The 118,324-nt window shown below is 41.0% G+C and overlaps 1 protein-coding gene across 5 annotated transcripts; it reads right to left on the bottom strand.

Annotated features, from left to right (window-relative positions):
* Positions 1 to 23,495: 23,495 nt before the first annotated feature.
* Positions 23,496 to 111,890, bottom strand: KLF7 (KLF transcription factor 7). Of its 5 annotated transcripts, none has more exons than XM_017893935.1 (5): positions 111,837 to 111,890; positions 110,181 to 110,420; positions 68,136 to 68,766; positions 32,953 to 33,076; positions 23,496 to 25,698 (listed from the first exon to the last, which is right to left on the bottom strand). In XM_017893935.1, exons 2-5 carry the CDS (start codon positions 110,280 to 110,282, stop codon positions 25,647 to 25,649), a joined length of 909 nt encoding a protein of 302 aa, XP_017749424.1. In that variant the 5' UTR covers positions 110,283 to 110,420; positions 111,837 to 111,890; the 3' UTR covers positions 23,496 to 25,646. The 5 variants fall into 5 exon arrangements, with proteins under 5 accessions (XP_017749424.1, XP_017749423.1, XP_017749422.1 ...); XM_017893934.1 differs by lacking the exon at positions 111,837 to 111,890 and adding an exon at positions 111,479 to 111,579; XM_017893933.1 differs by lacking the exon at positions 111,837 to 111,890 and adding an exon at positions 110,630 to 110,739.
* Positions 111,891 to 118,324: the final 6,434 nt, after the last annotated feature.

Genomic DNA, 118,324 nt, shown 5'->3' with positions numbered 1-118,324 from the left:
TTTTGAGACAGAGTCTCGCTCTGTCGCCCAGGCTGGAGTGCAGTGGCCGGATCTCAGCTCACTGCAAGCTCCGCCTCCCAGATTTATGCCATTCTCCTGCCTCAGCCTCTCAACTTTTATTTTAAGTTCAGAGATACATGTGCCAGTTTGTCATATAGGTGAACTCATGTCATGGGGCTGTCCTTTGCAGGAACATGGATGGAGCTGGAGGCTGTTATCCTTAGCAATCTGTTCCTAACAAAGGAACAGAAAAGCAAATACCGCAGATTCTCACTTATAAGTGGGAGCTAAATGATGAGAACACATGGACACAGAGAGGGGAACAACACACACTGGGACCTACTAGAGGGTGGAGGGTGGGAAGAGGGAGAGGATCGGGAAAAATAACTCGTGGGTACTAGGCTTAATTCCCGGGTGACAAAATAATCTGTACAATTCTTTTCACTAATTAGTTAATTTTAAATTGACAAAATTTGTATATATCTATCTTGTACAACATGCTGTTTTGAAATGTGTATACGTTGTAGAATTGCTACATTGAGCGAATTAACGTGCAATCCATCAATTCTGCTTCTCGGAATTCAGACTGAGGAAGTTAACCTAACAAGTGTGCAAAGATATTCATTAAGGAAATTCATGAAAATATTGGAAACAACACAAATGTGCAATACTGGGGGATTGTTAAGTAATTTATGATATGGCCATACAATGCAATGTTATGCAGCTGTCAAAAAGGTGAAGGTAGGTTTTAATACTGTATTTCATCATTTATAAGATGCTTGTTTATTCTTTTAGCATCTCTGAAATAAGGACATGTCTTTTAGTGAAAGGAGTCTGCCACTTATAATCAGCAGCAACTTTTTCCTTCTTAATGGGCACATAATCTTACAATTACAGGTATTTTTGATTCAATGAAGTATGGCATATTGATGTGGAAATATGACCACTACACATGAAGTTAAAAAAGAATCTATATAACAGTCCATAGATAATATCACATTTATGTCAGTATATATGTCAATTTCTGGAAACAGATGCATCAAATTCTTGATTGTGATTGTCTCTGGGTAGGATTATAAAAGCTCTAACTTTCTCTGTATTTTTTTCTAAACAATTTATAACACTCATGTATTATCAGGAAAATAAAGGTATTTTTTAAAAGTGAGTTGCTTTGTCTTTTCTTTCCACCCACTGCGAGGCTGTTACTCAGAGTAAGAAAAATTCCAGGATTCACTCCCCATAGAAGAGTCAGGAAAGCAAAGTGTTGCCTTTCTCACCTCTGACCATCGTCAGCAAAGTGGTCACAGCCGCAAGTCTATGGTTCTTGACTTCCAATCCCCAAACTCAGACATCTTTTTGTGAAGTACACTTGCATAGCTGAGCTCCTGGATGACCTATTTTCAGTTTAGCCCAGCAGGATTTATGCCACCCTGTCTTAGGATGAGGGCAAGGAGACACATTAGGGAACCCTGCTTGGTGAGGGAACACAGAGGAAAGAGACAAAGTAATTGAGGAGAGAAGCTACCTATTCTGATAATGGAAGAATAAAGGATGGAGAATAATGATAAGGCATTCCGAAGCTAAGTTTGCCATTTATCTTCTAACTCAACAACCTCATATGTTTGGAAAGGTGTGACTGTCAGGATAATACTACCTCCACCAGGACCGCAGTGTTGAACATTAAATGCTCAAAAGGAGAATTCAGAATATGAGAGGGATCATTTAAAAGTACTAGAGCTTTTTTTTTTTTTNAAAGCATTTAATTATATTACATTATTTAAACAACCATAATTAGATGATAACCAGTCATTTAAATTTATTTAATGTGTGATTTTTAAATTCCTAAGCATTGTGCTAAGTATAATGTTATTATCAATTAAATTAGCATTCTTGCCGGGCGCGGTGGCTCAAGCCTGCAATCCCAGCACTTTGGGAGGCCGAGACGGGCGGATCACGAGGTCAGCAGATCGAGACCATCCTGGCTAACATGGTGAAACCCCGTCTCTACTAAAAAATACAAAACTAGCCGGGCAAGGTGGCGGGCGCCTGTAGTCCCAGCTACTCGGGAGGCTGAGGCAGGAGAATGGCATAAACCCGGGAGGCAGAGCTTGCAGTGAGCTGAGATCCGGCCACTGCACTCCAGCCTGGGCGACAGAGCGAGACTCCGTCTCAAAAAAATAAATAAATAAATAAATTAGCATTCTTACTACTTTTGCTCTCAATAACTTTTCAGCCTTCCACTGCTATTATCTGAAATTTTATAGTAGCACCTTATCTGTAAAGGATCAGTGTGGCTATCCCATCTGTTCCATTAATAATTTTTTAATTAAATGAGATGACAGCTGTCCCTTCTTGTCCTCACTACCTTGTCACTATCGTTCTTTCCAAAGCAATTTTTTTTCTGGTCTTTCTCATTTTGCTCCTTTTTTTCCCCATAGATAAGCTTAGCTCCTGTGTCTTTCACAAATGAATCTGGAATTTCTTCTCTGATCCTCACGCCGCCTACCCCAATCTGTTCTCTCTCCGTCTTCTTGATTTCAGTACTGTATTCATTTCTCCCTTTCAGAAGATTTTCTTACTTCTCTCCATCTCTCGTCTTTAGTCCTTTCAATTGTCTTGGGGTTCCATTCTTCTGAGTTCCCACTTTTTACCCAAACAATTCAATCATGTTGCCTTCCATTTCTTTCTATTTTTGAAAATTAGATTGCACCTTAGATTCTAAATATTCAGTTTAGGAACACAGTTCTTATATAAAGAGACAAAATTAGTGCCAGCTTCATCATGGAAGCCCTGTGACCTCACAACTGACAGCATCATATAAACAACCCCCACGGCAGCCATTCGTTTATTTATTCAATTCCAAATATTTTTTCTCTAGTGATCTTTCTTGATGAAAAATGAACGATGTTCACTTTGGAACAAACAATCTACTTGACACCCAAATATAACTCCCAGGAGAATGTTTCTTAAGTAGTTCATCTTCCAGGATTACCTTTTACTTAAGACTGTTGCCATTGTTTTAAAGTCTTCCCTCTTGTTGATAAATAGATAAGCTATCAAATTTTTTTAAAAAGTCTAGTGTTATATTACACTTGAGAGTTTAAAAAAGCAAGCGACTCAGGATTCAACCCTTATTCTATCCAAATTGGCTTATCTATTTCAAAACTGTGCATATAGAAGCATAGATAGAACTAGAAAAGATTTTACTGGGTTCTTGTTTTACGGATAAGGACCCAAGAAAGTAGAGCATTTGGACTTGTACTCTTCAATACAATAGCCATTAGCCATACCTGGGAATTGAAGTTTAAATTAATTAAAATTTAAAAATGAAAAGTAGTATTTATTAGTCACACTAGCCATATTTCAAGTTCTCAATATCCACAATGGCTAGTGGCAGCCCTATTGGACAGTGCAGACATACAATGTTTCCATTTTAGAAGAATGGTCTTTTGGACAGTGCTGGTTTGGGCCATATAAGACTGAGATTTAAGAATCTGGGACTCCCTAGCTGGGCATGGCGGTGGGCACCTGTAGTCCCAGCTACTCGGGAGGCTGAAGCAAGATAATCTCTTGAACGCAGGAGGTGGAGATTGCAGTAAGCCAAGATTGCACCACTGCACTCCAGGCTGGGTGACATAGACCCCATCTCAAAAAAAAAAAAAAAAAAAAAAGAATCTCAGACTCCTGTAAACTAAAGACCCCAGTGCCCTATAATAAAATGTATTTTATAATGTTTCCGTACAGTATAGGAACCTGAGAGGTCACATACACAGGGAAAGTGAATTACATATAATTTCATACAGTTGACTGCTCATGAAAAGCTGCTTTTCAGCTTACAAAGCATTTTAACATCTATCATCCTATTTGAAGCCCACGAGAGCCCTGTATAATAGGAAGAACAAGTGTTCAGCATCTTCATTTCACAGACGAGGAAATAGTGGCTCAGGGAAATTAGGACTTGTCCAAAGCCATGTTTCTTTTAAACTAAGACATGAACCCAAATCTTCTGCTCTAAATCCCTTGATCTTTTTATCATGTCAAAATGCACCGGGAGAATGGATGTTACTAAAAAACAACAACAACAAAAACAAACAAACAAACAAAACCATGTGTATTAAGAACATTCTAGAAACCAGGTGCTTTGACAGATATTTTATATGTGTTATCTTATGTAACCCAGCCTGAGCTTTAGTCTTAAATCTCCAACTGCCTACTTCACCTCAGCCCTTGAAAATCTAATAAGTTTTCAAACTTACAGAGTCTAAGGTAGCATCACAGATAGCCTAGACAAGAGATGGTAGCTCAGATGGAAGTGATTTTAGTAGAGGTGGAGAAAAATTAAGATGCTTAGGGTATATTTTAGAGAGCAGGTTCGCCGAGTTTGCTGATGGCGGGGAGAGGGAACTGAGGAACCAAGAGGGGCTCAAGTTTTTCACATAATCACTTTGATGGATGCTGATTCTCTTTACTGAGACAGAGTGTTTGCTTAAAAATGTAAATCAGATAAGGCTGCTCCTCTGTTTAAATCCCTCAGTGGCTCCTTATTGCTCTTAGAGCAATCCCTCACCTTGCCGTACAAGGCACTCCATGATTTGGCCACTCTCCAGCCTCCCTTCCACCAAGTACCCATTTGTTCTGTGTGCTCAGTCCCCAGCAGCCTCCTCTCTGTCCTCCAGCTCTGCACTCCTGTCTCCTCCCTGGGCTTTGCTTTTGCTCCCTCTGCCCAGAAAACTCTACCGTTGGTGCTCCTTTTCCTCTCCTCAGATCTCAGTTCAGATGTCACCTCCTTAGGGAAGCCTTTTCAGATCGTTCTATCTCAAGTGCTCCCACGTTCACTGTCAAGTTTGCATTACCCTGTTTATTTCCTTTGCAGCACTGCATCACAATTTTAATTAACTTGTTCACAGATTTTTTTCCCTTATTTGTTGTCTAGGAACCCTGTTACCTCTGCTTTCTGAAATACATGCCCCTTAACTTTGAACAGTGCATATTAGCTTCATAGATGCTCAATAACTATTTACGTGATGAATATTTATTCAACAAATAAGCAATGCTGAAATTAAGTACCATTATTATTTCCATATTACAGCTAAGGAGACAATTGCTTCACATTTAGTAGGTGGTACAGCCAAAAATTGATCCCAAGCATATCTGACTCTTGCTTTTAATCAAATATCTATATTGTCACCTTATTTTTTAGAAAGAAATTCCTTGTGTTTGTTCATTAAACATTTATTGAGCACTTACGATGTACCAGGCACAGCAGACCACACTGGACAAATTCTAGCTCTTCAAAAATGTGATACATTCCCTGTCTTCATGTGGCTTCAAGCAGGCAATCCTTTTGTACAGTGAAAAAATGATCACCCACTCATTTTACACATTATGTGACTCACTTAAACCTGCACGTACTTGTTATAACGAAAGAATCATAGGAATAAGCTAGTTCTTGAAAGGGCATTTTTGTCCCCCTTCCCTCTCATTCCAGATGACAAGAATCCCTTCTTTTAGAAAATTTTCTCTAATGGATGTTTTAGAAGATTTTTTAAATAGCTGACCAAAATAAAATATATACAACTTATTTGGGACCATCCAAGTGGTTTTTCATAACAGACTGAATTATTAGTGACACAGATGTGCTCCCTTAAATTGGCATTAAAGGAAAACGTGGAGGAGGGAGTTGAAATAAGTGAGTTATATATTAAAAACCTGCGTTCAGCCAGGCACAGTGGCTCACACCTGTAATCCCAGCACTTTGGGAGGCTGAGGTGGACGCATCACGAGGTCAGGAGTTCAAGACCAGCCTGGCCAATATGGTGAAACTCCATCTCTACTAAAAATACAAAAATTATCTGGGCATGGTGGCATGTGTCTGTAGTCCCAGCTACTCAGGAGGCTGAGGCAGAAGAATCGCTTGAGCCTGGCAGACAGAGGTTGCAGTGAGCCGAGATCATGCCACCACATTCCAGCCTAGGCAACAGAGCAAGACTCCATCTCAAAAAAAAAAAAAAAAAAAAGAATCTGGGTTCTAGTTCCAGCTCTAACCCTAAAACTAATGACAGCCAATCACAACCTTTTAAAAAATTTCTTTTCTCATCATAAATGAAAAAAAAAAAAAAAAAAAAAAAAAAGAGGTGTGCACTACCTACACCATGACAAAATTGTGTGAAACTAATGAATTCACAAAAATGCTCTGAAAAGCCAATGGTTCCATGAAACATGTTTCTGTTATTTTAGGGCCTCATTTGCTCCTTAAAGGATGGGGAAAGCGGATGGGTCACAGGCACAAAGGGAAAGACAGTTCTGTTTTCTTTCCCAGCCTTATTCTTTCACTCATTCATGATGGGATTCTATACCTCTGGGCTTCCAGACACACGGTTCCTTCTGCCTGCAATGCCCTTTCCTCACTGATGATTTTCTTGTTCTATTTCAAGACTCAGGTTGAACCTTACTTTCCCTATACAGCCTCCCTGACTCCTCTCTCTAAGCAGAGTAATTGTTCCTTTTTCGGTGTTTTTTGAGCAATGTGACCCACTTCTCGAATCCAGCTTATGTAGACATTATAGTGTCATCTGTTTATAGATCACTAGATTGGGAGCTTCAGGAGGGGAGGGACTGTCCAGTGTTAATGGGATTGTCTTCCCCACATCCACCGTCCAGTAACAGCTCCTGTTCACCTACACCCATGTGGTTATCATAGGATCCACCATCCTAGTCCAGTGTGACCCCACACCTTGCCCCTGCTGATGGGTTGGAGGTGGGCACCTGACAGAAGCAGAGAATCCCACCCCACAGGGTAGGGTCATTTGGTGTAGGGTGAGCTCCTGGCCCAGAGTTAATCAGTGGCTTTCCTTGGGAATTCTGGAATTGGAACTGAGAAAAAGAATTTAGTCTCTGGTTTTGAAGCACAAAGTTTCAGAGCAATTGGTAGCCCTGTTTTCTGACAATAAGGGCAAAATCAATGGAAGTCTTTAGAAAGAGAAGAATGAAATAAATGAACTGAGGGGAACAGAGCTGAGATGGAGGGTCCTGAGCTCTTGAACCCCCTGTTCTAGAAGTCATGTTTCACTGCTAGGGTTTGCACAAAGACACCCTAGTATCCCTATAATAAATTATACCCTGGAGTCCTTATAATGAACTCCCCATTGTGCATAGACCACTTCGAGTTTTTGTCACCACCAAAAATAAATAAGTAAACATAAATGTTCAGTTCTAACTAATATAAATTGCCTTGCGCATCTCTGGAATCTCCAATGTTTGACACAATCTTTAGTTCATTGTCTACTCACTAGTTAAATTAGTGAATTAATTAATCCTAATCCCAATTCCTGTGTCATACAGTTTTTACAATACTAAACAGAAATGCCTAGCCTTATAAATGACCAAATACAAAATGTAGTTGTGTTTTAGCTTTAAAATGGACTTAAACAATATATTTCAACTTACCCTCTGAACAAACCTTCAGAATATTTATAACTCAATTATAAATATAAGCATCTATTAAGTGAACCGAATATTTGGATATCCCATTACAGTAGGGTAAAATTTGCTTAATGAAATGCTGGTAGCATACAGTGGGTGAGAAAGAGAATGGACAGAAGAGTGATGTTTTGACCTTAGCTCTATAGCTTAGGACTGCCGGGACTGAACCTCCCTGGGCTTCAGTTTCCTCATTCAAAAAACAAAGAACAGATAAGATAGGGAGTTGGGTTTAGAGAAAATCTACCCTCCTGACCTCACAGATTTATTATGACTCTTAAATGAGATAAGATGTTAAAGATCTTGAAGAGCTGTAACATAACAACCAAAATGGGTACAGCTTTCACTATAATAGTTCACCATTATTGTCCTAGCTTTGCTAGTAATTACTTTGATAAATTGTTTTCTGTTTATTTTGTGTCTGTTAGAGCTGTTATTAAAAAATCTAAATAACCAAGCCGAATTAACCAAATCAGCTTTACTATTACAGTACTAGAAGTACTACCACCCGTGACTGGTTTGTGATAACCAATATAAAGTTCCCTTTAGAGAGAGATGGGGAACGGGTGGAAGAATGGCTCAGAATGTTCTTCTGAAACACTCTTCGGTAACTTTCCCTTTTCTCTCAGCTTCTCTCTCTTTTCTTCACCTCGCACTGAGTGCTACGTCCCAAGACAGAAGCTTTTTATTATAATAACGGTATGTTAGACTTTCCTGACATTTTATTTTGAAGGAAATCCAAGTCATTGAACAAGCAAGTGTTGTCTCCTTTTAAGGGCTGAAGAAACTGGCCCATGGAGTCGATGCCCCCGGAAAGTCACACAGCTGGTGAGAAACAGAACCAAGGGGAAAGAGTTGAATTTTCTGCTCAGACCATGTCATTGTTCTTTCTATACCAAAATAACTGAGGCAGGGACGCCTAAATGCTCTTTGTTGCCGTTGGGAAGGAAAGGGGACAGAAATGAGTGGGCGCTGAATCACTGTGCCCCTGCCCCAATTTCCTCACCCTTCTTCCTCCCAGTGCTCTCCAAGAATTGCAGGAAATCAGACCTCTAATATGGAAACAACAACAACAACAACAACAACAACAACAACAAAAACACTTAGCAAAGAAAATGGCAAACATTCCCACCGGGGTTCTGTTTTCTGAGAATGCATTGATTAACTTTTCAAGGATGAAGTCCCCGGATAAAGAGCAGGATGGAACCTGGGAAACACCTGCTCCAGGCTCGCTGAGGGTCCCCCTGTTAAGGGGCGCCTTGGCTCCCTGTGGAGTGGGGGACGCGACACGCGGGGGGCTGCAGAAGAGGAGGGGAAAGAGAGGGGCCATGTGCCACAAATGGAGATCCCCACCATTGTTTTTCCTGTCCTGAACCCCAAAGCCAAGGCCACATTCCAAGCTTCGGGCTGAGCGTGAGCAGTGTGCGCATTTCTCCAACGACCATGATTACCTTCAGATCCAGAAAACCCGCCCCCAGAATGATGAGAATTTCTATTAGTAACGATAATGACAGCCCGCACTTATCAAGCATGTTACATGTGCCAGACCTGCCTCCCCTCATTCTCCAGGCATTAAATCGTGTAATTCTTAACATCATCTCCAGGAACTAATAGAGCTTGGACGGAAAACATGGCGGATAATTCATAATTAGTATCTGGCTGTGCTTCCCCATGTTTTTACATTTATCTTGCAATATAGAGCTTTTGATGTTTTTGGAAGTTATTCTAAACCAGAAGAGGAAGTCCTGTTGGAAAGATCTGACACAGAAGGATATGGAAAAGAGGCCCAGTGTCTCTCTCCAGCCATGTCCGTGTTTCTGTGCAGCAGTTAGGGTGTCGGGGTTTCCAAGGGCTTCCCCAGGAGAATGAAGCCTGTAGTCACTTAGGGCAAGAAAAAAGAAGCCACATGTCATCAGTTTGGTAGGCGAAAACAGCACTTAATGTAAAAGGAAGGCTTACCTCAGAGATACTACAATGTAGATGATAAAGATTTTCCCCCATGAGCTCAATTGTGCATTCAGTGGAAGATTGTATCTGTTGTCATTTGTGTACTCAGAGCCTAGCACAGAGATTGCCAGCATGTAAAACAGTCCTAATAAATATTTGTTGAATGAATGAAAAGAACGACGGAAAAGATAAACAGTTCTCTAGGACCATTCAAATTATTTTGCTGTTCTATAATGTTTACATCAAATATTTCTTGAAATTATATTATCACAGAATTTATGAAGAGAAGAGAACTTTAAAATTCATTTAATCCATTCTTCTTATTTTTTAGAAAAGAAAGAATGGGGCCCAGAAAGGCTAAGCAATCTGCCTCAGGTCCCAAACTCACCAGAGGCACAGTTAGAGTTAGGATAAGGCTTCCTGACTCCTCATCCACCATCATTTCTGCCTGTACACCATGTTGCCTCAAACCTGGCAATAAGAAAACTCATCTTTGTCCTTACTGTAATGGGATGTATGTGTTTTTTTCCTTCATTATGCAGCTTTCCTCTTGATTCTCCTCTTGATTCTCTCTTGATTCACTGTCTTGAAAAGTGCTCTGATTTTTACCCCTTAAGACTTTTGCAAGAAGATGCAGCAGAAGTGTGGATGATGAACAACTGGTAGTTCTGGAAAAGTGAGTGGGTCAATGCAAGAGTTGGCATACACTGTAAATTATGAATACACAAATAGAACTATTTTCAAGGCTGTGTTGAATATTCTGAGAGAGTTGACCCCAAAATAAAGAGGAAGGCTCTTGCACTGTGCTGAGGAAGCACACCTGAGCTGTCCGTCTTTTTCTTCTTGCCTATGGTTCAGCCTTGGTTCTGGAAGGATAAACCCATGTGCCTTGGCCTTGTCCCAGGGCAACAGCTGATTCAGCCACTGAGGAGCCTAGCCAATTAAATTCTTTCTCATGGGAAATTGGAATTGGGACCCAGAGACTGTGTCAGTGAGGAGCTAGGTAACAGGTTCTGTAGAGCCTGGAACTCAGGAAGTTTAGAGGTAGCTATGATAGAAGTGACATTGGGCCATATGCAATGGGTGAGGAGGCAAGGAAGTTTGTTTGTGGAAGGAAGGACAGAGAAAATATACAAAGAAAAGGAGAAATGAAATGAAATGAGAGAGAGGGAGAGGCCCTGATAACTCTCAAATTTCCACAGGGATGATTTTTCCAACAGGATTTCATATAATCCCTCTACATCTTTTTTATTAATCTTTTTACCTTGATACAATTGCAGTACATTTTTGTTCTTTGCAAGGAGATGTTGACGTCTGAGTTGGAGCAGCCAATAGAGCAGAGGATATATTTTGCTTTTAAAGGGGTAAGTGAACTGCTGCTGGAAAAGGAATGCCATTTTGAGAATGAAGATGGAAGAGAATAGAGCCGGCAGAAACAGGAAAGAGGACCCAAGAAGACCGAGGCATGGAGAATGCCACAGCAGCGAGCCTGGGGAGGCTGAGGGGCGTGGGTGAACTGGCTGTCTTCCAGACACCCTGTTGACTTGGTGCCCAACCATTCACATTTTCTGTCCCCAAGAGCCAATCAGCTGCTCATCAGCGCAGCACAGGGAGAGCATCAAAGGGATTTAATAATGGTTGGCAAATGTCAAATTACATTGAATCTAAACCAAATTCCAGACATTTAGGGCTGTGTAGTCATTAACAATCAATTAGTGCACTTGCTTTTCAGTCAAAGCATTTTTAATACCCTCTCCTTTCCATGACAAGGAAACACATGCTTTGCCTCCTTCTCCCCTCAGCAGCTGAGCCATGCATCCTTCCTCTAGCTTAGTCAGTGAAGGAACAATTTAGTCGCTGTTCTCATTGTGGTTTCCTCTCCTTGTTTACACTTTCAGGAGTGGAAGGAAATGTTAAGTGGCATTTATACAACCCATCCTGCAGATGCGGGCTAAGGAAGGAGAAATTGGTCGTTTTTCTCTTTCTTAGGAATCATGAAGTAATAAAAGGTAAAGATGTAGAGAATCATCCCAAACCTTTTCTCTAGTTGGAATCATGAGACCGTGGGCTCCAGTACTCAGAGGAATGATGCATACCAATTACACAGGAAGGACGTTATGTGAACTCATTTCACCTCTAATGGCCCATGTTCTGATGCAGCAGGATTACATTCCAGCAACAGAGCCAGTAAACATTTACCACAAAACAAGACGTCGTTCTATTGATTGCTGCATATCTGCTCCATCCTTCCCTTTCCAAATTAGCTCAGATTTATGGCAATTCCCTTCCTGTTCCATGAGCCAACCACATCATCTCTGGGGTGCTGCAGGTCAGAGGAAGGAGATAAGCAGGGATCTGTCTCTGAGCATTTTCAGGAAGAGATTTCACAGGCGTTTTGAGAATTCCTCTTTTGCTCATATTTTTCCCTGCTAGGTCTTCCACAGGCCTATTCTTAGAATAACTTTCTCAGAATATACAAAAGCCCATTTTCGCCAACTACGACATATATTCCTTCCTCCAATTTTGTTGATTAAAAATATCTGGACATACAACTGGACTTAGCTCAAAATGCTTTGACAGACAATAGACTCATACGGGGTCCTCAAGCTCTCTCTCTCTCTCGGGTTCCTCAAGCTCTTAGTCCCGGGAAGCTTCTGCTTAAAATCTGAGCTTCAGTGGCATAAAAATGACAGTGAGGAAGAAGGCAAAGTTTTAAAAAACAAAGAGGACTTGCAATGTAGAGGGTGCCAATGGCTCCTGAGAGGCCAAGGGTAAGACACAGACTGTATGTAGTCTTACATCGTAAAGCACGCAAGTTCTTCAGTCTTGGTAACAGGTATTTCTTTCTTTCTTTTCTTTCTTTCTTTTTTTTTTTAAGACAGGGACTTGCTCTGTCTCCCAGGCTAGAGTACAACGGTGCGATCTTGGCTCACTGCTACTTCTGCCTCCCAGGTTCAAGTGATTTTTCTGCCTCAGTCTCCTGAGTAGCTGGGATTACAGGTGTGTGCCACCACACCCAGTTAATTTGCATATTTTTCATAGAGATGGGGTTTTGCCATGTTGGCCAGGCTGGTCTGGAACTCCTGGTCTCAAGTGATCTACCCGCCTTGGCCTCCCAAACTACTGGGATTACAGACATGAGCCACTGCGCCTGGCCAGTAACAGGTATTTCTATGCTCGGTTTGGGGCCTCGGCCAGAGATTATCTTAGCAAAGGGCATGAGATGCCAAGTCCATATAAAAGGACTGAATCAAACTCAACCAAATAAAAACTACTATCCCCAAAGAGTTACCACCATAGATGTCTTTTCTGGGAAAAGTCCCAGGGACAGTCTATTTCAGTACACTTTCAAGAGTGGGTTCCTGGAACTTTACCTGAACAGCTGTCTTCTTGGAAGTCACCCCATAGTGACTGGTGGTAGGGCAGTTTTCTTTGTGACAGACCCCAAACATATGCAGTCCAATGAACAGACACACCATACTTTAAACAAATCATCAGTACAGATGTTTAAAAATCCATATTTTTTAGAAAACTAGAGAAGGCTTATTTTCTTTATTAAAATGTTGCTTTGCTTTGCTTCACAGAATGATCCCTCTCCAGTAGTGTTTCTGAGACTGAAGTGGTCTGGAATGACCGTGAAAGACCCTGTTAAACTGCAGATGTCCAAGCCCCACCCTGCAGAGGGTATGATTCAGGTTTGGGGTGAAACTCAGAAAATTGAATTAAAAAAAAAACAAAAACCCTTGATGATTCTGATGCAGGTGGTCTTGGCCCACACCTTAAGAAACATTGCACACGGTAGGTTTCTGCATGCATTTAAACAGAAGTCCATTTCTGTTTGGAAAATAATTATGTTGTGTAAATCAAAGCCCACCTATATTGTAATGGAATGGACTGGAACTAAGAGAGAAGGTTTATATTTGGTATTTTACAATCCTAACTCTCTAAGATTCATAAGATAGCTATTTTATTATTATAATTTTTTATTGCTCATGTGTCTTGTTAAGAAATATTCAAATCTGTAAGTATGTGATTGACACATCTTATACAACATGCATTCCAGTGCTGACCTACTGTCTGGCGTATCACAATGTTTAACAAATAGACATGTGTTGGAATCCTCCAGGTTAGCCTGCAGTTTCCTGTTTCTAATTCTCCCTAGGGGGATCAGCAAAACAACCCAAATCACTCTCTTGGTAGCACCATTCTAAATTAGACTGAAAAATGAACACCCTCTAACTGGGAGATAATGACTTTATAAAGGTACAGAGGAAGAGGGGAGGAGGAAGAAGGATGACCTAGGTGAGATGGGGCCATGTCATTTGGGTGACACTAGAGAAGGAAGCCCAATGTGGGTTTACGAGGTGGTTCTTCACTGTGATTTTTTTTTTTTTTTTTTTTTCAGATATCAGAAGGTAGAGAGGAGAGGGAAAGGCAAAACAGGAAAAGAGAATAAATGGGAAGAAAAATGAAAACAAGGAAACCAAGATTGGGAACAGAAAGGTGTTACCAGTTCTCAGCATCAAAGACAAGATTTACATTTTGGCCATTAATTAATATTATCATCATGTACTATATGTACTATATGTGCATTGGAGCATAGTTAGATATTTCTAAGGAAAGAGAGAAAATAATTTTTTACAAGTTTGAGACAGCATCAATTCACTTAAGGTTTCCAGTGGTAAATCTTTTGGTCTTTGTTTCCATGAGTTCACCAAAGCATGTAAATAAGATCAGAGTTTTAAAATTTCTAATAGTCTGCGTGCTTTGACTAGCAATCCTATAATCCTAGTTCATGTACTTCTCAGAACAGTCTGCAAACTTAACCCCAAGAACAGAATGTTGTCGTCAAGCTGCAAAAAATGTGTCATCATTGCTTTGGTTCTGATGTTAGAGTTCACAAATGATGATCCTTTAAATATACCCCCAGTGACTGAAACACATCCTCATTTTTATAAAAGACTGTTGATTTCCTGCTCACAGCAAAATAAGGATGCTGAAAGTTGTTGATTTAAAGAACAGAAGCAAGGCCAGCAAGTAGGGATGTGTAATTGCCATTATTATCTAACAAGAAGCTGCCCGCTTGCTGGTAGCTCTTTGTTATGGTAAGCTCTGCAGACCCAGGTTCCTGTAGACTCTCATTTTGGTCATGTGGGAGACTTGGCCTGCTGGAAAATATTGTTTCAGTTCTTTTATGAAATGGCATGACTATCCTAGAGTTCTGCAGTGATGGGCAAAAAACTGCCTGCCTGATTACTTACATTTCCCACCTCCTGAATCCCCAAATTGGGCACTCGCTTCTATTTTTTTGCTATCCATTATCTCCCTACCTCTCATCCTCCTTGCACTTAAAAACTTTTCATGTGAATGGATGGAATAAACGCATTAACTTTAAGGTCCATATGATAGATAAGGCATAAAGAATGATGTGTTCCTGATTAGTTGTAATTTTAAAAATAAGAAAACCCTTAGGTGAAAACAATACATATTTAATAAGAGAATATCAAGTGTTTGGGACCTGATTGGAAAAATATTTTGGGGGCTGAGTTGTGTGTTCGTGTGCATGTACAGGCAGTGGCCTGGGCGTCTCAGAACTGTCCCATGAAGGTGAGCACATTTTGAAGCTGTGCCTCACAGCATGCATTACTTTCTGGGCATTGACTGTTGATTGGGAAATCTGGGGAAAGGCTGACTTCCTTGGAGCAGTCAAGATCTAATGCTCAGGGCTCCATCCCCAGAACAATGGCAGGACGTGGCCACGAGCCCACCCACCGAAAGTGCCTGTACCTGAGGGAATGGGTGTTCCAAGCAGGGGAAAATGAGGCAGAGAATGTGCATTCGCTGCACTCACAGGCCACATTATCTTTTTCTTCCTAGGGGATCTCTGCATCCTTAAGTAATTTCCCAGTCATCAAATCAGTCTTTATTAAATTTTCACATGCACTTAGTTTTCGATTCAATTTGAAATGTGCTCTGAGGAGCATCATATGGACTAAATAAGTAGCTAAAGAGAAATGGTAAAGCATATATTTTAGAGAATGGCACAGAACAGTGCCTCTTAAATGCTACCAGTAGTAACTGAGGGCTTTTATATAACACAAAGATGTGTACTTTTATTTTGAGTTATTTATTTATTTTCATTTGTATTTAAAGGAAAAATAGCTTACCAGACCAGTAGTTTTGGGGATATTTTGCTGAGAACAAAGCTAAAACAGGTATTTGGGTTTTAAAAGTTGTGTCAATTTAAAAAAACTATTAAAGAAGTAATAAATAGTGCAAGGATAATAAAAGAATCTTGAAGGTTGTGCTCAAGTAACTGAAGTTTAAGAAACACTGCCAAGTCCAGGAGAGCATCACTGCATATCAATAGCCTTGGATTGACTCCTGTTCTGCAAAGGATGTGCTATATGACCCTGAACAAGGTGGAACCTCTCTGAGCCTCAGTTGACTCAAGTAGAATGGTGACATTGAAGGAGATTGCCAAGATCGCCTCCAATGGTAGCATGTGGTGATGTATTGATATTACAAGCTACCTTCTGTGTCTAGTGAGGTGGAAACGAGGAAATGATGTCAATTGTGATACCATGTCTGGAGACATCATGTACATAAGCATCGAGTTGACTCTTCCTCACCTTGAAGCAGTGAGGTATAGAGAAAAGTCTGCCACTTACTGTGTTCCCTGGGCCTTGATCAAGTCACCTACCCTCTTTGAACCCCAGTTTCTCTACTTGTTTTTTGAATTATGTTTTTAATTGACAAATAAAAATCATACATATTTATTGTAAACAACCTGTTTTAAAATGTGTATACATTGTGGAATGGCTCAGTCAAGCCATAATTAACATATGCATTACCTCATATACTTACCATTTTTTGTGGTGAGAACATTTAAAATTTATTCTCTTAGTGATTTTTGCACAAATACATTTCTAGTAATTATAGTTACCATGCTGTACAATAGGTCCTTGTCTTCCTCTTGTAAAAGTGAAATTTTACATCCTTTGACCAACATCTCCCCAACCCCTCCTCACTTCAAAGCCCCTGGTAACCATGATTCTACTCTCTGCTTCTATGAGTTCAACTTTTTTAGATTCTGCATATAAGTGAGATAATGCAACATTTGTCTTTCTGTGCCCCCAGTTTTACCATTTGTGAGAGAAAATGGTCATGGTGATGAATAATATCTATTCATTGTATGCAGTCTTATTGGACAACTCACATGCAGTGTGTATATAAAATGAAATATTTCTTAAACATAAGTAAATGTTTATAAAACAAACATAAATTTTGTTCTTCCATGCTCCTGTAACTTTCTTTGTCATCACTTCATCATTTTTAAATATAGTGTTGTTGTATGTATAGCCATATCATGATCAGGCAAAAAAGTTATTGGGTTAAGTTCAAGCCAGTCACTATTGATAGTTTTTAAAATCTCACATAAAATGTTTAATGTTGGAGAAGGAATTAGGAATTGGCTCATGGATAAAACAGAAAACCATCACCTGCCAGTGACCTCAAAATCTTATTTTAGTTAAAAGTTTTAACCATCTCCTCTTCCAAACCTGTCTGGAGCCGTGAGGCCCAGAAATTGCCGCGGCCTCTGTTGCTTAAGCTCCGCATTGCGGAGACAAGATGGCGCGCTTCCTGGTTCTTCATCATCAACTTTTCCCACGCGTGCGAACTTTTCCCGCGCGCGTAGATAACTTCCCGCACCTGGGAAAGACTAAGTCTACCGAGCATGCGCCTGGTGACTTCTCTCATTATTCTCCTCCCCGCCTGCTCTGCCGCACTTCCTCTTTCTTACCATCCTATATAAGCTGTACCAACGCCCTCAATAAACGAGACTTGATCAGGATACTGTCTTGTCTCCATTTCTTGTGTCTCTTGTCTCTCTAAATTCCCACCCCGCTCCTCCAAGGTCTGTGTTAACGATCCCGCTGGACGGGACATAAACCTTTAAGTGGAAGACGAGCTAGAAATAATAAATTATTTATCAATTCCACTGAACTCTGCTTTTGATGTGACTTCTTTCCATTACCCCAGCATTCCCAACTCCATACACAACCTCAGATTATAGCTGGTACGTACCTTCTTCCCCCTAGGACATCCAGGTTACACTTTCAGACTTCCGCCTGTTGGATTCAAATTATAGTTGTTTTCGCACTTAAGAATTCTTGTTACCAAGCTTGCCTATTTGATCGTCTAGTTGACTAGGAGATAAATATTTCTAGAAGATGACACACAAAGAACTTGCAACTTCTAAATAGGGAGAACACAGAAGAGAAAGTAGAATCACTCAATATAAAGTATAAAGTCATTTTGTGCCAGGGCAAGCAACCCCACAGTCTGGAGTCATCCCTGAATTTATATTATATTGTAAAAATGGATGCTCAAAAAGGTTGTAAAGTGGGCAATATATATATTTAGTCCAATCTTAAGCAAAAATTTCATTTCTAAATATGTAAGCTTAAGTCTTTTAGCATATTCACTTATGTAAACCATCTCATTTCCTTATGGCAGATAGATTAGACTTACCACCCTCTCGTCTGAACATTTCAGTACAGTGCAATTTGTCCTTCACCTAAAATGTTCAATTTGACATCTTTTTGTAAGTCAGGAAAGTGGAATAATAAGCCTTCCTCTAGGTAATATTGCCAAGCTATCTTATCCTTCCTCACTCAGAGAAATTTCCAGGTAAATGATTTTGGTTATCAGAATTAAATTACTCATCTAGTCCCAGAGCTACTGAAGACACAGGGAGTAGGAGGCAGGTCTTCAGACTCCAGGGGCTGTGCTTTCCCCACTACATCATGTGGTTTCTTGTCAGTCAGCTTTGGGCTGTCATGTTGCCCACCTCACTTGCCTGTTCGGGAGATGTGGCAGCTGATGCTTAACACTTCAAAACCATTTTCCCGGCCCCTGCAGCACCTACTGTTCTCACCTTGAGTTTTATGAAAGCAAGAACATGATCACTCAGCTTCCCTTCCAAACCCGCTGTCACACTCCTGACACCTGTTTCCTGTTTAGGGACGTGAGAAATGTGTGTATCCATGCAGCAAGTTCAGTCACACTAGCCATGGTTTCTAAAGTAAACATTTATTGAAAAGTTTCTTGTCAGATTCATTTGATTAGGGATAGAGGTTATTCACCATTGTATCCACTTCTGTAAGTCCAAAGACTGCAAAGAAAGCTTGATTAGTGCTGTGTCCCATGTGACAAATGTGTTTTACTGTTGTTTCCTGTGAATGACACCACTTCTCTTGGGGAATCGCTGAGCTCGGGATGCTGAGGCGACACCACCAGCTGGGTTCTCTACCTTCCTCCTCACTGGTGATGCTCTTTCCTGGAAGTCAAGTATGTGGCAGAGATTTTAGTAATTTTCTTTTCAGTTCTGAGAATTTCCCCTGGGGCTTTCATCTCCCTCTCTTCTCTGGGTCTGAAGCTGCTTGTATTTCCATCTACTTTTTTGTACTCTCCACAGCCAGCGGGATTTCCTGGCTTCCGGTTACCCATTTCCTCCCCACTCTAACCATCTCCTGCCATTTTACTGCTCCCTACCCCTCACCTAAATTATTCCCTCTGATCTTTCCCCTTCCTCCTTCCTTCACAAACTGCTTCAAAGATCCTTTCCCAATAGGTTCCTATTAAACACCATCACAGAACAAACTGCCTCCTTTGCTCACCAAATAAACTGCTTTCAATAAGCCTCTCCCAACCCCCTAAACAAATAACATCTTGTAATCTATCTCATTCTAAAATATTGCTTTTCATAACCTCCAACAACTGGCTCCCTTTTTCCTCTTGAAGAAATAAACTCAATGACCCTTCTTATTTAGGCATTGAGCTACCTCAGTGAAACTATAAAATACACACATACATGCACACACACACACACACACAACTTCCTAAACGAAGATAACCTAATACAACCTTTTGCTTTCCCTTTCTCCAAGAAAGAAAACTTTCACAAAGTATGTAAGTACCCACTTGCGTCTTTTGAAGATTTTTTTCCCCAGTGAAACAAGCTAAGGAGAAATACAGTAAAGCATTCCAAGGCCAAACACATTCTACTGTTTATTACACATATTACATTCTTAAATAAAAATGCGTCACATAACATTTTTTGCATAGATATCTTACAATATACCAATTTAAAAAAGAATTATGAAACAGACCAGTAACAAAAATAAATTTTTTCTTCATTAATAATTTTGTAACATTAACATACCACCATCATATAATACAAATAATAGTTTTAAATCTTAAGACTTTTGTACAGCAAAAAAACTTGACAAAGTAATATATTTATATATATATATAAAAAGCTTAAAAAAAATAAAATGTCAAAAAAAGGCATAACCGAGGGCTATAAGACTGGGTACTTCTGTGATATATTATAAATACCAGAGAAGGCCTGAGAGAATGTGACGGGGGGAGGCGGGGAAGGAGAGGGGGCTGGGAGTAGGTCTCTCCAAACACACTTGTTAGACACATCTGGCAAAAAGAAAATGTATAGTGCAAAAATAAACTTATTCAAGCAACTGTTAAGAGGATAATAGAGATTTGAAAAAAAAGTTGTGGTGACTGGGAAGTTGTGTGGGAGGAGGAAGTGGGAGAAGGAGCTTGATGCGGGGGCGGGCGAGGGCTTGTGGAAAGGAAGGGGAGGCTTCAAAACATTAGACATTTATTTTGCCTCTGTGTTAGCAAGGAGATCTTGGCCATTAACAGGTGTATTTTTCCTCCCTGGAATGAAGCAGAAGTGAAAGATAAGGAAATTAAACTAAGTCTGGGTTTAGATAGGAAATGCATGCTGGGAAGAAAAAACAAAAAGGTTGAGAACCAGCCAATAAGCCCCAAAGCCTTCAGGACCTAGGTTTGAAGAAATCATTCTGCCTCCAGTCCAAAGGCCTAGGTTTAAAATGTCCCCTCTGCCCACCCCCAACCCCTCCCCGCTATGTGGAACTCCCAGTGTGGTTTCGATATACTGGCAATTATAAGCATCCATCCCCCCCAAAAGATATTAGGCACTGGTGGCTACTCCTCCGAAACGTCAGTAGCCTGTTTTCCTTCCGTGAAGGTACGACAGGTACATATGCACATGTCTAGGTGCGAGCATATATACCACCCTCATTATGCTGACGTGGGGTCCATCTTATGGCAGTAGACAGAAGCTGGACTCACAGCAAGTTACGATTCCAAAGCTCACAGTTGAAAAAAAATTGTATAAACAGTCCCCAACAAAGAACGTATTAACCTTCCCTCATGACCACTGAGAGGGAGCCCTGTTTGAAAAGAATATCTCGTTTGGGATATTTGTGAAGTGATGGCCCAGGATTTCTCTCTGTTTTTGACACTGTTTCCCGAGGACTTTAATGTTAAATGCAAAACACCTGAAGAATACAGTACTATATTGGAAGGATGCACATAAGAAAGTTAATTGCAGCTTTATTTTTCCCTTTTCTGGGATCTATTAGGAACCAACAGAGGAGATTTAAGAGTGTTAAAAGCAAGAAAAAACCCTGAAGCCTCAGGCAGTTCGTCATGGGAGGTCACGTTATTTACAAGAAGTTTATGCTTCCTTTCACACGTTTCTGTTGTTTCATCTCAAGTATTCCCAAAGATCCTCATTGAGGAAAGTGGGCCATCAAAGAGACATTGATGTATACTCAGGATAGGCCCTCTAGTTTTCAAACTGAGCTATCACCATGTTCACCGAAATTTAATCCAGACACCCAGAATTTGAGTCCTCCCCTCCTGCCCCTCAACTCTTGCGCTTGGCAGGTGGCCATTTCCCCAAAATGCAAAGGAAAGCTTCCAGGAATAAATTTCAATCAGGTTCTACTTACTGAATGTTCATTTTGGCAATGTTCTGGGTGCAAAATTGCAGCCAGAAATGCTGGCCCTCCTGATTTCAAAAAAATTACAATAAACTAAAAAATGAATCTGATTATTGTAGTTAAATGTGTTGCATCTTTATCTTACTTTGCCTACCTTCTTCCTGCTCCTAAAAGCAACTCATGCAAAAGAGAAGACAAAAGCACTTCCCCACTTTTTATTTAACATTTTATGAAGTGACTTCCATAAAGGAAATCATTTCGAACCATCAAAACTAGTCACTGGGTTTTGTTCTTGCAACTTGAGTTTCTTTCTTTTGGCTTTGCCATAAAATGCAGGAATGAAGGCAAGAGGCAATGTTCCGAATGCACTGGAAGAGCCATCCGAAAGCCCCATTTCTTTCCCCTTTGATGCAAACAGACATGGATAATCTGGAAAGCTTATCCCAAACACAAGTCTTTATAAAATCTTCTCTGAAGCCAGAGAAGATTTTTTAAAACCAGGATTCGGTTCTGCTAATCAGGCATGAGGTTGGCTGTCCTTTTACCCTGTTATCATCAGGCAGTCAAAGATGTACAAAGGGCACAAGAGGTGCAGGTGGAGAGGAGATGGCGTCGAGTGAAGAGGATATTTGAAGGGCTTTGCAAGGGAAAGCACACAGAGAGGAGGAAATGGTCAGCATGAAGTTCATTTTGGGGTCTCCAATATTTTTACAAAAATGCAGCTTTGTCATGGAATCTGAACATCTCTTTTTTCTGGACATAATACTCATTACCACCAGGCACTGAGCTGAGCCATTAACCATGGGTGGGGCAGGAGGCCAGTAGCTAGGAGCAGCATTCTAATTTCAGGTTTCCATGTCTATGACTTACAGCCATGTGGTAGGAGAAAGAAGTATAATTTGAAATTACAAAAAAAAAAAAAATTGTCAGTGGCTTAGAAACTCTTTTTCTACATGTCCAACTCTGAACCCTGGATAAAAGCATGCTTGCTAGGACACCACCAGAAACACCAGAACCGGTTTTTCCTTTCAAACTTGGGATCCCCTGGAGTGTTAGGAGATAACAATTGAGATGAGAAAGGGGTTTAATGTGTTTCAAATGTCCATTAATGCACTGTTTTAAATACCAGTCCTCTTGGGAGCAAAACATCTTCAGGTTATTTCTTGGAAAACCTGGTCACTTTAGAGGCTCTTAGCAATCATCTCTGCCACTGCAGAGGTGATGGACATTTTATTACAAATTCATTTCCAAATGATCAGGACTGGTCATCATTCACCGGTGTCAACTGGGCTAAAGAAGAACAGTTTCAAAGCCATCCACGTAGCACCCACCAAATTCTTAGGCCAATTCTCACAGTCAACAAATGACTCCGAAGCAAGCAAGCACCACCATTGAGTGTCAATGCACCCTGCTCCAAGAAAGGTCAGGAGCAGATTACAAAGGACCTCACTGATACAAAAGAGAGAGAAATTACTGAACATTTCAGACACTGATGAGGACCAAAGGGCCTTTGTTCTGCCACATTCAAATGAGACCACAGATGACAATAGGGAGCAAACAAGCAATGATTACTCTTTTGCATTTTTTAAACTTTCTTTTTAATAGAGCCTTGCATTGGTCAGTTCGAAAATTAAATTAAGTATTATAAACCCTTAATAATAGCATTTCGAGAGGCAAGAGCAGCTCCAGCTTGGGAGAGAACATTTGCAAATCATGGTGGCCATGGCTTAATGCCATCACTGGCGTGTGCGTGCAATCATGCTGGAGGCTGCTACATAAAGGAAAAGAAAGGAACCAACAGAATTCAGGGTGTCTAAAAGTTTCATCTAGTGCACTGACTGGAGGCGCTACAGTTTAATACAGCTGAGGTTCAAGGTCCCTCACACATCCTTCATCCAGGAAGGATGTACCACACATTCAAATATAATCCCATGGTATGCCCTGATGGACTGGCCACAAAATGCACTCAAATGCAGTAGAGAACTACGAGATTGTCAGCAAGCAGTGCTCCAGAAATTGTTTTTAACTCATGTCTAGTTTTAAATCTTTGGAATAAAACTGATTTTTTTTTAATACCCTCCAACTAACATACATTTAATTGCCTCCGGCAAATGGACAGATTTTGTGTGTGTGTGTGTGTGTGTGTGTGTGTTAACGGGTGTTTTTTCTTTTATTTTTTTTTTTGTTTTGTATTATTTTCTGTTTGTTTGTTTTTTTTTTTCTTTTCGTTTTTTTTGTTGTTTTGTTTTTTTTTTTGTTTTTTTTGTTTTGGTCTAAATAGAAAAAAGGAAAAGGAGAAAGTAAATTCTTAGGGCCAGACCTTGAAATGCCCCAAGTGTCCAATTGGCAGCTACAGCGTTTGTGAGGAGGTTCCTTTGCCCTCAGACGAGTAGTTTCAACATTTCAGTGAAAACAAAAGGTTGCAGAAAGCTGAAAACCCAGATCTTGAAGATTGCTGTCATATATGTGTTTGTGTTTCTTATATTATTATTTCCTTTTGACTTCAGTTTTGCATCCCAAATATGTATGGGGTGGCATTTTAACAGTCAATGAGTCAAACAGTCAAAGGAGGACAGGAGGGGAGCCAGCTGGTAGGAGGGAGCAGCAACCGTGTGTGGACCAAGCGCCATTTTGTTTTATAGACGTGTCTTGAAGGGATGGTCCCAGAATATACAAAATATACAATCTGTCCTAATAACCACCCCGCTTGCTTGCATAGGCCATTTGATGGTCCTAAAGGCAGTCTTTGGAGTTGAGGCCTGTGCCAGCTAGCTAGGAATGCGGGTAGAGACCAGTATTGGATGTGTGTGTGTGGTATGACAAGTAAGGACTGTAGACTCCTTTGGAGTCAGCCTGCAGAGTAAATGTGAGGCCTCTGTTAATCCTGGGGGTTCTCGGTCACAAGTCATGGTGGGCCTAGCCAAAAAGAAAGAAAGAAAGAAAGAAACGTGTCTCTCCTTTTAGACAGCCCATGACAGAAACACCTCAACCTTTTCCTTAAATGTCAACCCTTCACTCCCACAATGGCATTTTAAATTGTGTATTGTAACAAGTCGGGGAACAGGAGCTCAGTGGGCATGAGAGAGAAGATAGGATGATCTTTTGTGAAGCCACTAGACTTGGGAGGCATCCTCAGTTTTCCCCACTCCTGGAAAGAGTGATATTTTTGGCTTTTTGTCAGGTCATAAACCAGAGTTAAATTAAATACGCAGCTGCCCTCTGAGACTAGCGACATCTATGCTGTAACTGGTTATAGGGTAGCAATGACACACAGCACAACGGTTGATCACTATGAGCTGAGGTCATCATGCCTCAAGGAGGATGAGAGAACTGTGATGTCCCATCTGATTGGCTGCTTCGAGAGCTGGACATCCAGGTGCCGAGAGAGTCCTGGAGAAGTTTAGTCCATGGAGAAAAGATAAAACATTTAAGCTTCCAAATAAGCTTTTCAAGTTTTCGTTAGCAAAAATGGAGAGATTAAAAAGAAAAAATCTAGCACTGGCAATAAGGTGAGGCTCAAGGGATATACTGTGATTTATCATCAAGGACTTTATTCTCTTGGCCACTTTGCAGTCATGCTAGAAGTTTCCAGAATCCCTAGTGCATATGGTGTGCAAGAGTCAAAAAGTAAGAAAAGAAAACTCCTCCCTTGAGAGTGAAGTCTACAGAAATGCAGGCCAGAAAGGTGTAAGGTGTTATTCCAGAGTCTGCCGCCGCTAAGGCCGTTGGGATCGACGCGAAAGATCTCAATAGTACTAAGAAGAACCAAAACCAGTCAACAGTTCTGTGAGGAAGTCTGACGCACGGAATAGTAGGACTTTTCACACACAAAGGACAAATAAACCAAGAGTTAATTTTGGCTACCAAACTGCAATTTGGTTTTCTAGGTCATTTTCCCCCAACTATTTAAAAAGAAACATTAGTGCTACACATATGCGACTTTAAGATGCTGGATTCTCCTATCAAGTTGCACTGAGAAGCAAGTTAAATAAGCCCCTCGGACTGCCGTCCACCTGCAGAGATGTCACATCCATTTTCTTTGATTTCCATTGGCAACAGCGGGAAATAATTCCAATAGTGCTGAAGTAAGCAGCCAGTCTGCCTTGCTGAGTTCACCTGGTTTCCTTCTTCATCTTCTTCCATCTGGCTAGGGCAAGGCATAAAGAATAGACGTATACATTTTAAATATAGTTGAGTGCATGACAGTGTGTATGTGTGTGGGTCTGTGTGTGTGTATGTGTGTGTGTGTACAGAGGTTTATAAGTGAGAACTTTCTTCTGCGAGGCAATGGGTCCCCGCCTGAAGTCCAGCCCCCTGCCTCATGGCGCGCCCGTTTCCTTTAGACACTAGCGGATGCCACGGCAACTCTGGCCTTTCGGTCTTTTAGATATGTCTCTTCATGTGGAGGGCAAGATGGTCAGACCTGGAAAAACACCTAGGAGATATAAACAACAAGGATATTAGAGAGCTCCCAGCAAACAGCTTGACTTGCATCACTCCTTAGGAAATGATTTCCCTTACTTTAAACAGACAGCGCACATGCATTGAGGAAACAGGGCCATGTGTTGGGAAGGTAAGTTTAAGGGGCAGAATGCTTGGGTTTAAATCCCATCTCTTCCAATAGCTGTGTGACTCTGAGCACATTAACCTCTCTGTACTGTAATTCCTCCTCAGTAGAGTGGGGATAATTACAGCCTTTATCTCATAGGTGGGTTGTGAGGATTAAATGAGATGATCCATGCAAGGTACTTAGAATACCGCCTGGCACATTGTAGGATCTCAGTGCATGTTAACTGTTAGGATCATAACTGTGATTATTAAAGAAGAAAAGAATGGGAAAGTGCTTTTGAAACCCATGTCATGCCTGCATACTGTAAATATAATAAAGAATAATTAGTCTGTATCATCAAAGGGTAGAACTCTGAAATTTCAACACCCAGATTTCAATCCTAAGCTTTACAATGAAAGCCTAGAAATACTGCTTGTGATACTACTTACAGGCTTATCAGACATTCTATATTCAAGTCACAAAGAAAAAAAAAAGAATGAAGAAGGGTGCTCACAGTTACTGAGTATGTTACAGTATGTAGGCACTGAGCTAAGGGTTTTCCCAATATCACACCATCCTCGCCAACCCTCTATCTCCATCGTAGGTATTCTCACCCTTTGTGTGTGTGTGTTGGGGGCGGAAGGGAGGGAGGTGAAGGAAACTGAGGCTAAGGTGTTTCTTGGAACCTAAGGCCCATAATTGAGTGCCTTCTTCATGTCGGAGTGGATCCAGTGTCATCTTCTTTCCTCGTTCCTCTAACACCAGCTATTTGATATTCGCTTGGGTAGAAACCCCTCTGCATTCTCATTTGTGTGAGGCTGAAGTTGTGGCCACAGTACTCTGCTAAGCAACAGTCATGTGACCTGTAAAGGTCAATGAGAACCAGCTCTGGGACAACTGCTGAAATTATTGGAAGAGAGAGGCTCTCTTTCCACTGGCATCCTGGAGTGACTGCGGTCTATACTGCCATTGTGGGAAAGAGTTTGCTTGAGAATGAAGTCAACAGTGAAAAAAGGGATCTGGGGGATAGAAAGAGTCCTGATGATAATATCAGAGAAGCTGGATCCAACAAAGCCTAAGGACAAATCTAATTCTGCTCTTCTCAGTTACCTGAGCTCATAAATACCCTTGGAGGCTAACTGCAGTCTAAGTCAGGTTTCTGTATGTTTTAACGAATAGTATGGGTGTTTCCAAATCCCTGTAGGCTTCAATCTCAGGTTCTGAATGAAATCTCAGTGAAGTCAGCCTACATGACAGCAGTCATTCTGAGCTCTGAGTGTATGCTTTCCCCCTGGATCATTTGCCTGAAACTAGCTGCTTTCTTACCTATGAGAAAGTTCCCAGGCTCCCTGAAGCCTGAGACACCCCTACAGTCCAAAACTCCTGTCAGAATGTTAGCAAGCTACACTGTTCAGGTTAGCAGGGTTTCCTGTTCAGGGCAGGATTTCCCTATGTTTGTTCATTCTTAAAACAAACAAAAAATATCCACCCTTTCCCTTGACCGCAACATTCTCCACACCCCCTGTTTGTGTCCATTCCTTAAATAGGTACATGTGTAGGATAGAACTCCAAGGGAATGAGGTGAAATGGGACAAGGGTAAAACGAAAACCACATAAAAATGGGAAAAGTACAACAGAAAACAATCTAATCCAATAACATGCTGCATAATAACAATTCCAATTATACCCACGTACTTCCAGCCCTGACTTTGTATGAGGAAGGTATTTAGATAATCCCTTAGAGATGCCTCTAAAGGGGGTTTGGTTTGCTATAAAAGAGTGTCACTAAGTTTTTTTTAAAAACTAGTACTCTGTGTCACTGGTACACAGGAAAATCAACATAGTCTGCAGGGAATTTAGCATCTAACTGGCATAATTCTGTCTTGTCCCGAGGGTACAACTCAGTATTGCCCACTGTCTGTTCTCTTTCCCTCCCTCCCTCTCTTCCTCCCTGCCTTCCTTCTTCCTTTTCTCTCTTTCCCTCCTTCTTTTATCCCAACAACCTGGAGAAAGAAGATCCAAGTTGGGACATTCTGTTTGTAGGTATTTCTTTTTTAAATGTAACATCCTTATAAGATCCCTATAAAGAAGGTACCATTCGTATTCCCACTACCAGATAAAATATTCATCAGAAAGAGGATTTGAACACAGGTAGTCTGACGCTAGAGCCCACACTCTCAGTCACATCTGCTTAACCACATTGAGAAGAAGAGAGGACTGGGCTGTCAATTTAAGGAGCTTCTGGCAGGCAGAATGATGCTCCCTCCAAAATGTCTACACTTCATGCCCAGACACTGGGACTATGTGTGGTTACATGATAAAGAATTAAAGCTGTGAATGGAATTAATTTATGAATCAGCTGACATTAAACAGGGGGATTATTCTGGACTGTCTGGGTGGGCTCAATGCTGTCACAAGGGTTCTTAAAAGTGGGAGAAGGAATTGAAAGAGAGAACCAGAGAGATGTCAGCACGAGAAGGACTCAATAGCTTTAATGATGGAGGAATGGCATCATGAGCCAAGGAATGTGGGCAGCTTCTAGAAGTTGGAAAAGGAAAGGAAATGGATACTCCTCTAGAGCCTCCAGAAAAAAATGCAGCTCTGCCAAAATCTTGAGTTTAGCCCAGTGAGACCTTTGTTGGACTTCTAACCTAGAAGTTTCTAACCTACAGAAATGTAAGATCATAAACTTGAAAAGTAAATAAACCTGATACTAAATTTGTGGCAAGTGGTCAAGGCAGCAACTAGAAAATTAATCCTGAGGTTAAGCTGGTCAGGCCTGAGAAGGACGTACCTGTGAGAAGCAACAACACAGACACCCAGAAGCCCTGCCTGTCCAAGAGAAATGCAGGGATTTGAGATGGTAAGGAGTGAAGACAGGGCCTGGCAGTGGGAAACCCCTTTCCTTTCCTTTCTATATCCTGGGAACGCTCGGGAAATTAGTATTCTTAATACAGAGCTTTATTTGAAAGAACCATTCAGTAATGTATATGTGCTCGGCTTTGTTTCTGCCTTTACCAATTACTGGGTATTTCGCAATATATGTATAAACATCTCCCTTTATCCTTCAAATTCAGGGGAAAAAAAGTGGAAAAAAGAAAACCAAATCTTTAACATGGTAGGGAATGTAACTGCACCCCTACTAAATCAAATGAGCATCATTATTTGTTCAAATTCCCAAAAAATGTATGATGCTTAGGATTAGACCAGGTCCCTTACTATTGAGGTTTTTATTTAAATTCAATACCCCAGTAAGGTACTTAGTCATGATTAATTTATACTTATTAATTTATACTTACTGAATTCCACATAGGAATAGTAAAAGGTAAAAGATAAACTTGGCATGTAGAAGTACAGAATCAAATAGTTTTAAGGGTAATATATTCCTAGAGAATATTCATAACTTTACAGCAGCCAAGTAACCTTAAATAAGAAGGTCCTTAATGATTGAAATTCATGCACAATGGAGAACTAGTTAACCCCACAGTCACTTCTCTTGTTTATGAAAAAGGCACACTAGGCTGGGTGTGGTGGCTCGCACCTGTAATCCTAGCACTTTGGGAGGCCGAGATGGGTGGATCACCTGAGGTCAGGAGTTCAAGACCAGCCTGACCAACACGCCAAAACTCTGTCTCTACTAAAAATACAAAATGAGCCAGGCGTGCTGGCGGGTACTTATAATCCCAGCTTCTCGGGAGGCTGAGGCAGGAGAATTGCTTGAACCCTGGAGGCAGAGGCTGCAGTGAGCCGAGATCGCACCACTGCACTCCAGCCTAGGTGACAAAGCGAGACTCTGTCTCAAATGAAAAAAAAAAGGAAAAAGGCAAACTAAAGTCACATAGGGATTAAGTCAACAGCAGTCTCCTAGGTGACCAAGGGGCTAAGATATGGGCTGGTATTTCTTACCACTTATAAGTGGGCTGACATAAAGATCAAAATGCACCCTCTAAACTGCCCAAGATCTGGAATGTACTACGCTAGTAGCGTTCTCCCTGGATTATAACTGCATTGAGTCAGTCGATAGAATGAGGGCCTGCATGTTACCACTGATGGAAACTGAGCCCTGTTTACCACCATCGGCAGCCTCCAACTCTGTGGGCTAAAAAACCACTCATCCCTCTAGCCACTGGTCACTCAGCGGGGCTGCACTGTCCAGTCAGATGGTGAAGAAATGACACTACTGCTGTGCTTTCTTTACTAACCCAAACCTGAAGCCAGAAGTCACAAAACCCAATGTCTGTAAGGCCGGGTAGATAAAGTAAGTGTCGTGGGTCAACTGTAAGAAACACAGCACTCTTGGGCTATCTGCTTCCACTTCTAATAAGGCATGGATACAAAGAAGTAAAGCTCTTCTTGTAAGAAGAAACAACAGAAAGCGCGACAATACTTGGCAACCGATGGCTTGCCTTTGAGTTGTGGAGCCATAGGGAGTGGTTCGAACAGTGGAAAAATAGTCATCACATGGCTATGGCAAATGGGTAATGACTGCTCTTCAGCTCCAGCCAATTACAGCCACATGGGAATGTGAGCCCACTGTGGCCAGATCTGATTTTTCCAGACAAAGCAAGAAATACAAACTTTTTTGTGTGACATTTAACGATTTTAAATGTTGGCCAAAAAAAAAAAAACAACAACAACAACAAAAAAAACACCAAACCAAAAACGTCATGAATTTTTTAAAACTACCTTATAGGCAAAATAAAAGCATACGTTAGATTTGGTACATGCTTAAGGAAAGGAAGTCTAAACCCTATTTAGCTTCTAAATAGGGCAGTGTGATTGTTCAAATTTTAAGAGATAAGAGGCGGTGCACTCATATATACTGCAGTACCAATAGGATGCCATGTCCTGCCAAGGGCTACAGATGCCCTCTGTTTCTGAAGGTAAACATCTTCTAAGGAATGCCAACTCCCGGTCACTCCAGGCTTTCCTTTCATCTGCTTTGGGACCGCTCCAATTCCCCATGTCGTCTCCCAGACCTGGCTATTCTTAGCACAGTCACCGCCATTGAAACTCCAAGGTGCTGCCTGTCATGAGACACTAATGAGAATACAAACTCTCATTTCTGATGTTGTCAAAAATGCACTATTGGCCTGTGTCACAGGACGCTGATCTACTCAATCTCCCACAAATACCATGTCGCAGAATTTGTACCATCTGCTCAGCAAATTTCTAGCTCCAGAAACTGTAGTGATTTTGATGAAGAAAACAAAGCAAAAGACTAACGAAATCACCCAACTCTGACATCTCTTTCAATGAAATAACCAATCGGTTTGGAATATTTCTCCACGTAAATCATACAAAAGACAGGATTAAATCCAAATATATCCGTTGCTGAAAGGTTGTAAATGTCTCAATAAGTCAGTTGATTTGAAGAGTGGAATACGAACTTTGGCAGTTTCCCCATAAGAACTCTTTGTCCACATCCAAGAATTATGGCAACCCATAATGCTCACAATCTCCAAGTAACAGCCTCCACACCCTTCAGAGCTGGGCAACTTGTGTGTACATGCTACCATCACACTCTGACCACTCACACTCTGACCACTCACAAAGCATTCATCTTGGTCCCAGTTGATATAACAGAACACTCTCCTTCAAAAGACTATGGACAGACAGTCACCATCTGCAGGGCTTCTTTATTAGCCAGAGTGAGAGAGGCACAAAGCAGAGAAACTTGAGATGGAAATAGAAGGAAGATGGGGAATAAGGAGAAACTCTGCTGGAGCATACTGTGTAGAAGACAGCTGCTGATTCATCTAAATACAGGAGGACTTCTAGGTAATGGATGGAAATGAAACAATGACTTGTATTCTTGGGTAGCAGAACAGAGTTCCAAGGGAATGGGAGACAATAAACTGCATGAAGTATACTTCCTCAGCCCTGGGGTGGGAGGTTATCTCTGGGCTCCAGGAGGCATGGGGTCTTTATTTAGTACTTAGAGAATGAAGATAAGAGGAAAATAGCTTCCCAGGAAGAAGGAAAAAAAAAAAAAAAGAAGGAAGAAAAACATAACTGCTCCTTTGTAAGCATCCTAAAGGAGCACTAAGCCAGCATGACCAGTCTGGACACCTCTTCCCTATTCACCAAACAAACACTACTACAGAGGAAGGCTTGGTGAGGGGGAGGTGTGGGACACAGGGACTGGGGGGAGGCAGGATGCAAAAGCGATCGCATTTCCTCCCAAGAAAAGCCAGGCCCCTGCTGCCATCCTGCAAGCTGGGGAACCCTGAGGCTTTCAGGGGCTTTTATCGTATTAGAAGCATTTTTCTCATCATAACGGAGACCTTTAGTATTGCATTAAAAAGATGGTTAATTTTCTTAAGCTTCCTTTTAAACACAGAAATAGGATTAGAAGGATAACACGCTCAGATGCAAGCCCATTATTTGATTATGTCTAAACCTAATCCTGCCTTCACCTTGGCCTGCAGAGTCTCCATTTTGGGGTTTATTGGTTGATAATGCCAGGGCTGTCAGATACTATTACTTGGGTAGTATCTGTTGCTACGCGCTCTTTCTTCTACTATCAAATGCAGAAGGCTTAAAATCGAATTACAGGAGAAGTTCTCAAAGCCTTGTCATTTTTTGAACCCTTGTACCTATTTTCAAGGAAGAAAGAATGATCTGGGCCCCAAAGAATGGGAACTCTCTTCAGTACAATTCGTTTCCAATAATGGTTCAAAGAAAAGTCTTACAGTGATAGGAACCCTAACCTTCCTTCCATTAAACAAGCTTTCTACTCTTTCTTATTACTATAGATGAGGGAAAGTGGTATTGAGGTTGATACAAAGATCAGAAGTCTCTACAGGTGACCATTCTCTGTCTCACTACTTTTCATATTATACTGAAGTTATCTGTCACATCTTGTTGATACCCAGTGACTAACACCATTTCCGGCTTAAAGCTAGTGTTCAGTAAATGCTTGTGTAACTGAACCAAGAATTCACACCACCTCTTGATTTCATGCAAGAGGGCACCCCCTCTTCTCACTGGTCCTCCCATGGAGAAGTAAAAGGCATTACCAGGTCCAAATGTCTGTGAGTCAGACCTGTGATAACTCCAAGCACATGGGTGCAGCTCACCCTCCAACCCACTTCCCCACGTCCCCTCCCTAGCCCATCAGCTTCTACTTCTCTTTACCTGTCGCAGTGGTTGCATTTGAAGGGCTTTGCACCTGTGTGTTTCCTGTAGTGCCTCGTGAGCTCATCGCTTCGTGCAAAACGCCACTCGCATCCCTCCCATGAGCACTTGTAAGGCTTCTCACCTGCAAGCAGAGATGGAAAGACCATGGTCAGCAGCAGGAACAAAAGGGATTACACCCAACCAGCCTGTGCTACCTGCTGGTCAGGCCTGGGAAAGGACTGTTTAAATCATTCCTGAAAGACTAGATTTCCTAACACAGTATACCACAGTTTTTTGGTTTTTCTGGTTTTTTCCCAAGTCTCCTGGTGTTTTGTTTTTTGTTTTCTTTTTTGTTAACCTTCAAAAGTGGTTTCACCAGATCCTCAAATCTGGAGCTGTCATTTCAGTTCCCAGAGTCAGAGCATTTCCTTTGACTGGTGAAGGATCAATTTTTATTTATTTTCTATTCCCCGGAGCACTTTCACCCCCACAGTCCAGGCAGAAAGGAAATGTGCTATTTTCATCTGAACCACAAATGCTTCTAATTCTATTTTTCTTCAGAACCTACAGTCATTTGCCATTTCAGGCTTTTTAGTCTTCTCCCTTCCCTTCCCTCCTACCACAAGCTGCAGCCAGGTAGCTGACTGACAAAGCAAACAGCTTAGGTCTCCCAGAGCCACTGTTCCTTCCAGTAAATGTGATGGATGGACAAAGAGGAGAAAAGTCTACAATTTGAGAGTAAAACAAAAATCACTTGACAATCCCTGGCATTTATGGAAAATACTATCACAAAAGTCTGAGTTAGGAAACTCATAGCTTAACAACTGCAGAGTGTTCTTATTAGAGAATAATATATATTATTGTAAAATATTTTAAAAATCAATTTGGAGAGCAAGGTTTTAGCCACGGGGAAGCTGCTTATAAGCATGAAATTCAAACACTTGTGCTCAAGTGACCTTTTCACACAGTAAATACAGATGGAAGGATATGTAAGAGAAAGTACATGACTTTGCCTTAGACCTTTTTTTAACTCATCACATCTGTCACCAAACATGACAAATATTTACCATTCCAACTGTATGGTGGACTGGTTCTAATTAAAAAGAAAAATGATCTTTGGAAACCTGTGAAATCATGAAGCTGAGTTACTGAGCCCTGTCACTGAGAGGCAGGTTAGTACGTGGTTAACAGCTTTGAAGCCAAACTTCCTGGGCTCAGCTTCTAGTTCTATCCTTAATTGTCTGACCTTGGGCAGGTTAATAAACCTCTATGTGTCTCTGTTTTCTTAGAGATAATAATAATAGGTACCTCAAAGGGTTTAGAGAAGATAAATCAACACACATGCATATTATATATTAATTAGAACAACGTCTGGCATATGTAAGAGTCATATAACTAATAAACATGAAAACCTGCCAAACTCAAAATTTCAGGATACCTAGGTGCCAAAGTACTATGGCATCCCATTATTTCCCCAGTTTTAAAAGCTAAATCTTTACTAGGCAGCCCTGAAGGAGACATTACCCAGGTACTATACTTGACCTACTTTCTTCTTTCCACCTTTCCCCTTCCCTTTAAACCTGACTACAAAGCATTCACAATTCTTTATTTGTATCACCTAGAATCAAACCAAACATGCTTGAAAATTTTATTTCATTAAATTGGTGCCCTAGTGAGCCACTGCTCTGTCAGACCCACAGAGAAGAGGAACGAGAAACACAGGCATTTCTTTTAAAGGGAACCAAGAGGACATGAAGGAGGGCTGGAGGCACAGGAGGAAACCCATTCAGTTTCGGAAACAGGAAAAAAAGAGGACGAATCACTAAGCAGTGTTAAAAGTTCACCTTCTGACTCCTTTAAGCCAAAAGTTTAGAAAAGATGTGCTAGCTGAAGAAAAGGTAGCCAAGTGGAGGTGCCACATAAACTTTGGAATCAGCATACTTGGGATCTTGCTGCGTTCGTTCCAGACTCTAGAACTCAGTATATTTGTCTGTTAAACGAGGGTGAGCTTATTCATAAACCCATGTTTATAGCGAGGTTTCAATCAGCTGTGTGTAAGAAACGTTTGTTCAGCCTTGCATGCAGTCGGTACTCAGTTCCTGTCTCAACTCCCTTTCCTCCGCCTGTGTTCACAGAGGTTATTAGGAAGACAAGCCTGAAATTGCTGTCAATAAAGGCCTTCAGAGCTCATGGCTCCAGAAAGCCAAGTCTAGAGACATTCTGGGTACCTGAAATATTAGAAACAGAGAGTCTTTTAAGTATTTTCTCATTATATTGATGGAGAATGAATCCAAAACAGGGAGGGTTTTTTAGGACTGCTCTGAATGAGTAGGACACAGAAGGGGAAGTACGAGATCCCAGTACCCTGCAGGACAGACATGTTAGCATCATGCATTTAACGCTGCTGATCACCCACTAGGCTCTGTTATTTCAAGAGGAAATCTGGCACAAACAACAAAAGTAGAATGAGGCATCTAACACTTCGGAAATTCAAAGTGCCCTCCGCCCATGAAGGCCTTCAAATGTAATTAAAATTGGAGGTTCCTGGAACCTTGGGGACCAAATACACCCCAAATGCAATGAGGCACCTAGGAAATTCCATGAAATTCTACAGCAACAACCAGAGACATCTAGTCCTCAGAATCAATTCCATAATCGAACTGACTTGTCTATCACAGGCAACCACATTCTGAAGGACACAGGAAGGGCAGATAAAATGAAGAAGACTGAAGTGGATGTCTTTGGGCGTTTTTTCCCATTTCAACCGTTTGCTTTTCCCCTTGCTGAATTCCTTTAACTAGCTTATTTTGACAAATAATATCAAAGATGTAGTTATTTTCCAGAAAATGATTAGACTCTTAGTTACTTCCCAGTACAAACCAACTCTCCAACCCAGGAGCTATTTCAGCATCCTGGTGGCTGTGTCCACTATTGAGAAACTGCAGATAGCTTGACTTAGCTCTGAATCTTATCACCTGACATTGTTTCCTGCTTGCGGCAAACACTACTCAGAATAATACTGAGGACAGGCTCCTTTGTGCCCTGACATTTTAGCCATGTTACTATTATAGTGATTTATCAAGCTATTTTCCCACCATCTGGCTAGTTTACTGACAAGTTGCCATTCCTGCAAATACTAATAAAAAATTTTAAAATAATCAAGAACACCCAATGAAGGAGCAGTGCCTGAAGGCAGAACTCAGAAATCAGAGAAGCAGAAAAAATACAAAGAATTGGGAATATGACTTTATATTTAGGGCACAGGAATTGTGGAGTTAGACTGGCCTTGTTTCCAGGTTTTATACCCACCTCTATAAACCAATTCCTACTGGAAAGGCAGGTCAGCAAAATTCTTCTGTTAATATTTTCAGCATGGCCAAGACTGCATCTCCCTGAACACCAACAGCCACAGCTTGATCTTGGGGGGTGGACATATCTCTAGCCATGATACATTTGTTTTCATCCTTAAAAGCCTACCTGAAGATTTCTGCTCATTTCATCAAAGGCTGAATTTCTTTCTTTACAAAAGGAAAAAAGAGAGGCTTTACGAGAGAGAGGAAAACTGCACGTCAGTGGTACTGGAGCGGGTTTCATGCAAGATCAGCTCTTCTATTTTACTCTCCCTTCTTTCACTTGCCTCCACTCCAGATACTTCTTCCTCGACTCCAGATACTTCTCCTGGGTATAAAACAGAAACTGTCATGGCCTTGCACAACACTATGCTGTATCACACTTGGAATGAGGCACACTGTTCAGCTCACTGCACCTCTAGAGTGAACAAAAATGCCCAAGAGTGGTCTATGTGAGACAGACAGATATAAGAGAGACTTAAAAACCCAGGACTCCAGTACAGGAAGGGCATGTGAGTGAAGGCAAAGACACCTCCCACAGCTCACAATGCTGGAGGCAGAGGACACCCTCAGGACCTCCTAAATGTCAGGGTGAATATCAAGAACCACTTTCCCTGTCGGGCAAAAACCCTAGGATGCAACAACTCTAGGATACTTGTTTCCCTGGGGGAGTGCATGCCACCTCAGAGGTGAGAGTAAGTCTCATTAGGTAAAAACAGACTTATAGCCAGATGAGGGCTCGTAAGGGGAGGTAAGGGTGCTTGAGAAACAGGACTGACATTTAGAGAGGTTAAATTATGTCAAGAACTTGCGTTCTCCCACAAAATTCATCTGAAATGAAATGTGGTCTAAACCAGTGTGGCATTTTGTTAGTTTCTTACAGGGTCACTCTCCCTATATCGTGATCATCAGAATTGACTGATCAAAAAACACTGCCATAAATACCTTTTGAGCATGCATCGATGATATATGTAGGCTTAGTCATGAATCATACAGATGTATGTAATAATGTCCTATTAGGATATTATAAAATATATATTCAATAGACCAATTAAAAATGAGAATAAATCAAATATAAATAGAAGTCATACATATTTCTTCTTGCCTTCAAAAAGACTGTGTTGCACAACCCTACTTTTGGCCACTGCCCTGTATGATAAATAAAAATAGCTTTGCTCTCAGCCCCACCATCTCACTGGTCTTAGGGCTTCCATTCATGGCTCCTACAGTCTATTCAATTTATAGTAGTCAAAGCAATCCTTTGAAAATGTAAATCAGAGCATGAGTGACTCTTACAGGGGGCCTTAGTCTATATATTTCCATATAAATGGTCTCTTTGACATCCACTGGATTTTATGCATTTAAAAACATTATTCTGCAAAGGGTTCCACAGGTTTTGCCAGACTGCCAAAGACATTCACCCAAAAAAGGTTAAGATGAAATTAAAGTGTAAATGTTCCAATGGCTTTCTATCATTCTCAGAAAAAAAGTCAAAAGCCAGGCAAGGCTATACAGTATAGCCTACATGATCTGGCTCCTGGCTACCTCTCCAATATCATCCCCTACGCTCCCCTCCCCGATTCACCACATTGCTGCCCTGCCTGTAGGCTCCCACCTTGAGGCCTTTGCACTGGCTCCTTGCTCTGCCTGGAACACTTGCTCCCTCACTTCATTCAGGTCTCTGCCTGAATGTCTCCTCCTCTCAGAGAACTTCCTTCACTATCCTCTGTAAAACAACAGATTCTGTCACTTTCTCCATAGCACTTAATTACGTTGAAACGAAACTGCATACTGTTTGAGTGTATTATAGTCTGTTTCCCCCACCAGAGCATAAGCTGCATGCAGACATCCATTTTGTTCACTGTGATACCAACAGTGCTAAAGCAGTGCTTGGCTCAATCCTATCCAATACATTAAGTGAATTTAACAAAGCATCCTGCTTTGCAACAAAAACCTGAGTACACCTAGAGGGGCAGAACAGCCTGTGTGATTTCCAGTCCCTTACTTTGTAGATATTCAATGGTTTAAGAGTGGAAATGTTTGCTTGGTAGCTTAAATCTGACATCCTTCTTTGACAAGGACTAAAATGTGGTAAGTTTTCCTTTACCATCAAAAATATCACTTCTACTTCTTCCCAATCTTCCACAGCCTAAAAGACGAGGATCCTGAAAACTTCCTATAACCTAATCTCACACATAGGAACCTAGTCTCCTGAGCAATATCCCCTCTGGGAAGCAAAGTGCGTCATTTTATGAAACTCATTTGTAATGTTTATCTCTGAAGATGTATTTGAGACAGCATAAGTGATACGTCAAACGTACTGTGCTATAAATTTGCCTTTAAGATAGAGAGTATAGCATAAAATATGAACACATGGCAGAATCTTGCACTCAAGGTTTAAAATCTGTTGAAAATAAACTCACTAATACAAATTTTCTGCATTCATTTCCTCATCTACAAAATTTCAAATTCTTAATCCAAGTTCTAAAGAGATTAGGATTTTGATTTTACCTGTTTCCTTTTATTTATTTATTTTTTAATGTGGTTCTAGACATTTAGGTATATCAAGGTCCTAGTCTCTTGAGGACTTGGATTAAGAATTTGGAAACTCTGCAGATCAGGAAATGGAAAAGAAAACCGGAAAAGAGGAATACTTTGCAGTGGGTTTATATTGCTGCCTAGTACATCTAGAAGAAATCAGCGAAGACCCATCAATTGCTTTCACATCACACTCAGTCGCACTAGAGAATTTAAGCAAGCTGGAGAATAAAGACATTGTAGAGAAAGTGTCACTAAGCTTTCTTAGCACTGCAAACAGAGTAACCGATAAACTTCACTCCGTAGCTTGTCAATGTCTTCTCAAGGTGTAGCTGCTGCAACTAAAAAATAACCATGCTAAGTCACTGAATCTGCTTTGGAAAATTGTCTCAGAGCCCCTCTTAGATTCCAGCTGGATCTTAAATTTTTTTTTTCAAGGTTTTTTGCGTATCTGATTGATGGAAAATAAAACAAGGGCTTTCTTTTCTAGAATTCTCAAAACATTTATAATAGCTACAACATAAAACAAAATGTACGCTCATTGATGATCCATGTGGCTTTTTCATTCATCCATTACTTCCTTACCCAAAGGTCAGGTCCAAGTACCTGAGTTTACACAGTGCACCAGTCACTTTACAGAGCATGCAAACATTTGCCCTATTTGTTTTTATTCTTTTTTTTTTTTTTTGAGACGGAGTCTCTTTCTGTCGCCCAGGCTGGAGTGCAGTGGTGCGATCTCAGCTCACTGCAAGCTCCGCCTCCCGGGTTCACGTCATTCTCCTGCCTCAGCCTCCCGAGTAGCTGGGACTAGAGGTGCCCGCCACCATGCCTGGCTAATTTTTTTGTATTTTTAGTAGAGACGGGGTTTCACCGTGTTAACCAGGATGGTCTCGATCTCCTGACCTCGTGATCACCCACCTCGGCATCCCAAAGTGCTGGGATTACAGGCGTGAGCCACTATGCCCGGCCTGTTTTTATTCTTAGAACAACTAAAAACCAGTAACTGGGCCTCGGTTAGGTTTACTCCTCACTATCTTAAAATGTTTATTCAAAAATCTGTAATCCAAAATTTAAACCACATCCTCAACGAGGTACAGCTGCTACTTCAGAAGACGGAGAGAGGTTAGAAAAGATTTTGACTGAATCCTGCAAATGTTGACAACAATTGTATTTGTGTCCAATATAGTAGCCACTAGCCACACATGGCAACAAGCGCTTGAAACGTTGCTGAGGTAACTAAAAAGCTGAACTTTTAATTTAACCTTAATTAATGAAAATTAAAATTAAGATTAAAAAATTGAAGCAGTGTAAAAATATTTCACACTGTTATTTTGGTAGAACTGCATTTAACTTTCACCACTGAAAATTTAGCATGAGACACCCTGGAAACATACAATACACACTGGATCTCAAATAATTAGTATTAAAAAAGAATGTAAAATATTTCTCACTAATAACTGTTTAAATATTGATTTTCTGCAGAATGATTATATTTTAGATATATTAATTTAGGTAAAACATATTAAAATTAATTTTACCTTTTATTTAATGTTTTAAAAAATGAGATTACTAGAAAATTTACAGTTACGTATGTGGCTTGCATGTATTTCTATTTTGGACAGCACTGGTTTAAAATATATTTTCTATGTAGAAACCCCATCGACTCAAACTTAAAAGCTCATCTTTCCTGTATTCTTCTCCATGTCCAGCCCACAGCCTAGAATCCCAGTGTTCCCCTTTCTACATTCCAACCCATGGTAGAAGCACTCTCCCAGGCTCAAAATCTTAGAGTTATTTTTAACTGTGAGAAAGCTAGGGAAGAAAGGGCTCAGTAAACAAGTCCAAGTACTTCACCTTTGTGGAATCTCTCCTCTCCACCCCTGACTTTTATTCTTATTACTATCAACCTTGCTGTGTGCAAGACCCTGAATGCCTCACCAAATGCCAACAGCAGCCCTTCTCTGTTTCGAGGGATCTCCTCCCTGTTGCTGCATCACGATCACCTGAGGCACTTATTAAAAACGCAGATTCCGAGTTCCCATCTCAGACCTTCTGTATCAGAATCTGTTTTTAGCATCTCTATGCATGGGTTCAGGAATCTGAAGAAGTGACATTTAAGCCGAGATATGAAGGAGAAGGAGTTAACCAGGTGCAGGGAGAAGAAAGCATTGTAGGTTTAAAAAGCAGCACGTACCAAGGCCCTGGGAGCAGAAGCAGCTTGGTGCTTTTAAGAAACAGTCATTAAACCAAAAGGCTCAAAGAAGCCTTCTCTGATCCCCACCCCAACCCCAAACTTAATAGAATGTTTGCATAATAAACTTAATAGAATGTTTGGAGTCTCTGGCTAGGATGTAAATTTTGTGAGGGCAGGAGCCGCATTTGACTTGTTCTCCACTTTATCCACAGTGGCTAGCACAAACTTTATACACAGTAGATGCTCAGATAATACTCTTATTTATATACAGGACCCATAAAAGTGCCGTTAAGAAACACAAAATAATTTTTCTCTTTAAATTGTTCTCATCCCCTATATCCATCTCTCTTTCCATAAGCAGTCCTCCAGCACAGTGGTTTTCAAATTTATTAGAATTCCCTAAAGGGCTTGTTTTAAAACACAGGTTAGTGAACCCCACCCTGAGAGGTTCCGATTCAGTAGGTCTGATTCACGAGGGGAGGGCCCAAGAATCTGCTTTCTAACGAATTCCCAGATGATGCTGACGCTGCTGTTTCAGAAACCACACCTCAAGAACCACTGCTGTAGTGGGGAAATAAAAGGAACTCAGCATCAAAAATTAGATTATTCTAGTTCTGGCTCTGCCATATAATAGCAGTGTGGCCTTGTAAAGGTATTTAATAACTTCTTTGGGGACTTATGGCGCTTAACTGTGTGGGGAAAGAATTAAAAAAAAAAAAAAACTATCCCACTTCCCTATTGTCATGAAGATTCGATAGAACCTAGTTCCTGAAAGTGATGGGTCAGTTACAAAGTCCCAAATGAATAAAAAGTGTTATTAACAGTGTTTGTTATTAAAGTTGCTATTCATAGTGGTAATATCAACAGGGAGTTTACAGACACACAGGAAGCCAGTGAGAGATGTGGAAACAGAGAACTTTGTCACCTGTATGTTGAGGGCAAGGGCACAGGGCTTCTCTCTAAGACTTAAACTGGAGCCCAACCTGCCTCGTGGAGCACAGCCACGGAAACACACAGGATTAAAGAAATCCTTTGGGGTCATGTGCCATTTTTAACAACTGTTAACTTTTTCTAAAATGTTTCTTTCGAGACAAAGTGTTAGATTCTCGGTGAATTTGTTTGAAATGTTGGAGATTGTGTTGGTCATGAAAATTAGTTACCAATCCAGATGATGAAATAAATTTAGCTGTTGAAAATTAAAGAGCTTTTGCAATGTGTAATTTGTGATTCCAATACACGTGTTTTCAAATACTGTACTGTGTTTCTCACAAGCCAAGGAATGGGATAAAATTATTTTTTATTTAATTAAAAATGTATGCAGTATTCTAGTAGTTTCCAGTAGGCTGAGTGGCTGAGTGAGGTTTAGCCAACAAACACCACTGCTCCCCACCACCCCAACACAAGGCAAAACAAAAACCCATAACTGTTTAGATATTACTATAATTTTCAAAAGACTGTAAACTCACTTAAGAATTTAGACCTCAACAACACTTACACCTGAAGCTGTATGTTCTCAAGTTTTGAAAGAGGTAAGCATGATCATTTGGGGAAACTATATTCTACAGTTATTTTTTTTAAGCCACACGTTTAATTTGCTTGCCTTTTTTTTTCATTTTACTTTGTTTTTATTCTTTTGTTTTCAAGGTTAACTTCAAAATTATTTTATCAGTTTTTTTGGAGTTAAATCCAAATAAAACTTAATGTCATCTTGGAAATTTAAATATATTTTGGTGATTACCAGTTACAATAAAGTTAAAAGCTAGGTATATACTACATTTGAAGAAAAATGTATTAAAACATTAATCTTTCCCTTTCAAGATGACAACTACACCATATGAATTCGTTTGAAACTCATTTGTAGAACATTTTTTTTCCATTTAGCAGCAATGGTATTACTCTGTAAGTCAAGTTCTCACAATTCAATTTGATGTATTAAATAGAAATTTGATTATTAAAAAACATGAATTTCAAACTCACCTTTGGTCAACCTTTGTTTTCTGCTTTCAAATGTAAAGATCATCATACTGCAAAGGACATATACGGGAAAAGACTCTTACTACAATGACCAAGCTATTATTATTATTATTATTTTCCTTAGAGACAGTCTCACACTGTTGTCCAGACTGGAGTGCAGGGGTGCAATCACAACTCACTGCAACTTTGAACTCCTGAATTCAGCCTCCCAAAGTAGCTGGGACTACAGGCTCTGGTGCCACCACACCTAGCTAATTTTTTTTTTTTGTAGAGACGATGACTCCCAATGCTGCACAGGCTGGTCTTGAACTCCTGGCCTGAAGTGATCCTCCCACCTCAGTCTCCCAAAGCACTAGGATTACAGGTATAAGCCACTGTGTCTGTTCCCAAACTATTAATTTTTGAATCACCTTAAAAGATTTTCAGAATGAAGAGAAAAAAATTCACTTTTCCTCCAAACAACGTGTTCGAAGCACAGGTCATATCAAGGCATCAGTCTGAAAGTGACAGCACTAAGTCAGAAGTACACCCTGTAGAAGTAAATCAACACTGAAAAGGAAACTTCCCCTAAAAATCCAATCAATTCTAGAGGTTGGCGACGCAGGTGTACAGCTCCTAGTGAGTATAGCCAAGGAATTCATTTTTCTTGCAAGGAGGGTGGTAGTAAGAAAAAGATAATCAGAGACCACACAGCTTTGAGGGAGGGTAGGCCTGCATGACACCCTACTGGGGAGGCTTCTGGGAAGCCTGAGGGCAGGTAAGAGGGCTGTGCGTCTGTGAACCACAGAAAATGCAGGGACATGGAGGGCCAGGACAAGTGGGGAGGGAGACTACACTAGGCCTTATCAGATCAGGGACCCATGGTGGTCACCAATTGGTACGTATCACATTAGTTGACAATGCCTAATTTACTTTCCTGGATACACTAAATTTTTCTTTTTTGCTAACCAAAATTTTGGAAATACACACCTAAATCATTTATTATTTGGATATATATATTTCATATAGATAGATATGAAAAGAGGTAGATCAATGGTGTTTAAAAAATCATCAGAAAGGATAATCCAAAAACCGCCTAAGATCTGCTTTTAGAAGCTATAAAGTGGCTTCAGCATCCTAAATTTGTTTCAATTAAGCTAATGATAATGAAAATTGATATTCTTTGACTATATAAATGCAGATGGTAGAGAAGTAGCTTAAGTATATCAATAGTTCATGTGGTAATTTTCTCTAAACTTAGAAAAATAAAGGCAATTTTATCAATCTTCAAGAAGCCGAAATGAGATCAGATGTGGTGGCTCACACCTGTAATCCCAGCACTTTGGGAGGCCAAAGCAGGCAGATCACCTGAGCCCAGGAGTTTGAGACCAGCACAGGCAATGTGGTAGGTCCCTGTCTCTACAAAAAATTAAAAAATTAGCCAGGCATGGTGGTGCACGCCTGTAGTCCCAGCTACTTGGGAGACTGAGGTGAGAGAATCACTTGAGCAGGGGAGGCCGAGGCTGCAGTAAGCAGTAAGCTGTGTTTGCACCACTGAACTCTAGCCTGGGTGACACAGCGAGACCCATGTCTCAAAAAAAAGAAAAGCCCAAATTAGATAATTTACATCCAGATCATGGAGAGAAGGGCCCTCCCTGGACCAGCTACCATTCATGTTGAATAGATATTAATCCAGTTTTCTAGAACTTTTTAGAGGCAAATATCAAATCAGTGAAGATTTAAAACATCAATGTCTACATAATTATCTTCCAAGATGATCAAACATTTTTTTTTAGAGACTAAATTTCCCCATTAGCTAAAGCAACCCAAACATGTACCTTACTCAAATATAAAGTCTAAGAAAAGAGTAACCCCAAAAGAAAATTTTCATTTGTTTGTTATTTTGACACATGATAATCTAGGATAGATGCTCTTCACATACCACTGCCTATGTACTCAGGAAAAGATGTACACAAAGCCATGTCACTTATTTTTCTACCTTATCACCCATCACTTCTTACATAACCCTCTAGTCTCAAACATCCCTAGACAGCCCCTACCCCCCAGCTCCCGTCCAAGCCTTTCTCACTCGCTGGGATGTCCTCTGCTCAGAATGTGCCTATTCTCCACATGTCACCCCATCCCCAAGGATTTCTCCTCCTCAGAAAACTATACCCTTATCTAAGTTTTCACTCTTTGGCCAGTTATTTACTATTTCCCATAGATATTTGTCTTTATGCCTTGATCCCTTGCCCTGCTTCTCCCCACCCACATTAAATGAAAAGTGCTTTTAAAACAAGGACACCTTATACCCCCAATGGAATAAATGCTGATTAAGCAACTAGTGTATGTCCAGGCACTGGGCTAGATGCTTTCTCATTGGCCTCTTTGTAATCACTCACAAAGTCCAGCACAGGCTCAAACACACTGTAACATGCACTCAATACAATGTTTGCTAATTGAGACCATCAGACCATCAAAATCCAACAGCACGAAAAGCTTTGTTACCACCTTACCTTCCAGATTCATAAACCCTAACATGCATTATCTCCGAAACACTTCACTTCTGTCCACAGGTAAACAGGAAAAGTCAAATACTTGGACTTCTGGTCTAACTCACTGGCAGTGAAAGAAACAGTTTCTTCAGTGTGACAAGTTAGATTCAACCAGCATTAATTGTTGGTTCTAATATATGCCAACCAATGACACTGCTAGAGATTAAAGCTAAATGGAAAGGCTCTTCACGTTAGAGCAGCTCCCAGTTAGGAAAGCACCATGCATACATACAAAGAGACTCAATGTGTTTGATAGATGTGTGTAACATGGACACGTGAAACAGAAAATCCCTAAGACTTGGTAAGACTATTACGGCAGGTGTCCGAGAGATGATCAGCCTCCCTGAAACTTGAAGGACACCAGGGACAAGGGCACTAAGTCTTTCCTGGAGAAGGAACAGCATGCACAAAGGCCCAGAGATAAGAGATAGTGGTTTATCATCCTGAGGTCAAGAAGTAAGTAATGTGAGGAGGACCTTTAAGAATGGACTGAAGAGGTGGTAATGCCAAACCCTAAGGAGCCTTGATGACAAACTGTCCCCTCAAGAGACTGACTCCTTTGAGGCCAGACCCTCACATCTGTGCATAGTTGTGTCTTCAGAGCCTGGCACAATGTGTGGTCCTAGTACTTCCACAGCATATCCTGTGGGAAGTGGCTCTAGATGGACTCTGATAGAGTTGGACACTCCTTCCTTCTGCTCACCTAACTTCCTCTAGAAGAGACTATCATATAGTTTGAGTAAATTGTTTACATTCTATGTAGCTCCACAAAACCAAATGCTCTCTTTAAGGGCAGAAGCCAGGCTTATTCACCTTAGTATTCCCAAGACTTAGAATGCTGGACACATGGCAAAGATCCTCAATTAACCTGGCTGAATGAACATACCCATATACTACTGGTCCACCTCCAAACCTTCCTTTAGGCAGTTACCTAGATCTTCCGACATCTTCTTTCTGCTGCTCCCTAATAGGAATCATTAAGAAGAAAATACAATGACTGAAACCACCCGGGAAATCTACATTCACATTCACACACACACACACACACACACACACCCTGCCCTCCCCCCCAATCTGCAAACAACTCAGTACAAACATACTGACACCCACATATGTAGAAACACCCCCACACAATCTGTCATCCTATATACCTCTAACCTCAAACAGCCTTAACTTTTGTCTGTGCTAAACTCACAGCCACAAAATACTTTCTCTTCATTCTTCTACTGAAGAATGAAGGCATTCTGGGAGGAAAATGTCAATGTAATGTGACTTTATACTTCGGAAGGGGGAAAAAGAGGTGCAAGAAATATTAAGATGCAGTTAATCTGACTCCATATGCTTTTGTGCTTAAGTTATTAATTTCCCAGTCACTTCATATTATTCCAATAATGTAATATTCTCATGAAACGCAAAATGTAAATTATGTTTCCATTCATAACTTAAGCCATTCCACAGAAACCTAGTTTTCATGCAATTATTTTGATCTTACAATGTGCCACAAACTACAATGTACTAGGATGTTATCCTTATCATTTCATACATTTAGAATTTCAGAACTCAAGAGTTTTCTGTTAAAATGTCTGCATTAAAGGCTTTTTAAAAAGGATTATTAAGACTAAAAGCATAACAGCAACTGCCAGTTGTCCTCTATATTCATTCTCCCCTTATCCCTAGGTAAGAGTATCCCTAGGTTTTTGTTGAGCTTATGGCCACCCAGAATAAAGAGTGTACTTCCAAACTCCTTTGCAATTGCTTGTTGACATATGACCAATTTCTGGCTGATGAGACATAAGTGGAAGTGACAAGTGCAATGTCAAGCTATATTTTTATTTATTTATTTTTGAGACATAGTCTCGCTCTGTCACCCAAGTTGGAGTGCAGTGGCACGATCTCAGTTCACTGCAACCTCCCCTCCCGGGTTCAAGTCATTCTCCTGCCTCAGCCTCCCGAGTAGCTGGGATTACAGATGCCCGCCACCACACCCAGCTAATTTAGTAGAGGGAGGTTTCACCATGTTGGCCAGGCTGGTCTCAAACTCCTGACCTCAGGTGATCCACCTGTCTTGGCCTCCCAAAGTGCTAGGATTACAACTATGAGCCATCACGGCCAATCAAGCTGTACTTCCAAAAGTAGGGACATCCCCTCTGCTTTACACTTTCAAAACACCGGCATGAAAACGAGGTTCCTAGAAAGCAGGCCTGGTGGCAGCCATCTGGAATTGCAGGGACCTGAGCAATACCTTAGGAATGGAAACCCTAGGGATGGGTGACCAACAGTCACCATCCAAACATCCAAACAGTCAAACATGCAAAAGGAGTTTGGGCTTCTGACAGTTCTCAGTGCAGACTTTATATTAAAGAGAAAAAGAAATCTTACATCTTTAAGCTCCTGTTAGCTTGGGTCTTTGTCATAAAAGCTTCATTTAGGATCTAATTAATTCAAAGCATAACATACGTGAACAAAGGAAATCTCGCTTCTTTTCTGCACAAAGGTTGTCAGAGTTCTGAAGATGCTGCCCCATGTGTACAAGTACAGTTTACTGGAAAACAGACACACACATACAACTCACCATCAGGAGACCTGTGCTCTAGTCCTAGCTGTTACCACTTATAACGTGCCCTCAGGAAAGTTACCTACCTTTAAGTCTCACTTTCGTCCTCAGAAAATATAGCTGATCCCTTCTTTGGCATAGCCCTCACAGGACTATTGTGAAATGTGAAGAGAGATGATTTCTGTGCAAGTGCTTCATATGCTGCAAAGCACTATACAGGCAGGGTAACTATTAAAATATTTTACCCCAAAATCCTTTATGCAACATGGCTCATATTAACACCCAATACCTGAATATACCTTTCTGGTGAATAAAGAGCCTGCAATCACCTGATTCTAGCTAAGATGGTTAGAGATCTGTTTGAGATGGTAGGAGCAGACCATCTCCAGAGGCTGGTGTTTCATTCAACCATCAAAGGTAAGACCTCAAGCCTCAACTCCTCAACTTGCAATGTGGCATTGATAAGAAAGCCAAAGGGTTTTAACCAAACAGTACAAACCCAATACCACATGGAGAGAAATTGCCCAAAGCCCATACACTACTACAATACGCTGCATATCTTACCACATCTCGTATCTCATCTGCTGAGATATATTTGGCTTTTTCTGTTGGATATATGAATATATGAATGGCAGAATCAATCTCTGATAAAATGTCTGTATTTTCCTTCCTCGTGTAGATATACATATAGTAGAAAACTAAGTGTAGGAGAAAGGTACAAAATTTTATACATAAACAAATTAGACAATACATGCATCTCTGCAGAGAAAACACCTCAAATAATCACCATCAGCAGACTTGTGGTCCAATTCTACCCACCTTTAACGGGTGATACGGCTTTTTAAATCCAAGTAAAATTAGCTCTTGGCTAATATTTACTGGGCCCTCACTATATACTGGGCACTACAGAATCTTTGTGTATGTTCTGTCCTCTAATTCTCTCAATAGCCCTAATGCTATTATCCCTCCCCATTTTCTAGATGAGGAAATAGAGGGTTGGAGAAATTAAGCTGTTCTCCAAGTTCACCCAACTTATATGTGGTACGGTCAAGACTGAAACTCAGGCCATCTTACCTTCAGAATCCACATGCTTAACCACTACCTCACTCTGCCTTTTATATAAGCAACAACAATTAAAGTGGAATCAATGCTCATATTCCCTTTGGAAATACTTTCTGATAAAACAAATGTTTCAACTGGAAAGAATGTCAGAACTATTTAGACGTATTGATATAATAGTTGTTCTAACTTTTAAAAAATGAATAAGCAAAGGAATCGAATCTACTGAGACGGGAAGCCAGGAGTGCGAACTACAACTCATCTGCCCTCCCCTAGAACCCATGGTCTCATTTTCAGCTCACAGAATGGTACTACTGACTGCTAGACCTTTGTGTGGGTAGAAACATTTTTTTTCAGAGAATATCTCATATTAACTTTACCAGTATGTTTTTCATTTCATTCCCTCACCTTCTCAAAAAAATCTGTGTCACTTAACAAGTTCTACATAGACCAAAAATGGAAACCCCCAAGGCCAACAGCAAAGCAAGGATTTCATTCTTAACCCGCACCTCAGTGTGAGATGAGCTGAAGCTCCATTTCTACCTGCCTCCCCTTTCTGAGTGGTGGGTACTGACTAGTCTGGAGTGAAGGAGAAACACCAGGTCATAACATCCCTGTTCCCGGCATGTTCTTTACCTATCAGGCAGCCCTATGGCGCTTTACCTGTGCTATTTCACAGAAGCCCTGCAAGGTAGGTGGTGATTTTTCCATCTCAGTGAGGGGAACACGGAAGTCCAGGGACAGACACCCAGCTAATAAGTGGCTGAGCTGATTTTTAAGTCTGGGTCTGACTGCAAAGCCTGTTCTCCTGCAGCATCATGCTAGGGTTTTCTAGAAGCCAGGAAAGGGACACAGAAGCAAAAGACCCCACCCTTCTTCCATCACAGTCCATCCTATTTGCTGTTCCAGAAAGCCCTGCAGAAGGGGAGAACGTGGATGGTTCCACGTTGGGCTGTTTCCTCCAGTTCATTAGCAGGGGTGACGTCCTCTCAGCCCTCTGCTACATTCTCTCCCACACCTCACCAAGAAGCTGATCAAAGAGGAGTATCAGTTTGTGTGCTCTGCAGGGACTGAGAGAACAGGCAGTGGCCAGACTGTGAAAGGACTTAAACAGACCTGCATGAACCAGTCTCTTAGACCCTAGGACAGGTGGCTCCTGAGTACCCAAAATGTGAGCAATCTGAACTGATTCATGCTCTAAGTGTAAAATACGCACCAGATTTTGAAGGCTTTCCAATAGAAGAAAGAGATAAAGAAATGTAAAATCGTTCATTAATAATTGTTTATTAATTATTTACATGTTGAAATAATGTTTTGGATATATTGAGCTAAATAAAATACAGTATTAGAACTAATTAGTATGATTAATTACTTTTTAAGTGTGCCTGCTAGAAAATATAAAATTATATATGTGGCTCACGTTACATTTCTATTGGGAAAGCGGTCTTAGAAATCATGTTTAAGAATTTGTACTTTAAGAACAATGGCAGCCATTGTGAGCTTTTAAACGGAGGCATAGCATGATCAGAATTGAACTTTAAAACATTACTCTGGCTACAAAATGGAGAATGGGCTGCCAAAGGCAATGAGCCAGTGTGGGGAGGGTTCTACAACTTCTAGGAGGTTCTACAATTGCCCAGGAGAAAGAAGATAGTGCCTGAAACACAAATGACTCTGCTTATAGCAGCAGAGACGGAGAAAAGCAAACAAATGTAAAACATATTTAGAAAGCAGTACCCATGAGATGAAAAAAAAAAAAATTGATTGAAAGGACATGTATCAGGGATACCTCCCAGGGTTTTGCTATGAGCTGAGTGGACGGGCCATTCAGCATTCATCGTCTGGATTTACGCATCTATGAAAAAAAAAAAGGTCTATCAAGTATCCTAGGGTCACAACAGCCTGTCTCCATGAAGTTCCCCTGCAAGAAGCATGAATCATACATGCTCTGGGGACTTTGGAACTCGTGCATGCTGTTCCAAAGTGCTTTCCTTCTGAAGAGCTCCCAGAAGAAGTGCCTCAAGATTTTGCCAAGTCAAGAAACGCTTTGGAAAGCTGTCGGAAATGATGGTAATGGATGCTAAGACTGGGAAATAGGCTGAAAGCACAGAGTGGGATGGACTGGGGTGGAAGAAGGGTGGGGTCTGCTCCACTGTCCCTTTCTTGGCCTGTTCTCTAGAAAATGCCAGCATAATGCTGTAGGGGACAGGCTTTGGAGTCAGACCCAGACTCAAAAGCCAGCTTGGTCACTTATGAGCTGGGCATGTCTACTGTTGGGATCTTCTAGGCTTTCACGTTCTCATGCCTAAGATGGGAAAATCACCACCTACCTTGTAAGGATTTCATGAAATGGCTGTGATCATTCAGGCTTTCTCTTCCACTCCAGCCAAGTCAATACCTGCCCCCTAGGAAGGGATATCAGGTGTAAACAAAACTTCAGGGCATCTCACCTCTCACAAGTGAAAGCATGACAAATCTCAAGAAAGGCTAAGCAGGTTGTTTTAGTGTTAACTGCACAGAGAACCAAACAGCACCCGACAGCTGCTGTGGCATCAGAGGCCTGCTCCTTCCAGGGCAAGCATTATCATGAATAATTAAAGCCAAGCTCTGCTTATCAAAATAAATGAACAAAGGATGCCTCTGACATAGTAGTACCCCCACCAGTTTTGTTTTAGGAGACCACTTTTTCTCAGCTACTGCTCCTACCACTCTGATCATCTTCAGCGGCATCCCTATCAATTTGGGTAAATTAGCAAGCTTCTTCTCCATATGGAGCTGTGGCCGCAAATCACAAATATGAGTGTGTGTAAAATTATATAGCACAGGCCCAATGTAATCATAAACACATTTATATTTTATAACTGCTGTTTTCTCCACCTTCAAGCCGCATCATTGCCTGGGCCCCAGAGGTTCCCAAGCACTCCCCACTAGCTCCTGTGTGCAGCCGTCTTGCTTTGTGTGCAATTTCCTTCCCCCTTGTCACAGACCGCTATCTGCCAAATGCCAGCCAGCTCTGCTTTGTGCTGTGGTGGGCAAGGAACCATACCAGCTCACAATTCTCTCTGCAGCAGAACACAGACACAAATGAGCAGGTGACCTCTCAAACCGTGTCAAAACGGGCCCTTGACCCAGAGACCTCAAAACTTCAGTGAGTTCGCTAAGTCACCCAACTAAAAAGACCTATGTCTGCACAATGTGATTGTGTTTACACAAAGATTTAACGCCTCAATAGAGCAATAGAGCTGTTCAGTTAATTTTAATTATTGCTTTACTCTTCTCACAACAGATTTTTAAAAAAATGCGTAACGGTAATTGATCCCACAAGCTTTGTACCTATGGTCCTTGTAGTTCATACAATGACAGGAGTGGGAAGGATGTATGAAAAGTTTTCCCTGGCTGCAAAGCATTCTTTCTGGCTTTGCTCATTAACTATTCTTTTTGGATAAGATGCACACCAGGAAAACCACACACACACACACACACAAAACTTTAAGATCTAACTGTGAGGGGGGGAAAAGATACACAGGTGGGCTCGAAAGTATTCTAAATGCTTAGTAGCCAATTATCAGCAAAGAAAAGGCTATTATCAAATTGGGTTGGGCGCCCTGCCAATTCTAACGATTTATTAAGGTTATTTCCATGGCAGGTAGAATGAAATAAAAAGGGCAAGTTTGAAAATACTTCAAACTTGTAGGGGAACACAGGATCACACACAAAAATATCTACAGACAAACAATCCTCAAAAGAGTGGAGCCCTCAGGGGTAATGTGTGTTATTCCTTCAGCCTTCCAGGAATTTGTCTTTTGGTGTTAATACCTTTTCTTTCCTCAGATCTCTGGAAGATAATATAAGTGCCCTTCACTCTGAGGTTCCTGTAGATCCTTTTGGCAGAATGCTAGAAAGCAGCTATTCTTCTTCACTGTGTGCTTTTCTGAATTCAGAGGAGAGATTTCTGCACATATCAAGCACAATCATAACCTGAGTATGGGATCTTCGCCCATGAGTAGACTTACAATTCCTGTATTTACCAAGGGTTTCTATTCTTACGACTTCTAACCCATCCATAAATATCCTCAAATAAATGGGCAAAAACAAAGATAAAATAAAATTATCTTGAATTCTACACTTATCATACAAACAAAAATAAATGCACAGAAATCATTTCTTCAACCTCACCTAGCAAAGCTCTGGTGTAACTGAGAGGGGCATACAACTCACATACCAAGATCCACCCATCCATAGCTTCCTTCGAATTCTTTAAGGCATCGCCATTTGGATTTTCCAGCTTAGTAATAAAGAGGATTGCTAAGATGCATTCTTTCAAGAGGTTCAGAGAAAAGTTTCTATTTGCTGTTTCTCATCAAGAATTATCTAAAATATGCAAATGCACTAGTATTGAGATATCACTTCAAGAATCAATACCTTGTGTCTGTTTGCATCTTCAAAGCCAGCTCTTTCTTAAAATAGGGGAAAACCAACTAAGATCAAGGATTCTTAAGTTCAACCAAAATAGACAGAATGTAGGAATATATAAGATAATCACTTAGTTTTCTTAGCTATTTTGAATTAGCAGTTATACTGAACAAGCAAAATAACAACAAATATTAAGCCATTTATTTTTCTGAACCATAAACAAAACTGAATTTATTTGTACTGTTTTAACTTAGGCCCCAAAAGAAATAACTGATCTCTAAAGGAAAAACAGAGTAGGGCAGGCTCTGTGATGGTTCAGCAGTGAAACCTTTGAAAAATGATTCTTTGAGCCTAGGTTCCCTTATTTGTACAATGGGTATAAGAAGACTTACCCCATCAGTAAGTGAAGGTAAAATGGAAGGATGTATGTGAAACACTTGGCAACTGTAAAGATCAATACAAGTTATATTATTATTGCTTACTTGGGTAATGCACTAACATGGAAGCAGTCATTCCCAGGCTTGGTACCAATTGCCTTCTTACTCCCAAAGCCAATCTGAGTAGGAATGCCTCAGCCTACCCTTTCTTTAGCACATCTGCTCTGGGAAGCTGACTAAATAACCCACTGCATCTTCAGGTCATCAAGATAATATTACTAATTCCCTACTGGGTCTAAAACTAAGGTCCGATAACAACTGGGATCCAAAACATGGCACTTAGCATGACCCCACGAGGCCAGCTCACTAATGGCAATCTCTTAAAGTGGCAAGGGATAAGCTAATATATGTAAAAGCCACAGCTGTCACGTACTCCCTACAGCCACATTCACATGTATGAGAGGAATAAAGTCAGCAGTATTATCTCCAAACAGCAAGGACAATGCCATACAATTATAATAGCATATTGTCCATTGTATCTGGGGATGACATGTCTGACAATGTTATTTTCTATGCATGTGAATGTAGCTGAAAGAGCCAATGCATAATTCACAGCTCCTGACAAAATGCAGACATAAAGTATGCGTCCATTAGATAAGGTCATTTAAATCCTTCTACCTGAAATAGCACCTTTCTTCCTAAGCACTCTAAAAGCTTCCAGTGTGCTCCTCATGGTGCTGGTGCGAACCAGAACAGTGAATAGTAGGAAATGCACTGAGGTAGCAAACACCAGCGCAATATACAGTTTTCCCAATAAAAGTTTTATTTTCCCACAGAAAACATGTCACTCTTATTTCTTCACTAACAGTTAATCTTCTTTTTGGTAACGAGGAAACAATTGTTACATTTCAGCAAGGCCACTGTACCCAGGGGGAGAATGACAATACCATATGATGGTGTGGCTCTTCAGCGCCTGGACAGCTAGGCCCACTTCCTGGCAAAGCACCTCCCTCCCACGTACCAGCCTGGCAGTTGATGTGATCAAAACTCTGCCTCAGCAAAATCTCAAATTATTACAGGTCAGGAGCCCTCTGCAAAAGGGCAGGGCATGAGGCTTGTGAAGAGTCACAATCACGAATCTTCAATCTAGAAGGTTAAGCGTTTAGTGGAGGTAGGGAGAGTTCTTTCTTATCATAAGGGGAAAAGCGGCACAGCATCTAAGTCCTGACAGAAATAATAAATAATGCAATATTTCCATTGAGTCAATATTGTTAAAGATCATAAAAGGGAAGAAGATAAGACCTGGCGGGTGGGTCATCTTAAAAGGACTAGGAAATGGTTTTGCAAGTGGTGCAGAGCAACCTACAGAGAAGAGGACAGCTAAGGTTGCATTAGGCCAGGGTTTCTCAACCTTGGCACTGTTGACCCTTGGGCCCACCTGATCCTTTGCTGCGAAAGCTGTCCTGGGCATTGTAGGATACTTAGTAGTATCCCTGCCCTCCACTTCCCAGATGCCAGTAGCATACCCCCAGCCCCAGATATGACCATGAAAAATGTCTCCAGACATTGCTAAATGTTCCCTAAGGGACAAAATCTCCCCTGGTTGAGAACCACCACATTAGGCAACTAATGATCTCACATTTTGGGAGAGTGGCTGGACCCAAAGATTTGCTGTCACACATAATGGCCTCTTCAGACATTGATAGGATGTCCCAATACACTCCTTGAATCGTTGTGTGACTTTCCCATTCCTGCTATGCCCTTATTAGCCTCAGAAGTTCTTAAAAGTTCAGGGAAGGCCCATCTGTGTGGAATGCTCTCCCGGTGTGCACAAGCCACATAAGGTTTTGAGCACAGGGTGTCCAGCTACAGGCTGAGGGGGGCTGAATCGGGCTCTGCTCCTCAAGCACAGGGAAACCGCCCAATGCAAAGGGCACCTTTTTCTAATTCACACGCAAGCATATTATGGCTTAGCAGCAGCCCTGCTGAGGGACTAGCAGCCATCAGATTCGCCCTTTCCAATTCTGTCAACCGGTTTACTTGATGTCAAAGGTAGCAGTTTTGTGTGGCCATGAGAATTAGCAGAGCAGGTTTTCAGGACTGAGGAAAACCAGGGGTTGAAGCAGCTCCATGGAATACCTTTCTTCATTCCCCAAAGCATGCTTGCTTGTATGCCTACACTCTCACTATTTTAAACACGGAGACATCAAAAGAAAAAAGATCTGCTCTCCCAGAAGAGGACAATGAGAGGAAGCTCGGAAGTATGCACTGATGTCCATGTATCACTGGGACTAACCATGACCACCTTCAGCCTTCAAAGACTCCTGCCTTGGGTTTCCAGGGTCTTGCTAGAGCCACAGTGAGGCTGTATAAGCACATCCAATCGATCAGTGAAGAAGAGGGCTGGGTAAGACAAACTCCCCAGACTTCTTTGAACTTTTCAATCTGTACCCTGCTTAAGTCAAATAGGGACAATCCATAATGTCCCTGAAAGTTGTTGTTCTGACAGTCTGCTGTCAACAAAGATGAAATACTCAAACAAAACCTCCCCCTCCCAAAGTCAGAATATAAAACTTGTCAAGTGACAAAGGGATATTCTGACTTCTGATGGTTTTTCATAAGTAAATGGCTAATTCATTTAATGCGCAAATGCTTTTGAGTGATTAACAACTGGTCCTTTTAATAGAGAAAGCAGAAATAATATTATACCCCCTCTGTAAGTTGTTCTTTGATAAAGAAATTTTCTTTTGCAATTTGAGTACTACTAATGGCTAACTGGTTTCCTTTAGATAGGTGTTGATGCTGCGATCTTCTAGCAATCACCTAACCTAGCTGGAGGTCTTCTGCTATGTTAAGGGTATTTTAAGTAGAAATGATTCCATAAAGCCTGAATTTATCTTATGGTGGAAGGGCTTGTAGCTCAGCCTAGGCCTCCTTCTGCTTCAATTGTGATAGGGTATGGTGGATCTCATTAGTATGGGAAACCACTAACAGCCGTTAGTGTCAAATAAGAGTTGCCTTTGCTAACTATTTCTGTGCACAGTCACACAACATGCTCTGAGTTTTCTCAATAAAACAGTTCCTTCCCAGGGGAATAAAGCTGCCTCTTCAAGGGGCCCCAATTTACATACACTTTCTCAACCATTTAAAGTGAAATCTCCTTGGAGCATCACTTCACTTCTAAAGAATCTTCCTTGTCACACTTCCAGTGAGAATTTCAAAAATGATGAAATGAAAACTACTTCAACAAGAGATGACAACTATATGCAAAGTAATTACCTTTTTACTTGTTTTTTAAATCACAAAATTGACTTTAGATTTTGCATCACATTTGTTCATTTGCCATCAGGAAAGTGGCTATGGTGCAAAATGTGTTATGGCCATGTAAATGCAATGTCCCACTGAAAAGCACCAGGGTATGTGCTGTGCACATCAAAGGAATAAAACCCGTAATAGGAAAGTCAAGTATCTGGAAGCCTCCCTTTACTCCTTCATCATAAAACAGTTGGGAAAATCCCATAATGTGTTTAGTCCATTCTATTTCCTACTTTATACTCTGATATCAAGAAGAATGGCTACAGAGTAATTTGGTCCATTTAAGAAATAAGGTGGCACTATCCTTAGGATGTTAAAGATGCTATCTTGTTGTAAAGTATTTAAAATATCTGCACAAATTCTATTACTACTCATATCAAAATACAGGTATGTAATATTTTGCCAGTTTTTTTCCTGAAGCAGACCAAAGCTGTCATTTAAGTGATGTCTTCAAATGTCCTGTTTCCTTTAAACTATATTTATAAGGTATGCCGAGAAAGACAGACTTCAAGACTTTAATGTGTTTCCATAGCTAAAGGATTTAGTTGAGAAGGCAGGATGAGGGGCCGCAGGTGCCAGACATTGTGTAGAATTTGCACTTATGCTCCATTAATTGCCAGCATATCTTCCTCTCCCTTTTCCTCCCCTCCCTCCTGACTAAATCCCTCTGGAAAACAGCAGAGCAGCAGGCCCAGACTGGTACCCAGCAGCAACACCAGGAGCAGAAGTAGACAATTACCCTCCAGAATACAAAGTGGGGGTGGGGGGAGCAAATGATGCAGTTACCTAGCAACCAGAAAGAGCAGAAACAGCTGTGTAGCAGGCCCGGGCTGGTACCCAGGAAGAAACAGGATAGCCAATTAGCACACTGTATTTAATGCTGATGTGGTTTCCTAGTAACAAGATGTACAAGTCTGTCTGTTGCATTTTCCCCCTCCCTTTCTCACATTTTCCTCAATCATGCACAGTATTACTATTTGCCCTAATTACTGTTTCTCCACTGCTTCCAGCGACCATTATTTTATCCCCAGAGAAATTGGAAGAACTCACGAAAAATCTTCTGTAATGACAGTATTTAGTTTCAAATTCAGTTTAGCTGTAAGCCTTGAGACACTAAACAACAACAAAGAATGAAAAAAACAAAAAGCCAGCAAATTGCCCTCTGCCTAAATTTATAAGTAGCCTATGACACCTTTTCTAAACGCTAATATTTACATGCAAGTGAAACAAAAAAATTTAATATATACCGTCATTTTGCCACACATTGCATTTTCAAATAGGGTAAATCCTCTGTGTACTTGAATTTATTCATATTGATTTTCTGACTCTCTCTCCTGAACACTAGGAACATAAAACGTCTTATTACCTATATCAAGGAAGGGAGATGTATCTTTTGTTGCTCTTTTTAAAATACCAATACTAGTTTCAACAGGCTCATGACCAATTGAGAATTCAATATGAGGAATCATTATTTCCTTTCTGCAACAGACGTTCAGTACAGGTGAAGGATGTTGCATATCCCATAGCAAGGGGATTCAAAACACCACATTATAAGTTCATAACCAAGCAACGAATTCCATGAAATGACATTAAATTACATAAACACACAAAATGAAGACAGAAACCTTTTAAATGGGACTACTGCATAGTTATTCTAAAATATTTCCTACCATATCTTGGTGCTCTTTACCCTCGGATATGTACCAGAGTCAAGCTTTGTCTTGGTTCTATTCATTAGGACACAGATAGAATCCCTACATTTGTTAGGGCATCTGCTAGACTCCTAGAACCACTCTCATTTAACACTGGCCTCCATATTAGAACAAACTATAGTCCTTATTACAAAACATCCCTGCTAGGAAAACAGCAAGGGCTCCAGAGAAAGATATTAGACACCCTAAGACACCTAACTAGCCAATACTCTACCATGGAGATCAAGTTCTTTATTAACTAAAGATGGCTTCTAGTTTCCTGCCTGCAACAAAATGATTGATAGCTTTTATCATTTTTAGCTCACCTAGTGAAACAGATAAAACTATGATGGCCCAACAAAATTGGGATTAAAACATCGTTTTACATTATTTGCCTGAAAACAGTATGTACCACTTTACTGAATTCCATAAATGTTATAGTAATGGAAACAGGATACATTTCAAAGGCAGAAACAACAAAAGAAGCCTCAGTATATGTTTCATAATACCAGATGAGTAGCTTAGAATATAAAAGGAGTTTTAACCTGTAAATGTATTTTATTTTGCAAACAAAATAAAAGAGGTCTTACATGAATGCAGATAACTTTTGAAGGGACGAAAAAAAAGATGTAGGTGCAAAAAGAAGGGGGTATGCCAAGGAAGCTTGGTTTAGGACAAAGCTGGACTGAGGCTTCATAAGGAACCAGCAATCAGGCATTCTGATCTTTCCTCCCCTACAAGATTATGGAGTCCAATCCTGGGTTAGTCCCCAGCTCACCTAGCTCCATAAATATACATGTTGAAGGAGAAAGTAGGGTGAATTGAAATATGGAACAAAGCATGCTAAGCTTATTCTCATTGCAGACATTCTCAAATAACTGAAGTGCTTTCACCTCCATTATACAACCAACCATTGGTGACTGAACATGGAGACATTGCAGGAATGAGGAGTAACTCCATCAGTGGTTGGCTGAATAACTAGCACACTAAAAAGTCACCAACTTCTAATTACTTTAAGTGATCTTGCCTCGACTAACATTTAGCTTAATAACGTCATGTCAATACATTAACAAATTGTTGAAAGGAAGCCACTTTCAGAAAATGTAGAAAATCCAGTAGCACAGGAGAGGTAGACGGGATGCTGCTGGAATGATGGAATGAAGTGGGGGAATGCCATCCCAGTTCCCAACACTCCCCCATCATGTCTCCCTACCTGTTTACAGACTACTGAAATTCTATGAAGTTTCCCCTAGTTGAAGGTTAAAAAACTAATAATAGAAGATTAAAGTGTTATACACTGGTGGATGGATGTATAATCCACCGACCACAACAGTCTACAGTATATTGCTACCAGATCCTTTGTGTTGTGAAGGACAGAGGAAGGCTGCAAGACAGAAAGTGGCAGAGTACAGGAAGGGATCAGATATTAGGTTCTTAGGTGGGGAATGCAGAAGAAAAAGACCTGTATTTTAGAAAACAAGTTTGGCCAGGGCCATCCAATTTGCCTCCATCAGGGTGAAGACAAATAGAAACTGCCTGCCTGGAAAGGGTTAGGCGTTCTCCATTCGGTACCAGAGTACCAGAGCTTAGTGTCACATGACACATTCTGCCCCTGGTGGCCCAGATTCCCAAACAGCTGCATTTACTCATCGGAACTAATTTCCTTATATGAAAAGTTTGTTTCCTGATGATCCGTTATCAAGGCTTCAACTGTAATTTCTACTACATTCAAGCTGAATATTTTTCAAAGAAAGACAGGTCATTTTAAAATTATTTTCATCTGTCTTTATATTTTAACTTTTTTAAAAGATAATCATTCAAAACAAACTTGTTTAAAAAAATTAATGCATGAGTTTCTTAAACTCTGGTTTTTTTTTTCTAATTCAAACACAATCACTACATTATTGTTTCAACTTCAGGAAACATAGAAAATTCCTGCCTACCATCAATTCTTATAACGTCATCTTAGCCTTCACTCTTTACAAAGCTCCACAGAGCTTTCCTCAAACCTTCCTATATTAGATGTACAGGATAACCATGATCATGATGGTAATTAACACTATATTATAATAGAAACAGCCTCTGTACATTATCGATTTATTAAAAGGAACAGTTTTTCTAAAAGTTCACACTTGGCCTTCTCAATGTCATTTTTTCATTTGCACAGACTTCTCATGACCCTCTTTTTTTCTTCTCTATCAAACAGAACTTGCCTACCCTTGAAACCTTAGAATTTATAAAATTCTATTACTTTCACTGCCTTTTCTGAAATGAGATTCCTCTTTTCTCTTCTCCTTCCTCCCAGTTCCCCACATCCCCACCCAGGCTATATTCTCTTTTGAGATCAGGTTCCAAATATAGTGATTTCATGAAACCATATTTCAGGCTTTTGTGTCAAAAAGCAAGGTCCTGGGCAATAAGAGAGGGACTAGTGTATGTATAGTGGGTGTTCAAAAATATTGTTTATGATGAAATACTCATTAATTTTATGTTTTCCTTTCTCCTCCATTCTTATTTTAACATACTTATTTGCTTTGTGACTATCAATTATCCATTAAAAGGACATCTGGAATAGGCGTCCCACAAAGCCTACATTTATTATCATAATATAATGATAAAATAAATGTGCTTGCTGTGTATATGCTGAGTTTAAGCCATGCTTCCCAATATACATTTACATTAATTTATCTTCATAAATGTTAGGAGTTATCACACTGCTAAATTATCATGCGGTAAAGTTTTAAGATTTTACTGAATCAGAAAATTCTCCCAGTGATTGTTTTTCACCATCTCACTTCATACCCTTTCTTTTCAAACTTCTCTTAAGCTCTTGAATATGCTAAATCAAAATGATCAAACCCTCCTATTCAGCTCTCTCCACCTTGTGAACTGAACATTTAACCCTTATTCTTGTTTCCATCCCACAATCGGGGTTTAATGAGTTTCTGCCTCAACACATGGATAAACTTCATTAGCAGCCATGTGTCTCGGCATATTAAAGGCCCTTTAATGTCTTAAAATTGCCCCCATTTCAGTTGCTATTGTATAAATTCAAAGAATTCTTATCTATGGCACTAGGAGGTTGAAAGTGGTCGATGAACCCCCTACAGTTCCACACTGAGGTATTTAATTTTATCCTGCTGATATGCCTGACCTTGAATTAGGGCTTCTATTTATATAAATCACTATATTATCACATTGGCATCATTTAAAAAGATGAACAGCATCAATAAACACTCTGTCCAGAAGGAGAAAAGCGACTTGTTATCTCCAGATCTTCCATGCTGCCTCTGACTGCCGATGCAAGACCCTGCTTTCATTTACTGACCCATCACCGCCCTTTAGCACTCCTTCCCGAATGGACCACCCTGGTCTCCTTTGCTGGTCACTCCACGGTACAGTGCCTGACATCTATGGGCACTTAATACCTGTTCGCAGAAAGACTGAGGAACACAAACAGTAAATAAGAAGCAAGACAATCTACTGAGAAGGATGTAAGCCTATAGGTCAGGAGACATGGGTCCAATTTGATTTCTAACAACAGGGAGTTGCACAGCCTGAACTAAGTTACTTTTTTTTTGCGGGGGGTCCTCAGTTTCTCCCACATTGTGATAATACTGACCTTTCTTATTTCATAGGGACAGAGTATTAACATTTGTCATTTTAATACGTGAACTGAGACTGGCATGTCTTTCCTTAATACTAACGTTAAAAAAAATGAAAATAGTAACGACCATGAAATAGTAGCTTTATCAGTAACAATAATATGCCTTGAAATGGAAGACCATTTCTTTGTAATTTCCTTGTACTGCTTCTCAGTCACCTGATGAGGCACTATGTTTAAGGACCCTCCTAATATCCACCTATTTAGAGAGGATATTTAGTTTTCATTGTCCATTTGTATTTCAACTATATGTTTCTAATTTCCTCTCAATAACGGGTTACTTTTTAAAAATTCATTTGACTTGTTTCCCCTTCATTAGTGAGCACAGAAGTTAAGAGCACTCCGACTGGAGCAATACTTTTTGGTGCAAATCCTTGCCCGACCATCTGTGATGAGCTGTGTGACAATGGGCAAATTACTTGACTTCTCTGGGTCTCACTTTCCTCATCTATAAAATAAGATGGTACCTACGTCATTGGGTTAGTATAAGGATTAAAAGGGTTAATATTTGTGAAACATTTAGAACAATGTCTGGGACATAGCAAGTGCTTTGTATGTATTTGTTGAATAAGTAAAATAAATTGTATTTCAAACTTTAAATGCCTTTCATTACATGTAGGACATAACACTTCTGTTTGCCTTTTGAATGCTACACTGGTCTTTTGTTTGTAGTATTTTAGTCACCTTTTCATCTGAAAATAAACTAGTTCCCCAAATTCTGATTAAACTTAGAGATTGTGCCACTTTCTGATTCAGTAGGATGAGCCCCAAAGCAAATGTAAAATGCTAAGCAAATTGCACATTTGTATTACTTTTTCACCTGAAAAGCATCCTGTTACACTGTTCAGTACAAAACCTAGAGAATGCTTATCACCACCCACGGTTTAGGTGACAGGAACTTCAGTCGAGAGAGAGAGTCCTCCAAGCAGCACATAAAGAGAACACAGCTTCTTCACATCTCCCTTCACTGCGACCAAGAATCAAAGATCGAATGACTGGCCGCTGTCCTGACTTTTCCAATATGACTCACGCGTAGTAACATAAATGTGGACGTGCCTTTATATGCATTTTCAAATTTGAAAAGTCTGTTCACCTAGCACAAAGCACCATTTCAATGAAAGGTTTTTATCTCTTCTCAGAAGTAATTAAGAAGAAATGTAGAAAATACTTCTTTCCTTTTTTACATAGAAACTATTAAGATTTTTTAACATTTGATTTTGCTAAGAATGAGCATGAAGTTTTTTTTTTTTTAACATTGGAAGTGAAAGTTACCTTTCATCAAAATATTAAGGTTTATTTAGCTGACTCAAGAAGATGAATACAACTATGATCACCATGGTAGAATCTGTGAGAAAGAAAAATATATGAAGACCAGAAAACAGAGTAGGAGAGAAAGGTCTACAATGGCTTGGCTGCTAAGAACATTTTTACGCTCATGCCAACACTAAGTGCTCTTCCCAATGAATAAACCATATGCCCGTTTAAAAAATATTTTTATTGTTTTTGAGACAGCGTCTCGTTCTGTCACCCAGGCTGGAGTGCAGTGGTTCAATCTCGGTTCACTGCAACCTCTGCCTCCTGGGGTCAAGCGATTCTCCTGCCTTAGTCTCCTGAGTAGCTGGGACTACAGGCGTCCGCCACCTCGCCCAATTAATTTCTGCATTTTTAGTAGAGATGGGTGTTGGTCAGGCTGGTCTCGAACTCCTGACCTCAGGTGATCCACCTGCCTCGGCCTCCCAAAGTGCTAGGATTATAGGCGTGAGCCACAGTGCTCGGCCCTTATGTCCATTTTTATACGCTTCCTTTCACTAAATCCTGCTACTTCATAATATTCCCTTTGTCCCAGTCCTCGCCTCATCATCCTGCACCTCCAGCTCAGTACCCCCACTCTAACTTTACTTCCTTGGGCAACCCGTGTTTGTGCCCTAGCTACCAATGTGAACATCTGCTACCTTAAAAAATAATAAATAAAAAATCACCTCATTGCCTAATATCCTCCAGGGCAAAAATTTTGAAGGATTCAGCATCCTCAAAAAACAGCCACAGAAGGAAAAAAATGTATATCTTTTTCAGCTCAGTAAATTCTATCTATATAAAGATTAAATGAATAACACCTTAAAAATTATTCAATGCAAGCAAATCCATGTTACCAACATGTATTGTCTTCCTTTATGCATATAAGAGGAAGACACACACATTTTATTTTACTTCGTTTCTTCACTGTTTCTCCTTTGCAATGTATTACCACATAGAAGAGATATAGCATGTATCTGCAACTGTAGAGAATAAAATGCAAATATTTCTTTCTCTGGGATGGTATTCTTATCTCCCTTTTTTCCTGTATCAAAACACCTCCCCAACTGGAAGATAAGAAATATTTTGACTGAATTAAAGTGAGTCCTGTGTTAAAATAGCTTGCCTGAATCCAACCAGAGCCCATTTTTAAAAAATCTTCATTTCCACATTTGGTCAGCAGCTCTCCCAACTCCAGGCCTTATATCAGCAGCCTCTTTCCAACCGAATTCCCATCTCCATATACCTTTGCCCTTGAGCTTTTACCAGTCCATTTCCTTTACATGTTTGCACTTAATTTGATTCCATCCTTCACGCTTTTTTCATTCTTCTTAGTTCATCTACACCACATAAATTATCACCTTTGTTTTCAGTTCCCCATGTGCTCCAATTCACACCAATTCCAAATAAATACTTCTGATTCTCATCCATTTAATCCAAATTAATTCATATTCTCCCCACCCTCCATCCCTATCTCTACCTCCCCTTTTATCTGTTTCTCTTTCTTGTAGCACCTACTTTCCCTTCTGTGCATGTCTCTGAGGAAGGTTTTACAGGCAAAATGCTTCCGCGGATGCAAGGCAACTGCTTACTATGTTGTGGGAGGAAAGCCATGATCTTTCTGCCTTATTGCCAACTTCCATGGGCTAATGCTTTCATGTCTGGTTTATCCTCCATAACTTGTGTCCACAGGTGTCATCACCCCACATCCCATTGATAACCACTGGCAGCAAGAGGGAAAAAGCTTCTTGCTGTTTTACGGTATTTAACTTTGGCTAACTGGCTTATTTCTGGCTTACAAAAGCTGTTTTTTCACTCAGTCATCACTAATATCAACAACAATAGTAATAGCTATAATCAACCCCACTACTATCTGTAATGAGTTCTTACTATCTATCAGGTATTTTGTTTTTTTACAAGTATTTTACAGATATCTGCTCATTTAATATTCAAAAAAACTAGGAGGTAGACACAATTGTCTCTATTTTAGAAATGAGGTCATAAATCTAGGAAGCGATAGTGCGAGGACATTAACCCAAGTCCACCTGATCACAAAGCTCAGCTCTTAACTGCTTTGCAATACTGCTTTTCTAATAATGCTGGTGCCTCCCTGAGTGAATTCCCTATAGGAGTCTTTCCACTTTAGTCCAACGTAAGGCAAGTAGTTGCAGGTGCCAGGTAACATAATGAGCTCCACCTTGGTAATCACTCTGAGTAGACAATGCTCAAAAAAACAAAGCACCAAATAATGCATCAACCCTAACAGTCACCCTCCTGACATCTCTGTTGGAAAGAGGGGATAAGAAAGAAGAAGAAAATGCTCTGGACTCCCTAAAAAGAATCTCTGCTTTCCCAGAGCTGTCCAGCCTCCATGCTAAGCAGGATGTGCCCTTAGTGCCAATAATTCAGAAAGTGTCCATAATCATGAACTCCACAGCCCCAAGACAACACAACATTCTTGCCCTTTTCTGCCTTCTCTGGTTTCCTGGAGGGGCCAGGAGACGAGTCATGCACTTCAGCCTGGGAGCACTGCAATGTCTTTCCAATGTCTTGCCATTACTTTACTCATTGACTTTAGAAAGAAAGAAATATCAATAAAAACTACCTTCAGGACAATATCAAAGAAGCAAAACCTGACAATAGCATGAAACATTAGCCTTGGTGTATGTGGAGTGGTGAACTGGAACCCAAATTCTGATGAGAAACCATGAGTGGGTCTCCGCCTGAGCCACGGGATATAATCGTTATGTTAGGAGACTGTCCCATGAACCAAGCAAGAGCCACACAGGAAAATAAGTTCAGAGTTACAGCAGTACAGGCCCAAGTCCTGGTGTGCAAGGAAGTAATGTCAGTCTTCATTCTCCCATGGGAATAACTCTGAGGTTCAAAACAGTGATTTCCTCTGTCACACATTATGTATTCGAACTTCAGAAAGTTCTTCTCTACTACACAGAAACAGTTCATAGACCTCCAGAACATTAGAATGGAAAGGTGCCTTAAGAGTCAGATTGTTCAACAGATGTGGACAATGCGCTCTGGTGAGGTAAAGGAATAGGCTCAAGGTCACAGAGCTAGATAGTGGCCGAGTTAGAACTAAAGCCCAGGTTGTTCTGATTTTCCAGCCAACAATCTCTCCCCTGCACACTTCTTTGGTGGCACAGCCCAGAAGGCCCCCCAGAGCACCAAACACTTTTCCTAGCTTATATGCCATCACTGATTTCTCTCCAAGAATGCTTTTATACTTCCACTTACACCTTTGGGGATTTTCCCTATTCAGCTCGCAGCATGCAAACAGTATGCAAAAACCACACAGGTAGCACACTGATGGAGAGTCACTTAAAAGCCACCAATCACAGTAACTGCTACTAACATCCTCGTAGCTCAGGAAGAGACACCACCCCTAAGCTCCAATCTCAAAGCAGAGAACAAAGACCAGTTCCAAGAAAAATACAAGTCTCACTCTTTTCTGTGTAAACCCCACTTTTCCAAATTATCCCATTGCTCAAAAGATCAATATGATTGGAACTTAGGGGTGGTGTCTCTTCCTGGGCTACTAGGATGCCCTGAGTAAAATACACAATCCCCATCCCTCCCCTACCCGCTCTTACCACACACATAGCAATGTAATCACTTTAGCAACTTCTCAGTAACAAGCTCATTAAAAAGCAATTCTGCCATCTCTCCATAAAGCACGCGCCAGAGAACAATGCAAAAGAGGAGATGCCAATTAATTATAGAATGATCACATCTAATGAACTCTGAAACCCTCCTGCTGTTGGTGACTTTGATGAAAAATCAGGATGCTGGGAAAAGAGTGAATAGGGACACCCTGGCTACCTTGTTTAACTGTGAATGCTTTCAAATGCATCCTCAGACCCCAGTGTTGATCAAAACTGTGGAGCTACACTCGCAAAACAATGCAAAGTGTCAGGAAAGCGACAAGTGTCTGTGTCACAAACAGCTACGAGTCACTGCCAGGGCCCCCTTCAGCCATCCTCAGAACTGTGTGATTCTATGCTGTGGTTGGCACTGTAGGGACAAACCCACGTCCTGTGCTTGGGACATCTTGAGATCTTAAGGTAACAAGTGAGTCATTCTTTGTCCCTACCTGGGCCCTCCCGCCTGTCTATCACCTCCTCATCCGCAGGGATGCCACTCCTCAGAACAAAGAGGAGCCCTCCCACATGAGGAGGCTACAGGAGGGGAAAGGAGAAGAAACCACGTGCGGCCAACTTGTACCACTACCTGTGTGAGTCCTCTGGTGGGCCTTTAAGTGGGAGCTTTTTGTATAAACTTTCCGGCACCCGTTAAACTGACAGCGGTGAACCCTCTTCTTGTTTTCGGGACATGCTTCAGCCCCTAGCCCTCCTTGGTCACTGTCGCTCTGTCCACTCTTAACGGCCCCGGCAGCCGTCACGGCTGCTGCAGCTGTTGCGACCCCTCCCACCTTTACAGAGCTGAGAGCAGCCTTCTTGGCCACCAGTTTCAACGTCACCGTGCCGTCCACGGCAGAGAGAGTTTGTGAGGTTTTGACCAGATGGCGGCTGAGCTCAGGGGACGATGGGGGCGTTAATGAGGTCACTGCGTTGAGCTGGGCCTGGTTGACGGCTGTGTAGCTGTCTAGAGAAGAGCTGGCCGGCTGGAGGCTGAGGCAGGTCTCAGATAGCAACTTGTCCCGAGAGAGCAAGATGTCCACTGCTGAGCTCTTCTCACAGATGGCCGCTTCCACGGGGAGCAGCAGGGGGTCTAAGCGACGGAAGCTTTCCTCAATGCACGGGGGAGGGGAAGCGTGGAGGAAACAGTCCAAGTCCTCACCAAAGGTCTCTGAGATCCTTCTGGGCTCCGTCTGTAGGTAGCGTTCCAATTCAAGGCATGTCTGCGAGAGGAAGAACGAGGGAGAGAAATAACCATCAGAGGCACAGAACACCATGAGGCCACACGTTGACAGGCAGAGGGGAAGGTGCAGAGAGATTGGTTTTATGGCTTGTATCAGAAACACTTTAGTAGAAGGTCTGACCTTGTTATTTATTCTCTGAATACCTCTGAAGAGTTCATAAGGGTCACATCACATGATTTAAATTACTCTAGCTGAAGGAGAACAAGAGCCTCAGAAGGACTATCTCATACCTTTGAGATTCCAGAGAACATCAAATGATGATCTCTTGCCCCTCAATCCAATTCAGAAGGTAAGACGCTCCAATTCCCCCTCTAGAAATTCTCATGCAAGCAAGAAGCAAATAGAAACAGGTAAGGTTTTCATACTAAGATAAGACTTCCCAGAGTCCAACTTCATTATTCAAAATAGACTTGAGCACATCGCACAAGTCAGTCAGTTTTCCCACTTGCCCTGAAGAATAAGCCATGTTCACTCAAACTAAGAGGTGACCTCAGTAACAATCAATCAACAGCAAGCCCTGCCTTGGGGATGGATTCCATAACCAGCAGGAAAGAATATTGTTCTAAAGAATGTCTGCCATAAAACTTTTGAGGCACAAGACAAAACCCTTGTTGTTTATAGCAAGTCATTTAAAATACAATGCTATATACTTTGTGGCAACGGGCATAAATCCCATTTCAATGGTTTAGTGTCTCTGACTACATGATAAAAATACATTCAAACATAGCTATTCAGACCACTTAAAGATAGGACCCAATATATTTCAACATAAAATTTTCACCTGGTAAAGAAACAGGGAAGAAGAACCAAAAAGTTCAGTTTCAACAAATCTTCATCCATGGCACTCATAAGTTTTGTAAGATGGGGAGCGCTTTTATGGCAAAAGTAGATATTTAAGAAGTTTGTATTCTAATGCCCTCCTCACTCAAAAATCCTAAAATTCCAGAATCTTGTATAAAACTACATTGCTAACTTGTACTATCAGCTCAATTTGCTCTATCTTCTGGATTCAACAAAGAACCACTGATGGCAAATTTAAAATGTGACTAGCTCCAAATTTACTGCCCCCGTAAAGCTCCTATGTTTTCATCCAATGTTCTGATTCTAGGCGTTTATTATATTAAGAATATATTTTAATGATATACCTAGTAGTGTTGTATCTGTCAAGGATTTTATTTTGGTGACATTTCAAAAGACTGGTTTTTAATCACACTTCTGGTAAAACTCTGCATTACTGAATAAGAAAATCAGATTTTTAACTGTGAATCAGCTTTGGGTCTCACTGTTGATTTTCAATGGTAAGAACTAATGAATGGTTTCAATCTTCATTCAACACTCATGTCACAAGTGTTCATTCAACTACTGTGCTCACAGCAAGGTACAAGGCTTTGTATGCGGTAGAGGGAGAAGATATAGCAGTAGATCCATGTGATGCAGGTATAGAATGAAAAACCACAAGCTAAAAATTACATAAATTCACATAAAAATATGATACCAAAAATAGTATAAAATGTGTTAAGTTCTTAGGGGCTGAGTGGACACCTAATTCTATACTCTATAGCAATGTAGTATGAATCAAGGAAAGCTTAGTGGAAAAGTAAGTTTTGATTCTGTTTTATTTATTGGTTAAATAATAGCTCTGACTCAGTAGCTTCCCACCACTCTATGTTCGAAACCAATATGATGACCTTCTCAGGTCTAGAAATATGAATTATCCTCACTTGCTTCTTTTCTGAACTCCACTTTTCAAAAGTTTCCCCTTCTGTATTCCATCTCATTGCTAGAAATTATCACTTACATTTCTCCAATATTGAAGCCCTCAGTCTTCGCTCCATTCAATTCATTTCTGAATTATAAGATTCTACTCCTGAAATCTCCCTTAAATTTCTTCTTCCCTTTCTGAATTATCACCTACCAAGCACAGTGCCTGGCACCTAACAGGTACATAATGTCTGTCAAAGACAAAGCCCACCTTATACTATTACTTTGATCATTCTACCTCTTCTACTCTTCAAAAGCCATCTTTGAAACCCTACCCTGTACCATGCTGAGGGGGAAATCTTAGAAATGACACTAATACGTATCTCTGGGAATACAACTGCAATGCTTCTTGAGCTTTGCCCAAACAGCAGTACCAGATCTTTGAGACACAGATATGTTTTAGGTAAAAATCAGGATGCCTGGGCAACATACCAAGACCCTGTCTCCACAAAAACTAAAAGAAAAGTAGCTGGGCACAGTGGCTTGTGCCTATTGTCCCAGCTACTCAGATGGCTGAGGTGGGAGAATCACTTAAGCCTACGAGTTCAAGGTTGCAGTGAGCTATGGTCGTACCACTGCACTCCAGCCCTTTGGGCAAGACAGCAAGACCCTGTTTCTACAAAAAAAACAAAAACAACAAAAAGAAAAAACCGCTGACTCATGGGGTATCAGATGTCCTTGAGGTAGTTCCCTGCCTCCTCTACAATGACTTTTACATACTCAATCATCAGTGCCTGTGCATAGAGTTTTTGTATCCATTTCTTTACATACTATCCAGCTCAAAGATGGAAAAGTCACTAAGAAATTGTGACTATTAGAAGGTTCAGATCTCTTCATATTCAGAGTTCTGTGGGGCTGAGATATTCTAAATACATTTACACACTCTTCTGGGAGGATTAAGTAACTTATCCAGTATGCCCTGGTGTGAATTGCAGGAGCACATGAGTCATATTTATGATGTAAAGATGGAGAGACACCTGATCACTAAACTGTGGAAAAATCTGGACCACTTCAGAGTGGCTATAACTTGCAATCCTAATACAGGGCATTCTTATTCCTTCTGAAAATTGAAGAAGCGTAAGTACCCATTAGGATGTACAGGACAGCCCTGTCAAATCATTATGAAATGATTGCTGTCTTAGGAAATACACTTCTTATATCTGCTGGAGATGAAGCTTAGGTAGAGGGAAAGATTTTGTCAATTGGAAACCAGGGTGAGGTGGTTAAAGACTTTTCTCATCACGAGTAATGGAGATTAAAATGTTAAGGATGAGGAGGATTCTATTATTAGATTATTTCCAAGTCAATGAGAACATTTATTTCCAACATTGTTTGTAAATGATTATGAGAACTCTCATAAGAAATGTCCATGATAGGCTGGGCACAGTGGCTCATGCCTGTAATCCTAACACTTTAGGAGGTCGAGGTAAATGGATCAATTGAGGTCAGGAGTTTGAAACCAACCTGGCCAATATGATGAAACCCCATCTCTACTAAATATACAAAAAATTAGCCAGGTGGGGTGGCGTGCACCTGTAATCCCAGCTACTCGGGAGACTGAGGCACAAGAATCACTTGAACCTGTGAGATGGAGGTTGCAGTGAGCCAAGATTGCACCACTGTACTCCAGCCTGGGCAACAGAGCAAGATTCTATGAGCAAAAAAAAAAAAAAAAAAAAAAAAAAAAAAGCCCATGATGTTTAATGGGAATTGAGGTATTAGTATTTCCTCATGGATTTTAATATACACACACATACATATATTGAGAAATAAATGTGTATATGTATGTGAGAGTATACATATATATATTTCCTAACTCCATCCACTGAAAGAGGCTACAGGCAAAGATCAACCCCAGTAGCAATGAGCACACTTAGGCCAGGGATCTTGGTTTCTAAATATTATTATCTAATAAAGGGAACCAGGACTCCCTAGATGAATAGTCATTTGAAGGGCTGGAACAATGAAAATAAAAGTTGAGCCTAGAATATCATTGTGGTACCAAAATATGAGGACGTGCTCATAAAGTGATGAAGTCATGTCAGAAAGACTCAGAAGCCAACTTAAAGGAGTTCTCAGTGGCCAAATGAATAATATTAGGTTATAATTCATAAAATAAATATCCCTGAATCCATACTGATATAAATAAATAACTGAAAATAAATAAATAAATAAATAATAACTGAATAAATTAAAAGACGGAAGGAAAGGGTCAGTTCCTCATTACAGTAAAATTATGATTCAAAAACACAGAAAGAATGATGGAAATAGAAAATCACCATTAGGCAAACGGCAAAGTAATAATGAATTCTACAAGTAAGAATTACCAATGGATGCTAAAACCAGTAGACAGATGTGTGATGAGAAACAAGGTATCTGCCTTGTCTCAAAGTATCCACCCAACACAATATTTATTAATTACAAAGATAAAAATAATAACTTTACAGTGGAGAAACCTGCAAGAAACCACCTTAGCCATATGATCAAAGTTAGCAGCACAAGGAACAAGTAATACTGATCACATGTACCTCTGATATGATATACTGACAAAGGTACAATATTATTCTATGATATTCCTGTCAAAATGGATAACCTCAATCTAATCACAAGAAAACAGACAAATTTAAATTGAGGACTATTCTACAAAGGAAATAGCCAGTTATTCTTTAAGTGTTGGGTCACAAAGAACAAAGAAAGACTGAGAAGCTGTCACAGACTGGAGGAGAATGAGGAGATACGGCAACTAAATGCAATGGACCCTGGTCTGGATCCTGACCCAGCAAAAAGGACTGGTGAAAAAAATAATATAATTCGACGGAAGTGTATAGATTAGTTAATGGTATTATATCAATGATAACTTCCTGGTTCTTATAATTGAACTATGGCTGCATAACATTAGGGGAAGCTGGACAAACCATATTTGGTAACTCCATGTACTATTTCTGCAACATTTCTGTAAGTCTAAACTAACTTCAAAAAACACAGAGAGACGAAGACCATGAGCAGGCTAAAAGTGTCCCTAAACTGTAAATTTGGATATAGAGTTCAAATGTTTTTCCACCAGAACCAGAGATTTACTCTGTTTGAATGATACTCTTGTCAGCAAACTCCAAATCTGCGTCAGCAGATGTCAGTTTAATGACATAAATTATGCCTGTCTGGCACTCACCTTTGAGGTACAAGGCTTCCCTCAGCCTGACCTAACCATACAACTTAAGGCTTGAGCTACTGGATCAACCCCCAACCCCTAAAAAATTCATTACAGTCAGCAATGGGAAGAAAATGTTCCCGAGTGCAAAGTGATTTTCCTCTATATTGATGAGTCACAGAGGAGCTTTGTGAAGACTCTCTTGATATCTCAACTTTGAAATGCATGGCTTCGCCTAGCTTCCTAATAAATATCACCTGAAATTCGTATTGAACTGATCATCTTTAAACCTTTTTAAATACTCTCTTCATGCTTTTCATAGCCTTCTTACTTGTTGCAACACACTTATTAAAAGTAATAATCCAAGACCTAGTTAAAAAATAATAGACTTTAAACCTATTACTGCCTACTACATCTATGACAATTTTCCTACGAGGACCTGACTTTTCCTCTCCATTTGTTTATTCAATCATTTGTTTGTATCAGTATGAATTCATTTTTATTTTATTCTATGGATTGTAATCCACTATCATCATTATTCATTTTTGTTGCTCAGACGCAAAAGTTTCCAGAGACAGAAGTTGAAAGAAAATAGGATAACTCAAGTTTTGTGGCACATATTAAGTTTATCAAAATCTCTCTGCTGCTGGCAAGAGGTAGTTACTTTCACAGCCTTGAGAACAATATAAAACACTTGGTCATATATGGGCATGATGCCAAGGTTACCAAATGTCTGTTCAACCTGTCTTTATCTCATCATCAATTATGTGAAACCTGCCAGTCAGGATTGCAAACATCTCCTGTCACTTTGACTGTTTCCCCTAAAACCCTTACTTAAAGGGTTTCCTTCACCTGTTTTTCTTGTCCTTACTTTCCCATGCCTATATGCTTGAAACAATCTTCCTTTCACCTTCCCTCCCACTCATCGTTCTTTCATTCAAAGTTCAACATAAAGTCTATCCCCTTCAGGGAGCCCAATCTAGGAAAAAATGGAGTCAAGAAAATACACTGACCGTCAAGTGTTGAAAGACACCCCTCTTCAACCCTGGACAACTAAACAGTATTTCCAAAATGAATCTTAGAGTCCACAGATTGGTGGGATGTCTGGTTTATTAAGATCATGATTTTAAGAGCAATGATATTTCTTATACCATATGTTCCTAAACAGTAAAGTTAAGTGGTTAGAGCTAAACCTCTACCTCTATTTCCTCACATGGCAGATATGTCTAAGTGTTTGAAGTGATGGAGAGTTGTAAGAGTTAGAACTTTCTGAAAAAAGGAGCTAGCATCGTCTCACAACTCCCATCCATTGCAACCACTATAACCACAACCATGTTTAGTTGGGGCAGACTGTAGTCCAGGCTCTTCACTGCCATCACTTTTCAAACAAATTATCTGGAACGTAAAAGGTTCTAGTTTTTATTTGTGTCTTTTAATTTGAACATAAGACAAAACCATTGGTATAATATTTTTGCTACTACCCAATAACTGTGCCACTTTGGGTAATTACTGGGAGTCTCTGGATCCATGTATACTCAAGTTAGTAAGTAAAACAAATTTAAAGAAACAAAGAAATTGCAATTTTCTAATGACTTTTCCTGGTACACAGTCAATGAAATAAAAGGCCACCAACTACAGTCAATGTTTCTAATCAATTTTCAGTCATTTGTGGTCCTTTAGCCAGCTGCCCTTAACCTCAATCATTCCACCTATCTCGCCTAAAAGGGCCAAGAGTTAAAAGTACAAAGAGATTAAACAAATTGGGGAGATAATGCAGATACAAAAGCATGGGAAACTGCAGCTTTCCACCATGTGGAAACTTGCAAAGTCATGCTCCCTCTGAGATCAGATCTGGACCTGAATGATGATGATGATGGTGGTGGTGGTGAGGAGGATGATGCTTCTGGTGAGGAAGGGATGGACTTTGGTTCCCAGAAAGAATGTTCACCCAAGTAATCGCACAAGCAGGTAAACTACATTTGGCTGCCCACGGGAGCCCCTTTCTGACATTTATTGTGTGGTTTTTGTCATGTGGTATTAACCATGGTGTCACGGTCCCCGAAGAGTTTGAAGTAAAGAAAGAAACAAACCCCTTGCCTTTCTCCTGGGAGGGTCCCAAAGTTCAATTCGCGTTTTTGTGCTTTGAAATCTTCAAACATCCCAGAATGGAAATTCAGAGTGACACAAAACAAGCTACTTACTGTTAGGAGGGAAATGTGGGCTTCTTTCTTCAAGCCACCTTTAAAATACTCATTATTTTCCAACTTATTAGATGTGTTTACATATCACTTTTTAGCAAAAAAGACAGATTCTCTGACTCCAGAAACCAACCTGAAAATCTGGATTGCAAAGACTGATATTGATGGGATGGGAACTTTGTGACTCTCTTTCTCTTCAAAGAATGATATGATGTAATGATTCCGACACATTTCTAGGCTTTCAAAATTAAGTCAGAATTGAAAGACAGGAAAGGATGTGGGAAGCATGGCCAGGGAGATCTGGTCCATTTTTGTCAGGAGTTGGAGGAGGAGGAGAAAGATGTACTATGCTTAATAAACTCAGGAAGTCCATCAGAGAATCTCAGATTCCAAGCACCTGAACCTTGTTGCCTACCTTTCTGGGTTTCAACATTGTAAATAGGCTTGAGGAAGAAGGCGGTAACACTGAATCTACCTCATGGCAGAAAGGATAAATAAACCAGTGCAAGAATCCACCTTGTGAGACCTAGAAAGTGGTTCCTAACAAGATATTAAGCACATGTTCACTTTTTCTTGACTTTCATGACCAGGAAATATTAGGAGAGAATGAATTTTGTCTAGAAAATGTGGATAATCAAGTAGACAGTATGAGTGAAAATCTTACTGAATTTTTTTAGCTATTAGCTTAAAAGAAAACCCACATCAATAGCACACCCCAGAAGTACAATAGTGTTACACATTACTGTCAGGGTTGCTGAACTCCATGAAATAACCAGGGGACTAGGACAAATGCTAAGACTGCATTGCTTTTGACTTTCTCACATCGACTGGTTGCTGGAGCTGAAACCAAGTTATATATTTCCCTCTGGTAATTTGTAAATTTTGAGAGACAATGCTGTGAAAACTAATTTAATTCTAAACAAACATGAAAGTTGAAAAATTTCTATCAAAACCTCTTCTGTGTTTCTCTTCTCCTATTTTCAACAAAGAAAATATTTGTTTGTATATGTTTCCTTGGGGAGGTGGGTGGTGAAGGGGAGAAAGGAGACAAGATTAAAGGCCTGGGGAGAGGGTGATGTCTTTGAAATTACTTTCCCCAGGCACATGATGCAAAGCAGCCTCAAATACCCCTTTCATCTTCCAAGGATTCCTTAGTTGCAGTGCATAAAAGAAATTCCCAAAACAACTCAAATCTAAATTAACTGTCAAAGTGAGCTCTAAAGTCACATAACCTGGGCAGAGCTGGTAGCTGTGGCCCAGGCCTCACACCCTTTGAAGGAAGGCACTGGGTTCCCCTACACTTCCAACAACTTGGAAATGCACTTTCCTCATTCATAATGTCTGTGATCCTCAAAATTCAATGCAACCACTAGGGACATGATGGCCGATGCACAGAGAGCCTTTTCTAACTTGGTTTAGAGTTGTTTTTCCAGATGTTACTCTGCAGAACACACTGACTGGGAATCTATTGGCCTGGCCTCTACCCACAGTTGCAGGGAGCCCTTTAGAAGAGTTGCTCACTATTACTTGGCCACTGGACTATACCTAAATTCCAGCTTCTGAGTAGTAAAGAGACAACACTGCTCATGCAGAGCTAGGGCCTAGAAGATGCTCCTGTATGCTATCCCCTCATCTCCTGTGCCCTCATCTCCCAACCAGGCCCCTATTCAGGTTGGCACACACTGGTGGAAATCCCATTTGTCACATATAGATTGAAAGCAAGTTGCATTAGATGGCCCTGCTTGGGTCATTACACTTCCACGGACAAAATGAAATTCACACCTCAAAGAGTCAATAAAAAATAATCCTACCCAAACTACTGGTAAGTGCAAAGGGCTAGATCTAGACTGAAAGTGAGATTTAAGAATGAGAAAATGCAGGAGAGACACTCCAATGGGAAAAACCCATCACAGCCCATGACAATGGCAACTAGTCGGTCCCCGCTCTGAAAGGAGAGGACTCTAACCAGTTCATCAAGAGCCCAAGGACTTGGGAGGAGGCCTCTTTTCAAAGGAGTGATGGCTTCCCAAGAACAACAATGGCCCTGTCGCTTTTTCAGCTTCCTATTAATTTTCCATAAAGAGCAGTTTTCTTGACGAGCGCTTGTGTCAGGCAGGGCCTGATGCTTCAGAAACCTGTAATTATTCTTGGCTCCCCACCCCCTACAGCCTCTGCACCTGTGTCAGTTCAAGGCACCAGCTGGCCATGTCTTGCCTCCTGCCTCTTAAGAGGGGGAGGGGGGGAGCCATCATTGAAAACCCAAACTCACATTACTCGCCTCTTCTTCCAAAATGCAACAACAAAACAAAAATTTTAAACTCACCAATCTCATTCCTTCCCCCAATGTATCTTGCCAAAGGAAACAAATAAACATTAATTGGCTAGAGAGCCCTCATTCAAACCAAAATTACTGAAAAACACAGTAACAGGGAAAGGTCTGACAAGGGATTATTAATCCTGTTTTACAGCCCGCTCTTATGCACCCCCACCCGCTCTCGTTAACTTTGCACACACACTCACACACTCTCCTCAAACTCCCTGGGCCCCTTTACACTCAGTGGCCAAGATGGGAACATGCCGAACCAGTTGCATCATCTCCCCTTCCTCTCCCAAATCACTTGCACAGGCTGACTCAGGCTACTGGGATTTTTTTTTTTTTTTTTTTTTTTTTTTTTTTTTTTAAAGCAAACTCATTTCATTGGCTCCCTCCTGGAACATAGTTATCTCCTTTTCAGTTGGGTTAATTAATATACCCTTCCCCTACCCCCACAAAAACACACAGACACATACGATTACTTCTTGTACTCCAAAGCACAGCTGCACACGTGTACAATGTTCTTTCTCTCCCTCGCAGCTTGAATTTCCCAAGAAAAACAGGTTCAAAGCCCATTGGGGCCTCAGTGGCAGATGCAATTTAGTGACTGGTAATCATAGAGGATGCTTTCAAAACGGAGAGCTTTAAGGAACTTCCACTGTGGAATGTTAAAGACAAGGTGGGGGCACTAGGAGGAATGTATGTTCTACTCAGAATGCATAAAATGGCAGCCAAAAACATAATGAAGTCAAGCCCTAAGCTGTTTTTCCTGACATGGATGGTTGTTGTACTTTTACTTGAGATACTTGGACTTGACTTCCCACAATGTTTAAGGTGGCTGTGTGGGTGCGCCAAGTGCTGCTCACCCCAGTTAAAGAAACAGACTGGCCATTCGCACACTGAGAGGCAGAAGAACAGGGGCCCAAGCATTGGCCCTGGAGCCAGACTGCCTGGGTCCAGTATCAGGTTACACTACGTACTAGCTCAATCCCCCTGGGAGAAGTTAATTAACTACTCTGTGCCTCAGTTTCCTCACCTGTAAAGTGGGGTAATAGTAGTACCTACAACGCAGGAGCATTGTAGTTCAATCAATTGATATACGCCAAGTACTTGGAAGGGCCTGGCGTGCACACTCTGTATGTTGTAGCTATTCAATAACTAGTGTTATTTTTCATTACACTTCCAAATATATACACTTCCAAAGATATAAAGAAACCTATTGAGGGCATGGAGATGGAAAATAAAAAATACCAAATGAGTATCCAGGTGAAGTAAACCTGTTGGATATAAAGGTTTAAGTAAGCAGGGGACTCTGAGTTGGGAAGATCAACCCTGACTAGCTGGGTGACTTTAACTTCAATGGGCTGTTTTCTCATCTACCAGCTGAACTTCTAGGGGCCCGCTAATCTGGAATTCTATGATGAAGCGAAACAGTAATAGGAGAGTGAAGACTGAACAGTGAGAAAGGCTCATTCAGCACAAGTTCAGAGGAATTGATACATAGCTCTGCTGTCACTGGGTGGTTAAAAAAAAAAAAAAAGAGTTTGGAGAACCTGGAAGAAAGTGAAGAACCTGGAAGAAACCTCCTCTGACAGGGACCTCATGGCCTTTAATAAAAGCCCTAAGACACTCAATAATCCATGTTTACAGGATGCTATGAAGGTTTAATTTCCTGCTTCACCATGGATACAAGCCTCACAGCATCTAAAATGTAGACTTCATGAGAATGTGACTCCTCAAAGATACCAGACCTGTGCCTGACTTGCAGCCGGCTTCAAGCATTTGTCAAATGAATGAATGAATGAATGAGTAATTGAATCAACTCTCAAACAAACAATCAAAGTGAAAGTCAACAGTGATCACAATCCTAGGTAGGAAGAGATTCAAGAGTATCACAAAAGCCAGAAATTCTTCCTTCTTCACCAAAGGAACATCAGAAGCAGTGTGTATGAGTTTATTACCAACGTTTCTGGTAGAACACGTCAGTATTTTCAGATGTAACTATAGGTGTTATTTACTTGTCTCTAACGTTTTCATTTGAAAAAAAAAAATGTAAATGCTTACTGTCTGGGACAGATCTGGATTTCTAAACGGAGAGGCCAATTTAGGTTCACAGGGTAGCCCTGAAAGTATGCACCTGTGTGGGAAGTAAAAGCTGTCTCCTTGCCCTGGAGAATGCCCTCTCCCTCTGCCACTTCCTCTTTTCTCCTCTGGCCTCCAGAAACCACCAGGAAGAGAAGCAATTAAGACGAGTGAACAAAATGCTATTTTCAACTGTCATGTTTTATTGGTGAAAAGAACTCTGGCCTGGGAATCAGGTTCAGTGCCTCCCTTTCGCACACCACCCCTCCCCTTTCCAGCAAACTACTGAATCTGAGTAGAGAATTCACTTCCTTCCCTGAAAAATGGATGAACCACACTCTCAAAGACTCCTTCTGGCTCAAACTTCTTGCTGATAATCCTTCAGTGGCCTATTGTCACTCTCAGTTCCTTACCACGGCAAACCAGATCCTACATGATCTGACCTTACTCTCCTCTAATCCTCCCCTTCTCCCCTTCAGACATGACACTTCTCGCACAAATGCCCCCAGTTTATCCCTCTCTCAGAGCCCTAGTAACTCCGTCCACATCCGAGAACGCAGACTCCTCAGGTCACTGCACACCTGTCTCCTTCTAATCGATTATGTCTTAGCTTCATTGTCACGTACTCAGAGAATTCTTCTTTGACCTGCCTAGAGAAACTAGCCTAAACAGCCCATTCATTCTTCATCATACTACCTCATTTTATTTGCTTTTTAGTACTTACCAAGTCCTGGAAAGGTCTAAATTATTTGCTTGCATGTTTATCATTTATCTTTCCCTACTAGCATGGACGTTTCAGGAGAACAGGGATTTAGTCTACGTACCAGTGAATCCCCAGCACCTAGCACAGGGCCTGGAAAAGACATCCAAAACATACTAGTTGAATCAGTCAATGAACCAATGAAGCCACTAATCAATCCTGGAATTCCAGGGAACATGTGAGCTGGTGTCTCCAGCCAGAAAAGCTATCCTAAAATGCTCACCTTATTAGGTCAAAAGGCTCCCTCATCATTTCTCCTCAGTCTGAGTTTTTGCACTAAGAAGGCACTTGCTGATACAAACTCATCAGACAGAAGCCAAACGGAGCCTGTTTTCAGGGTGGAGAGGTCAGTTATGGGTGCTCGTGGCTGCCCATTTCAAATAGACACAAAGAGGGCTTTTCTCCTCAGCAGTCCATATTGCATCATGCATTCACTAACAAGAACAAAACCCACCCCCCCTTCCCTCTCCTCACCTGCAAGATGACTCCTTATTAACTGGTATCCTGGGGGAACAGATCAAAGAGAGAGGCTCAACCCACTTTATTCCCATTTCTATCACCTAATGGGATCTCCCTAAGAAAGGCAACTCCAGCCACTGGTCTCCAAAGCATTTGAGGGTCACAGAAATTCGTTCCCTGACATTAGCAGCCCCACTTCTATCAGTCCTTACATGAAAGGCCCTTAAATGAAGAAGTCCATTCAAACCCAGCAGTTGGCAAGGACTTATGTTTTCTGTAAGCCCCACATGCCACTTACATAGGTGAGGTCCTTCAAAATTCCTATGTGGGCCCGTGCTGGTGTCTTTGCCATAAGTTCCTAAACACAGAAGCTTTTCCTTCCCTTCCACGTCCTTTAAGAATTTTACATGGAAAGGTATCTTTACTGAGAAGTGCTATTTATTTCAGGATCATTATTTCACAGATACAGAACCCTCAAACACTGAACCTGGAAGTGAGCCAAAATCCAATTATGAGGGTATGGAGTTTGAACTAGGCAAGAGTGAAGGATGGAAATATGGCATATAAGCAGTACAGGGTTCCTATGAGTGTGAGTGTATGTGTGCATGCACGTGTGCGCATAGTGTGCCCGTCAGTGAAGTGTAGATTCTATTTAATGTATTTTGGATGCCTTTCTCTCTAAATCTTTCGTTGTTCCCAGAGTCACAAAGCTGTTCTTTCTCTTATATTCATTATGTCAGGCAACAGGAATCCTTCCCATGCTGGCTGGGGAAAGATGAGGGAGAGAGGAAGAGTTGATGTTCTATCATGTAAAGAAAAGTAAAATTGTGCTTAGCCCAATTCTGAACCCCATTACAATGTTGCAGATTTCAAATTAACAATTCAACCCAACATGACAGGGAAAAATCCAGTGCTGAGACCCTGAAGTTTGGATTCCAGTAGCTCTGGCACGTCACTTAACCTTAGGTGGCTTGACTGATACCGAATGACATGCACTTTCAGGCACACCAGACTCTCATTGAAGAAGAGACACTAATTTGAATCATCACTGCCATCCCCTCTCCCCTTTGTTCCTGTCTGAACCAATTTCCATATAGTTTCAAAGAAATCATCAGCCCATGCAAAGGGGAAATCCCAGTGGATCAAGAACTACATTAGCAGCATAAGGGGAAAAATCTAATTTCCAATCCAGTTGCTTTGTTGTTTCAACCTCCAAGGAAGGTTGCTACATATGCACAACACAAATTAAGTTTTAAAACACCATCATGATTTAAAATTAATAAAAACTCTCCTGGGAAAAAGGTGATCCTTGGTACAAATCTTCTCATACAATGAAGGTCAACTCCACCAGAGCTTGTGGGTGGTCTGGGTCTTTGAGGTCTCAATCATCTCAGCCAAAAAAAATTTAAGAATAGCATATATTCATTGAAACCATTGCATCTGCTACTTACAGTTAGTGATGAGTTTATTCTTAGTCTAAGGCAGTATCCACATTAAGAATTCTTAAACTACCTTGTTGACAGATCCCATGAAAATGTATTTTAATGGTCCAAATTAAGAATTCTTTTTTGGCATGACAAGATATGCCAATACGATTTCCTAGTGCCCTAGTTACTAGAATAAAACTCATGGCAAGACACCAGTGTGACTACATCATTAATTAACCTGAACCACATACCGGAACACTGCTGCTAATAAAACTCCTCTATAAAGAAAACATGTTTTCTCTGCTGAGAATCCTGGAACGTAGGCCCCAGCAGAGCTGCTGCCTTAATTAAGGAGATATTTTGATGTTTGTGTCTGTGTCTGTGATTGCCATGAAATTTGGTCATTTATTTGGCTTGATCTTCAATAACTTGAGTTCTTCCTTGTGTGTGCTTTTTTGGAAAACAAAATGAAAATGGCATCTACACTATCAGGATTTGCTCACAACTATGTGAATGAAAGGATCATTTTTGCTAAGGTAGGGGATGTTTTAGCCTCACTGTTTTAAAAGCACACCCTGAGCTTTCAGCCCACAATGTACTGAATCAGAAACCTGTAGAAACCTTCCATTTTCTCTAGAAAACAGGCTGACAGAAACAGGAACAAAGTTATAACAACTCTAACATCCAGGTGAAACTGGGATTCTTCCAATCCATTCCATATGAAATGACATACATTTCTTTTTTCTTTTACAGAGAATTCTTTTTTGAAAAGCGTCTCAAAATGCTTGTCAATACTTACCTTGTAATCTTGTAACCTTGGAGTCCCCTCTGTGAGACTATAATAGGCAGCAAAGATTAAAATCCCCATCCTATTTATAGGGAACCTAACTTAGTAAAGAAAACTCAGTTTTTCACTGTTCTGTAACCATACTACCAAAAAGACCAGAAACAGAATGAAGAGTTTCTTGGCCACTAACAATTAGGGTTTTTTTTCTGGTCCAACCCTGAACTTTCCACCAAGGATCTCAAAACATTTTAAAAATCCAACAAACCATTATCTCTTAGTACCTTGGAAAAATAAGGATTCCTGATGAATATTTTGGATCTTCTCAAGTTGGAAACCACCAGATCCCAAACTTCATTCCATAAGCTTTTCAACTACATTTCTCTACATAATCTCTCCTAGTGGTCTCGGTTTTGACAACACCCTTAATTATGCAACTTCCAAGTTTTCTCTGCTTATTGCACGTCTTGGTTGAATTGTTAAAGGCAAATGGGATTTCAGACATTTCAACCTGTCAACATCAAGTGTAGTCATTGAGAGGAAAAGAGATAGAATTAAAATAATTTTTTAAGATTTTTTTTTTTCTTTTTTTGAGACAGTCTCGCTCTGTCACCAGGCTGGAGTGTAGTGGAGCGATCTCGGCTCACTGCAACCTTCGCCTCCCAGGTTCAAGCGATTCTCCTGCCTCAGCCTTCCGAATGGCTGGGACTACAGGTGCATGCCACCACGCCCAGCTAATTTTTGTATTTTTAGTAGATGTGGGGTTTCACCTTGTTGGTCAGGATGGTCTTGATCTCTTGACCTCGTGATCTGCCCACCTCGGCCTCCCAAACTGCTGGAATTACAAGTGTAAGCCACTGCATCTGGCCCATTTTTTTAAGATTTGAATTGAGAAAACTTATAAACACAATTTACTGAAGACCTTATTTTGGTTATTTGATTAATACCAAATACACAGAAACTCAAATTTATATAATTTTTAAAGGGGAGATTTGAACCTGCTATCCAACATTTTAAAAAGCATTTTCTAATTTTAATAAATATGAAAATACAAATTGGACTAAGTAAGTCAATACTTTTCTCCCAGTCCTTAGAGACTAATGCATTTTCCAACACCAGTATTATCAATCACCCATCCCTTTTGTTCAAAACAGAAAATGCAATGCGGAAAAAAAAAGCATGTAAGAAATAGAAGCAACAAGAGGAGGAAAAATAGGAGCAATGGAAAACAGATGAACAGTAAGCATCTCATTCTTGTATTAAAATCTTGGATGCCAGTAGCTGCTCCCATCAGTAACACACCTCTAACCAAAAGGATCATCAAACTCTGGGAAGCAGATCACCTCAAGGGCACAATTTACACTTGGTCCTGCTCCCTACATGGAGTCTAAACATTAATGTGGTTGTGTCTATAATCAACTGTTAGTAACGGACTAAAAAGAACGGTGGGTCAATGGGTGAGGAAGACAACTGTGATTCAGAAATGTATGGTGGTAGAAGACCATCTTTGTTAAAAGCAGGCAATTAAGTATCTCATTGTAAGGGGTACCTGATCAGTCTTGGACACCAAATCCTTCAACATTGAGACTTTTTATAAGTATGTAAAATCAAAGACAATGTGGAGTCATGAAGAGAACACAGACAAAAGTCAGGATGACTTCTACCAGCTCCTTCTACATAATTAGCTCTATGCATTTCCTCAAGTCATCTCATCTTCAGTCTCCAGTTTCTTTATCAAGAAACCAAAGTTATTAGTAAAACGAATCAGATATATAGATATATAAAATGGATTCTCTCTCTCTCTCTCTCTATATATATATCCTTCCCAATGGTATGAAAATCCTCTGTGAATATAATAAACTTCTCATGACCAAATCTTGTTTGTTGACAGAACCAGGGTATGATGAAAATGGAATTCCCTACTCTGATTCCTCTGCTTATAGCATTGTCATCCTCCAGGTATCTCAATTTCAGACTCTGGACTGCAGTTTCTGATCAGTCTCCTAGACAAGGTCCCATGATACAAGACCACATACTTGTCCTTAGGGTGCTGCAGTAGATAGATGCTATTTCTGAGGATGCTTTCCTCTAAAAGGTAACACATCTTCCGATAAATTTAGGTTAGGAATCAAATTCAAACACATTCAGGGGCCAGGAGCATAACATACATTAGTGAAACAGTCAAGGAATATGACAATAGGGAGGGGCGGGGACTGTGGCCAACTGGATGGCACATGCCATCTAAAAGGGGAAGCTGCTACATAGCACCAGCTCATCGGTATCATGTGGAAAACAGCCAGAGTTGGCAAGTGTTTTTAAAGGAAGCCCAAATCTTTTGGGGTTTATGTGAAATCTCCCCAATTGTTTAAATGTTGGCAACTAATATTAAAAAGTCAGAATGCGTAAGACAAGCAAAGGGCCCACAGCTGCCAGTTTGAGCCTTCTATTCCAAATGAAAGAGGTAAAAGAAAAAAAACCAGAGGCATATTTGGGCAGTTCTTTCTTACCTGTGGATCCAAATTATGGTATAACTGTCTCTTAGGGTAGTTACCAGCTGGAGAACCTTAAGCCTCACGTCCCACAGAGTTTCCCTAAGAAATCCCTTATTTGAGGACAGACCCAGCTGAAGGAAATAATGATGAACTGCACTTTCATTCGGCCCCGCTCAGCTCCTCCTGCCCTGCAGTACTCGGCTGGAATTCCTGCTCTCAATAAGAATCTTGTCACAAGAATGAGAGATCTGTAGAGAAGGCACCAAGAAATGTCAAGCAGGAAGAGGCAAGAGCTCTGACAAATCCAATGAGCCTTGAGGTCTGGCACCAAGCTTTAAAATTCTTTTGAGCATAATCAATAGCTGCTCAATAAATACTTCTTCAATTAATTCTTCAAAAATCTTGATTAGGAGCTACTATTATTTTTCATTGCATGCTATTCTCTGAGGTGACTGGGAGATTGGTAGATTTTGCCCAGTAAGATAATGCCTAGGGAGAAAAAGCTCTGCTAAGATAAACAGGTGACACCTGTTTGAACTCTGATGGCCTTTCAGGGGCAGGGTCTGTTATCTTGTACTTCTTTCAAATTAATTCAACAATTATTTACTGAGCTTCCACTTTATATAGGACACTGTGCTGGAGACTTCAAGGGATTCCAGAGCTCAATACCTGCCTACAAGGCGCTCATGGTATTATAGGAAGAGAGAGATAGAAATACATGCAATTCAAGATAACACAGCACATGCGACTAAGAACTAGGCTGAATAAAATGGTATGGCAACACAAAGAAGGAACCCAGTCACTCTCCCTGCAGAGGTCAGTGAAGGCCTTGCGAAGAAGTCACATTTGGAACAGACCTTGGCAAATGAGTGAACTTTTGCCAAGCAGAGAAAGGCAGCAATGACATTCTAAAAAGTGCACACAGTGTGAGCAAAGGTGTAGAGAGGTGAAAGCCCCACTGTGTGTCTGGAAAAGGATGAGCAGTCTAGGGTTCTGATGCATGGGGTACGCGTTACCGAGCAGCAAGAAACGCACCCCCTCGGGCCTAAAAAATGTCTTCTATTTTTGGCTGACAATTACATTGGTGGTTTGCTCTGGGTTAAGCTTTGCCAATGCACTTCTAAAAGGCAGTAGCTGTTTCTCTAGATCTTCCGTGATAACTCAGGGAAAGATTAAAGAGCTCAAAAGATACTAGTGAAACCCAGTAGCCGTATTTATGTTGCCCAGTGATATTCCTGTACCTAAATGTCAAAGAAATCATTCAAGGCATTTTCTTTTTCAGATTGATACTCCCAATTTAAAGAACAACACAACAACAAAAACATATATCAAAATGAGGACAAAACCCAAAAAGATGGAAATAAATACGACCAAAAAAATTGTTAGCTAAAATACAATGCCACTGGATCAAGCACAGAACTCAACTCATCTCTGAGTTGCCTGGTAGCTGAAGCAAGCAAGATCAACAATGAGTTAAGAAAGTCTCATCATCAAATACAAGACACGTCAGTTCCTCAGAGATCAGTTGATCTTCACACGTAAGGTTTAAAGTAAAAGGAAGAGGAGGAGGACCAGAAAACAAGGAAGAGGAACAAAAGGAAGAAATGACATGAACAAAAAATCCCTCCACTTACCAAAAAAAAAAAAATAAAAAAAAAACCCCCCCCCTTACAAAAAAAAAAAAAAAAATAAGTTAAAATGTTTTATGTAAAACCCTCAAATATTTTGTCAGTTGAGGGAACTGAAGGTTCAGGGCCTGGGTACGTTTTTCTGCTTTGTAGCCTCTCTCTGTTGATGTTTTTCTGGCTTTCTAAGCAAAGAGGAAACCTCACCCATTCCTGTAGACATGCATTTATGGCCACATTCTCCTGGCCAGTAACCCTCAGTGGCTCGTGGAGGCTCTCTCAAGGGTGGCATATCAGGCAAATGGATTTGGCTGTGGAGTTACTGCTTCTGTGGCTACTACTCAGATTCAACGCAGGCGCCTTCAGCGAGGGCTCCAGGGCAAGGCTCACTCATTAAGGACAAAATGTGCAGGCACGTTTGACCTTTGGAAATCCAGCCCTGGTCTGAAGCTTCCAGATTCAAAACAAAAGCTTTGGAGCCAGAAAGAGAGTTAGAGGAGGCACACTTCCAGCTTGGGGCCCATCCCCCACACATTCCCGCTGTGACTGCGAGGCTCACAAAACCAATAGAGCAGCATTATTAACTCTGCAATATCATAAGAGAGGGCTTTGCTCTCTGCCTTGGTGGAGAGAGAGAGGCCAGGGGAGGGGCAGGCTGGCTCCAGGGGAAAGGATGCTTCATTTGAGTCTTAACTCAAGGGAGGCAACTGCTGTGTAAGCGCAACAGATGAACACAATGTAGAGAGGCTCCCATAAAATCCCTGGCCCTGCTCTAGGCGTTGTCACAGTGGTGGCGGGGTGGGGGGGGGAAGCATAGCTAGACTGAGCAAAGGCTGGATGGCAGAGAGCTGTCGTTTGGTATAGACTTCCAAAATGCCAGCAAGTGAAAAGTCATGTCAAGGGCCTAACCTAAGGCAGAAGTTTCAAATGTGTCATGCAAATGGTGTGCTCCTTCATCTGCAGTCACAAATTTTAAAGCATTCACTGTCAATCATTTTTCACTCTGTTTTCTTGGGTTACTGACAAGTACCCAAATGAACACTTACACATTTTTTCACGAGAACGAAATAATAGCTCTACTTCATGGAAATGACACCACCAGCCCTATCCTTGTGTTCCTTCTGATGTGCCTAGGACTCCCACCCAGCTGGGTCACTGTTTCCCTCTCATACATCCTACGACCCAAGCCAGCTGCCTCTATCACCAAGTCAGTATCACCAACTCCAATGACACCCAATGAACACAGTTCGGCTCAGTCTTCCCCTTTCTTTGAAGATTTGCGCTGGTCTTTCGGTCATCCTGCCACCATCCCCAAGCAGCTTCCGTATCTGTCATTGCAGGGCAGCAAATCTGCTGACATTAAAGGTAAATCAACTAAGTTTTCAAACACATCTTAATCCCCAAATCCTTCCTCCAGTCATGCAGATCAAGTAAATGTCTTATCTTTATGAAGTCGTGGTTGGCTTCAGCTTCTCCAATTCTGGCGTTTGAGTCTAGATAGAAGGTTAAGTACCCACTGCTGCACATCAGACTTGCATCATCAGTTCAATCCATTTGCTGTTAAAGAAGCATCACGCTTCCCAGAAAGGTTTTTTCCCCTTTAGCCACATACCAAGCCAGAATCAAATGCAGCCTAAAGTATTTATTGATATTATTTACATCTCTCAACAGGTACAATGACAACTCACCAGTCAGTTCTGGGGCAGAACTTAAGAAATGGAACTCTCATCATATCTATATCGTAAAAACAAATTGCCACCACTGATGACCATAACTACCTGCTGCTTACACGTATACAGACTTTGTTATGAAATACTGTGCAGTAACATATCATTAAGGCCTTACTGGCAGGCTCAGTCAAAATCTCTTATTTGACATGATCTAATCTGTAACATGGAAAGACCCAATAACTTTTCTTATTCTTTACTTCACTCATTTTTTTCCAATGGAAGAAATACTACAAATATACTAAAATAGAAGTTGAGGGTTTTTTGTAATGAACCTTTAAACAATAATACATCTATTCAACACTAGCAATATACCTACTACATAAAGTATGACAACATTTTTGCTTAGCAAGATGAAAATTACAGGTAGACACACGGATGGGAAGTTGTAAAATCCAAAAAGAGACTAATCATAAATGAAATACAGGTGTCTGAAAGTTGTCAGTGTTCTCAAATGTCTGTTCCATTTTAGATTCCTTTTGAGTGGTTAACTGTAGACTTTCAGGAAAAAGTTTAAGAAGAACATTTTGGGAAGATGAGTAAAATATTCCTTGATTATGTCAGATGTAACTGTGAATGTCACTAAGGAATATTCTTTCCTGGCACCCCAATCTTCCCCTTATTTCCCAATCACAATTTAAACTTCTGTGCCTATTTATATTCCAGGTCCACCTCTAGACTTTAAGCTCCACAAGAGCAGGGGCAATGTCAAGTTCACCACTGCATCCTCAGCACCTAGCACAGTGCATGGCACATGGAAGGACCCCAGGAAAGGAAGAAAGAGATAAGGAATGAGGAAAGGAAGAAGGGCAGAGAAATGAAGTGAATGAATTAAAGAAACAGAACCAAAAAAATCACCAAAGAGAAATAAATTACAGTGATGATATTAAGTATTCTCTACTTACTTCTCAAGAGTTGCAATGGTTTATTATGAATGAGTGTGACCATTCTAATGTCTTCATTCCTTGCTAATGGGTGATGGACCCCGCTCCAGCAAGGGCCAGTCAACTGCAGGACTATAAGTAAATAACATTCTGATATAAAGTGATCAACAGGCAAGTGGACAGGTGAATACATAAAGGACAAAGTCCTCTATGTAGCCAGGGTGTCTTTGAGATTCTCCCGTTCTCATCTCTTTATATATATCACCCTTCCTTCCATTGAGGTTACCATCTATATTCCTCACATTCTCTCCATTTTCTCTTGCAGGCGACTTTGGGGAAATTCAAGACACACTAGAATTAAGCATATCTTGGATCACTCCTCTCCCCTGACCACTCCCAGTCACTTTCTGGCCTGTGCTCTTCAAGTACCAAGGCCTGGAGCAACATGGCCTTGCCCCCTTCCCCTGAGTCAGACCAATGTAAAGTTGTCACTGCTGCTTCCTGTCTTGCTTTTTGCACCCGATCGCTTTCCCTTGCTTTACTGGACCCTCCCCTTTACCTCCTCTGGAATATTCCCTCTTCTCTCAGTCTCCATTCTCCTTAGAGGACCCTTTCTGTTGTCCTGTGTTTCCCTTGGGGGTCTCCACTCCCACAAGTAAATATTTTCCAGGATATCCTGGAAGTAAGGCTTCTGGACTTCCTTTCTTCCTTTTACTTATTCCTGCTCAAGAGAGAAAGTGGTAACATTGGAAGAAAAAACAAAAAGAAGAAAAAACCCCAGAAAAACAGAAGAGAGAACAGTGCATGGCTCATTCATCTCTCATCTGGCCTCTTTCCTGAAGGGCTTTACTCTGCCCTCTTCCCTGGGGGAAGCAGCTTGGGGCCAGAACATGAATGCCCCACTGATGCCCAGACAGGACAGGTAGGGCATGGAGATTCCTGGCAACCTGCTATTCTATGCAACATATACTTTCCTGTGGTATGAGTCAGCCCATGGGCTAGAAGGGGTTGAGCACAGGGTAAGTATGGGGAAGCTAGATTGAGACCGTACTTACCAATTGGGTATAAATACAGTTTCATTAATAATAAAGCTGATATTTGACCTCTGTCTGGTTCCTATACCTATCTTCTCAAATAGGTTAAGAGAGTGGAGAAGTGTGGCAAATTTGTTGCTCCCATTAAAAGAACAGCAATTGTACTGTAATTACAGACAGTGGTTAGTGGTCCAAATTATTGGTCCTCTTAAGATGCCTGCTATTTTTTCAGTTAACAAATAAAATTTCAAAAAAACAGAAACACAGGATAACATAAGTGGTCCCACCATTCCATCACCCAAATTGCTCTTAAAAAAATTAAAAGCAATGATCATTTATGAAGGTCAAAACATTGAAACAGAACAGAAAAGGTATAAAAGTAAAAAAATCTGCCTTTCTTTGCCCCCAGCACTCTCCCCTCCTTCTCCCTCAACTTGTCAAGTGCTTATATATCCTTTTATTTGAAGTGCTATGCATATCAGCATACATAATAGACACTTTTATTCCTTCTTTTTTCCCTCATTTACAGAAGATAATTGGCTTTTCACTTTAACAGCTGAAAGGCCCCAGGTGCAGAGTGGCTGGGGCGGAGGAGTCTGGAGGCTTCTATCCCCCACTCCACCCTCTGCCATGGCTCCCCTGGCCCCATAAAGGTTTCACCCCTCTTTTCTAGGTGTTCTTACTACCACACCCACCCAATTCCCACTGAAAAAGTGCCTCAAAATAAAATACGTCTTAGTATAGCTACATGAGATGGCGCCATTGGGAGAAGGTGGTGAAGCTCCTGTATAACACGATATGCTGGATACCAACGCCAGCCCCTGGCCTTGGTGGCTTCGATGGGTTCTGCTGACCAAAGTCGTAACATCAGCCAGTTCTTGAAATATTTTAGGATGTGTTTGATTTTCTTTAAAAGATAAAACCATGTTTTCCAATAAAGCTAACTGTAGTGAACTTGGAATGTTACCATTTGATCTGAAGCATTTTTTTTATTAGTTGAGTAAGCTTCTATCCGCTTTTTAAAAATCAAAACTAAACCTTAAAAGTATATAAATATTTTATTTCACAGAGAAAGGTATGGCTCTCCAGATGGGGAGTTTGCCCAATTCATGATCTCAAGCATTTTATGGCAACACTTCCATGCAAATCATCTTGGTGGCAAAAATCCAGCTGCATACTCAAGTGTTTTGTCACATTCCTGACCCCAGAATTTAATTTCTCATGTGAAAGTTGGAGCCAAAGGTATGTCCCAACAAATCCCTACAAAGGTTGGTCGAGAGCCTGACATTCCTGTCCCTCTTCACCTTCACTTACTCATGGAAGTCTGGGGCCAGGGAAATGGAAGCTGTGAGCTTCAGGGACCCACTCGACTTGACCAAGGGTCTACCTAGTCAGGCACAGCAAGAGAGACTCCTCCCAAGTCACCGTGCAGTACTGCTTCCCATGGTCATTCTACAAGCAAGTTTTTGCTTTGAACGGATGTATAAAGACAAAGCTACTCAACCCAAAAAGATAGTAATGAGCTAAAATCCTGGTAGCCTAGTGATCAGATCCAGCCCACAATGGTTTTTTGACATATAAAAATTCAGATTTTTAGCTTCTCTTGAAAAAAACAAAAGATCTGGCAACAAGTTCTGCAACTCTTTTGAGCAGTATTTGGCTGGAGCTGAATGGCAGCTGCCCCTTCAGATAGGGTCTATACTTTCTATGTCACCATAGTTCCCACCACTCTCTAGTGCCTTATACTGTGCCTGCCTCACTCACTGATATTACCAGCCTGACTCCCAGGGGCCATCTTTATGACTCCTGCTCTCTGAGTTTTCCTTTGCCAATGTCTGCTTTGGGGGCAGGGATCTCCTATCACCCCTCCACCCTCACTTGATTCCCCATTCTCTAAATTCTTGGTGCCCTTAATATATGATATACCCATCGTGTGTCCTCTATTGTCCTTCCTTTTGTTCAAGACAACAAAAACAAAGGAATGTCTCCTTACACCCAATTCTGTGTTCTACCTAAAGGATGCAGTTTCCATCAGCTATTAGGGACTGATAAATCTGTCTTTTCCCCAGTCCCACCCAGTCATGTTGATTTCATAGTCAATAATAAGAAACTGGTATGTGTTCTTTTTGGAGAAGAGTCTTCAATAATTTTCTGAGGAGAAAAAATTAAAATCTGTTAAAGCAACACCCCCACTCAGAGCTGTCACTCTCTCTCCAGGAGGCTCTGATTTTGTCTTCTAGACTAGCCGTACATTTTTCTAGCACTTATCACTGCTGAGGTTCAGCAGGGGTGCCAGACTAACAAAGAGAAAGGGGCCTCCTGGGCCCATACCCCAGGCTTGCCCATATCTGCTCTACCGGCAGCACTGTTAGTAGTCTAAGAAATCTCTGATGATCCATCCCGGCTGACTCCTGTGCTCAGACTCTGCTCAGCGGTGGCGCTGTCCACTGTTGACAAGGCCCTCCTGTCAGAGTTACTAGCAACAGGAAGACATCCGGACAGGCTCTCACAGACAGAGCTGCAGATATGGTTTCATTTCAACCAGTACTCTAGGTAAGGCAGAATGATAGTGCAGCTTTCTACCTGACACCTGGGATCCCCAATCCTTGTCAGCACAGCACCTGTCGTAAGTAGGATGAAAATCTCAACATACTCATTTGAGGAGTTCACAGGGGCTTGGCCAACACAGTCAATGTGGTCCTTCGGTCTGAGTTCAACCTTCCTTCTGAGCTGCAGTTACCTTCTACCAACTTTATCCTGGGCTGGGACAAGAGTCTGCATCTCTGAGAGCAACATATTGCTCTGTCATTCTGACCCCAGTGTGCCATAAACTAGCAGGTTTCCATGGAAGTAGACACATAGGTAAGTCCAGGACTTCCTATCCAGGTAAGTCCCCATCTTCTTATTATCTAACAACATGTGACAGTGTATTGTTAATGAGTCACTGTGGCCACACAGACGTCTACTTTCAGAAGCAAACAGTCCCCAGAATTTTCAGTTTTACCCAAAACCCAGACTTCCTTCATCCCTGAATACCACCGCCACCCTCTCCCCAAACCACACACACATACACACACATACAAATAAATGCACATGATTGTTTCATGAGTGTGGTAAAACATAATTGTTAAGAATGTATTTTAAAAAATAAAGAGAAGCATATTATATCTATCCAATAGTTACACAATACTGTATTCCACAGACTAAGTTTACTTTGCAAAATTTAGTTTAAAGCAAACACACATGAATACACACGAAATAAATTACAAAGTTTTACGTCCCCATTTAGACAACCAGTAGGAAATTTTTCAAAGTACCACATTAAGGCACAGTAACAGCCCCATTGGAACAAATAAAAAGTTACTAAGTTCCTGCTCGGAAAACTGAATAGAAATCATAAAGAGGAAGAAAGCCAACAAGAAGTAATGGTTTAAGGCATGAAACAAAAGCCTCCCCTACTGCAGAATGGAAAACAATTACACCATACAGCATGTAATAGTTTACAAAGCACTTTCACATCCATATAGCATTTGATTAGAGTAATCCTACTATTATAAGCCCTGCATTTCATATGGGAAACATAATTTAAAAATTTGCTTTGTTTTATACTGATAAAGTCAGGACTAAATTCCAGGTTTTCTGATGGCAAATCCCTTGAATTTTCCACGATACTAGTATTTTTCAAACTTCAATTTCATTTCACCTTCACGGATTTTTACCAAACCAGCGTTCCATCTGTACAATCATTCCCCTATTATTTTTAGTTTTAATTGCCTCACTAAGGCATTATATATTAAGGCTGCATGTGTTTTAAATTCTTTTCCTGCAAATGTTCATTAATAGAAGATAATCATAAAATTAAAAACAACAAAATCAAAACAGTATTACAAACTTTCAACTGGATGTTTGCCTGTCAAAAGCTCTGAGTGTAAGACCTGTTCTCTTTATTTAAAAAAAAAAAAACAATGGAAGAAAGGAAGGGAGGGAGGGAGGTGAAAGGGAGGGGTGAGGAGAGTTTACTAAGCCTTAGAGAGGTGTTAAAGACACGGTACCTCAAAACTGATGGTCTCCTTGAGTTAGAAGGACTGAAAGAAAATAGCAATGGGAATAAAACTGCCTCTCAAGGTAATTCTGTGTTATCAACTCTGTGCTCATGAAGCACTGTGTAGCTCAGCCCACCCTTCGAGAAGCAGTTCCCTCAGCCCTGCTGCACCATGCATTGTGTTAACATGTGAATTTTTTGTTGAGACAAAGTCTTGCTCTGTCACCCAGGCTGGAGTCCAGTGCTTGATCTTGGCTCACTGCAACCTCTGGCACCCGGGTTTAAGCGATTCTCCTGCCTTAGCCTCTGAAGTAGCTGGGATTACAGGCACGTGCCACCACACCCAGCTAATTTTTGTATATTTAGTGGAGAGAGGGTTTCAGCATCTTGGCCAGGCTGGTCTTGAATTCCTGACCTCGTGATCCACCCGCCTCGGCCTCCCAAAGTGCTGGGATTATAGGCGTGAGCCACCACATCCGGACTGTGAATATGTTTAAAATATTGAAAGGAGGCTCACAGTTCTTAAGGGCCCAATAACTGGCTTGGATTTAAATAATGATCTCTGAAGCTCAGGCCAGTAATGTGCAAATTGAGGAGGGCGGCAGGGAGGGATTGGAAAGAGATGTCTAATGCTCCTCAAGTTCTGCTATTTGTGAAGTCCTGATCTCTATAAATATGGGACATAAAAAAGACCTCCTGGATGCAAAAGCTGGAGGAAAAAGGCAGGCGCATTTTGGGTAGGAGGACAACTGGTTTGCATTCTGGTTCTCTTTTGCAGGGAAAACTGTGCAAGGACATTCTATGACCACATAATGTCTGCCTTTCCCTTTCTTTTCTCTCTCTTCCTTTTAGAAATTTTTTTTTCAGAAATATCTTAATAGTAGCTAATTCACACAGTTAAATAGTCATTAGTTTTGAAAAATTTTACACACACACACACAAAGTAATAATAATCTTGGGCCTTTATTTGGCACTCAAAATTTTTTGAAAAGAAAAAAAAAAAGACAATCAGAGATTGGAAAAAAGGAGGAACACCCAGTAGCAAGTAATTTTTTTAAATGGCTTTTTTTAATCAGGAAAAGAATGACCCTAAAAATCACCATCTGGTCAACCTAAATGATATCCTTAGTAATATAAGGAAGTTAATATAAAAGAATACATTTTTTTAAAAACACTCCTAATGTAGAATAGAATCCTAAAAGCATTAGAAAAGGAAGGCCAAGTGCCTTGCTGGCAGTATTTGAGTGCCAAGGGTAGGAAGCAAACACATTACTTGATTCTCAGGAAAGTACTTTATTATAATACCCTGGACTTTTCAGACAAAAGCATCACTTCCTCAGTGAAACAAGTCATATAAAATCCACTTCCACAAAAAAATAAGCAGTTACAGTGGTTAATGGAATTCTCTACAACATGCTTCTATGTCAGACTAAGAAAACTAAGAACTGGTTACATGTTTTTTTACACACACACACACATACACACACATGGAGTTTTTACAACAACTGACCAGCTGGGTCTCTGGGAGTGGCAAAAGAAACTGTGACAATAACAGGCTTTTTTGTTAATGAGGGATGTCTGATGGGAAAAAAAAAAAATTGTTTGGTATTGTCTCATTTTACTCCCACTTAGACCAAGAGGCTGCATGCTCAGGAAAATCAGAGTCAGTTTCCAAATTGGAAAATGTTACAAATACCAATAAGGAATGAACATGCTCTAGAGCAACTGCTAAGCCCAGGCAGGGGGAGGGGTGAACCAGATGGTCTTTTCCATCCCAGATTTCGATGATCTACAACAGAACCTGAATGACTAGGAAAAAGTGAGATGCGATTTGGAAATTGCTTTATAAAATAGAATCCCAAACAAAGACACTCAACAAGGCAGAGAAATCTAAAAGGAAATGAAAATGGTTCTGGGTGAGAGTAGAAAGCAAGCCAGTTTGAGACTAAGACTGAAAAATAAAGCTTGTCCCCAAATCAGAACATTTTAGAGGGGAAAGTGCCTTAGAGACATGCTAGTCACAAGCCCAAATGCATGCTCACTGGGCCAAACATCAGAAATTAAGCCAGGTGGAAATAGTGGAGACAGGGTTAATTGAAGAGTGCACGATCTGCCTAAAAGCATTCAAATTAAAAGGAATTGAAACATGCATGCTGGCCAAATAAAACACATCTTCAAGCCAGTTCAGTCTAGGAGCTTACTGTTTGGTTGTCTGATAATCTCACTGTTCCTAAATCTACCTTCACTGTTCACATGAGGAAACTGAGGACCAGAGAAATCACATCATTTGATGATAACCACAGAGCAGTGAGTGTATACAGCAAAGCCAAAGTGCTAGGATCATGTTATACACTGAGATGATGTTAAACAACAGCAAAAAAATAAGTGACATTAAGCCGAAGTCCTCCTCACGCCTTTGGTTCAGGTACACTCAGTTCACATGGTTTATTCTTTTAAGAACAAATTAAATTATCATCTAGTTAAACACAAAGCTAGTGAGAACTGGGGGAAGAAATAGAGGGAGGTTGTGCTAAAAAAGAAAGAAAAACAACAATGAAAGGTTCAGAGTCAGACATTTTATTTCTCAAAAACAATAGTTAAATTTACAGTTAAATGTGCTGCCCTGAGTAAGACATGGCAAATAGAGCCCATTTTATAGATGGATAAAGTGAGGCACTTAGAATGATTGTGTCATGGTTTATTTTGTAACACATTTTTTAAAGTTAGGTGTTCAAGTTTCCTTCTAGATGCTTCTCAAAGAGCAAAGTGAGAAAAATCACTTCCATTCCTGGTATTGGCTATTAAGAATCTTTTTTTTTTTTTTTTAGTGTAATTCCAGGGTTAAAAAAAAACAAAAAACCTCAGGGAGATATATCAAGTAGTGGAAAATCTTCGCAGGAAAATCATGAAGTAGAGAGAAGGATGAGAACATCCTCCCTTGGGGCAGCTGGAAAGAGAGTAGACAAAGAACCGAAAAGTTCCTTTGGGGAGCCCACCTCCTGCTAGCCAATGGGACTTTCCTTCCCTGGTTTCTCTGTAGCTAAGAAAACACAAATATATAATCCACAGAAAGAGAGAATGCAGCCTTCACACAGGGCTGGCATCTCTGAAATAAATCTCTCCATAGGTGCTAGGCTAAACCTTAAATATGAAGATAAAATCTTTGAGTTTTATAGCAGCATATGCATGATTCTTCCCCTCCCCCATAAAATTCCCGACAGGAACAACCACATCAAATTATTGCTTTTCAGAGGCCAATTCAAAAACACCCTACTTTATCACAGAAAGAATATTCCTTATGTATGTGAGTGCTTCCATTATGTCTTATTTGAAGGGGAAAATGAAATAAAATCCTATCTGAGATATTTATAGATCTCATAAAACCTGATTCACTCTCATAAGCTGCAGTAAGCTCAGTCATCAGGTAAGGCAGAAATGGCAGGTGAAGTAACCAGCACTGTATTATGTTATATATGCCTAATTCTGGTTCCTAAAAAAAATAACTGCATGCGAGAAAAATGTAAGATACGTAAGTCGTAAGTCAGACTGGACAGAAAGAAAGGGAAACAGACTGGACATTTGCATGAGCAAGCCAAGCAAATTCCAAGGATGTCAAACTAGGCCCAGTTTCCGGGGGTGATGGGTACTGCTAGTCCTCCCCCAGTTTCAAGCACAAATTACTTAATGAGAGTTTCCCTTGTGGATGGATAAAGGTACACCATATCCAATGCCCAGCATTCCGCTTTCCCCTGCCTTCCATCATTTATTATCTCCTGGGCACTCCAGGCTCACTGGGATCTTCAAGAGACCAAAGACACCACTGAGAGAAAGAGCACTGTGCCTCTGTGTACTATTATTGAGAGGAAAATGGGGAAGGAAAGAGCATTTGTTGAGTGGATGTTATGTGCCAGACACTAGGTCAGAGAGCTGATTCTCATCAGGAGTTAAGAACTCCACAAATGACAAACGAGACTCAAAGATGTTAAGTGACTTTCTCAAGGTTCCACCTCTGCTTGACTTCAAAGCCTTCATGTAATTTGTCTACTAGAAAACACTGTGACCTTAAAAAGTGCCTCACACAGTCCAGTCCTTTTACAGATAAGAAAACCAAAGCCCAGAAAGAAGACAGTCCAATGAACTACTGAACTACTGGAATCCATACAGGGCCACTGATGGCCAGGTCACAACCTTTGGCTTCTGCCCTAATGTCTCCCACCTAAACAGCAGTCAGTATTGATGTAACAATTAAGAGTGCTGGGCCCTGCTGAGGCTTGGATCCCAGCTCAAATACTTCCAAGTTGTATGATTTTAAGCAAGCCATTCAATACCTCAAATCTCAGCTTTTCCTTCTGTAAAATGGGGATAAATAGAACATGCATTTCATACGCTTGTTGTGAGCATTCATTGAAATGATGGATACAGGTGCTCAAATGAGATCATCTTTAGGAAGTGTCCAATACATATGAGACAGTACTATGATGATTATTTTTGCGACAGGAAGATTAGCCAAGTGGAAAGAGGGAAGAGAAAAGTTTATTCCACTAACGGTTTTTTGCAACTCATTTGCTTTGCAGCCACAGTAAGACAACTTGCTTAAGCCTCCTGTGCCCCAATTTTCTCATCCCTGAATGGGAAATTCTGTAATATCTGTCTGCTCCCTAGTTACAGAAAGAATGTGCCAATGACAAAAGACCAGGAGCAAAACACCCTGAGCCCTTCAAACAAAAGCTCAGCGCAGATGTTTGTTAGATTCTCATATGCAAACATGAAAAGCCCCATCACAGTGGAAATCATCTCTTGGTCCATATTAAAAAAAAGCAAGAACCTTGAGAAGGGGAGGAGAATGTACAAATTAGGGCTGAACAATCTTAGAAGAAATGAAGTTGACTCGGGTCTGACCTTGAGCAGCATCTCATCACTCTCAGGAGAATCCGTTCTGCATAGGGCCCCACAGAAGACTCCTTCAACACCACAGTCAGAAGCTGCACTTCACGAACATGGTCTGTAGTGACCATATGAACAAAGGCTAAAAGCTCAAAAGGCAGGGGGTGTTGGGGTGGAAAGAATCTATTTCCACTCCTTTGTATGCTGAGCAAATTTGCCGCCTCTCCAAAAATAAGCACCAATGTTATGACCACTCCATTGAATTCCTGCTAACTCGGCTCTGGAAGGTGAATGTGAGAACGGGGTCAAGAGCAGGTGGGCACTCCCTTGCAGGGCAATTGCTCTACAGCTAATTGCCGTTTTCACAGCTGGGTTGAGCTTTCCAAAAGGCATCCTTCAACCCTGAGCTCTGAGCTCCTCTCCTGATGTTCTCTCTTGCCAACCATACCCCCATCAAAGACAGTTTATAGATGAAAGGATGTAGCTACAGGACATACAATTTTGCAAACATCACAGTTTGAAAAAGAGGCGTTTCTAAGGCTTCTTTGTGAAGATCACTACACGCCCACAGTCATTACCACAGGAGCTAAGCCTTCTATGGGTGTGAAGGCAGCCTCCTTGCCTGAATGTCCTCGGCAGCAATTCTTCCACAGTTTATTTTTGCTCCTCTTACTAGAAAGATGGATCCTTTGAAATTCTTTATAAACAGAGTCTACTTCCAAACACTGTGGTTGGTCAGTAAGAAAATGGAGAGCTGCTACCTAATGCCTCTCCAGCATCGTCCAACAGATGTACATGCATGCATCCAGCCCTTTCAAACCATAGAGCAGGATGAGGTGAGTGGAAAATCATGGCCAAGGGCCTACTGAGAATGAATTATTTGAAACCCAGCAAGGATGGAGTTTAAAGCCCAACACCACAAAGTTTCCAGAAATGGAATTTGACCAGGTTAAGCAAACTCCTGAAGGGTCACAGGAAATGTGAGCCAAAGAGACTGCCTTAGACACTTTAGGGTGAGGGAAAGCAAAGCAAGAAGGATGAAACAACACTTGGGCAGCTGCTATTAACAAAAGTGCCAGATGAAGCACATCCACCAGCATGATCCTATTTTACTATAAACCTCCGGTCTGTGTGGATTCCAAATTACACAAGACATTAAATATTTCAATAAAAGTAGGTAACCCCAACTCTGATATACCATTAAACCCTCTATACATCAATGGCTCAATGCCTTGGCTGCATATTGGAATCGCCCGAAAGCTTTACAAACACTGATGCCTGGGTCCCTCCCAAAGAGATACTGATTTTATTGGTCTGGGGTGCAGCCACGACTGAGAACCACTGAAAAAGGCATAGTCAAATCTTAAGTCATAGTCATAACACGCTCCTCAAATAACTATCGAATGCCCACTGTGTGCAAAGCTTTCTAAGAAGCAGGTGATACACTAAAAGTTGACTACCAAAACTATACCCAAGGCATCAACTCCTTCTTAAAGCATAAACCTAACAGAAAAAATGACACAACAGAAAAGAAAAAAAAAAAAAAAGAAAGAAAAGCTTTATTACAACTCAAAACTGTAAAGCATCATGAGGAAGTAAAAAGTTCTGCACAAGAGTATGGAAATCATAGCAGTTACAGTTGGCTGGTAGCAAGGGAGGGAGTTTGGCACCCGTTTGAAAGTTAAGGGATAGGTGGAACTTGGACAAAGAAAATCAGGAAGGGGAGAGGGAGGAGGAGGAAAAAGGCTAAAGAAAACAACAAAAATAAAGACAGAAGCAGGAAAAGCATGGTCACTTAATTTGGATGGCATTTACTACACGTGAAAAGGGGGGAAACTTGCAAATACTATGTAGACCCAGTCTTGGAACACCCGAACTCTTGGAAGTTTGGCCTCATGCTATGTATAAGAGGGAGCCATGAACAGTTTGAAAGCAGGCCACCTGGGGTGATGGTGGCAGAAAGGCAAGTCCAGGGAGGTGACAGGGATTGTGGCAAGGCAATGGCCAAGGCTGTCATCCATGACAGGCTGACGCTAAAGCACCTCAGAAGCCACGTCAATGGGATTTTTCAACTAATTTTAGACTTCTGCTAATTAGATCTTTTAATCTAATTTTTCATTAGATTCAAGAAAAAGAAAGGAGTTACAATGACTAGAATGTCAAACTCAGATCATGAGACAAATAATCACATTATTAAAAGAAATAGGGAAGCCAGGAAAAAGGAAGCAGTCCATGGAAGAAGTTGATGAGTTAGGGGTTTAGGACATATTCAGCTGAAGTGACGGTGGAACAACCCCAAAGTCCATCTTGCTTGTTGCTTATTTCCGGTTAGAAAACAATGAGGGCCTGAAACCCAGGGACATATCTGGAGGTGGAGATGTAGATTACAGCTGTGAGGAGATGAAGACGCCCTGAACGAGGAAGAAGATTTTAACCTCTAAGATGTCAGCAGTGAAAGAGATCTGTGAGACACATTCCGGGACAGAACTTTCACCATCATAATTACCAGAGATTCAAGGAGGTAGGGAAGGGCAAAAAGTAACTGGGGAAAAACTGGGGCAAAAAAGTCAAATGAGCCCTTCCATTTTCCTTTCCTCATTAGGGACAATGGTAAAATGAGGCCTACTTCATCCATCAGACCTCAAAAGACTTTTTGAAAAACCTCTCAGAGGTTGAGTTTCTTCACTACTGCTACAACCCTCTCAAGAATTTAAATACATTTCAAAAGATTTTCATAAACTGGCACATGGGTTGCTGGTAAAGTTTTGGGCACTCTCTTTGCTGGTGAGGTGTCAGAAACAAAGCAATTTCATGTTTGTTGCTTTCTACTTCCATCTAGTCCTATATTCCATCCAACCCCCCTACCACATATGCCCCATTGCATACCCTTCATACAGTCACTCCATTTGTTATTATTTAAACGACAATAATTTTTATAAGACTCGAGTTATAATTGGGGGCTATTTTGTCGGTACAGTGAATATTTTCCAATTTACCACACATTAAAAGTGGAAAAAGAATCAAATTACACAAGTAAGCCTTCTCCAAAATATTCAATAACTTGGTCCAGAACCTAGCCAATCCCAAAATTCCGTGTACCAGTACTCTTAAAACTAAAAAGGGAATTTTCTTGCCTCCTTGAAGGCGAAAAAGAAAGAGAAAAGAATCAGAAGTGAGTCAAGGTACATTCAGGTGACGGAAAGCAAGTAAACTGGTCTGGGCATCTGAGAGACCTGGGCCCTGAAACCATCAGTGTTAATAAGCTGTGTGACCTTGGAGAGTGTAATGCCTCTGGCTTTAACAATCACTTAGTTCAACCCTAGTACTTTAGAATTGAGGAAACTAAGACCCTTTCAAGATTTGATATTCTGAGATTCTATGTTCCTCGCTTTGGTACAAGGCTGAGAACCTGACTTTCAAAATGACCCTCAGGAAATGTCAATACACCCACATTCAAAAATAGATATCGCATATGGCTCTATGTTAATTATTTTAATTACCTCTAATCATTTCCGAATGGCACAGACATGGGCACTGTTTCCTGGCCATTATGGACATGTGTATTCACACTGTATACTCATCTGCCCTAAAAGTATCCAGCCCACAACATGCCATTAGCTGAAAGCTTTTTCACAACAGAACTTAGTAAATCTCAAGCATGTTTTATAAACAAGGTTGGAACAATGTGGGTAACACAGACAGGCACAGGTCAGTGTTACAACACAGAACTGAATGTTTCTTTCTTTCTTTCCTTCTTTCTGGCACTCACGCTCTATTCTGTTTAACTTAATTGTGAACATGCATTCTCTGTCCTACTAGAGTCAAGCTCCTAGAGGGTAGAATGTATATCCAATTCAATTTTGCATTGCCCAAATACAGTATTATGCACATAACAAGGGCTTAAGGAATGAAGTATTTACTATGGAATATTTTCTATACTTGAATATAAACAACAAAAATCCCACAAGGTACAATAGGTCCATCTACCAGCTCAATGAGGAATGGTATCCCCCTGAAATCAGAAGTCACTCCCACGTCAATTGGGCTGATACTAGACTCAGATCTCAAGGCTACTGCAAACGCTCAGCCATAACATTTATATATCAAGCATGTGGTACTGCTCCAATGGAGTCGGGATGGACACGATACGTTTAAACAGGACCAAGTTCTTAGGATCACACCAAATACTCCGAGAAGGAATACTAAAGGGACATAGAGCGGTAGAAATAATTCTGCCAATTAGCAGGAACAAATCAGGGCAAGGTGGGAGCAGAGCAAAATCACGAACAATCTTAGGTAATAGCATGTCTCAGTAATGGCAACACTTTGTTTATTTGGGGAATGTTAGATAGAATAAGGATATGTATATTCTAAAACGAGTATACAATATAACAGAGAGGAGTGTTTTTTAACTTGTCAGTGTTACATGCAACATGAATAATCAGACACTAATTTGTTTCACCAACTTTAGCACCATTAGTAGTCGAGTTTTCTAATCACTGTACTTGGTAAAATTTGGCATTTTGGGGTTAAAACATTCCCCCTTCCCCCACTGTTTATGCTAAGCAAGCAGTCAGTTGATTTGGGAGAACAAAGGGACTTCTGGAGAGAGGAAATCTCTGCCCCTCACCCTCTGGCACCATTCAAGTTAAGTTGGGGAGCTGTCCTAAACTTTCAGCAAATCGCAATTCTAACACATACGCTAACTGATATATCGAGTGAACTGGAATCACAGAGCCATTTTCTGCATTTGCCAGTCGTGGGGTCCAGCAAAGATAATTAAAAGCCCATTGTACAATACTATAAAATGAAAAGATAAGGGGTATCCACCGACCCGTCTGGAATCAGACCAGTTATCCTATCAACTTCAGCCAGATGGGACTGGCCAGAGGAAACTGTATTCTTTCCTCAACAGGCACAGAGAGCGATTAAAGAAGACTGTAATGTCTTCTTGTACTCAAAAAGTTAAAACACGAGAATTCTCTGAAGGGAGTAGAATGCGAAGATTCATAAGCGAGTGGCTATTAAAGTCCCCATTAAGACCCTCTCTGAACTATCTCCACTTAAGTGGAGAGGCAAATTAGCCCCCACTGGCATTTATGTTTAGAAGAGGCTGACAGAAAGAAGCAGCCCACATTTGGACGCTTAAGGTCTCTGACATACCCATACATAAATCATTTCAGGGCAAGGCTGTCATCCTGCATCTTCTGCTCTGCCTTTTAAATGGATGGGACCCCAACATCCCATTCTCCTCAGGGTAAGGAGTGGGGGTGGGAAGTTCATGGAGAACAAAGAATAGTGACTTCCTTTTCCCCCTACTAAGGACAGATGTAGTAAAAAAATAACTACATTACAACGTTTGCCCACTTTAAAATACCAAACTGCAAACAGGTAGACTGAATGATAATGTTTGAGAGCCCCTAAATCTACACAAAGATGTGTCTATTAAAGGAACATGGAAATGAATCTATTAAAGAAAGGCTAAGTGTGATTGATTGCAGTCACATGTGCTTTCATTTGTAGGGCTACATCTATTTAGTGATTGCATCTTTATAAAGATAAGATACATTCTGGATAACAGGGGCAGTTACATTTTTATTTCATCTACCAAGTTGCTGTTTCAAATAAAGAAACAGATTTACAGTAACTGTAGAACACACAAATCACATACAAAAAAAAAAAAAAGCCAGTTATTTTATCCTTTCAGTGTGGCTAGCAAGGCTCCTTTGTGTCTACAAATTTCCCTGGGTGGTGCTGTTGCCAAGAAATTCTAATTCATGACAAGGTTTTCTGCGAATTGGGGACAGAGGCAAACCTGCGGACGGACAGACCCTACAGTTTGCTTTGTCTTCTGGCTGATACAGCACCTGGTGGCCCAGGCCTGCAGAAGGAAGTGCACAGGCAAGATCTTCACATAAAAGGAGAAGTAATGTGGCTCACAGACCAAATCCCATCCCTGGTACCATGGGGCTGTTCTTGGAATGCAACCATTTCTGTAGGTTTTCCCCTAGAGATTCCTTATACCAAAGGCCCTCATAAAAATTGTTTCAGGGTGCCTGAAACCAAGATGAAATTGCAGTGCTATGGGGACACTTTAGTCCTTACAGTAGCCAAGTATGCCATTAGTTTAAAACAATAGGGGAATGGGGGAGGAGAGAGGAATGTTCTATGATTTATTTATTTGTTTCCAGTAGCAGTGGAAAATTTTCTCCGAGCAAAGAGAGACCTAAAACTGACCCCATCTGCCAATTATGAATCAGCATTAACAATAAACATAATTCCATAAGACTTTTCAAGCAAACATGAGATGCTCCTCAATGACACGATGCAAAGCTAAGTCCAAATAAGACTTAGATCATCACTGCTTGACCTGCACTCATGAAATAGCAGACTAGAGATAGAATATATAAAAGTTCTAAAAGTCTTTGTATATTCTAGAAGAAAATAAAAGCATTGCATCATATTCTTTTATTTTCTAAGTCAGCAGTGTGTCTAAAACAAAATCATGATTTCTATTGGCAAAACAGTCATGAATGAGTTTCCCTTTACCCATATCAAGTGGTACCCCATAAGAAATTCTGGTTTCTGTCCTACCCTTGACCTTTTCCTACTTTTGCTCAGACAGCTCTTGGAAATTTTCCTACAAGTTTTCAAAGCGCTTAAGGCTGGTAGTCTTAAGAATTGTGCGTCAGCTGAATTCTATAAAATAATAGACCACACGAGCACAGTGTAATTTACAGTTATATGACAGGCAGAAAGATGATGTTACTTGGGCCAAGTGCTTAAGTATGCAGTCAGAGCCCAGGAATGGAGAGCTGTTAATGTGTGACGTCCATTTGGATTTCAGAATTATACCAGCAACAATTATTTTCAGACTTGGAGCTATGTGGCTAAGGCATCATTGCCAGAAAATCCAATGTCAAAATGAGGATCTCCCTGACAGGAGGTGGCCCTGCCACAGTCAGTGACTTTGTCACAGGTTCACTGACTATTAGGCAGGACAATTATCCCATATCCTAAGTTTAAAATAAAATCCCCAAATCATTTATCTTCAATTTTTAAATGTAAAAGTGTTCTTGAGTTTATCATCGAAGCCACTCTTTCTCTAGAAACCAAGTCAGATTATCAGAATCTCCACATTTCGCTCATCTCCACGAGCCCAGGTACATTGTTCACTTTAAGAAGAACAACTAATAATTACTCCTCATTTGACCTCTAAAATCTGATTACCCCAGAGCATAAGGAAACTTCTTCCTGTCTGGGGTTCTTTGCAGAAATCTTGCTGAGCTGTTTTGAGCAAAAGAGTCTCAAAATTTCATCATCTGATAGTTGATTTGGAACTAACAGTCGCATATCACCATCACCACCCCTTATAGTCAGAAGCAGCAAGACGGTTTGGGGAGGGGGAAGAAGGAAGGGATAGAGGCTAAAGGTTTTGTCATCAGTGTAAACCTATGGTCCCAGTCGCCTTTATATAGAGCAGTTGTGACTATGGAGTCCAGAGCATAAAGCTCACTGGAGTGATATATTGTTTATTAGTGCTTCCCCACAAGTTATGCATCAGCATTGGCTATAAGCATGCTGCTGAATAAGTTGGCTAACGGTTTTAAGGTGAGAGTGGCTGGCAGTTAGAGAGGGTTAAGGCAAGAAGTGAGGGGGTTCCGAGGGGTGAAAAATCCTTTGCCTGTAGAAACTGAACTAGAGCTTCCCTGAAGGGGGAGGAGGCAGAGGAGCAGGGGGAGGAGGGGAGAAGGAAGAGCAGAGATGGCTTCTTAGGAAACAATAGATCTAATACATCCTCTAATTGTCAAACCAGTGATGTTTCTTTGCAGATCTAGAGTTTGTCCTGGATGGTCTAGCCAGATCTAGAAAAGCAGGTTTCCTGTGAAGAGACCTTCCTCCAAATCTGGCTTTACTACTCTGAAAACTTGAACCAAAACAAAGTTGCATGATTCATCAGTAGGGAACGTTCTAACAAATAAAGCCAACTTTCTTCCTTCTAACACTGCTTAACAGTCACAAACAAGGGCTGCCTTGGGCAGGCTGACTAAATCAACAGATTCCCTTCTCTAACCTGTCTAGACAGTTGTTAATATGCAACCGATTCCACACCAGTGGGCTGACAGTGTGAAATGAAGGCTATTTCAGAAAATGAAATTCAGGCAACATTTTGGTTTAATTAGCATTGGAAATAAAAGGAAGAAAAAGATCCAGTGAGGCCCTTCATGAGATACACTCTCGTTAAGGATAAGGATGCATCGAATAAAGACTTTATGCTAAAAATATGTGAACTGTGTATGTGTTCACAGAGAGACAGTCAAGCATCTGCCAGCGTCCTTGGACAGGAATGCATGTGTGGACACACTGACACCAGAGGCCAATACCTGGAGGAAAACTCACAGCCTCTGACCAGAAGAGAACTAGTAACAATGGTACAGTTAGAGGATCCGCTTTGCCACTCAGCTCCTTATACCAAAAGCCAAGCCTCTTTTGCTAAAGCAGCGACTGTTACATCTCAGCCTCAAGCTGGCAAATCCTGCTTTGGATCCCGGCAGAGGAAATTCAGCCGTTCATTAGCCTTAACAAGCTGCTGTCACTAAGCGGAGAAGTTACATGAGCAGCCACACACCGAGCCTCTCACAGCCCTCCCCTCAAGGGCAAGCGGGTTTCTCCAGGACGGACTGTACAAGTTCACACTTCCTATGTGCAAATCCGGACTGTCTTCTTGGACTTTCCATGGTGCACACTGTAGAATTTTTAAATACCCGTGTCCCCCTGCCCCCACCCACCATCTTTCCTGCAGAATGTCCCCTCAGCAGCTCCTAATCGCTGCTGAAAAAAACCACTGTTTCCGCAGCAGAGCCAGCACTTTCCACTGACCAGCACTTTCTTTATTCCACTTCACAAAGCCCAGTGAACTTGTCACCAGCCCCGCTTCATCCTCCCTGGGACGGCTAGCCAACTTGGCATCGGTGCCCTTCAGCATCCTAAGAGTTTCTTAACTAGTCCTCTAAGACAAAGTCAGAGGCATGGAAGCACACATCAGTCTTTGTCTGAGGTTGTGCTGCCTAACTAGAGAAGGACCCTAAACAAAAAAGAGAAACAAGGACACGCATAGAGGCATCACCCTGGGAAAACCTACAATGCATTGTCAGCCTCAGCTACATCTTCCCGTCCTCCTTGAGTATCTTTTGTCACTGGGCTCTTTTCTCTTTTGCCTACCTTCTAATCTCAAAATCAAGTTCCTATTCTTTATTGACACTCGCTAATTACTGAAAAACACTCCGCTTTGCTCCTGCCCACCCTCCCCCCGCCCCCCATCCGATGGTCGTAAGCACCAGTTGAAATAGATGAACCTGATTTCAGGTACCAAGTGGGCAGAGCTCATGCATGCGAGAACGTGGTCCCTGTCAGCAATCGCTAACACCCCAAACCACCTTCCCACCCGGCTCCTCCGAACCCCAGAAGTTCGGCAGGTCTCTGATAGGGGACAGCAAACCCGACAACGTGTGCGCAGGGATGTGTGTTGGGCGACTGAAACGCAGGCAGCTCGGACCGGCTGCTCAGCTCGGCACACTACGAGGTTAGGGGTGGGTGGAGAGGTAAGCGCAGATGACTGTTTCAGAAAACATTTTCAACAACAGACAGCCAAAAAGGAAGGAAAAAAAAATCAAACAAACAAACAAAAATTTCGACCCAGAGCCCACACCAACGCAGCCCCTGCGTCTCCGCCGCCACCACACGATTTACACAAGTAATTTAAATCATTCACCTGCTGCCAGGTCTCCTCCAGGGATGGCAAAGCTGAGAAGTAGCCGGTGTCGTGGACAAGTTGTAGCTCCTGGAATATACTATAACTAGCCAACACGTCCATGCTGCTGCTGCCGGGCAAAACGGGAGGCAAAACCCTCCCCCGAACACAGTTGGGGCTGTTTGTTTGTCAGTCTGTCTGGCTCACCCCCCAAGAAGGCAGACATCCAGTGGCCCTTTTGTTTTGTTTTGTTTCAGTCAACTAAAAGGAAAAAAAAAAAAAAATCAATGCAGGAGAGGGAGAAAGGAGGTGAGAGAGGAGCGAGTGAGTGGGGTGGATGGAGAGAGGCATCCAGCGTGTACAGTGCAGACGACTGCCAGGAAAAGGGGACTTCTCCACGGGAGTAACAATTCCCTTCCAGGGTTCTAATCACTCCAGCTCGTGGATCAGGAAGGGGGATGCAAACTCACTGACACGAAGCTGCCATCTATTTCTGCAGCGCTGTTCGCTCCTAATGCAATCTTTGCTCTTTATTTTGGGAGGCTGCATTTTTTTCTCTCGCGATCGCTTCTCTCCCCCCCTTCCCTTCCTTCCCCACCCCCCACTCCATCCTTGCTAGTTTGTAGTCTTCCCCCTCCCTTTTCTCCTCCTCCTGCTCTTCCCCCTCCCCAAACTCCCTCCCTCCGCCCGGTTCTCCGCGCAGCCGTGGGATCTCGGAGGAGGGCGTCCATTAGGCCGCGTGTGACCATGTAAGGTAAACAGGGGGCTCATGAAGTCACTGAGGACCAATGGGGAGCCCGGAGCTGAGCCTGGGGCGGGGCTTGGCTCTGGCGGCGGGCGCGGATTGGCGCGCTGCGGATCTCCCTGCTGCCTTACAAGGCGGTGCGAGGCGAGCTATTTTTAGAGGGCTATATAAGGGGGCTGAGGCGGCCGCCGGGCGGCCGGGCAGCGCGAGCGCAAGGGACGGGGAGGGTCGCGGCGACACTCGCGCCAGCTCCCGGGACGCCAGGGCGGATGGGCCCGGGCTGGTCGCCGGCCTCCAACCCTCGACTAGGTGCCTGGCGGAGCCCGGTGCGTCCGGAGCCCGCGCCCCTCAGAGGGGTCGCGCGTCGCCGCCGCTGCGCTGAGGCTGGCGGTCGGGAGGTGAAAGTCCGGATTGCGGGGTCAGGACGCCTCCTGGAGGGGGCGCGGCGCAGGGGGCCGCGCGAAAGCCGCCGAGGGCGCGGAGCGGGAAAGAAGGACACTGGCCACCTCGCTTCCGCCTGGGCACGGGGCAGGGGGGACCCACGCGTGGCGGTGCCGGGGAGGTCCTCACGTACTCAAAAACAAGCAGAAAAGGCATCCAGGGCCCGTTCCCGAACTCCCCACAGACTGGCAGGGTGCAGAGAAGCGCCTGAGGAGGAAGTGCCACACAATGGGCGAGAACAAAGGGGAGCGGAACGAGACCGCGGCCTGCGCCCGCCCCCTGCTTGCGCACAGTCCCCGCCCCGCGCCGCCGCCGCCCTCCCGCGCCGCCTTCTGACCCTGAGCGGGAGACCCGGTCTGGAGTCCGGCGGCTAGAGTTGGTTGCGAGGGGCCTGTTGCTCGAGTGTGCGTTGAAGAGGCTAGAGGGAGCCTAGGTAGATGTGGGAGGCAGGCTGGAGCTGGCAGCTTGCGAGGCCTTTACGTGAGGCTCACCATGGGGTCTCCAGCGAGTTGTCTGCAGAGCTGCGATGGTGAGAGGAGGAACTCGATTTCTCGTTTTCTGGAGTTGGGATGTAGACATACAGAGATCTGTTACATCTGAGATGAGAACCCTGCACAATACACGTTAGGGTTGGCCAATTGTTTGCTTGACCTTAAATGGTTAGTGTGGTTTAAGCTTCCCCAAAATGCACTGTGAGCTGAGCTTCCACTTTTGGAATGATTGCAGAATTCGGTGCTTAAGAGATGAGAAACCGTTCTACCAGTAATGGAAGAAACACTTCACCTTAATCACCCTCCTTTCTTTCCCTCCCTTTGACTATGTAGGACTCAATAACACAACATTTGAAAGATTCTACTCTATGAAACAAGCACAGATTGAAATTCAGTATTTGCCGAGGAATATTAAACAGGAGTTACTGGGATTGAGGAAAGCCTGATTTATTTACTTGTTAGTGTCTGGAATTCTGTTGCCAGATTCATAACATTCATTGTATGAGTATAATTGGTACATTTACTCTAATGTAGATGCACACGCATCTGCAATTAGATGTGCAAGGACGCTGCCAGCTAACTAGCTGCATGACTTGGAGCGAATTACTGGGTCAGAACTTCTACCTACCCATCTCAGAAACAGAAATAGTGGCATCCACGTTGTCTAATTGTTATGAAGAGTCAGAATATCTTTGGTAACTCACCTAGCATAGTATCTGACACTATTGGGTGAATACTAAATATTAGCTATCATCGTCTCCCGACTTGAGCTACGTAAACTAATAGAACCATTAGGAGAATATACTATTGGATCTTGGAAATAGAGGAAAGGTAGAAACCCCTTGCTAGTTTGTTACAAGGTCTCCTCTCCTCTGACCCCCATGCTATTTCAACTCGGGGGATGGGCAGGAGCCATTGAGAAACACTAGGGCAAAAAACATGTTCACGAATAATAGGGAAAGGAAAGGAACTTGGGTATAGAAAAACTAGAGGCAAAAGGTGAGGCAAGACCAACCATGTAATTTGGTACTTGAGACTCAAGTGAACTTATGTGTGTCACATTATAACCATTTTTGAATAAAACAGGACATATCGGTTAACGTGAGTTTCAAGATTTTATAAATAATAGTTACCATTTATTAAGCACTTGGAATGTGCCGTATGTACATAAACATTTTATATGCAATGTCTCATTTAATCTTAAGGACAGCCCCAAGGTTTGCACTTTTATAATCCCCAACTTTATGGATGAAGATACCCAGGCTTGGAAATACTAAATAAGTTGGTCAAGGTCTCACAACCTGGATGTGGTCAAGCAGGGATTCAAATCCAAGAGCCTCTGACTCCCCACACTGTTCTACACTGAGCTTTGTATGGTGAAAAATGGGGTTCCTCAGCTTTAAGTCAATATATGTTTACAAAAATTGCTTGGGTGGGGCCGGAGGAGGAGGCTTCCATTGAGACTTTTCCTATGTAACTATTAGCCATCTGACTTGCAAAAGGACTCAACCAAAATTTTACAAAGCAAATACTGCAAACCTCATTATGATCTTTGCTCCAAGCTTTGTAGAATATTTTAGATTCATTTTAAGAGATTTATGCAGCAAGGCATTCTGAAAGGCACATTTTCAATATTAGTTATCTTTAGCTACTTTTCATAGCCTAGAGACCCAAGATTCACATTGCAAAACACATGCAAGGTATCCAAATGTACAAAGTAATCAACAAGTTAAGATCACAAGAGAACTTTGGCAGTTCAGCAAACCAAAATAAACTGCACTGTTGTCACTACCACTTACTCATTACCTTCTTTGTACCTGGCATTTTACACATACCTCTGATCTCCACAATCCTGTGAGGGAGCTATTAGTGCTCCATTTTTTTAGATGAAGATACTGAAGTTTAGAGAGTGCATGTAATTTGCTCATTGCCATGTCTAGTAAGTGGTAAAAATAGATTGGAATACAGGTCTGCCTCCAAATTGAGTCCAAAATCTGTCTTCTCCACAAGTATTACCTTGGGAGGTACTCATTTTACTTCTAATAATGTCACTCTTTGGAAGTAATCCTATAGGAAACACCCTACAGTAAATAATAAATTATCCCCCCACCCGGGAGAGCTTAGAAATAAATGAGGATATTTTAAGAATAAAATAGTAAAAATTTAATATGTAAATAGACACATTCAAGGCATCAGGCTGTTTCCACCAATAAAGTTCTGCTTCATTAGTATAGGAAGTCTTTATTATCCCAGTGTGATTAGTACTCCTCAAAGTAAATCCACTTAAAACAGGGACCAAATTTCAGACCAATCAGTGAAGAAAGGTTTGCTTGAGACTTTGTTTGAAAATAAAACTCAATGTTACTAAAATGCATTTATTCTGTCCTGTATGGGCATACCTCATTTTATTGTACATAGCTTTAGTATGCCGTGCAGATACTGCTTTTTTATATAAATTGAAGGTTTGTGGCAACTCTGCTTGGAACAAGTCTTATCAGCACAATTTTCCCAACAACATGTACCCACTTTGTGTCTCTGTAACATTTTGGTAATCCTCACAATATTTCAAACTTTTTTGTTATTATATCTGATAATGGTGATCTGTGATCAGTTATCAGTTTTACTATTGTAATTGTTTTGAGGCACCATGAACTGTGCCCAGATAAGACATAGAACTTAATAACTAGTGTGTGTGTGCGTGCTGATTACTCCACCAACTGGCTTTTCCCCTCCGTCTCCTCAGGCTTCCCTATTCCTTAAGACACAACAATATTGAGATTAGGCCAATTAATAACCCCCACTATTGCCTCTAAGTGTGCAAGTGAAAGGAAGAGTGACGTATCTCTTTAAATCAAAATCTAGACATAATTAAGCTTAGCGAAGAAGGTATATAAAAAACTGAGATAGACCAAAAGCTAGGCCTTTGCACCAAACAGTTGGCCACTCTGTGAATGGAAAGAAAAAGTTATTGGAGGAAATTTAAAATGCTACTCCAATAAACACACAGATGATAAGAAAGCAAAACAGCTTCATTGCTGATATAGAGAAGGTTTTAGTGGTGTGGATGGAAGATCAAACCAGCAACAACATTCTTTTAAGCTAAAATCTAATCCAGGGCAAAACCCTGACTCTCTTCAATGTTTTGAAGGATGACAGAAGTGAGGAAGTTGCAGAAGAAAAGTTGGAAGATAGCAGAGGTCGATTTATGAGGTTTAAGGGAAAAAGTTACCTCCATAACATTGAAGTACAAGGGAAGGAGCAAGTGCTAATGTAGAAGCTGCAGCAAATTATCCAAAAGACTGAGCTAAAATCACTGATAAGGGTAGATGATACAGCCTTCTATTGAAAGAAGATGCTGTCTAGGACTTTCATAGCTAGAGGAAGAAAGCAATGCCTGGCTTCAAAACCTCAAAGGACAGGTTGATTCTCTTTTTAGGATCTAATGCACCTAGTTCCTTTAAGTTGAAGACAATGCTTATTTACCATTTTCAAAGTTGTAGGGCCCTTAAGAATTATACTAAATCTACTCTACCTGTGTTCTATAAATAGAACAACAAAGACTGGATGACAGCACATCTGTTTATATGATGGTTTACTGAATATTTTAAGCTCACTTTTGAGACCTACTGTTCAGGAAAAAAGATTCCTTTCAAAATGTTACTACTCATTGACAATGCACCTGGTCATCTAAGAGCTCTAATAAAGATATATAAGGAGTTGTACATGTTGTCATGCCTGCTAACACAACATCCATTATGCAGCCTGTGGATCAAGGAGTAATTTCAGCTTTTAAATCTTATTATTAAAGAATTATATTTCATAAGACTATAATTGCCATAGATAGTGATTTTCTGATGGATCTGGGCAAAGTAAATTAACTTTCTGAAAAGAATTCACCATACTAGATGCTATGAAGAACATTTGTGATTCATTTGTGGAAAAGGTCACAATATCAACATTAACAGGAGTTTAGAAGTTGTTGATTCCAACCCTTCTGGGTGACTTTGAGGGGTTCAAGACTTCAGTGGAGAAAGTAACTGCAGATATGGTGAGAATAGCAAAAGAACTAGAAGTAGAGCCCAAAAGGTGACAAAATGCTGCAATCTCATCATAAAACTTAAATGAATGAGGAGTTGCTTCTTACGGATTAGCAAAGAAAGTTCTTTTCTGAGATGGTGAAGATGCTATGAACATTGTTGAGATGACAAACTATTTAGAATATTATACATAAAATGAGTTGATAAGGTAATCACAGGGTTTGAGAGATTGACTCTCATTTTGAAAGAAGCTGTACTTTTGGTAACATGCTATCAAACAGCATTGCATGCTACAGAGAAACCTTTCATGAAAGGAAGCATCAGTGTGACAAAATTTATTGTTGTCTTTTTCTAAGAAATTGCCACAGCCACTCCAGCCTTCAGCAACCCACTCTGATCAGTCAGCAGCCATTGACACTGAGGAAAGACCTTCTACCAGGAAAAAGATTATGACTTGCTGAAAGTTCAGATGATAGTTACCAATTTTTAGTAGCAAAATATTTTAAAATTAAGGTATGTATATTGTTTTTTTCTTAGACACAATGCTATTGCACACTTACTAGAGTATAGGGTAAATATAACATATGCACTGGGAAACAAAAAACTTGCATGACCCACTTTATTGTGATATTTGCTTTATTGCAGTGGGCTGGAATCAAACTCAGCAGTATTTTCAAAGTATGCCTGTATTTAATAATATTTATGTTGCAAGTACAACTATGTGCTAATTGTAAAATGAATAAATCAAGAAAGTTATTGTTGGTTTAATTTTTCTACAAAATGTAAAGCACTTTTTGGGGCCCAGAATACAATACTCCAATATGTATGGCACTTTGACATGCTGAGTATTTTGAGCCAAAGGAGATTGGGAGAGCCACGAAAGCAGGAATTTCTCTCTGACCTTCCCCTACTCCTATTTTCTCTCCTGAAACAGATCATAGAAACTGAAATTTCTTTCCCTCAAAGCAAGCCATAAAACCTAAGAAGGTCATTCTCTGACCTCCTCCCTTTTGCCCTGAAGACCTTCATGTGACAGGTGTTCTGCCCCTCCCTAGAGGCCAAAGAGAATCTGAACAAACAGGCCTTGCTAAGTTTCCAGTTTATTACCATTAGGCCATATCTCCTTTGTATCCAATCCTACTTCAACATGACTGTTCATCCTTCATCACACCTAAGCATTAAAATACGGTTTTCCCTGGGTCTTTGTGTCTTCATTTTTGAAGGCTCCCCTGTCATGTAAAACTTCGATTAAATAAATTTGTGATACTTTTCTCTTGTTAAACTGTCTTTTGTTATCGGAGTGTCAGCCATAAACCTTGTGATAAGGGAGGAAAAGTTACTAGTTTTTCTCTCCAACACACCTTACAACATGCCTTATTTCATATTTGACTTTTACAGGATAATCAAAATGAGGGTCATTTTGTAAAAATGTTAGAGGGCTTCATCAGTTTCCCCAAGGGTCTCAATTAGTTTTTTGTATTCAGAGTAGTCTCTTCTGAAGCAGCAATATAGTCACCCTCCCTGTTGATTTTACCTTCACTTGTTAGTTTAACTCTACAAATCTCTATTTGGCAGTGGCCTTATCAACCTTACTTTCACAGACATCATAAAATCTTACACTTTTGGCACGATTTGCAGTTTTACTTTGCAGTATAATTGAATACACTGCATTGTATTGTAAATGTTTGCCACTGTGAGAGCAGGAGAGAAGATTGGTGTTAAGAAGGGACGTTTGAGTGGGAGACTAATTTATAAGTGGTCCTGTCATTAATAAATATTTTCGTGTACTGACTTTTTCTTCCCTTCACAATCTTACTACACTGGAGGAAAGTGTGAACTGGGTTGTGTCATAGAAAACGTGAGTGTCAGAGAGGCGGAGGTTGATAAACAGGGCTGCCTGAGAAACATGGTTTGAATTTGGAAGAACATGAGAACATGTATGTGGCTACTTGTGAGAGTTGTTTCATGATTGAGAAAAAATAAATGGTAGTCTCCTCAGGCCTCTAGTGTCCTGGATAAAAATATTTCTTAAAAATATGTCTCTCTGTTTTCATTGTGTGCTCACTTTCTGCTCATAATTTGACTTCCCACTTGTTCTGCCTACAGGAAAAAATGTACTGGTTACAACCACAGGAGCCTGGTCACTGTGGCAGTACTATTGCTATTGTCAATGTCAAATGTCCAAAGACATTTTAGTTAATATGTGTGTTTTTTGTGAGTTTAGTTAGCATGGGTCTCACTTCCTAGGTTTGTTTAATTTTTTTATATTTTTTTTATTTTTTTATTTATTTTTTATTATACTTTAAGTTCTAGGGTACATGTGCATAACGTGCAGGTTTGTTACATATGTATATTTGTGCCATGTTGGTGTGCTGCACCCATCAACTCGTCAGCACCCATCAATTCATCATTTATATCATGTATAACTCCCCAATGCAATCCCTCCCCCCT

The sequence above is a fragment of the Rhinopithecus bieti genome, unplaced genomic scaffold, assembly GCF_001698545.2.
Source record: "Rhinopithecus bieti isolate Rb0 unplaced genomic scaffold, ASM169854v2 scaffold_22522, whole genome shotgun sequence".
NCBI lineage: Eukaryota > Metazoa > Chordata > Mammalia > Primates > Cercopithecidae > Rhinopithecus > Rhinopithecus bieti.
This window is presented reverse-complemented; position numbering and strand designations above follow the sequence as displayed.

Excerpts from the sequence above, each read along its gene's own strand:
- KLF7 (XM_017893935.1), bottom strand. The coding sequence starts at position 110,282 with ATGGACGTGTTGGCTAGTTATAGTATATTCCAGGAGCTACAACTTGTC. Across the intron at positions 68,767-110,180 it reads TGGAGGAGACCTGGCAGCAG|ACATGCCTTGAATTGGAACG; the intron begins GTGAATGATTTA and ends TTCCTCTCGCAG. Across the intron at positions 33,077-68,135 it reads CCACCAGAGGACTCACACAG|GTGAGAAGCCTTACAAGTGC; the intron begins GTAGTGGTACAA and ends CTCTGCTTGCAG.